The sequence below is a fragment of the Melanerpes formicivorus genome, unplaced genomic scaffold (genome assembly GCF_026170545.1).
Source record: "Melanerpes formicivorus ecotype bairdi unplaced genomic scaffold, bMelFor1.0.p_v2 SCAF_8, whole genome shotgun sequence".
In the NCBI taxonomy this organism is placed as follows: Eukaryota; Metazoa; Chordata; class Aves; order Piciformes; family Picidae; genus Melanerpes; species Melanerpes formicivorus.
The window spans coordinates 910,678-1,038,920 of NW_027142360.1; the positions used below are offsets into that span (position 1 = coordinate 910,678).

A 128,243-nucleotide genomic window follows, 5' to 3' on the forward strand; every position below is an offset into this window, starting at 1 on the left:
GCTGGGTTTCAGTAAATCCCTGCTACTTTCACTGCCTTCACCCTGCCACTTAGCCCTCACTGGTAGTGAGACCTCTGCTTACAGGAAGCTCAGTGCCCTCTGCCTTGCTCTGTGTTTGCAGCTGTCCTGTGCATTTCTCACTCTCCCAAAGCCAGGGTGACTACAGTTTTGATAAGGGCTGCATTGATGACATCTCCTCACTGCCTTGGTTCTCCAAGCAGAGCTCCCCTTTGGCTCAGGCTGGCTGACCAGACACATTCTTAAGGACTGCAGCTGCAAGGGAACTGAAGTAGTTCCCTGCCTTTTGTCTAACTGGAGGAAGCCTCAGACCTTGCTTTTACCAGAGCACAGTTCTGAGCTGCTCAGAGAGGCACTGAGAGTGACTTCAGGAATGGTTTTGAGAAACGTCTCCCACCCTTTAAATGCTTTTCATTTCTGACACACAAAATGGCTGCTGATGTACAGCAGCTCCCTCAGCCACTCACTGGTCAGAAGTATGCCACACATGCCTAGAGCAGAGAGCAAAGGCAGGTCTGACAAGCAGGGGATGAGCAGCTGAATGCTTTTGCCTTTACTGTGCTACAACTGTGTTGTGTTTCTTCTAATAAAAAAAGAAAGATAATAAAAAGATAGATAGCATTTTGACACATATATTAACACTGAAAAGAAGGGCAAGAAGAACCTGCACTCCTTATGATGGGTGAGGAACTGGCTGGAGGCCGAGCCCAGAGACTGGTGGTGAATGGTGCCACAGCCAGCTGGCAGCCAGGCACCAGTGGTGTGCCCCAGGGATCAGTGCTGGGCCCCAGCCTCTTTAACATCTTCATTGATGATCTGGATGAGGGCATTGAGTCAGTCATCAGCAAGCTTGCAGATGACACCAAGTTAGGAGCAGATGTTGGTCAGTGAGAGGGCAGAAGGGCTCTGCAGAGGGACCTCGACTGGCTGGACTGATGGGCAGAGTCCAACAGGATGGCATTCAACAAGTCCAAATGGCACACCATGAGTCCTGTGTCCAGTTCTGGGCCCCTCAGTTTAAGAAGGACATTGAGAGACTTGAAGGTGTCCAGAGAAGGGCAACAAGGCTGGGGAGAGGCCTTGAGCACAGCCCAGTGAGGAGAGGCTGAGGGAGCTGGGGTTGCTTAGCCTGGAGAAGAGGAGGCTCAGGGGAGACCTCATTACCCTCTACAACTACCTGAAGGGAGGTTGTAGCCGGGAAGGGGTTGGTCTCTTCTCCCAGGCAACCAGCACCAGAACAAGAGGACACAGTCCCAAGCTGTGCCAGGGGAAGTTTAGGCTGGAGGTGAGGAGACATTTCTTCACAGAGAGAGCCATTGGTCATTGGAATGTGCTGCCCAGGGAGGTTGTGACCGTTTGAGGCTGTGACAGAGGTGGTGGAGTCCCCATCCCTGGAGGTGTTCCAGAGGGGATTGGATGTGGCACTTGGTGCCATGGTCTAGTCCTGAGGTCTGTGGTGACAGGTCTTTGAGGTCTCTTCCAACCATAGCAATACTGTGATACTAATAGCTGCTATTAAAGCAAGACAAGATGAAGGTGACAGCTATCCTTGGGCAGCTGCCTAGCAGACAGCTTAGTGTGGAATGACAAAGCTCTTTTGTTTCTCCTAATCAGATGCCCCTCTGGATGCTCATTTGTGCTGTGCCTCTCTTCTAGCACAAAGTACTGTGTACAGAAACATCATGCAGCACAGGCTCACAGGATATTAGGGGCTGGAAGGGACCTCTGGAGAACATCCAGAGGGACCTGGACAGGCTGGAGAGGTGGGCACAAGCCAACCTCATGAAGTTCAGCAAGACCAAGTGCAGGGTCCTGCAGCTGGGTTGAGGCAATCCCAGGCACAAATCCAGGCTGGGCAGGGACTGGCTGGAAAGCAGCCCTGAGGAGAGAGACTTGGGGGTGCTGGGGGAGGAGAAGCGCAACAGGAGCTCACAGTATCACAGTATAACCAAGGTTGGAAAGGACCTCGAGGATCATCGAATCCAAACTATCACCACAGACCCCATGACTAGACCATGGCACCAAGTGCCACATTCAATCCCCTCTTGAACACCTCCAGGGATGGGGACTCCACCACCTCCCTGGGCAGCACATTCCAATGACCAATGACTCGCTCGGTGAAGAACTTTCTCCTCACCTCCAGCCTAAACTTCCCCTGGAACAGCTTCAGACTGTGTCCTCTTGTTCTGGTGCTGGGTGCCTGGGAGAAGAGACCAATCCCCACCTGGCTACAACCTCCCTTCAGGTAGTTGTAGAGAGCAATGAGGTCTCCCCTGAGCCTCCTCTTCTCCAGGCTAAACAATCCCAGCTCCCTCAGCCTCTCCTCACAGGGCTGTGCTCAAGGCCTCTCCCCAGCCTTGTTGCCCTTCTCTGGACACCTTCAAGTCTCTCAATGTCCTTCCTAAACTGAGGGGCCCAGAACTGGACACAGGACTCAAGGTGTGGCCTAACCAGTGCTGAGCACAGGGCACAATGACTTCCCTGTTCCTGCTGGCCACACTATTCCTGATGCAGGCCAGGATGCCCTTGGCCTTCTTGGCCACCTGAGCACACTGCTGGCTCATGTTTAGGCAGCTGTCAATCAGCACCCCCAGGTCCCTCTCTGTTTGGCAGCTCTCAGCCACTCTGACCCCAGCCTGTAGCTCTGCATGGGGTTGCTGTGGCCAAAGTGCAGCCCCTGGCACTTGGACTTGTTGAATGCCATCCCATTGGACTCTGCCCATCAGTCCAGTCGGTCGAGGTCCCTCTGCAGAGCCCTTCTGCCCTCTAACTGACCAACATCTGCTCCTAACTTGGTGTCATCTGCAAACTTGCTGATGACTGACTCAATGCCCTCATCCAGATCATCAGTGAAGATGTTAAAGAGGATGGGGCCCAGCACTAATCCCTGGGGGACACCACTGGTGCCTGGCTGCCAGCTGGCTGTGGCACCATTCACCACCACTCTCTGGGCTCAGCCTCCAGCCAGTTCCTAACCCAGCTCAGAGTGCTGCTGTCCAAGCCATGAGCTGACAGCTTGGCCAGGAGTTTGCTGTGGGGGACAGTGTCAAAGGCCTTGCTGAAGCCCAGGTAGACCACATCCACAGCCTGCCCCACGTCCACCAGACAGTCACCTGATCACAGAAGGAGATCAGGTTGGAGAGGCAGGACCTGCCCTTCCTAAATCCATGCTGGCTGGGCCTGAGCCCTTGGCCATCCTTCAGGTGCAGTTATTGCCCCCAGGATAATCTGCTTCATCACTTTCCCTGGCACTGAGGTCAGGCTGCCAGGCCTGGAGTTTCCAGGTGCCTCCATCCGACCCTTCCTGTGGATGGGGACCACCTTGGCCAGTTTCAGTCACCTGGGACCTCTCCAGTGAGCCAGGGCTGGAGGAAAATGATGGAGAGCAGCTTGGCAGCTCATCTGCCAGCTCTCTCAGCACCCTAGGATGGATCCCATCCGGTCCCATGGACTTGTGAGTGTCCAAGGGGCTCAGCATGTCCTGAACTAATTCCTCATGGATTTCTGGGGCACTACACTGCTCCCCGACCCCATCGCCCAGCTCAGGAGGCCACTCGTCCTGAGCTCCTCCTGCCTTGCTGTTAAACATTGAGGCAAAGAAGGTGCTCAGGACCTCAGCCTTTTCCTCACCTTCAGTCACAGTGTTCCCCTCCAGGTCCAATAAGGAGTGCAGGTTCTTCTTGCCCCTCTTCTTATTGTTAATATATTTGTAACAATGCTGTTTATTGTCTCTCACAGAGGTGTTCAGCTTCAGTTCCAGCTGGGCCTTTGCCTCTCTAATTTTATTCCTACATAATCTAACAGCTTCCTTGAACATACCTGGAGAAGCCTTCCCCTCCTTCCAAAGGTGATACAGCCTCTTTTTTCCCCTTAACTCCTCCAGGAGCTGCTTGCTCATCCAGGCCCAGAGCCTTCCCCGCCGGCTCGCCTTTTGGCACGTGGGAACCGCCAGTTCCTGTGCCTGCAAGAGCTCCTGTTTGAAGTAGCTCCAAACCCTCCTGGACCCCTTGGTTCATGAGGGCTGCTACCCAGGGGACTTTACAAATAAGTTTCTTAAACAGGCTGAAGTTTGCCCTCCTGCAGTCCAAGGTGAAGGTTCTGTTGGTGCTCCTCCCTAGCTCCCTGCATATTGAAACCTTCACTATCTCGTGGTCACTGCACCCTAGGCAGCCTCCCACTGTCACATCTCCCACCAGCCCTTCCCTATTGGAGACCAGCAGGTCAAGCAGAGCCTGGCCCCTGGTAGGCTCACTTAACAGCTGTGTCAGGAAGCTGTCCTCCATGCGCTCCAGGAATCTTCTGGACTGCCTCCTCCCTGCTGAATTAAGTTCCCAGCAGATACCTGGCAGGTTGAAGTCACCCACAAGGACAAGATCTGATGATCTTGAGACGGCCTCCAGTTGCTTGTAGAATAATTGGTCAGCCTCCTCATCCTGGTTGGGTGGTCTGTAACATAGACTCCAACCAGGATGTCAGATTTGTTAGGCCTCCCTCTGGTTTTAACCCACAGGCTCTCAACTACCTCATCTTCCACCTCAAGTTGTGTGGCAGAGAGTGACTCCCTAATGTACAGAGCCACCCCTCCTCCTCTTCTCCCTCTCCTGTCTCTCCTAAAGAGCCTGTAGCCCCCCAGTGTAGTACTCCAATCATGGGTGTTGTCCCACCAAGTTTCTGAGATGGCAACAACATCACAGTCACCCTGATGGATCAGGACCTCCAGCTCCTCTTGCTTATTGCCCAGGCTGCCTGCATTGGTGTACCTGCACTGCAGCTGGGTTCCTGACTTCTCAACTGACCCTACCTTGTGCCCTACTCTTACCTCTGCAGAGGGACTGATTGCCTCACCCACCCCCTTCAGACCTAGTGAGTACTTGCAGCCCAGAAAGCCAATCAGATCCTGGGCTGCAGCAGAAGTGTGGCCAGCAGGGCAAGGGAGGTGATTCTCCCCCTCTGCTCAGCTCTGCTGAGACCCCACCTGGAGTACTGCCTCCAGTTCTGGAGCCCCTATTACAAGAGGGATCTGGAGGTGCTGGAACGCGTCCAGAGAAGGGCCACAAGGATGAGCAGAGGGCTGGAGCACCTCTCCTGTGAGGACAGACTGAAGGAGTTGGGGCTGTTCAGTCTGCAGAAGAGAAGGCTCCCAGGTGACCTCATTGTGGCCTTCCAGGATCTGAAGGGGGCTACAGGAAGGCTGGGGAGGGACTGCTCAGGATCTCAGGGAATGATAGGACTAGGGGGAATGGAATGAAGCTGGAGGTGGGGAGATTCAGGCTGGAGGTGAGGAGGAAGTTCTTCCCCATGAGAGTGGTGAAGCCCTGGAATGGGTTGTCCAGGGAGGTGGTTGAGGCCCTGTCCCTGGAGGTGTTTAAGCCCAGATCTAGTGTGGGGTGTCCCTGCCCACGGCAGGGGAGTTGGAACTAGATGATCCTTGTGGTCCCTTCCAACCCTGACTGATACTACTATGATACTATGGCAACAAGCCCAAGCCCCCTGCTAGAGCAGGACCATAGAATCCAGCACAGGTCACACAGGAACACATCCAGACAGGGATGGAAAGGCTCCAGAGAAGGAGACTCCACAACCTCTCTGGGCAGCCTATTCCTGTCTCTGTGACTCTCTCACAGTGAAGAAGTTCTTCCTCATGTTGAGGTGGAACCTCCTGTGCTGGAGTTTCCATCCATTGCCCCTTGTCCTATCCCAGGGCCAAGTGAGCAGAGGCTGTCCCTGTCCCTTCCTTCCTGACCCCCAGCCCTCAGCTAGTGATAGACATTGATCAGATGCCCTCTCAGTCTTCTCCTCTCCAGACTAAACAGCCCCAGGGCTCTCAGCCTCTCCTCCCCAGGCAGTGCTGCAGTCCCTTCAGCATCCTTGCAGCCCTCCCTTGGACTCTCTCCAGCAGCTTCCTGTCCCTCTTGAACAGGGGAGTCCAGAACTGTATGCAATATTCCAGGAGAGGTCTCACCAGAGTAGAGGGGGAGGAGAACCTCCCTGGATCTGCTGGACACACTCCTCTGCATGCACCCCAGGATCCCATTGGCCTTCTTGGCCACAGGGCACATTGCTGTCCCATGCAGAACTTGCTGTCCACCAGCACTCCCAGGTCCTTCTCCTTCAACCAGAGCAGTGTGGAATTGGATCTTGCTGTGTGGGACTGCCACAGCTGCTCTACAGCCCATGTGGAGTTTAGGTGTGAGCAGCACTTGGAGCAGCTTGGTTCTGCCATTTGTTTTTCCATGCACCTTGCAAACAGCAGTTCCAGGAGGTTGGGTTTGTGGGGTTTGTTGGTTTTGCTTGCTTTGACTCTTGCAGACCACAAGGAGAGGCAAAGCCTGGGAAATGTCTGTGTGGAAGATGATTTTCTCAGGGGATCGTGACGAGCCCTTCTGCATGCCATGGGGTTCAATGACGAGGAGGAAATGAGGACATGAGCAAGTACAGGGCAGGTAGCCTCACTGTGGTCCCTGGGAAGATCACTAAACAAATCCTCCTCAAAGACACAGCCAAGTCCCTGAGGGATAAGGTGACTGGCAATACCACTACCATCTTAGCCCAGCCTGGCTGCCTCCTGCCATGAGCCATGGGCAAGGGGAGCGCAGCAGAAACACTCTGGCAGCGCGGATGGACAGCCTGTGCTGGGGGTGGGAGCCAGGGTGGACTGCTGTGCTCACACTTCAGTCCTTAACAGCTTGAGATCCAGCTGGGCAGCTGCAAGTGGAGTACCTCAGGGGCTGGGGCTGGTTTACCCACCTGGGTTGTGTGGCTAGAGCTTGCTCAGGTTTGTGACCAAACTGAATGCTGGTGGAGGACAGGAGTGGAGCTACCCAAAGCATGGGAGGAGGTCTCCCATTCACAATTGGGTCTTGACTGGCTGTAGTGATGTTCTGATGGGAATTTTCAGTTCATCTCTCCTGCACCTGAGAAAAAATTAAAGCAAGGGACCTGTGGCTAACAGTTAAAGGCCAGCTCTGTACCAGGCTGCACAGTACCAACATGGTCAGCAGGCTAAGTTACTATTCTTACCCTGTGCTCAACACTTGCAAGCTGCATCTGGAGGAACATACCCAGTTCTGGGGTGCCTCAGTACAAAAACAAGCACTGGCAAGCCTGCAGCAAGTCCAGCTGAGGGCCAGCAAGATTGCTAGGAGGCTGCAGCTCATGACATGGCTCAAGGGAGGCTAAGCTGGGTTAGTTCACCTCAAAAACTAAGGCTGCAGAACCTGCAGTTTTCAACTCTATTGGATAGCTGCAGAAAACACAGAGCCAGAGCAGCAGGCAAGCTACAGCAAGTCAGTGTCTGACTCTGCATGAGACAAAAGCTTGCACTGGGGATGCCACAAATCCCCAACAGGAAACCAGAGGCTGTCAAATGCCAGTGCCTGGCGATGCTCAAGGTTCATTTGGACACCACCCTGCATAACTCAGCCTGCTTTCAGTTAGCCCAGGTGATCCAGAGGACTTTCAGAAGTCTGCCAAACCTAAATTACTCTGAAAACAAACAAACAAAACCAAACCCAAAAAACAATGCAAACCTCATAGTGTGGCTAACAAAACACACAGCATCTGCTCCTTATGCTCTGTGCCTGCATTCCAACCCTTCCAGGTGAGTGCCAGAGTATCAGCCTCATTCCCAAGGAGCCCAGGCTGCACAGGCATTCAGCTCCACATCAGCTGGTAAAAGCACAAGCACTACAAATAATGGTTCTGAAGGTCAGGAGTGACCTTTATAACTCTGTGCAAGTAAAGCTGCCCAGGTCCAGGCCCCGTTTCATACAAGGCATGGGTTGGATAAGATGCACAACTCACCTCCTGGCCACTTTCAGTTTCTCACAAGACCTCCAGGAATTTCTTTGACCTTTTTGCCAGACATAAGAAAAAAAACCAAGCAGCAGGCAGGGTCCTTTGTAGAACACAGCATGAAGGCAGGCAGGCAGCTCTCTACAGACACAAATGCCATCCTGCAGATTCAGAGCTGGTGCTCCCAAAGCTGCAGCAGACCTTAGAGGATTTCCTTAGCTGCATTTTGCTTTGCTTCCTTGTGTGGGGCTGTATGAAGTGAAACCCCCAACGATCTGGAGGCAACAGCGCAGGGGCAGCTCGAGCTTTTGCAACCACTACTTACAGACTTTGCCAAAAGTTAACATTTATTCATAAGTTCATACTCTCAGCAATCCTTCAACAGGAGTTATGCTCTTAAAAAGTAAGCTTAAACAATAAGATGTAAAGCTAATAATGGTCTTCAGTTCAGGAACACCTGACCCGAGAGCAGGCGAGACTTCTGCAACTGGGAAAGGTGTGGCAGTGCCTTTCCACAGCCTCACACCACCACACCACCACGGAATGGGAGGGGCTGGAAGGAACCCCAAAGGCTTGGCCAGTCCAACCCCCTGCCAGAGCAGAAGCACCTGGAGCAGGTCACACAGGAACACATCCAGCAGGGTCCTGAATATCTCCAGAGAGTGAGACTCCACAACCCCCCTGGGCAGCTTGTTCCAGGGCTCTCTCACCCTCACAGGGAAAAAATTCTTCCTCCTGTTTCCATGGAACTTCCTCTGCCTCAGCTTCCACCACTGCCCCTTGTGCTGGCATTGGGCATCCCCCAGCAGAGCCTGGCTCCAGCCTCAGGGCACTCACCCTGCACAGCTTTATCAACAGCAGTGAGGTCACCCACAGGCTCCTCTCCTCCAGGCTAAAGGAACAGCTACTATAAAGGGGACCTTCTACACACCCTTTGCTGATGACTCTTCCCTGTGCTTGTTCCAAGCAAATGACTGGTCATTGCATCATACAGCTGGTTTGTCTCCTTCTTCTTGTAGTGCTGTTGAGGTCCTTCATCACTCCCTGCACTCACCTGGGGATGTTTGGTGCCAGTTTACTGACAGATTTCTTTCCCAGCTGATGGTAATGACACATCATAATGACTCGATGGAGGAATGCTCAAGAGGATCTCAGTGGCTGAGACCATGCTAATCATGTTTTCCCTGCTGTCATGGGTTCTAGGAGTCAGGAAGGAACACAGCACACTGGGGTTCTTTAAGAAACCTTGTACTAGTCTACTTCCAGCAGGATGAGAACACCTGCAGTAGGTAGGGTCTGCCCACGCCGCACAGGGGAACACTACGCAGTACCATCGGGTTACAGCTGGCAGGAAAGGAACATGTGTTTAAACCAGTTTGCCAGAAGGAAGCATACATCTGAGGAGGGAAATGTAGGTGGAGGCACAAGGAGGGTAGGTCCAGCTCGAGCACAGACACCTTCATAAATAAGGAAACAATAATACTCTGAAGTTTGCTCCGGTGCCCCTCCAGCGACACGCTTAACCACAGCTCGCTTTGGCTTTTGACACCACATCAGTCTTCCAGGAGCAGAAACTAAAGTCTGTGCCCAATCTGAATTCAAAGCTCCCAAGACCCTTCTTCTGCCCTCCATCTCAGCTCTTTTTCTTTTGCCCCTCTTCCTCTTCCCAGGTAGCAGGCACAAGCAAAGCAGATAAGGTTCAGCTACCCGAGCCGAGCGGTTTTTGGGTGGACAATCCTGCCAGATAAATGAGCTTCCACATACTAGAGAACGAGAGAAGGGACACAGAACAGTCAAGACAGAACACTTTTGGTTTTGTCAATATTTCTTTTAAATCCCAAACCAGCTCCTAGTAAGACTGGACACTACTTACAACACTCCTAGGACTGCAGAAGAATGGAAACACAATAGGGAGCGAGTGGAGAGGGGGACGAGACAGCCCAGGGGCTGGCTTCAGACATCCACATACACAAAGCCAGCAGCCACGGGAGTCATTAAGGCCCGGATGCCCCACTAACAGGAACAAACCTAAACACAAAGGTAGCACATGAAATGTATTTACCTATTGAAACACAGGCAGCTGGTCAAGCTAGAATGGGGAAGGTAACTGCTAATTCCTTGTACTACAAGGAAGGAATGGAGTCAAAAAACCCAAGCCCAGGGGCAGGTTTTTGCTTTGTGAACCTCTGTCTGTGCTGCTGGTTAACAGTGGTAAGTATAAAAAACTCAAAGAAAAATAATCTATTTATAGAACAAGTCAGTAGTCTGAGACATTTAGAAAAAAGTAAAAACAAGTCCTTCTTTAAAAAGGGATTTACTAAAACAACTGTCACCCAGGATGACCCCAAGCCCTCCGGGCGCCCGGGCAGAGCCGGGGGCACCTTCAGACCAGACCTGCTGCTGCGCGTAGGGAGGAACGGCTGCAGCAGAGGCGGCAGGGAGGGTGCTCGCACTGCCGACAGCAGCTCCAGACCGTCTGCCTGGTGGTGTTGGGGATAGCTGTGAGTGAAGCTTTTCACAGAAGCACGTGTCAGTGTAACCTCTGAGGTAAGTAGGCTGTCTTCTTTCCCTCCCATCCCCGCGCACAGATCACAGAAGCTGCTGCCCTGGGCGCCGTACCTCCTCGCCGGCTCCATTCTACCTGTGGGAGTGCAGAACCCTAAGCAAAGCCTAGAAGAGGAGAGAGCAGCCCTGTGGAAAGGGAAGCACTCTGCTCTTCCCCGGCTCTGGGTTAGCTAGGTGTTACCAGCATGTTCTGGCCCTCCACCTGAGGACAGCAGAGCAGCTGTTCCCCACTGAGGAAAGCATTTTGCTGAGTGGAGCTGAGTGGGGTTTGTGTTTTGGTAACCAGAGCCTCTGCTGGCTGGAGACCGTGAGCTCCTCTGCCCTCTAGCTAAGAAAGAGAAATGAAAGAGAATTCATCCACTTGCTCCCATCCTTGTAAGCATAGTGTTAGCTGCCTGGACATGGAGGCAACTTCGCTCCCCGAAGACGCCGCCCTGCTCCCTGGGCTGGCTTGGGGAGACAGGAGAGAACTTCCCAAGTCACCTCCTCAGGTAACCTGGCAGGCCAAGAGGCTGCAGCCTCTGCTTACCAAGCACAGGCCGGCCCGCTGCCAGCACGTACTCCTAACACCCTCAAGTGTCTAATCTAACAGTCCCCAGGAGCAGCAGCCACGCTCAGAGAAGGGTGGGAAACGCTGGCTGGAGCTCCTGGCCAGGTGGTGTCTGCATAGATGAGTCGGTAACGCCGCGCCCTGGCATCTCCACCGGATGAAGGCAGCCAGCTGCTTGGAAGGGACCAACTCTGCTGCAGGTCTGTATGTCCTTGGAAGTGAAGCTCAGTGGCTACATTAGCTTCAAACCCTCTCCTTCCATAGGGTTTCAGTGGTCCATTTCCCAACAAGTTCCAGGCACCAGCAGTTGCTAACTTGTCTCCTTCAGATCTTCCATGGGTAGTTTGTAGCTCAGTAAGAAAGGAGGGGGCGGCGCGTGAGCAGGGCTGCTCTGTCCCTGCAGGGGCTTCTTGGCACAGTTTATACAGATGTAATCCTCATTCTCTGCCATTTCTGGAGAGACCCCCACACAGACCTGATGGAACCACTCATCACAGCCACCGTCACACTGCACCCAGTCCACCTGCAAGGGATGAGATGAGCAGCACAGAGCACGTTACGAGCACAGACAGGCAAAGCTTCTGGGAGAAACCCCCTAGCAAACCCACTTGGCACCAAGAGCTTGGGGTCACAAACTGATGCCCTGCAGTGCTGGTTGTAACAAGCTGCTTCAGTTTGGTAAGAACCCACCACTCTTCAAACAGACCTTGCCTCTCTTGCATCCTTGGACTACAACAGTGCAAATACACACTGCTGCTGCTGAGCTCTCCTCAGATGAGACACAGCTATGCCAGGAAGCATTTAAAAGAGCAGCACGGCCAGGGACACTCCCTCAGCATAGATCAAAGTGCACTGGAACAACTTCACACACCCATAAATGAGTTAACCTGCCTCACAGAAGGGAGGGCAAAGCAATAGAGAAGAACCCCGGGGGGGGATAAAGAGAGTTGAGATAAAAGGTTTTAGTGAGCACAATCAGTTAATAATCATACAAAGCACAACTGCCTCAACTGACAACAAAATGCACAAGCACAGAGTCACAGAATGGTCTGCATTGAAAGGGACCTCCAAAGCTCCTCCAGTCCAACCCCCTCTGCAGTCAGCAGGGGCATCCTCAATTAGATCAGGCTGCCTAGAGCCCTGTCCAGCCTGCCTTTGAATGCTTCCAAGCACCTCAGCTTAGCCTATTTGCAGGAAAAAAGTGCAGCACAAAGCAGAAAAGCAGTGGCATCAAGCAGAAAAAGCAGGGAACTAGCCAACCCCAACCTGTCTCACCACCACTGCCACAGGAAAGAGCCAACACCCAACACCTGGAACCCAAATCCAGCAACCAGAACAGGAAGCCTCCCATGCTACACTCTGAGACTAAGCTCCAGCCAGCACCTTCATTTTTAATCTGGCATGAGGCAGGAGAGTCTTGAAAACCAGCAGCAAATTACAGTTCAAGCCAAGACGTTTCATCACAGAATTGTCAGGGCTGGAAGGGACCTCAAGGCTCAGCCAGTTCCAACCCCCTGCCATGGCCAGGGACACCTCAGATTGCCCAGAGTCACATCCAGCCTGGCTGCAAAATCCTCCAGGCAGGAGGCTTCCACCATCTCCCTGGGCGACCTGTGCCAGTCTCTCACCACCCTCATGGGGAACAACTTCTTCCTCACATCCAATCTGAATCTACCCACTTCTAGTTTTGTTCCATTCCCCCCAGTCCTATCACTCCCTGACACCCTCAAAAGTCCCTCCCCAGCTTCCTTGGAGCCCCCTGCAGATACTGGAAGGCCACAAGGTCTGAGAGCTTTCTCTTTTCCAGCCTGCACAACCCCAACTCTCTCAGTCTGTCCTCACAGCAGAGCAGCTCCAGCCCTCTGCTCATCCCCCTGGCCCTGCTCTGGACACCTTCCAGCACCTCCAGATCCTTCCTGGCACAGAGGCTCCAGAACTGGACCCAGAGCTCCAGCTGTGGTCTCAGCAGAGTGGAGCAGAGGGGCAGAATCCCCTCCCTGGCCCTGCTGGCTCTGCTTCTCTTGCTGCAGCCCAGGCTCTGGTTGGCTCTCTGGGCTGCAAGTGCTCACTGCTGGCTCCTGTTGAGCTCCTCCTCCCCCAGCACCCCCAAGGCCTTTCCTTCAGGGCTGCTCTCCAGCCAGTCCCTGTCCAGCCTGTACTGCTGCTGGTATAAATACACATCCTCCTTCATACACATCCCTTGGGACTGCAGTGTCCATGGGAGCTTTTGCAACTTCAGAATCACAGTGGGGAAAAGCAAGCACTTGATTACTGCTTTGGGCAGGAAGAGTTTTCTATCAGGTACTAAGCTGGCCACCAAATGCCAAAAAACCCCAAAAAACTCTAACCAAAACCAGAGCCAAACCACCACATGAAACTGACCCTAAACTGTCAAACATTCAAGGTAAAATGTTTCAAAAACATGAGCCAGTGGGCAGAAACTGAAACCTGTAGGCCAAGGAACACAGATTCTACACTGGTACAGCTATCAAATTGTTACTGCTCTACTTTGCCTCTTGCATGGCAACTGGACAGGGCTCTGGGCAACTTGATCTAGAATAGACTAGACCAGACCAGACCAGGTTGGAAGAGACCTTCAAGATCATCGTGTCCAACCTATCATCCAACACCACCTAATCAACTAACCCATGGCACCAAGCACCCCAGCAAGGCTCCTCCTGAACACCTCCAGTGATGGTAACTCCACCTCCCCAGGCAGCCCATTCCAATGGGCAATCACTCTCTGTGTAAAACTTCCTCCTAACCTCCAGCCTAAGCCTCCCCTGGCACAGCCTGAGACTGTGTCCTCTTGTTCTGGTACTGGTTGTCTGGGAGAAGAGACCAATGGAATAGAATGAAGCTGGAGGTGGGGAGATTCAGTCTGGAGGTGAGGAGGAAGTTCTTTACCATGAGAGTAGTGAAGCCCTGGAATGGGTTGTCCAGGGAGGTGGTTGAGGCCCCAGCTCTGGAGGTATTTAAAACCAGGCTGATCTAGTGTGGGGTGTCCCTGCCCATGGCAGGGGGGTTGGAACTAGATGATCCTTGTGGTCCCTTCCAACCCTGACTGATACTATGATAACCTCTTCCTGTCTACAACCTCCCTTCAGGGAGTTGTAGAGAGCAATAAGGTCACCCCTGAGTCTCCTCCAGGCTAAGCAACCCCAGCTCCCTCAGCCTCTCCTCACAGGGCTGTGTTCCAAGCCCCTCACCAACTTTGTTGCCCTTCTCTGGACTCGTTCCAGCAAGTCAACCTCCTTCCTAAACTGAGGAGCCCAGAACTGGACACAGGACTCAAGGTGTGGCTTAACCAGTGCAGTGTACAGGGGCAGAATAACCTCCCTGCTCCTGCTGGCCACACTGTTCCTGATCTGGTTACTGATCTAGTTGAGGATGTTCCTACTGACTGCAGAGGGGGTTGGCCTGGATGAGCTTTGGAGGTCACTTCCACCCCAGCCCATTCTGTGATGCCATGATTCTTTAGAACATGAACTTAAATACACTCTTTGAAGATGAATTTCAAGGCACTCTCCTCCTCTTGCAATTTCATCTTCCATAAGGTGGTACCAGTAAAGGCTAATTAGAATCTGAGAAGTAAAGAGACTGGTGGTATAAAGACTCTCATCATTTGAGCCCCTGAGGGCAACTTCTAACCTTTGCCTAAGGCTTTCAAAACTACTCTTCTGCAGTGTTCAAGCCAACACTTGAACTGCATGTTCCTCTGTGGCAGCTGCTCCTGCTCCCTCTCCAGCGAGTCGGGGCAGTACAGTGTCCATCCCACAGTACTATTCTGAGTGGTTTTATTCTACATTCTAAAAAGCAGGAAAAAATAAACATTCCTCACCCCCCCCCATTTTTGGGACTGTCAGTAGGACTGTGTTAGAACTGACAGGCAAGGCAGGCAGCACCATGGAGTGTGTCACGGGCTGAGTTGAACCTGCTGCTGTTATCCAACCGTGCTGCAGTCATGCCTGCTTCAAACATGGAAGTGCTGGCTGGAGCAAAGTGTGATGGGGCCTGAAGTTCAGATTGCAATGTGGAAGGCTTCCTGTTTTGCCTGCTGCTTCTGGGGTGTTAGGTGCTGGCTCTTTTCTGCAGGCATGGTGGCAGAACGTGGGGGAGTTGGGCAGCTCTGGCTTTGGGTTTCTGTTCTATGCTCTTTGGTTCTTCCCTGTATTTCACTGTGCTGCTTCTGCAAACAGGCTGAGGTAAAGTAATCAGGCATTGCATTATTAGATGAGTTGTTTCATGAGCTAAGGTAATTGTGCATTGTGCTTATGACATCCTCTCTTCTATTAAACTCTTATCTCTACATCTCACCCTTGGGCTGTGTCACTCTTCCCCTCACTTCTGTGCTGGGGGAGCAGGCAGCTTAGAATAAACCTTTATTAGAATAAACCAAACCAGGTTGGAAGAGACCTTCAAGATCATCGTGTCCAACCCATCAACCAATCCAACCCACCCGAACAGCTTAGCCCTGGTGCTAAACCATAACAGAAGAAGGAAGTTCTGTAGTTCTATCTACTACCTCTGTGTACCTACCCAAGCACCACTGAGTCCTCTCTCATACCTAATCACACCACTTCCGTGGCCCCTGCTGCTCAACCTCACTATTAAGCTGTACTGGAGGTTTTGCCCCTGCCAGAAGCAAGCAAACACTCACCTTATCCTTGCAGGGCCTCTGGCAGTTCTGCGCAGCACAGACGGCGTTCTCATCATCGGACTCCTCTGCTCCTGACCAGTCATACTTGGAGGGAATATCTAGAACCTTCTTCTCTCTTTTTTTCTCTGTGCTCTCTTTTGCTAGCTCCACCTTCGTGACAACTGCCTTCTCCCGCTTCTTCTTCCGCTCCTCCTCCTTGGCCAGTTTCTTTGCCAGCTTGTTCATCTCCTTTGTCTTATCTATGCTGAGTTTTAGCTTCTTCTTCTTGGGTTTTTCCAGTTTTTTCAGCTCCTTAGATTTTTGCTTCATGTCTCCAAAGAACTGCTCTGCCCTCTCCAGCTTTCGTTTCTTCTTCCTCTCAGAAGAGTCTCTCCCTCTCATTTTGAGTGGCTTCTCATCCATGCTGTCGTCCTTCAGAGGCAAGGGGAAAAGAGATTGGGATTTTTAATGCAAACCTGTGCTTCCAGAGAGGCACTCACAGTATCACAGTCTCACAGTATCACCAAGGTTGGAAGAGACCTCAAAGATCATCCAGTCCAACCTGTCACCACAGACCTCCTGACTAGACCATGGCACCAAGTGCCACATCCAATCCCCTCTTGAACACCTCCAGGGATGGGGACTCCACCACCTCCCTGGGCAGCACATTCCAATGACCAATGACTCTCTCTGGGAAGAACTTTCTCCTCACCTCGAGTCTAAACCTCCCCTGGCACAGCTTGAGACTGTGTCCTCTTGTTCTGGTGCTGGTTGCCTGGGAGAAGAGACCAACCCCCACCTGGCTACAACCACCCTTCAGGTAGTTGTAGAGGGCAATGAGGTCACTCCTGAGCCTCCTCTTCTTCAGGCTAAACAACCCCAGCTCCCTCAGCCTCTCCTCACAGGGCTGTGCTCAAGGCCTCTCCCCAGCCTTGTTGCCCTTCTCTGGACACCTTCAAGTCTCTCAATGTCCTTCTTAAACTGAGGGGCCCAGAACTGGACACAGGACTCAAGGTGTGGCCTAACCAATGCAGAGTACAGGGCACAATGACTTCCCTGCTCCTGCTGGCCACACTATTCCTAATGCAGGCCAGGATGCCATTGGCCTTCTTGGCCACCTGGGCACACTGCTGGCTCATGTTCAGGCAGCTGTCAATCAGCACCCCCAGGTCCCTCTCTGTTTGGCAGCTCTCAGCCACTCTGACCCCAGCCTGTAGCTCTGCCTGGGGTTGTTGTGGCCAAAGTGCAGCCCCTGGCACTTGGACTTGTTGAATGCCATCCTGTTGGACTCTGCCCATCTGTCCAGTTGGTTGAGGTCCCTCTGCAGAGCCCTTCTGCCCTCTAACTGACCAACATCTGCTCCCAGCTTGGTGGCATCTGCAAATTTGCTGATGACTGACTTGACCCCCTCATCCCGATCATCAGTGAAGATGTTGAAGAGGACGGAGCCCAGCACTGATCCCTGGGGGACACCACTACTGACTGGCTGCCAGCTGGCTGTGGCACCATTCACCACCACTCTCTGGGCTCAGCCTCCAGCCAGTTCCTAACCCAGCTCAGAGTGCTGCTGTGCAAGCCAGGGGCTGACAGCTTGGCCAGGAGTTTGCTGTGGGGGACAGTGTCAAAGGCCTTGCTGCAGTCCAGGTAGACCACATCCACAGGCCTCCCCTTGTCCACCAGATAGGTCTCACCTCCACCACCACCCTGACAGGGTAGGAAGAAACCTCTGCAAGTTTTCACCACACTAGACCAAAAAGAATAATCCCTAAGTGGTATCAATGTGATGAATTTACAATGGCTGGTGGAAAAAGTACCTCATCAGGAACTGTGAGGAGGCTGAATAAGCAATAACTACAACTCCTTTCTCACATTGATTTGTAATAGAAGCTGAGAAGAATAATCCTTTGTCAGATGCTGTTGCTTGTTTTTCATCTCAGGTCAGTCTTGCTTGTAATTATTTCTGAGAGAAAGCAATTGCTTCTCTGGAGGTTGCCAAGGAGCAATTGGTGAGTTCTTAAAATGCATCATCACCTCCAGACAGAGGAGAAAGTAACAGATCCATTATGTGAACAGCTCCCCAGCTGACACATGCTGTAACTATCTTGGCCTCATTAGTGACTCTTAAATAGCAGATTCAGATCAGAAGTGTGGCTTAACATTGGCAAACTGTCAGTGCAGGTAGCACTCACAGTAACAAGTGCCCTTCCTACAGACAGGACTGACTCCATTCCACTTCTCTAGCTATATACTGTAACATTAACAATTATTAACAGATTAAGGATCTAGTTGAGGATGCCCCTGCTTACTGAAGAGGGGGTTGGACTGGCTGACCTTTGGAGGTCCCTTCCAACCCAGCCCATTCTATGATACCATAAGCCAGCAAAGAAAGGCTCTGCTTGCTGTCCATTACTTCCCATAGCTACTGCACCCAAACCAACATCCTCTCAAGAGCATTTTACAAAAGCCTACCTATTCTGCATGTAAACCACCCAGACCTAGAAAGGTGTTCAGCTGGAAATGAGTAGCTCTGGTCAAACAGGTATCCATAGGGGTTAACCAGAAACCATTCTCACACACACTCCCCACCCCCCACCTCCTTCCCCACTCCTCCAAAATACAAAGCTGTGCTCAACTATTCGCACAGCAAGCTGGCACACAGGTTAGAAACTGCTATTTGATGGCATTCAAGCCTGCTCTTCCATCAGTTCCATGCCAAAATCATTCACTAAAAACCATTCACCTTCTGAAGTGAAGTACTGGGGTCAAAACACGGTAAAGCAGTACTGCTCTGGAGGCAGGCTCTGTCCTGACTGATAGCTCTTTGGCAGCAGTTTGACTTAGCCCTTGCAGGTCTGGCACTCAGAAAATGAGACAGGCAAATACTTAATATGCTCATCTACCCTCAAGGTCTGCAGCATGTCACCTGCCACCTTACATTACTGCACACCACCAAAAAAGAAGTCAGGAGAGAAGGATCTTCAGGAGCTCCCCTGTGCAGTTCAGCCACCCAAAAAGCAATCACGCAGTCTGTAACTACATGTGGCTGAACTGACCCCTAACTGCAGCTGACAGCTAACAAAGGATGGCTTCCAGCACAGCTCTTCAATGCAAGAGTTCATCTGCTCTCCCAGCTGTTATGGAGCTGTGTGGTTGCTTAGCTTAGTCTCTCAGTTATAAGCAATAATAGGAACATTCTGGACATCTTTGAGTAACAAGTAAATGAAGTAGGGGATTGGATACAACACAATAACACAGATAGCTCTCCATCATTCCATTTGTTTGCTGACTAGGATAAAGTTTGCTGCATAATCTATTCTCTCCTCTCTTCTTTCACTGCTTCTCTCTGCAGTTCTGCTTTGCATTGCTCCCTTACTGCTTTCCTGACCTACTGGCTGAACTGACTTGTATCACAGTATCACTAAGGTTGGAAGAGACCTCAAGGATCATCGAGTCCAACCTATCAACACAGACCTCATGATTAGACCATGGCACCAAGTGCCACATCCAATCTCCTCTTGAACACCTCCAGGGATGGGGACTCCACCACCTCCCTGGGCAGCACATTCCAATGACCAATGACTCTCTCAGTGAAGAACTTTCTCCTCACCTCCAGCCTAAACTTCCCCTGGCACAGCTTGACACTGTGTCCTCTTGTTCTGGTACTGGTTGCCTGAGAGAAGAGACCAACTCCCTCCTGGCTACAGCCTCCCTTCAGGTAGGTGTAGAGAGCAATGAGGTCACCCCTGAGTCTCCTCTTCTCCAGGCTAAGCAACCCCAGCTCCCTCAGCCTCTCCTCACATGGCTGTGCTCAAGGCCTCTCCCCAGCCTTGTTGCCCTTCTCTGGACACCTTCAAGTCTCTCAATGTCCTTCTTAAACTGAGGGGCCCAGAACTGGACACAGGACTCAAGGTGTGGCCTAACCTGTGCTGAGCACAGGGCACAATGACTTCCCTGCTCCTGCTGGCCACACTGTTCCTGATGCAGGCCAGGATGCCATTGGCCTTCTTGGCCACCTGGGCACACTGCTGGCTCATGTTTAGGCAGCTGTCAATCAGCACCTCCAGCTCCCTCTCTGTTTGGCAGCTCTCAGCCACTCTGACCCCAGCCTGTAGCTCTGCATGGGGTTGTTGTGGCCAAAGTGCAGCCCCTGGCACTTGGACTTGTTGAATGCCATCCTGTTGGACTCTGCCCATCTGTCCAGTTGGTTGAGGTCCCTCTGCAGAGCCCTTCTGCCCTCTAACTGACCAACATCTGCTCCTAACTTGGTGTCATCTGCAAACTTGCTCATGACTGACTCAATCCCCTCATCCAGATCATCAATGAAGATATTAGAGAGGATGGGGCCCAGTACTGATCCCTGGGGGACGCCACTGGTGACTGGCTGCCAGCTGTGGCACCATTCACCACCAAGTCTCTGTGTTCTGTCTCTGAAGGTACCACAGAAATGAGCAGGGAGGAGGCTGGAAGCAGCACTCTGGACCATCCAAGGGGTGATTCTGTACAAGGGGACACTTGCCTTTGTGCCTTTAGGAACTGTAAATGTATTCTGTACATATCCATTGCAGTTGGTACTTCTAGATTTCAGTTTGCCTTTTTTAAATACAACTGGCATTTTGCTTTCAAAGTTCTGAGTTGTTTCTTTAGGGGTGGTGGTGGTAGTGTTTACCCTGGGGGTAAATTCCAACTAGCTGGAGGGTAATTTCAAGCCACCACAGCAGCACACTCTCCTCATTCACATGCACCACTCGCCCGCTGCATGAGCGAGGCTAAGTTGTTTAGTCAGCAGAGGTCATTCACTGCCTCATTCATTGTCAGCTGTGCCATGCACACAGCATAGTAATGATAAAAAAAGTAAAAATCAATGTCTATATAATTCTGAGGAAGAATGGGGATTTTATTACCTGCATTCCCAAGCCAGGTTTTGTTTTAAGAAGCCCCAAGTGTTCCTTCCCCAGCAACAACACAAGCTCAGCCCCACGGCAGTGAGCGACTTCTGCAAGCAGAATTTTCCCCCTTGGAAATGTTTCCCCTAATTCTCTTGCAGATCACTTTTGATCCCAAGCACAATCAGGCACAGTCTTTCCTTTCCTATTCTGTAAAATAAAGTTTGCACACAGAACTGCCTAAGAGAACTGCCCTAAGCATGGCTCATTGTGGAGGACTGTCCCAGGCCAAGAACCATCTGAATTTCTCTCTCTCTCACTCTGTAATTTTCCTGAATCTGCTATTCCCCAGCCGAAATCTAAGCACATCAAGTAACTGAGCACTCAACTACCCAAGTGTGCCACTGTTAAAAATGGTGTGGGTTTGGTTTTCCTGCCTGTGTGTTGGGCTTTTTGTGTGGTTGGTTTTATTTTTGGGGTTTCTTTTATATCAGAGTACTTTGAGTTCCATACCTCCATGACATGAAGGAACCTGTCCTCAGAGGGTGGGTGAGTAGCCTGTAAAATCCTCCAGATATGCTGAGTCTCATCCAGTGACACCTCTAGCAGATCTCCTACCATCATTAGATCTTCTAGCTGAGCTTTGGCTCCGGGTGACAGCTCCAGCACAGGGGGCTCCAAACTGCGAGGTACCAGCGGGCTCTTGCGAGGCTGCTTCCTTGGCGTGCCAGAGCCTTTCAGACAGGAGACAAGGCATGGAAGGGTGAAAGGAAGGCATCAAAACCAACAGACATTACCTTCTTTTTACAACAACAATCTAAGCAGGAAGAAAGCCCTAGCAAAACCCATTGGGACAGGTTTATACATCAGACATGAGGACACTAAGTGCAGTGCAACTCTACCACAGCTGCTTACAAAGCATACATTCCCTACAGGCAGCACAGGGAGCGGCGCAGCAGCTCCCCTCCTCACTGACTGCTCCCCCAGCCCTCTGCTCAAGCTTATCCCCATGAATACAAAGGCAAATACCTTGAGAGCAGCTTTTAGAAGCAGATGAATATGCATGTTCAGCACAGAATGAGGGAGCAGTCCACATGTGTGTCACCACTTCCTCTGATTTAATAGGGATCTCCTCATCACAGAACAGATTGGGCTCCAAGCTGCTCGAAGATTTCACACTGGCATTGTCCTGAAAAAGACCCAGAGAAAACATGCAACACCTGCATGCAGAGAACACATCACACTACATTGTACTAAGATTGGCCACTCTGCTGATCCTGAAACCCTGCTTTGAAGCACCCTGCCACAAACACCAAGACCATATGCAAGAGGTACAAGCTAGATCCCTTCTTAAACAGCAAAGAATAGAGACAGGTCACCAGGTTCCTAGGCAGTGCATGAGAGACACTGGACAATTTCCCTCAATCAGAAGTTCCTCAGGTACAGGCTTCAGAAGTAAACATAATAAAAGAGGCTTACTGACCAACCTGATCTCCTTCTATGCCCAGGTGACTGCCTGGTGGCTGTGGGGCAGGCTACGGATGGAGTCTGCCTGGACTTCAGCAAGGCCTTTGACACCATCCCCTACAACAACTTCCTGGCCAAACTGTCCGCCCCTGGCTTGGACAGCAGCTCTCTGAGCTGGGTTAGGAACTGGCTGGAGGCTGAGCCCAGAGAGTGGTGGTGAATGGTGCCACAGCCAGCTGGCAGCCAGGCACTAGTGGTGTGCCCCAGGGATAAGTGCTGGGCCTCATGCTGTTCAATATCTTTATTGATGATCTGAAGGAGGGGATGGAGTCCATCATCAGCAAGTTTGCAGATGACACCAAGCTGAGTGCAGGAGTTGGTCTGCTGGAAGGCAGAAAAGCTCTGCAGAGGGACCTCGACCGACTGGGCAGATGGGCAGAGGCCAAGGGCAGGAGATTGAACACATCCAAGTGCCAGGTTCTGCACATTGGCCACAGCAACCCCATGCAGTGCTACAGGCTGGGGTCAGAGTGGCTGAGAGCAGCCAGGCAGAGAGGGACCTGGGGGTGCTGGTTGATGTTAGGCTGAACATGAGCCTGCAGTGTGCCCAGGTGGCCAAGAAGGCCAATGGCATCCTGGCCTGCATCAAGAACAGTGTGGCCAGCAGGAGCAGGGAGGTCATTCTGCCCTGTGCTCTACACTGGTTAGGCCACACCTTGAGTCCTGTCTCCAGTTCTGGGGTGCTCAATTGAAGATGTTGAACTGCTCCAATATGTCCAGAAAAGGGCAATGAGGCTTGGGAGGGGTCTGGAGCACAGCCCTGTGAGGAGAGACTGAGGGAGCTGGGGTTGCTTAGCCTGGAGAAGAGGAGGCTCAGGGGAGACCTTCTTGCTCTCTCCAACTACCTGAAGGGAGGTTGTAGCCAGGTGGGGGTTGGTCTCTTCTCCCAGGCAACCAGCACCAGAACAAGAGGACACAGTCTCAGGCTGCACCAGGGGAGGTTTAGGGTGGATATTAGGAAGGAGTTCTTCACAGACAGTGAGATTGCCCATTGGAATGTGCTGCCCAGGGAGGTGGTGGGGTCACCATCTCTGGAGGCATTTAAAAAGAGCCTGGATGAGGCACTTGGTGCCATGGTTTAATTGATTAGATGGTGCTGGGTGATAGGTTGGACTGGATGATCTCAAAGGTCTTTTCCAACCTGGTTAATTCTATTCTATTCAGTATATAAATCATTAAGCTCTGACCACCTGTGCTATTTCTTTTGAACTTCACAGCTTCTAGTTGAGACCTGAAGAATATGGTTGGAAATTTGTCTGCTATTCCAGTCATGATAGTTGGCCTAACAAACACCACTTCTACTGCCTTATCAGCCTTGCTTTGATGGATTTTTACTCTCAGGTTTTAACAAGTGCATGTCATGACATACACCCAAAAGAGTGTAACTGACTGCTTTGGAAATCATGACAAAAGATTCGTTAAACAGATGAAATTAACTCTCCTGCAAAGCCTTCACATCTTGACAAGCATATGCCCACTTTCTTGACACCTACTTTATCACAGCCTCAAGAAAATGCTACATCTTTTAGAAATGTCTTATTATGACCCCTGATGCAAACAACAATTTGGAATCACTTTAACCCACACATACACACACACACACACACTGCGATGGGTTAGGAACTGGCTGAAGGCTGAGCCCAGAGAGTGGTGGTGAATGGTGCCACAGCCAGCTGGCAGCCAGGCACCAGTGGTGTGCCCCAGGGAGCAGTGCTGGGCCCTGTGCTCTTTAACATCTTCACTGATGATCTGGATGAGGGCATTGAGTCGATCATCAGTAAATTTGCAGATGCCACCAAGCTGGGGGCAGGAGTTGATCTGCTAGAGGGTAGAGAGGCTCTGCAGAGAGACCTCGACAGGCTGGACAGATGGGCAGAGTCCAAGGGCATGAGATTGAACACAGCCAAGTGCCAGGTTCTGCACTTTGGCCACAACAACCCCATGCAGTGCTACAGGCTGGGGGCAGAGTGGCTGAGAGCAGCCAGGCAGAGAGGGACCTGGGGGTGCTGGTCGATGGTAGGCTGAACATGAGCCTGCAGTGTGCCCAGGCAGCCAGGAGGGCCAATGGCATCCTGGCCTGCATCAGGAACAGTGTGGCCAGCAGGAGCAGGGAGGTCATTCTGCCCCTGTACACTGCACTGGTTAGGCCACACCTTGAGTCCTGTGTCCAGTTCTGGGCCCCTCAGTTTAGGAAGGAGGTTGACTTGCTGGAACGAGTCCAGAGAAGGGCAACAAAGTTGGTGAGGGGTTTGGAACACAGCCCTGTGAGGAGAGGCTGAGGGAGCTGGGGTTGCTTAGCCTGGAGAAGAGGAGACTCAGGGGTGACCTTATTGCTCTCTACAACTACCTGAAGGGAGGTTGTAGACAGGCAGAGATTGGTCTCTCCTCCCAGGCAGCCAGCACCAGAACAAGAGGACACAGTCTCAGGCTGTGCCAGGGGAGGTTTAGGCTGGAGGTTAGGAGGAAATTCTACACAGAGAGAGAGATTGGCCATTGGGAATGGGCTGCCTGGGGAGGTGGTGGAGTCACCATCACTGGAGGTGTTCAGGAGGAGACTTGCTGGGGTGCTTGGTGCCATGGCTTAGTTGATTAGGTGGTGTTGGATGATAGCTTGGACATGATGATCTTGAAGGTCTCTTCCAACCTGGTTTATTCTATTCTATACATACACACACACACAAAAAACCCCAATTGGATTAAAAGCTGTAACATCCAACTCAAATTTGCTCTTGCTGGCATTTCACATGGGACTGTAAGATAAATGGATCTGCATGAATTTGCTTAGAAACAATACTAAAAATATGAGAGTGAGGCAAATCATACCTGGAAAATTTGTTGTCCCTTTATAAACCAGAAAATCTGCCTCAGAAAAAAATGACATAGAACCACAGAATGGGCTGGGCTGGAAGAGACCTCCAAAGGCCATCCAGTCCAACCACCTGCACTCAGCAGGGATATCCTCAACTAGATCAGGTTGCTCAGAGCCCTGTCCAGCCTCACCTTGAGTGTCTCCAGGAACAGGGCCTCAACCACCTCCCTGGGCAACCTGTTCCAGTGCTCCACCACCCTCATGCTGCAGAGCATCCAATCTCAATCTGCTCTTCTGAAGTTTGAAGCCACTGCCCCTGGTCCTGTCCCTGCAGGCCTTTGCAAACAGTCTCTCTGCAGCCTTTGGTAGCCCCCTTCAGGTCCTGCTATTAGGTCTCCCCACACTGTCTTTTAAGTTAGCCTCCTTTAGAGCAAATAGAACACAGTGGCTAAAAAGAATGCACTGCACATGAAGCAAGGGGGGCACTGCTTTTTCCTCTTCTTCTATCCAAAGGACATTTCAGAAGCTTCCAGGTGAAACATGAGATGGGAAACACTCAGCTACCTCGAGGATTGCCTTTTCTCATGACAGCTCCTCTCTCGTTAAAATGCTCTAACTGCAGTCACAGTTGAGGAACTGAATGCACACACTACTTTTACAACACAATCCAGGTATCCAGATCTGAGCATTTCCACACCCCTGAAGCTCAACAGGTGTACCTACTTCCCTTGAGGTTTGAACAAAGAGCGAGGCTTGGAAACATGAAAGCAGCTCTGCTATCAGGGAATTTCTCACAGGGCATGCAGTTATCAGAGCAAAAGAAACTGCTGTAACAGCTCTCCAAGTAGGCATTCAACAAGTCCAAGTGCCAGGTGCTGCACTTTGGCTACGGCAATCCCATGCAGAGCTACAGGCTGGGGTCAGAGTGGCTGAGAGCTGCCAAACAGAGAGGGACCTGGGGTTGCTGATTGACAGCTGCCTGAATATGAGCCAGCAGTGTGCCCAGGTGGCCAAGAGGGCCAATGGCATCCTGGCCTGCATTAGGAATAGTGTGGCCAGCAGGAGCAGGGAAGTCATTGTGCCCCTGTACTCTGCTTTGGTTAGGCCACACCTTGAGTCCTGTGTCCAGTTCTGGGCCCCTCAGTTTAAGAAGGACATTGAGAGACTTGAAGGTGTCCAGAGAAGGGCAACAAGGCTGGGGAGAGGCCTTGAGCACAGCCCTGTGAGGAGAGGCTGAGGGAGCTGGGGTTGTTCAGCCTGGAGAAGAGGAGGCTCGGGGGTGACCTCCTTGCCCTCTCCAACTACCTGAAGGGTGGTTGTAGCCAGGAAGGGGTTGGTCTCTTCTCCCAGGCAACCAGCACCAGAACAAGAGGACACAGTCTCAAGCTGCGCCAGGGGAGGTTTAGACTTGAGGTGAGGAGGAAGTTCTTCACCGAGCGAGTCATTCGGCATTGGAATGTGCTGCCCAAGGAGGTGGTGGAGTCACCATCCCTGGAGGCGTTCAAGAGGAGATTGGATGTGGCACTTGGTGCCATGGTCTAGTCATGAGGTCTGTGTTAATAGGTTGGACTCAATGATCCTCGAGGTCCTTTCCAACCTAAGTTATACTGTGATACTTCATTGCATTTATGATTCACTATACCTCTGAATGGGGCAGAAGGACAACATTTATCCTCCATGGCAGCATAAATACAAATACCAGAAGGGTATCATTTGCCATAGCACTAAAAAGCACCTTGTGAAAACTTGGTCACAGGACGTGGGGAAGTTTTGAATATAAACACCACAAAACTGAGCTGAGATGCCAAGATAAAACCACAAAGTACTACTGCAACAGGAGCCCAGGCAGGATGCACAGAGATAGCTTGAGATATGAAAAATATTGTGAAGCAAGCTGCTTCATCAAGAGGTGTTCTGGATGAACTGCACGGGCAGGAGCCACACAGACTCCTTACCTTGATGTCGTAGCCATAGGTCTCCCTGATGTCTTCGTCAGAGTCTGTCTCTTCATCATCATAATCCAAGGTCTGCTGAGGGGATGAGGACACGCTGCCTATCACTCTGTTAAAGGCTGACTGCTGGAAACTTGTTAAGTGTCCCTAAAAGAAAAGTGGAATGTGGGGAAAGAAATAATAACACTTTCAGACCATTTGACTTAAAAAGCTGAGTTAGTGGCAAAGCAAATAGGGAGGGTTTGGAAATACACAGACCATGGACCCTTAGAGAGCGAGGGCTTCAGTTACACAGTTCACAAGAATAGCAGAACAAAGTCATACAGAATCACAGAAACATTCAGGTTGGAAAAGCCCCTCAGGATCACCAAGTCCAACCCAGAACCCTGCTCTGTAAGGCTCACCCCTAAACCATAGCCCCAAGCACCACAGCCAAACCATCTCTAAACACATCTGGGGTTGGGCACTCCACCACCTCCCTGGGCAGCACATTCCAATCCCTGACCACTCTTGCTGGGAACAAATTCTTCCCCTGCCCTGCTGCAGCTTGAGGCTGGTCCCTCTTGTTCTATCACTAATTACCTGGGAGAAGAGACCAGCACCAACCTCTCCACAACCTCCTTTCAGGTAGCTGTAGAGAGCCAGGAGGTCTCCCCTCAGCCTCCTCTGTTTCACACTAACCATCCCCAGCTCCTTCAGTCACTCTCCATCAGATTTATTCTTCACAGCTTCCTTGCCCTCCTCTGCACTCATGATGCACACATGATGTACCACCTTTTATACCCTTGTTTTCTGAAGACAGATTATCAGTATTCTTGGCCTGAGGATAACTGCCTGAGTAGTGGCAGAAAAGCCTTGTTGCAGTAAGCTGTGAAGAAAAGCAGGGCAATACCCAAGTAAAAGGTTCTGTTACATTTTATTTCCTTGTTTAGGGACCAGAAAGATCTAGATGCTGCTGTTCAGGGCTACCAAATTACAGCCTGTGGTTCTACAGACCTCTTCACTACATCTGATTACTGACCTAAATCTCAAGAGGAAGAGGTCAGCCATTACGATACCAGTGTTTGCCTGTCATCCTCACTGAAATTTACCAACCAGGAACCAAGCCACTGAGCATGACAACCCACGAGAAATATTGAGACCTTTAAGAATGTCAAGAGGGCAATGGCATTTGGACCCCAAAGCAGCTACTGCTTCACACATCTTCAGGCCCTTAGCCGGCTGTTACAGCTCTGAAGGACGGTTCTCACGAGCACCCTCAACAGTTGCTACTGACAGTGAGCACAAAGGCACAGGCCCGTTGCTGGAGCAGACTGCTACTGGACTGAAGGCAACCAGAGCCTGACAAGCACTGAACTAGCTCCTCTTGGAATGCCTGATGCTCAGCACTGAACTGCCCTCCCCTCTGCCCCACAGGTCTCCACGAAGGGTGAGGCATTCCGACCCGCTGCAGGACAAGCGCAGCAAGGAGCGAGGTATCCCCAGGCCGTGCCCACCTGCAGGTCTGGGTTTGCTGCTGCTTTCTGCAGCTCGGCGCTGATGATCTTCTCCGTCTTCTCGCGCGCCGCCTGCTCCACCATGCGCTGGCTGAGCACGGAGAGCTTGGCCAGAGCCGAGGAGAGCTCCTCGGTGGCCAGCGCCTGCCGCGCTCGGTCCTGCCAGCTCATGGCGCGCTCGGTCAGGCACTGCAGCGCCTCCCCCTCGGGCAGCCGCACCGGCAGCTTCTGCAGGGACACCAGCAGGGACAGGATGGTCTCCAGCCGCGGCCTCCGGGACCGCATGCAAAGCGGGCACAGGAACTTCACCTCCTTGGCCTGCCAGCTGGAGCCTTTCTTCTGGGCAGTGGTCTTGGGCAGGGGCACGCAGCCGCTGTGGAACCAGTCCTTGCACAGCTCACACTGCAGCATGAACCCGCTGGCCGTCTTGCGGCAGATACAGAACTTGACCTCCTCGATCCGATCCACCATGGTCATCTTGGCCAGGTTAGCTGCCCTGAGAGCGTGCATGGCTTCAATCTCCTTCTGCTCCCGCTCCTTGAACACAGCCACCTGCCCAGCAAAGACAAAGCACTCCATGACCGTGACAAACCACTAAGAGAAACAGCATTTTATGAGCAAAACAGGAAAAGGAAAACAAAGCACCCCTACCAAGCAACCTTCCCAGCTAAAGTACCACAGAGTTTGGGAATTGGGTGAGCTAAGTAAAGCTTTAGCTAAAATACCTTGCCCACAATTACTCATTACTTATATAGTCACAGAATTACTGAGGCTGGAACAGAGCTCTGAGCTCATCAAGCCCAGCCTATGGCCCAATCCCACCACACCAACCAGCCCATGGCACTGAGTGCCACATCCAGTCTGGCCTTAAACACCTCCGGGGACAGCGACTCCACCACCTCCCTGGGCAGTCCATTCCAGGCTCTAATTCCCCTTCCCATCAGGAGGTGCTTCCTACCATCCAACCTAAACCTCCCCTGGCACAGCTTCAGGCCATGCTCTCTTGTCTTGTCACAAGGTGTCTGGCAGAAGAGCCTGACCCCCACCTGACTACAGTTTCCCTTCAGGTAGTTGTACTCCCCTGAGTCTTTCCAACAGAGATTCTATGTAAAGTTCTCCATGTCCACAAAGTTTCTGAAGTTCCTACGTAAACCTCTCATAAGGGGTTCTGATTCCAGGAGAGAAGTCAGAACTGGTCCCATCCATTCAGCTACCACGGCAGCACAGCTGAGCACTGCTTGAAAGCTGACTCAGCACAAAGAGCAACCGAGTGACCACGTAGCTGCCGAAGCAGCTTGCACTGCTCAGTGCCCCACTCCATGAACTGTAACAAGGCACACTCAAGTACACCACACTATGTATATGCCACCTTTATGAGGATGCACTTATTTCCTGTGTCCTGGAGAAAGGGCAATCAGATGACAGCAACTGCTGATAAACTGCATCAGTGTCCTCCCAGCAACAAACATGACATTGCCACCAGCCCAGTTTCCATGACCAAGTACTTACAGCAGTGCTCAGAACTGATCTAACCAAACAGGTACTGTTTAAGGTGGAGCTGCACCTCACCCCACATGATTTTCATGGGATTTCAGCAAATGTTACTAATATTAGATAAGCAGACAAAGATATTAACCCAAGACCATTTACATCTTATACAGGGCTAAATACAAACTAAGTATCAGCACTTAGACTCTACCTTCCCTGCCTTTAAAGCTGAACTATATTCCTGTGTCAAACACCCTATGATGAGACACTGGTTTTAGGGAGATGCCTTTAGGAATTCTTCCATAAGATTTCTATTAGAGACAAGTTAAAGAGAAGCTAAACCCACATATCACAAGACACTACCTTTCATGGCTCCTTACCACAGCTGCAGTGTCCCTGGCCTCCTCCAGCCCATCCTCCAGTTCACTTAGGGATTCCAGGTCAAGATCTTTCTCCTTTTCCTTCTCCATCAACTCCTTCACCCTCTTCCGCCTGTTCTTGCTGCTCCCATAAACACCGATGTCAGTCCGAGGGCTCAGGACCTGCAAACACCAAGAAAACACAGACAGCCAGAGCCAAGGAGAGAAAAAAGAGCTGATTGGTAACATTACACTACCAGGGACATACATGAGAACATCTGATAAAGGAATTACAACAGAGCAACAAACAGTCAGCAATCTAGCACCTTTGACAGCTGTCAGTCACTGGAGGAAGAGAGTAAAAGAGAAAAGGATGTGAGTATTTCAAACACGGGGTGGGTTGCATGCAATCAGCACCACAGGGATGAGAAAAGGTCAGCTTGAAAGGCAGTATTTTTCAGCATTAAATTTCAAAACCTATCCAGATGAAGCTCTCTAAAACATCTACCTAACTGGAATAGTGTACAGTCCAGTGTCTGCAATTTGAGGATTCACTTCAAGTGCCTTTAACAACTGTAAGCCTGCATGATCTGCCATCATTTCCTATCTACATCAGCAATTCCACAGTCTCACAGTATCCCCAAGGTTGGAAGAGACCTCAAAGATCATCGAGTCCAACCTGGCACCACAGACCTCATGACTAGACCATGGCACCAAGTGCCACATCCAATCCCCTCTTGAACACCTCCAGGGATGGGGACTCCACCACCTCCCTGGGCAGCACATTCCAATGACCAATGACTCTCTCTGGAAAGAACTTTCTCCTCACCTCCAGCCTAAACTTCCCCTGGCACAGCTTGAGACTCTGTCCTCTTGTTCTGGTGCTGCCTGCCTGGGAGAAGAGACCAACTCCCTCCTGGCTACAACCACCCTTAAGGTAGTTGTAGAGGGCAATGAGGTCTCCCCTGAGCCTCCTCTTCTCCAGGCTAAACAACCCCAGCTCCCTCAGCCTCTCCTCACAGGGCCGTGCTCAAGGCCTCTCCCCAGCCTTGTTGCCCTTCTCTGGACACCTTCAAGTCTCTCAATGTCCTTCCTAAACTGAGGGGCCCAGAACTGGACACAGGACTCAAGGTGTGGCCTAACCAATGCAGAGTACAGGGCACAATGACTTCCCTGCTCCTGCTGGCCACACTATTCCTAATGCAGGCCAGGATGCCATTGGCCTTCTTGGCCACCTGGGCACACTGCTGGCTCATGTTTAGGCAGCTGTCAATCAGCACCCCCAGGTCCCTCTCTGTTTGGCAGCTCTCAGCCACTCTGACCCCAGCCTGTAGCTCTGCATGGGGTTGCTGTGGCCAAAGTGCAGCCCCTGGCACTTGGACTTGTTGAATGCCATCCTGTTGGACTCTGCTCATCAGTCCAGTCGGTTGAGGTCCCTCTGCAGAGCCCTTCTGCCCTCTAACTGACCAATATCTGCTCCCAACTTGGTGTCATCTGCAAATTTACTGCTGATGGACTCAATGCCCTCATCCAGATCATCAAGGAAGATATTAAAGAGCATGGGGCCCAGCACTGATCCCTGGGGCACTCCACTGATGCCTGGCTGCCAGCTGGCTGTGGCACCATTCACCACCACTCTCTGGGCTCAGCCTCCAGCCAGTTCCTAACCCAGCACAGAGTGCTGCTGTGCAAGCCAGGGGCTGACAGCTTGGCCAGCAGTTTGCTGTGGGGGACGGTTGTAGAATAATTCGTCAGCCTCCTCATCCTGGTTGGGTGGTCTGTAACAGACTCCAACCAGGATGTCAGATTTGTTAGGCCTCCCTCTGGAGAAGAGGAGACTCAGGGGCGACCTTATTGCTCTCTACAACTACCTGAAGGGAGGTTGTAGACAGGCAGAGGTTGGTCTCTTCTCCCAGGCAACCAGCACCAGAACATTTCCAACCTTAGTTATACTGTGATACAAGAGGACACAGTCTCAGGCTGTGCCAGGGGAGGTTTAGGTTGGAGGTCAGGAGGAAGTTCTACACAGAAAGAGTGATTGCCCATTGGGATGGGCTGCCTGGGGAGGTGTTGGAGTCACCATCACTGGATGTGTTCAGGAGGAGACTTGATGGGGTGCTTGGTGCCATGGGTTAGTTGTTTAGTTGGATTGGTTGATGGGTTGGACACAATGATCTTGAAGGTCTCTTCCAACCTGGTTTATTATTCTATTCTATTATTCTATTCTATTTGCTGGCTGCAACACAACTAAAGAAAATATGCTCCAAGTCTTTTCATATGAGAGGCTGCAAAGCACTTTCCAGCACAAAAAATAAGTTCTAAGCAGTCAAAGTTGAAAGCCATACTTCAGTTCAAAAAAATATTCTATTCCTATGCTGAATTTAATTGTAAACTCCAACTGACTGCTGCCCTGAGGGTATCAAATGCAAAACCAGAACAGCGAGTTCTGCATGGGACAGCAATGTGCCCTTGCAGCCAAGAGAGCCAATAGGATCCTGGGGGGTAGCAAGAAAAGTGTGGCCAGCAGGGCTGGGGAGGTTCTTCTCCCCCTCTCCTCTGCCCTGCTGGGACCACACCTGCAATACTGTGTCCAGTTTGGGGCTCTCCAGTTCAAGAGACAGAGACCTGCTGGAGAGAGTCCAACAGAGAGCCACGAGGATGCTTAGGGGACTTGAGCATCTCCCCTGTGAAGAGAGACTGAGAGCCCTGGGGCTGTTTAGTCTGGAGAAGAGAAGGCTGAGAGGGATCTGATCAATGCCTATCAATAGCTGAGGGCTGGGTGACAAGTGGAGGGGGCCAAGCTCTTTTGGGTGGTGCACAGCAATGAGACAAGGACCAATGGATACAAACTTCAAGAGAGAAGGTTTCAGCTCAATATGAGGAGAAATCTCTTTGGTGTGAGGGTGACAGAGCCCTGGAGCAGGCTGCCCAGAGAGGTTGTGGAGTCTCCTTCTATGGAGACTTTCCAAACCTACCTGGATGCATTCCTGTGCAGACTGCCCTGGGTGATGCTGCTTTTGGCAGGGGGGTTGGACTGGATGATTTCTGGAGGTCCCTTCCAACCTCTAACATTCTGTGATTAACGACTAGTTGGGAATCAAAATACAATGACACATATTTGGACATGCTGTGCATCACAAACTGAACAGAAACCAGTGCAATGCTGTTGCAAGAGGGGCACATCCCATTGGGAAACATTAAACAGCATCCTCTGGGAGAGACAGATACAGTGATTGAACATCACAAGGCACTGGGGAAGCTACAGGGAGAGGATTCTGCCTGGCTTTGGGGGTAACACTAAAAGCAAAGATGAGCCACAAAGAATAGCAACAAGACTATGGAAAAGGCAGCCTCCGAGAAAGCCTGGAGAGAGCTGGCATTGCTTGCCCTACAAAAGCAAAGCTTGGTGAATAGAATAGACCAGACCAGAGTAGACCAGACCAGACCAGGCTGGAAGAGACCTTCAAGATCATTGTGTCCAACCTATCATCCAACACCACCTAATCAACTAACCCATGGCACCAAGCACCCTATCAAGTCTCCCCCTGAACACCTCCAATGATGGTGACTCCACCACCTCCCTGGGCAGCCCATTCCAATGGGCAATCACTCTCTCTGTGTAGAACTTCCTCCTAACCTCCAGCCTAAACCTCCCCTGGCACAGCCTGAGACTGTGTCCTCTTGTTCTGGTGCTGGTTGCCTGGGAGAAGAGACCAACCTCTGCCTGTCTACAACCTCCCTTAAGAGGTAGTTGTAGAGAGCACTAAGGTCACCCCTGAGTCTCCTCTTCTCCAGGCTAAGCAACCCCAGCTCCCTCAGCCTCTCCTCACAGGGCTTGTGTTCCAAGCCCCTCACCAACTTTGTTGCCCTTAAGTACTGTGGGGATCCTGTCCTGAACATGAAAACCACCCTGTGAACCTGATGGTTACATAAGGAATGCGAGAAGCATCCCAGCAAAGATAAGATCCTCCTGAAGGACCGGCCTCATGTGCCAGCTCTGCCCACCAAGGTAACAACTGCCCAGGGGGTGTGGGGTGCTGGATGGCCAAGAGAGGCAGAGGTCACTCTCTGCTGAGCCCTGGAAGCCCACTGAGAGGCACTTCGAAGTCACACATGCATTGTAATGTGACAAAGGTGTGGGCTGGGTGGAGCTACAATGAATGAACCAGGAACAGTATAAAAGCCCTGAGCTATGCCAGTGAGGGGGAATGTCACCTGGGACATCACAAGCTCTAAGAATGGAAGAAATTCTTCCCCATGAGGGTGGTGGTGAGAGCCTGGCACAGGTTGCCCAGGGAGGTGGTAGAAGCCTCATCCCTGGAGGTTTTTAAGGCCAGGCTGGATGTGGCTCTGAGCAACCTGATCCAGTGTGAGGTGTCCCTGTCCCTGTAATGCCACCCAGGAAGGACATCACAAGCTGGAGGAACATCAGCCAGAGTGACAGCAGAACACTACCTTCAGCAGCTCAGGAACATGTCCCCCTAGCCCTGATGCCAAAGAAAGACCTTGGGTTGGTGATTATCTCTCCATCTTTCCCACTCTCTCTTTTCCTCCACTCTCTCTCTCCCCCCCCCCCCCCCCCCTTTTTCTTTTCCTTCTTCCTCTGTTTTGTTTGTAAGTAATAAATAATCCCATTTTGATACCTGGCTTTGCTCATGGGACTGTTGCAAAGCACCACATCTCCTTCCTGCCTTCCGGACAGAAACAGGGAGCTATGATAAATCTTTACACAAATTGGTTTTGTGATGCCAGTGACTATATCCAATGAAGTGAAATAAGCAGTGGCTGATGTAGAAGCTGTTCAACTGCAAGCAAAATCATCTCTTTTCTTACCATTTAAAAAGTGGGACAAGGTGAACATCCATCAGTTGAAGCCAGCATCTATTCAGGCCTACAGTTCTACACTGACACACACAAAAATATCTTTTTTCTTTCCCCAAAAGGAGAGTTTCCATCTGCTTCTTCAAAAGTAACAGCTGAAGTTAGTCTCCCTCTAAGCCAAGACTAACCAAACTGACTGGAGGGAAAGTCCCATGAGGAGAGGCTGAGGGAGCTGGGGGTGTTCAGCCTGAAGAGACTCAGGGGGGACCTTATCACACTCTACAAGTACCTGAAGGGAAGGTTAAGTAAGGTGGGAATCAGGCTCTGCTCCCAGGCACCTTGTGCCAAGAGGAGAGGGCATGGCCTGAAGCTGTGCCACAGGAGGCTTAGGTTGGATGTTAGGAAGAACTTCCTGATGGGAAGGGGAATTAGAGACTGGAATGTGCTGCCCAGGGAGGTGGTAGAGTCACCAACCCTGGAGGTGTTTAAGGCAAGACTGGATGTGGCACTCAGTGCCATGGTCTGGTTGATGTGGTGGTGTCAGGTTACAGGCTGGGCTTGCTGATCTCAGAGGTCTGCTCCAGCCTCAGCAATTCTGTGATCTGTGACTTTTTGCCTTTTGTCATTCCTTTCACACAAGAACAGCTGAAGTGTTGTGGGATTTTTCCTGACATCCTCTTATCAAAAGGAGCTGTAATCTGCCAGACTGCAGAGGGCCATAGAGGGCCATAGGAGTCCTTGTTGCTCACCTGCAGCAGACTGTAACTGGAGTTCTTCTTCAAGAAGGTCCTTCCTGTGCGCTCCCTCCAGGCACGGGCAGCAGCCACCTGGGACTCCAGCTGGGGCAGGGCATCCAGGCGCACCGGGATGGGCCGGCCCTTGGCAGACAAGCTCTCCAGCTGCTCCAGGTAGGCATAGTTGTTCCCATTCTGGGGAAAGAAATTTCAACAAGGCACTGATTCCACCCTGCTGTCAGTGGCCACCTCTATTTTAAGCTATACACCATTCTGTCTCTGACTGACCCAGAGTTGCACAGGAAATGGCAGGAGAGCGATGCTTTGGCCTTAACAGTTTTATAAGGTACCTCATGCAGGGTTTGTTGTAACAATCATTCTGGCAGGGCCAGCTGGCTCAGGGAACAAGACAACATCCCATTTCTAGTCAGTTGTCTACAGTCCTGTCTGCTTGAACAGCAAGCTACTGTATCTGAGTGCTGTACAAGGGCTGATGTGAAACCAGCTGGGATTCTCACTTCAGTTCCCAGCAAACGCCTGATATAAGAACACCAGCTGCAGCCCAGGTGATGACTGAACTGATGTTCTTACTTCAACTACCTCAGACAGACAACTCTGGCCATCAGTGCCATTAAATATTACACCATCTGGGGGAAACCCAAACCAAACCCAAACCAGCAAACAAAACCTAAACACCCAAAAAGAATCATTTCCATAGCCAGTTCCAAAACTGAAATCCTGTGAGCAGAACATCCTCTGCTACAGCTAAGTATTTCCACTGACAGTGGAATACAGCAGAACAGTCTCAATACCAAAACCCCACTGAGATGTATCATGATGAATCTGTCAGATCTTACACCTTCCCCATGAAATGCCTAAGGAGGAAAGGAAATGGAAATCGGATAGCCAACAGGGAAGCAGCAGCACAAAAGGAACATGGAAGTGAATCAGGTGAGCTTTGGTGAGCACACCTAGCAGCTAGAGCACAGCTTCCCTTCAGGTCACCTCTGGAAGCAGAGGAGCTAGGAATGAAGAACATGTCTGAATAAAATGATGCAAGCAGAAGACTCCAGCCCCTGCTACAGCCCCTACCTGAATGGCCTCCACTTTGGCTGTCCAGTCTCTAGCCCGCTGCAGGGCTTCTTTCAGCGCCAGCACATTGGGCAGGTAAGCAGGGATGTTCTTGGCTTCGCTGACGATGCCCTCCAGAGCCATCATACTTTGGCGAGGTCTAGAGTAAGAAAAACCCAGTTCCAGCCTCCTCTCAAAATGGCACTCAGCTGAAGGCATACATTTGACAGCCTGCTGATGCAACTTTATCACTACATCGCAGTGCAGTGTACCAGGGCTCCATTCGTGGAGGGTGCTACCGGCTACCAGAGGTAACAAATCTGAGGGACTTTGCACAACCAAGTTCAAAAGGGCACAGCATCTGAACCCCTCAATATCAAGGGAGCTGTCTTGTGTAACACATTTGGTGATTTTTGTGGAGGGGGAAGAACAGCAAAGGCAGCAGCAACACTCACAGCCTCCTGCCACTGTGCAGCATTAGAAGGAATCAACTCTTCTGCATCAACAAGCTCAAACCCAGCTCTCAAGCAGTCAGACTGCTGGGAGGTAAAACACAACCAAGCCAGAATGCACTACAGCCTCCAATTCCCTACTTTTTCACCATGGTCCTCAAAAGAAGCCAAGGATCCCAGAAGGTTGACCTAGAAGAACAGTTTGGAAAGGAACACTCACCTGGCCTGCAGGCAGACCTTGGCCTTCTCCTCCCACCTCTCCGAGACTGTTAGCAGCTCCTGCAGCTCAGCCATGGCTTTCTCTACAGCGTGGTGTGGTGCCAAGCCCACACCAGAGTCAATCAGCTTCTTCATCACGTCTAGGGTGACTCTCTGAGGATCCAAGAGGGTAGACCTCACCTCATCCAGCCACCTTGCCTGCTGCAGTTCCTGCTTCAGCCTTGGCAGTTCAGGAAGCTCTACATAAAGGCCAGAGCCCATGTCTATCAGCTCCTGCAGCTTGGATGAGTCGGGGATCTCGTCCATCATCGCTTCTTGAGCACGCTCATGAAATTCTTCCACGTCATCAAGCAGATTCTGCAGCAACATACAGTACAAAGCAAGTAAGAAAAATCCTTCATACCATCCAAAGGGAAAAGTGACTGAGGGCTCAGCTAGCTGTGAATTTTTATGTGATCATCAAATAATCAGTCAGAGCCTCCACAGGTGATGCCAGCCAACTGGCACAAGCCATCATGTCTGACAGAGCATCTAAACTCACTTGGTGGCCTAATGTTTCATAGACTGGGCACATTACTTACATCAGACTCTACACTTGAAATAGTACAGCTGAAACTGACTCCAACAAAACAGAGTATTAAGCACTTCCCAGTCAACATTAATTATAAGATAGCAGGGGGAGATTTCTGCAAGGAGATGATCCTTTCAATCCAGTGTCAGAGGCATTAGAGCAGTGCTGGTAATACACAGCAAAACATGCTGAGAAGAAAGAAGGAGCCAGAGTTGTATGAGGACACAGAGCACAAAAGACCATCACAACAATGACGCTGGAGCAGGCCCATCGCTGAGACACCAAAGGGTTTTGCTGCACAAAAGGAAGAAATGGAAATGCCAAACCCTCTAATGAAAGAAGGCAATGTCAGAGAAATCCAAATGCACTGCTGCAGTTGTCCTTATCCTCATGTTTTGGCTCTGTAAGGACAAATAAAACTCCAAGAGAGGAAACAGTCAGGAAGGAATCTCTGCAGGAGATCCATTCAAGGACATTCAACCAGAATACTTCACTGATTCACTCATGAGCCTCTTACAAGAATTTCTGCTAGCTAGTCCATGGCACAAGGAGGAGCAAAACCCGCATTTCCTCGCCCTCAGCTCACTGCTCTGTTTGTCTGATGCTGCTTGCCCTGACTGATAGGAGACCAGCAGGCATTTACAAAGAACGAGATCCACATCATAAATAATTTGATTTAGGGAACACGCAGCACGCTGCAGAGAGGCAACAGGGATACATTACAGTTTATTAACCACAACAACAACAAATCATGCCTTTTGTGTTGGAAAGCACTCGTCACCCCACCTGGCAACTATTGCGCAGCTCATTATGATGGATAACTGCATTCAAACCCTGTGTGTGCTTAGGCGCGAATGACCACCAGCCAACTTCATTCACAAACTGCACCACGGCAGGCTGCAACCAGCGGAATGGTAACGGTCACTTCAGTGGCTAGTGATTAGGGTCAAGCTGCAAGAACATGCACAGCTTAACAAAACCATTCTCCTAAGGCTGGCTAGGCGAGAGACAGTGCCCGCGCAGCCAGCTAGGGGAGACAGAGCACCCATCTAGGCAAGAGACAGCACCCATGCACCCAGCTAGGCGAGACAGAGAGCCCAGCTAGGTGAGAAACAGCGCCCGTGTGCCCAGCTAGGCGAGACAGAGAGCCCAGCTAGGTGAGAGACAGCGCCCAAGCAGAGAGCTAGGTGAGACAGAGTGCCCGGCTAGGCGAGAGACAGCGCCCAAGCAGACAGCTAGGCGAGACAGAGTGCCCAGCTAGGCGAGAGACAGCGCCCGCACAGCCAGCTAGGCGAGACAGAGTGCCCAGCTAGGCGAGAGACAGCGTCTGCGCAGCCAGCTAAGCGAGACAGAGTGTCCAGCTAGGTGAGAGACAGCGCCCGCGCAGCCAGCCATGTGAGATAGAGTGCCCAGCTAGGCGAGAGACAGCGCCCGCACAGCCAGCCATGTGAGATAGAGTGCCCAGCTAGGTGAGAGACAGCGCCCGCGCAGCCAGCCAGGCGAGACAGAGTGCCCAGCTAGGCGAGAAACAGTGCCCGCACAGCCAGCCATGTGAGACAGAGTGCCCAGCTAGGTGAGAGACAGCGCCCGCACAGCCAGCTAGGCGAGACAGAGTGTTCAGCTAGGCGAGAGACAGCGCCCGCACAGCCAGCTAGGCGAGACAGAGTGCCCGGCTAGGCGAGAGACAGCGCCCGCACAGCCAGCCATGTGAGACAGAGTGCCCAGCTAGGCGAGAGACAGCGCCCGCACAGCCAGCCAGGCGAGACAGAGTGCCCAGCTAGGCGAGAGACAGCGCCCGCACAGCCAGCCATGTGAGACAGAGTGCCCAGCTAGGCGAGAGACAGCGCCCGCACAGCCAGCTAGGCGAGACAGAGTGTTCAGCTAGGCGAGAGACAGTGCCCGCACAGCCAGCCAGGCGAGACAGAGTGTTCAGCTAGGCGAGAGACAGCGCCCGCACAGCCAGCCAGGCGAGACAGAGTGTTCAGCTAGGCGAGAGACAGTGCCCGCACAGCCAGCCAGGCGAGACAGAGTGCCCAGCTAGGCGAGACACAGCGCCCGCACAGCCAGCTAGGCGAGACAGAGTGCCCAGCTAGGTGAGAGACAGCGCCCGCACAGCCAGCCATGTGAGACAGAGTGCCCAGCTAGGCGAGAGACAGTGCCCGCACAGCCAGCTAGGTGAGACAGAGTGCCCAGCTAGGTGAGAGACAGCGCCCGCACAGCCAGCTAGGCGAGACAGAGTGTTCAGCTAGGCGAGAGACAGCGCCCGCACAGCCAGCTAGGCGAGACAGAGTGCCCAGCTAGGTGAGAGACAGCGCCCACACAGCCAGCTAGGCGAGACAGAGTGCCCAGCTAGGCGAGAGACAGCGCCCGCACAGCCAGCCAGGCGAGACAGAGTGCCCAGCTAGGCGAGAGACAGTGCCCGCACAGCCAGCTAGGCGAGACAGAGTGTCCAGCTAGGCGAGAGACAGCGCCCGCACAGCCAGCTAGGCGAGACAGAGTGCCCAGCTAGGTGAGAGACAGCGCCCGCACAGCCAGCCAGGCGAGACAGAGTGTTCAGCTAGGCGAGAGACAGTGCCCGCACAGCCAGCTAGGTGAGACAGAGTGTCCAGCTAGGCGAGAGACAGCGCCCGCACAGCCAGCTAGGCGAGACAGAGTGTTCAGCTAGGCGAGAGACAGCGCCCGCACAGCCAGCTAGGCGAGACAGAGTGTCCAGCTAGGCGAGAGACAGCGCCCGCACAGCCAGCTAGGCGAGACAGAGTGCCCAGCTAGGTGAGAGACAGCGCCCGCACAGCCAGCCAGGCGAGACAGAGTGTTCAGCTAGGCGAGAGACAGTGCCCGCACAGCCAGCTAGGTGAGACAGAGTGTCCAGCTAGGCGAGAGACAGCGCCCGCACAGCCAGCTAGGCGAGACAGAGTGTTCAGCTAGGCGAGAGACAGCGCCCGCACAGCCAGCTAGGCGAGACAGAGTGCCCAGCTAGGTGAGAGACAGCGCCCAAGCAGACAGCTAGGCGAGACAGAGTGCCCAGCTAGGCGAGAGACAGCGCCCGCACAGCCAGCTAGGCGAGACAGAGTGCCCAGCTAGGTGAGAGACAGCGCCCGTGCAGCCAGCCATGTGAGATAGAGTGCCCAGCTAGGCGAGAGACAGCGCCCGCACAGCCAGCCATGTGAGATAGAGTGCCCAGCTAGGCGAGAGACAGCGCCCGCACAGCCAGCCATGTGAGATAGAGTGCCCAGCTAGGTGAGAGACAGCGCCCGCGCAGCCAGCCATGTGAGACAGAGTGCCCAGCTGGGCGAGAAACAGTGCCCGCACAGCCAGCCATGTGAGATAGAGTGCCCAGCTAGGTGAGGGACAGCGCCCGCACAGCCAGCCAGGCGAGACAGAGTGTTCAGCTAGGTGAGAGACAGCGCCCGCACAGCCAGCCAGGCGAGACAGAGCGCCCAGCTAGGCGAGAGACAGCGCCCGCACAGCCAGCTAGGCGAGACAGAGTGCCCAGCTAGGCGAGAGACAGCGCCCGCGCAGCCAGCCATGTGAGACAGAGTGCCCAGCTAGGTGAGAGACAGCGCCCGCGCAGCCAGCCATGTGAGACAGAGTGTCCAGCTAGGTGAGGGACAGCGCCCGCACAGCCAGCTAGGCGAGACAGAGTGTTCAGCTAGGTGAGAGACAGCGCCCGCACAGCCAGCCAGGCGAGACAGAGTGTTCAGCTAGGCGAGAGACAGTGCCCGCACAGCCAGCTAGGCGAGACAGAGTGCCCAGCTAGGCGAGAGACAGCGCCCGCGCAGCCAGCCATGTGAGACAGAGTGCCCAGCTAGGTGAGAGACAGCGCCCGCGCAGCCAGCCATGTGAGACAGAGTGTCCAGCTAGGCGAGAGACAGCGCCCGCACAGCCAGCTAGGCGAGACAGAGTGCCCAGCTAGGCGAGAGACAGCGCCCGCACAGCCAGCCAGGCGAGACAGAGTGCCCAGCTAGGCGAGAGACAGCGCCCGCACAGCCAGCTAGGCGAGACAGAGTGCCCAGCTAGGCGAGAGACAGTGCCCGCACAGCCAGCCAGGCGAGACAGAGTGCCCAGCTAGGCGAGAGACAGCGCCCGCACAGCCAGCTAGGCGAGACAGAGTGCCCAGCTAGGCGAGAGACAGTGCCCGCACAGCCAGCTAGGCGAGACAGAGTGCCCAGCTAGGCGAGAGACAGCGCCCGCACAGCCAGCCAGGCGAGACAGAGTGCCCAGCTAGGCGAGAGACAGCGCCCGCACAGCCAGCCAGGCGAGACAGAGTGTTCAGCTAGGCGAGAGACAGTGCCCGCACAGCCAGCCAGGCGAGACAGAGTGCCCAGCTAGGCGAGAGACAGCGCCCGCACAGCCAGCTAGGCGAGACAGAGTGTCCAGCTAGGCGAGAGACAGCGCCCGCACAGCCAGCTAGGCGAGACAGAGTGTTCAGCTAGGCGAGAGACAGCGCCCGCACAGCCAGCCAGGCGAGACAGAGTGCCCAGCTAGGCGAGAGACAGCGCCCGCACAGCCAGCTAGGCGAGACAGAGTGTTCAGCTAGGCGAGAGACAGTGCCCGCACAGCCAGCTAGGCGAGACAGAGTGTCCAGCTAGGCGAGAGACAGCGCCCGCACAGCCAGCTAGGCGAGACAGAGTGTCCAGCTAGGTGAGAGACAGCGCCCGCACAGCCAGCCAGGCGAGACAGAGTGCCCAGCTAGGTGAGAGACAGCGCCTGCACAGCCAGCCATGTGAGACAGAGTGTTCAGCTAGGCGAGAGACAGTGCCCGCACAGCCAGCCAGGCGAGACAGAGTGTTCAGCTAGGCGAGAGACAGTGCCCGCACAGCCAGCCAGGCGAGACAGAGTGCCCAGCTAGGCGAGAGACAGCGCCCGCACAGCCAGCTAGGCGAGACAGAGTGTTCAGCTAGGCGAGAGACAGCGCCCGCACAGCCAGCCAGGCGAGACAGAGTGCCCAGCTAGGCGAGAGACAGCGCCCGCACAGCCAGCTAGGCGAGACAGAGTGCCCAGCTAGGTGAGAGACAGCGCCCGCACAGCCAGCCATGTGAGACAGAGTGTTCAGCTAGGCGAGAGACAGCGCCCGCACAGCCAGCCAGGCGAGACAGAGTGTTCAGCTAGGCGAGAGACAGTGCCCGCACAGCCAGCTAGGTGAGACAGAGTGTTCAGCTAGGCGAGAGACAGCGCCCGCACATCCAGCCAGGCGAGACAGAGTGTTCAGCTAGGCGAGAGACAGTGCCCGCACAGCCAGCTAGGTGAGACAGAGTGTTCAGCTAGGCGAGAGACAGCGCCCGCACAGCCAGCCAGGCGAGACAGAGTGTTCAGCTAGGCGAGAGACAGCGCCCGCACAGCCAGCCAGGCGAGACAGAGTGTTCAGCTAGGCGAGAGACAGTGCCCGCACAGCCAGCTAGGCGAGACAGAGTGCCCAGCTAGGCGAGAGACAGCGCCCGCACAGCCAGCTAGGCGAGACAGAGTGTTCAGCTAGGCGAGAGACAGCGCCCGCACAGCCAGCCAGGCGAGACAGAGTGCCCAGCTAGGTGAGAGACAGCGCCCGCACAGCCAGCTAGGCGAGACAGAGTGTCCAGCTAGGCGAGAGACAGTGCCCGCACAGCCAGCTAGGCGAGACAGAGTGCCCAGCTAGGTGAGAGACAGCGGCCGTGCAGCCAGCTAGGCGAGACAGAGTGTTCAGCTAGGCGAGAGACAGCGCCCGCACAGCCAGCTAGGCGAGACAGAGTGCCCAGCTAGGTGAGAGACAGCGCCCGCGCAGCCAGCCATGTGAGACAGAGTGCCCAGCTAGGCGAGAGACAGCGCCCGCACAGCCAGCTAGGCGAGACAGAGTGACCAGCTAGGCGAGAGACAGTGCCCGCACAGCCAGCCAGGCGAGACAGAGTGCCCAGCTAGGCGAGAGACAGCGCCCGCACAGCCAGCCAGGCGAGACAGAGTGCCCAGCTAGGCGAGAGACAGCGCCCGCGCAGCCAGCCATGTGAGACAGAGTGTTCAGCTAGGCGAGAGACAGCGCCCGCACAGCCAGCCAGGCGAGACAGAGTGTTCAGCTAGGCGAGAGACAGTGCCCGCACAGCCAGCCAGGCGAGACAGAGTGCCCAGCTAGGCGAGACACAGCGCCCGCACAGCCAGCTAGGCGAGACAGAGTGTCCAGCTAGGCAAGAGACAGCGCCCGCACAGCCAGCTAGGCGAGACAGAGTGTCCAGCTAGGCGAGAGACAGCGCCCGCACAGCCAGCTAGGTGAGACAGAGTGCCCAGCTAGGCGAGAGACAGCGCCCGTGCAGCCAGCCATGTGAGACAGAGTGCCCAGCTAGGCGAGAGACAGCGCCCGCACAGCCAGCTAGGCGAGACAGAGTGCCCGGCTAGGCGAGAGACAGTGCCCAAGCAGCCAGCTAGGCGAGACAGAGTGCCCAGCTAGGCGAGAGACAGCGCCCGCGCAGCCAGCTAGGCGAGACAGAGTGCCCGGCCAGGCAAGAGACAGCGCCCGTGCAGCCAGCCAGGTGAGACAGAGTGCCCAGCTAGGTGAGAGACAGCGTCCGTGCACCCGGCTAGGTGAGACAGAACACCCAGCTAGACGAGAGACAATGCCCAGCTAGGTGATACTATTTAGATGAAAACACCAATGTAGATTGCTAGGAGTTTCTTGCCTGCCTGTAGTTCTGTCATTTACGAATTATGTCTCAATTTAAGTCATGTTTAAATAAACAGAAACAAAAGACTCCCTTGAGAACACTCCTACAGGTCTATTATCAGACCTAAACAGAGAAGGCTCAAGTACCATGAATCAGTAAATATTCAGCTTGCATGTGAGCAGAAGTGCAGGAAATCCCCTACCATCCAAGGCCAGCAGCGTATTTTTCAGTGTTAGCTGCTGGGAAACACAAGGAAGGACAACTGTGAAGGATAAAGGTTAGCACCAACAGATCTGGAAAAATCTGCATTATGGAGTCTTATTCTAGTTGCCTGAAGGTACTTTTCTCCAGCAAAAATATGCCAGTATCAGAAAGACAAGAAGGAAGTGCAATGCAAAGTCTCTGTGCTACCAATGCTGAAGCACCACAGAAGACTTAATACAGAATTGATGATGGCAGAAGGACTTAACTGAGACTAGTAAATACTGAAGGAAAAGAGGCCTTCTCAAACCAAACTAGGTTTGGTTATGTAGCCAAAGATGTACCCAAGGGAGAATTTAGAACTTTAGGTCCTCAGTCTAGCACTCCAGAACATTCTGTATCAACAGAGAACACCTGTGTTAAGAAATGGTTAACATACACCTCAAGAACCATTTCTCCAGGTGAAAAATCCTTATTAAGGATGCTTCTTGAGTGAGTTTTCCAGAAGCTGATTAATAGGCAAAGCAGTCTTTAACATTTCATCACCAGTGACAGCAAAAGAAATTGAAGATTGCTGCTCAGAACCCTTGCTGTGAGACAGGCTGCCAGAGTGACAAATGGTAACAGCAGCCAGGGCAATCACTATCATCTTCATTACTGCTTAGTCTAGATTTATTCAAAGACAGGTGCAAAGAACTGTATGAAGGACAAGATATGCTGGCCAGGAATACAGATGAAGAGGGCTATACCCTAGAAAGCAGGGCTGAGAAGTATTCACAGCACAAGTGCCAATGTGGCACTGCTTTCCTTCTCCCCTCCAGAAGCACACCAATATACCCTTCAGAAGTTCCTATGAAAACACCTAAAGGCTAGGATTGAACCAGAAATTCCACCACTATAGACAGCATTAATCATGCTGGAGTAACAGTAATGAGCCAGCAGTCTGCCCAGGTGGCCAAGAAGGCCAATGGTATCCTGGCCTGCATCAGGAATAGTGTGGCCAGAAGGAGCAGGGAGGTCATTCTGCCCTACACTGAGCATTGGTTAGGCCACACCTTGAGTCCTGTGTCCAGTTCTGGGGCCCTCAGTTTAACAAAGATGTTGAGATGCTGGAATGTGTCCAGAGAAGGGCAATAAGGCTGGGGAAGTGTCTGGAGCACAGCCCTGTGAGGAGAGGCTGAGGCAGCTGGGGTTGTTTAGCCTGCAGAAGAGGACGCTCAGGGGAGACCCCTGAAAGGAGGTTGTAGCCAGATGGGGGTTGCTCTCTTCTCCCCAGGCAACCAGCACCAGAACAAGAGGACAGAGTCTTGAGCTGCACCATTTAGTTGATTAGATGGTGCTGGGTGACAGGTTGGCCTTGATAATCTCTGAGATCTTTTCCAACCTGGCTGATTCTGTGATTGGTTCAGAGAAGTAAAACTTGGCCACCTGGACAGTGATGGGGGGTAGGATCTTGTTTTAGCTACAGTGAGAGCAGCACATCTGACAATGCCCATTACACCAAGCACCTGAAGAAGTGTACACATAACCATGTGGAGTGCTCTGCTCATTTGCCTAAATGCAGCCTGCCACTGCCTGACTGCTGCACAAGGGCTACCAAATCCTCTTGACATGGAGACAGATGCCAGGGGGAACGCTTCAGAAGACCTGGGAAAGCAGCAGATATCCACACTGAGGCTCTACACGCTCAGCACAGGAGCACAAAGGCCATTGTTTCCACCTAAGGGATGTACTTGCAAAGGAGCAGGGAATACATGCAACCATTCCATCATGGCCAGAGAGCAACACAGCATCAGCAAAACTTTCATAGCAGCAACATTATCCAGTGAGATGGATCAGGGGGACACTGAGCTGGATGTATCCAGAGTCCTCTACTTCCTTTCTTGAGGCCACAGACACCACTGCAAAACAGCCCAATGCTGCATACTGGAAGCTCCGAACGAAGCATCCCCTTCAATCCATCTCAGCCAGGGCAGGGCTGATTCTTAAAGGAAAAAGCCTTTCATCCTTTACACCAGTGAACTTTATCTGCTAAAAACACCCACACAAACAAAACCCAACCCACCCTAGGTAAGGGGAACGGCAATAGTCAAAGAGCTGATGCAAACTCACCTTTACTTGTCGGGCCTGGCTGATAATGCAGGGCAGGCTGAACAACTGCTGCACAAAGGCTTTAAGCTCCTCCATAGTCAGCTTGGTGCGTGTCCTTCCACTGTCTTGGCTCTGTCTGCTGTGTGAATGGACATAATTACCACTATTAGCTGAGGTGATGGTCCCTAGATTTACTCTCAGTGGCAGAAAGCTATCAAGGTGTATGAGAAGTTACCAACAAAAATAACAATTTATCACTTGAGCAATCAAAACCCCCTCAACCTCTCCAACAATTCCAAAACCTTGAACACTAAATTTGGTGTCATTCCTCTAGGCATCTTCAAGAGAATTTACCCCACTCCTCAAAGGCAGGAGTGTCTGGATGACTTTCAAGTAGTTTCTTCCAATAGAACACAGCCCCAGAAAGCCTGCTTTAGGCAGCTCAGGAACTTGATGGCTATGACAGGCACTGGCCAGGAGTCTGAGATACGTAACAGCAACAAGCTTTAAAAAGAAGTCTTTTTTAGAGCACTCTCTCTTGTAGCCAGAGAACTTCCAAAACCAGCCTTCTAACAGAGGACTGATAGTGAGTAAGGCCCATTCTGCAAAGGCACTTCCATTAAATATCACTCAAACCCAGCCACACATGCCTACTGAATACAGAAAAGCACTTCAGTGGCTCACTGCAAAGGCTCAAAGAGGGGTTGGAAGTGACTTGTGGAGATCTTTGAGTCCAAGCCCCTGCCAGAGCAGGACCAGCACAGGTGGCACTTGAACACATCCAGGCAGGGCTGGAAAGTCTCCAGAGAAGGAGATTCCACAACCTTTCTGGGCAGCCTGCTCCGTTACTCTGGGACACTTACAGTAAAGTTCTTGCTCATGTTGAGTTGGAACCTCCTGTGCTGTAGTTTCCATCCATTGCCCCTTGTCCTATCCCAGGGTGCAGGCTGTGACTTGCTACACAGAGAGGAGCAGTGGCTGGGCCTGCTGTGCCTCCAATGCTGCTGTATGAGACTGAGCAGAGTGCTGGTGCTCCAAAGGACACCACTGTTGGAGGGCTCACTGCAACATCTCACTGCAGCTCTGTCCCTCATGCAACAGCAGGAGATGCTGCACAAAAATGACAGAACTATCTCTGCCCTATGGAAACTCACACTACTCAACAGTGGGGAACAACAGAAGACTGGAACAGCTACATTATGCCTATTTTTCTGGTCTACCTATAATCAGATGCATAAGGAATAGAGACTCTTTTGCTTCATGTGACCATGAGTTTATTGCTGCTTTAATCTCTCACACTTCGTTCTGTTTGAGCACCCATTTTTCATTTGCCTTTTTAATAACCTTTTCCCCTGTGTAAATGTGATCCTTCTCAATGCATTCACTGTGAAATGGGAAAGCAGCAGCTCAGCATGACCTCTCTCTTTACATTTCCTAAGACTGTTCACCAAAGAGGTTTCAAAAAACCCAAAACCCTTCTCAAAGCTCAGTTTTGTAACCCTGCTCTTCAGCACACAACAGCTCTCAGATATATATACAGGTCACGGGTTTCACCCCAGGGAATTCGCTCAGCTTTAGATCAGATGCACCACTGAAAGCCATCAAATGTTTCTACTCTTTCTGCTGCTTGGGCTCATGCTGGAAACCCACCGAATAATTAACTGAAGGCAAGTCTGTTTCCAGAAGGTTGACACTCCAACAGCAGGAGAAGAAGGAAGCTGCAACAGACTACAAATGTCTGGGAGCTACTAATATAATTAAGCTTCACTAGGAATAAGGCAATACAACCCCTGTAGCACTGCTTCCTCCAGACCAGTTTGAAGTCACCATGCCTCTGGTAGTGGGATGCTATGAGCAATGAAAATCAAACAGGAGAGCCTCCTTTCCCCTTCAAACACAGTCAAAATGCTCCTCTATTTTAGAACAGCTTCTCAATTCCACCAGGCATTATACATGCAGCTGTGGTGTAATTCTAACACTTTAGTGCTCAAATGAAGCAGCTATGAGATGTGTTATGTTCTGTATACCCAAGCAGCAGATTACAATTAACAAGGGATGTACTTCTACCCCCTGAAAGTTACACACAAAAACTACACTTGGGGGGAGAACAACCAAACAAAAGACCCAAACCACACAACTCAATAACCAACAAAGCACCACCACACCAACTACAAAACCAAATCATAGCAGAAATGCAAGCTATGAAGTTTGAAGTTTGCCATACAACCACTGGCAGATGAATTACAGTCAAATTAGCACAGAAACACAGAATGGTTTCAGCTGGAAAAGCCTTCCCAGCTCAGAGTCCAACCATCAACACCACTGTGACCATTAAACTGTATCCAAAGTGCCATGTCTACGCATTTTCTGAACACCTCCAGGGGCAGTGACTCCACCTGGGCAGCCTGTTCCAATCCCTGACCACTCTTTTGGTAAAGACTTTTATCCTAACACCAATCTGAGCTTTCTCTCATTCTGTCCCTTGATACTAGAGAGAAGCAACCACTGCAACCTCATTGCCGGTAGCTGTGGAGAGCAGCAAGGCCTACCCTCCTCAGCCTCCTCTTTTCCAGACTCTTTCAGACTTTCCCTCAGCCCCTCCTCAGAAGACTTACTCTGCAGCTGCTTCACGGACTTCACTGCCCTTATTTCCTATGGAACTTTCATTCAGTTCACAGAATGCACAGGCAAGAAGGAAGCATACATTGCTGAAGGCTTGTGACCGTTTTAGGCGGTGCCTTTAAGAAAGGGACATTTGCTGGAACACTCTGGCTGAAAGTTTTGGTGAAGACAATGAAAACAAAGATAGGTCTAAAAGAATTTCATTGGTAGATAGGTAAAATGCAACTTTTAAGTTTTAGTTCAGTTTGTTAAGTTTAGTTAAGTTTAGTTCAGTTTGGTGAGAGGCCTTGAACACAAGCCCTATGAGGAGAGGCTGAGGGAGCTGGGATTGTTTAGCCTGGAGAAGAGAAGGCTCAGGAGTGACCTCATTGCCCTCTACAACTACCTGAAAGGTGGTTGTAGCCAGGAAGGGGTTGGCCTCTTCTCCCAGGCAAGCAGCACCAGAACAAGAGGACACAGTCTCAAGCTGCGCCAGGGGAGGTTTAGGCTGGAGGTGAGGAGGAAGTTCTTCACCGAGCGAGTCATTCGTCATTGGAACGGGTTGCCCAGGGAGGTGGTGGAGTCATAGACCCTGGAGGTGTTCAAGAGGGGATTGGACGTGGTACTTGGTGCCATGGTCTAGTCATGGGGTCTGTGTTGATAGGTTGGACTCGATGATCCTCGAGGTCCTCTCCAACCCAAGTGATACTGTGATACTGAGTCTGTCTCAGTTCCAGTCTGTTCTGTCTCTTCAGCCTGTCTGCTTCTGAGCAACAGCGGCGGGACCTGTTGACCTTGAGATAAGCAAACTAATCCTTGCATGTGCTTTGAGCCTAACATGAATTTCCTCCTTAATAATTACCTTTCCTCTCTCTCTAACCCTTTTTGGGAAAAAAGGGAGGTGGGGGGAGAGAGGGGGCACAGGGGGGAACCCTTCTCTGTCCAGAGGAGGGAGTTTTGTTCTGTATTACTTTCTTTGCTGTGTATTTCTGTATGTATTGTCAATACTGTATATTGTGTATATATCCACTGCATTTCAGCCTGCTTGTAAATACAGCATATCCTTTGCTTCTCCCACTGAGTCAGCTGTGGTTCCATTCTTTGTGGGGGAGAGAGAACTGAACCTTCTCTCACCACCACAAGGCTCCTAACAGCAAACCAGGGGACACCAGCAGCAGACTGCTAAGGTAGGGCCAAGGGAGAGAGTAACAGCTGCAAGGCAAAGCTGGCAACACAGAGAACCATGGCAGGCTGAGCTGCCAGAAACCACTGAAGGCAGGCCACTACTTTTCAACCACACATCACTGCCTCCCATGGTCCTTCTCAAGAAGTGAAAGACTGCCTCAAACTATGGATTGGTTTTGCTTCTGATCCCCAAGATCCTTTTGTCCCAGTCAAGGATGGCAACGTGCATTTCCTCTGCATGTTCCACTAACTCCACCAGCACCACAACACATTCTGCAGCTTGAGAACAGCTGGCAAAAGTATTTCTGAGAAATGCTGTACCAGAAGATAAAGCTGCACTTGCCTCACCAGCCTTAAGCAGGAATTTCCTACTTTTCAAGGATCTTGCTTTGCAATCCAATCTTTTCAGAGATTTTCTCTCCACCCCTTTAAGCCATGTTATGTGAAACAACAAACATTTATATTATGGCTTACATTTTACTACATTTTTTCCTACAGCTGTCTTTCTTGAACAGCAACCAAAAACTTCTCCAAAGGATTTCACACTGCATTACAGAAGAGTCAGCTGACAATAGTATGCTTAACACATTTCAACCAAGCCTACTCTGTTGTCCCTTTGTGCCACCGTGACCCCCTCACCTCTCAACGAGTCCCAGCACTACGGACAGGGAACTCTGGAAATGTCAGCACACATGGAGACTTCAGCATTCTGACATGTCATGGCCCAGTCAAGTGACAAAACAGACCAGGAGCAGCTGTGGGGAAAATGCCTGTCCTACCTGTGCTTCTGCTTCTTGCTCAGAAGCAGCTGTGCTACCGAAGCGCAGGTCTCTGCTTCTTTCACAGCATCCCTGAGCCTGCGGAACAGATCGTTCTCTGGATACTTCCTGTCTTCAGCATCCTCCAACATTACTCTCAGCTCAATCACATCTGCAATAACAGCACAAAAATCATTTGTATGCAAAACCAAAAAAGATTTTAGACTGCTTCAAATGCATTCAATCTAGGTTCCAACAATCTAGTTCCATTTGAAAATCACAAGGATGAGTTGCATTATGTTCTCAGATCAGCTACCTTCTTTCTCCCTCCATGCAACCCATGCTGTTTCTCAGCTACCTTCTTTTTCCCTCCATGCAGCCCATGCTGTTTCTCAGCTACCTTCTTTCTCCCTCCATGCAGCCCATGCTGTTTCTCAGCTACCTTCTTTCTCCCTCCATGCAGCCCATGCTGTTTCTCAGCTACCTTCTTTTTCCCTCCATGCAGCCCATGCTGTTTCTCAGCTACCTTCTTTCTCCCTCCATGCAACCCATGCTGTTTCTCAGCTACCTTCTTTCTCCCTCCATGCAACCCTTGGTGTTTCTCAGCTACCTTCTTTCTCCCTCCATGCAGCCCATGCTGTTTCTCAGCTACCTTCTTTCTCCCTCCATGCAACCCATGCTGTTTCTCAGCTACCTCCTTTTTCCCTCCATGCAACCCATGCTGTTTCTCAGCTACCTTCTTTCTCCCTCCATGCAACCCATGCTGTTTCTCAGCTACCTTCTTTTTCCCTCCATGCAACCCATGCTGTTTCTCAGCTACCTTCTTTTTCCCTCCATGTAACCCATGCTGTTTCTCAGCTACCTTCTTTTTCCCTCCATGCAACCCATGCTGTTTCTCAGCTACCTTCTTTCTCCCTCCATGCAACCCATGCTGTTTCTCAGCTACCTTCTTTCTCCCTCCATGCAACCCATGCTGTTTCTCCAGCTACCTTCTTTTTCCCTCCATGCAACCCATGCTGTTTCTCCAGCTACCTTCTTTTTCCCTCCATGCAACCCATGCTGTTTCTCAGCTACCTTCTTTTTCCCTCCATGCAACCCATGCTGTTTCTCAGCTACCTTCTTTTTCCCTCCATGTAACCCATGCTGTTTCTCAGCTACCTTCTTTTTCCCTCCATGCAAACCATGCTGTTTCTCCAGCTACTTTCTTTCTCCCTCCATGCAAACCATGCTGTTTCTCCAGCTACTTTCTTTCTCCCTCCATGCAACCCGCAGCCTTTCTCTAATGAATTGAGAACACAGAACACATGCAGGTGTTTCAGAACATCCTACTATGCAGTGATAGAAGTCTGACCTTTCTTGTGGTTGAGGTTGGCAGACAGAGCCTCAGTAACCCTACTGACCCAAGTGTCGTAAGACTGTGCTCTAACTTTCACTCCATACAGCAAAGAGGGAAGATCTTCCAGTGGGTAGCGGTACCTGGAGACAGGGAAAGAAAACACAGAAAGAGTATTAAAGCCCAGACAAAAGCCAGAATATTGCTTAGACTGATTTTTTTCTAGCTCCAACCAAAGACAGACAGAACATGTGCAATATCTGCTGCCTTGGAAGCAAAAAACAAGCAAAGAGGATGAAAAGACTCCTTAAGAGTGAACTGTGGCCAAATGCTGCATTTGGTCACTGGTTTCCAGCAAACTATTGGATACAGAAGAAAAGTGAGAGGGAGGGGTTAAAATTCTGTGTACCTTAGACACTTCTTCTGCATGGGACATGGACATAAATCAGATGGATGGTACAAGCATACCAGACGCTCAGGATTACAGGAGCATGTAAGAGCTGACAAGAAGCACGTGGTTCTGCACGCTGTGCACTGCCGCTCATCGTCTGGGACCAGCTCAAACACCTCTTCTTCAGACATCAACACTCCCTAACAACAACAACAAACAGTCAGGCTTGCTAAGTAACTCTAGTTCAGGTGAGGGCAGGGCAAGGCAAAAGCTCTTTGGAGAGCCAAGTAAGAGCTGTCTCACCATCTGTACAACAGACTCCCTCAGCCGTGTTTCTTCCTCTATCATTAGAGTCATCTCCTTGCAGACCATGGCAGCCAGCCCAACATCCAGGCACTCTGGATCTGCAGCCATCTTGAAGATCAGCTCTTCATGGGAGAACACACAGTGACGGCCCAGCCTTCGGTAGTGGCTCACACACTGACGTCCAATGGGGAGCTACAAAACACACACAGCCTTCACTCAGGGAAGGGTTCACACCTCCCTTCCTGCGACAAGGCTGGGAAAAGACCAAGACTAAGAGAGCTGCATCTTAGGGGACAGTGCCAATTATAACAACCTTCAGTCATAAGCTTAAGTTTTGTCCAAAGCTCTTTTTAATTCAAGTGGAAAGAAACTGACACCAGAAAGAAGTCATCTGGACTATGCTAAGGTGAATGCATTGTCCTCTGGATATTAGCATCACAGAATCACAGAAACATTCAGGTTGGAAAAGACTCTCAGGTTAGAGAACCCTGCTCTGCAAGGCTCACCCCTAAGCCATAGCCCCAAGCACCACAGCCAAACCACCTTTAAAAGCATCCAGGCTTGGGGACTCCACCACCTCCCTGGGCAGCACATTCCAAGGCCTGACCACTCTTGCTGGGAACAAACTCTTCCTACTGTCCAGTCTGACCCTGCCCTGCTGCAGCTTGAGGCTGTTCCCTCTTGTTCTGTCACTAATTACCTGGGATAAGAGACCTTGCAGGTAGCTGTGGAGAGCCAGGAGGTTTCCCCTCAGCCTCCTCTTTTTGAAACTAACCATCCCCAGCTCCTTCAGTCACTCTCCATCAGATTTATTCTCCAGGCTCTTCCCCAGCTCCTTTGCCCTCCTCTGCACTGGCTCCAGCACCTCCACGTCTCTCTTGCATTGAGGTGCTGCAGTGCTCACAGAAAGCCATTTGCCTCAGTTTAGTTCCATGGCAATTTGTGGGCTACTTTGCAGTTTCTGGTAGTCACGTCCTGGATCACAAACCCAGGAGGAATTCTCCCCACTCAGGGCAGCATTTTCCTGTGTAGGTTCAGCTCTTTCGGCCTTACTTGCCTGAGCTGCCTGGGACTCAGCTGGCCATGTGTAAGTGAGGAAAAGCTGTCATGTTGGCTTATCCTTCCCAGTTTTTCTGAATGTGCTAGATTGAGCCCAGCCCAGGAGGAATGCACTGGGAAAAAAAAACCTAGTCCCACGTGGGCAAAGAAACCTGCCCCCTCTGGGAGGGGTCCCCGGGTCAAATTTTACTCCACTCCTACTTCCTGTCCACAACTCTATTTAAGGGGAGCCATTTCCTGCCTCTCTCTCTCCTGCCCTGGGCTCTCCAACCCCCTGCTGCGGCTGCTGGGAGCTGTTAACCACATGGTCACGCCTGTTCCATGCAGTCCCAGACACTTAAGGGGACTGCATCCAAAAAGAATCCATCCTACATCCAAAGAATCCTTTGCCAGCTGTGTCTGGTTTTGGATGCATCCTTATTCATCCCTTTCCCTCACACCTTTGTAACCTTCCCTTTTACTTAAATACCTTTTACTTTTTGTTAAGCTCATCTTTTCACTTCCAAAACAATGCAGGACTGTTCTGTTGTCATTTTCCCTCTCTTCTCCTGCTAATATTTTTTCCCCTCCCAGCAAAAGAAGAGAGGGGAGGCAACCTAAATCTGTTCCCTTGGGCTTTTGGGCTCCAGGTAAAGCTTGAACCATAACACTGAACTTTCTGAATTGTTTGTAGTTGTTAATAATCCCTTACTGTGATAGCATCTCCCTAGTGAACATCCCAACCAATAGCAGGGAGAATTAATGGGAGTTTGATTAGCAACAGCCAGCTCCCATGGGCTGCCTGGGAATAACTGGTGTTTGTGCCCAGCTGCCCAGGGGTGTCAGGGAATGCTTAGTGGGAGCCCAGGAGCTCCCAGAGGTGCATGATAAGGGTAAGGCTAACAACTCAGGCTGTGCCAGGGGAGGTTCAGGTTGAATGTTAGGAAGAAGTTCTATACAGAGAGAGTGACTGCCCATTGGAATGGGCTGCCTGGGGAGGTGGTGGAGTCACCATCCCTGGAGGTGTTCAGGAGGAGACTTGATGGGGTGCTTGGTGCCATGGGTTAGCTGTTTGGGTGGGTTGGATTGGTTGATGGGTTGGACACGATGATCTTGAAGGTCTCTTCCAACCTGGTTTGGTTTATTCTATTCTATTTATATCTGTCTGTAGGCCTCTTTGTTCAGGGAACTGAGGGGGGACAGGAATGTGTTGACATCCTGGGATGACTGTGACAGACCTTCAAGCTGTCGCTTGACCGCTAATAGACCTGAGGGAGATGAAGATGAGGAAGGCTATTGCTGGGCAGGGGGCATGCGACCCCCTGAGTGGGCTGTGTGCAGGAGCAGTAGGGTGAGGAGTTATATAACATGATTGGGAAATACAGTGGGGCTTTTGCTCCAAGCCCCAGCCTCCTGCAACAGCCAGGCCTGGCCTCACAGGACCTTAAAAACCTGACGATCGCTGCCAGGGGCTGCCGCTTCTCCCAGCCCGCAGGACCGGGCTGGGACTGGCAGGGCTGCCTGCCCGGGTGGCAGTCGGTCAGCTCCGCCGCTGCCACACTGCTGCGCTGCCGACAGGCGGCTTAGGGTAAGGCAGCCGCGCTGTGCTGGCACCGGGCCCTGCTTTCGCCTTTCCTTGGTAGCCTGTGGGGTTGTGCCACACTTTACTTGGGACCAGGCTCTGCTTTTGGGTTTCATGGGCAGCTCCTGGGGTTGTGGCAGGCTTTGGGGTCGGTGCCTTGCGGTACTCTGGGACAGCCTTTTCATAGAATCAATAAGGTTGGAAAAGACCTCAAGGATCAAGTCCAACCTGTCACCCAGGGCCTCATGACTACTAAACCATGGCTTCAAGTGCCATGTCCAATCCCCTCTTGAACACCTCCAGGGATGGGGACTCCACCACCTCCCTGGGCAGCACATTCCAATGACAAATGACTCTCTCTGTGAAGAACTTTCTCCTCACCTCCAGCCTAAACTTCCCCTGGTGCAGCTTGAGACTGTGTCCTCTTGTTCTGGTACTGGCTGCCTGGGAGAAGAGACCAACCCCCTCGTGGTTACAACCTCCCTTCAGGGAGTTGTAGAGGGCAATGAGGTCTCCCCTGAGCCTCCTCTTCTCCAGGCTAAGCAACCCCAGCTCCCTCAGCCTCTCCTCACAGGGCTGTGCTCAAGGCCTCTCCCCAGCCTTGTTGCCCTTCTCTGGACACCTTCCAGCATCTCAACCTCCTTCCTAAACTGAGGGGCCCAGAACTGGACACAGGACTCAAGGTGTGGCCTAACCAGTGCAGAGTACAGGGGCACAATGACTTCCCTGCTCCTTTGTATCAAATAAAGCTGTACCTATGGGCACCTGTGGTAGGTGTGATCGAGTCATTCCTCATCAAAACGGGCTCACTGGAACACAACCTGTAAATAAACCTCTACATTTTGTCTCTATTTTGGGTGAGATCTTTCCCTGCCTAATAAATAATTGTATTTTTATAATCCCATCTCAGATATTGATCACTAATAGCCACAACACAGCCTTGAACTGTGGTGCCAGGAACTATCAAGGTGAAACACGCCGTGTACCTGACGAGACTGTTCTTCAGATTATTAAGTCACTAAGGCCCTCCTTTACAAAGGCCACCTAGCAGACGTAGCAAACATGCAAAGGAACAGACCCAGTCAGCAGTGCAGAAGTTCACAGCTTCAGCAAAGTTGTAGCCCTGGTTAAATCCTGAGTGATAGGCACGAGGGAAGGTCACAACGAATTCGCCAGCACACTGATTGGTCCTGTACACCTAATGCAAGTAAGGACAAAGGGGGGCAGGGAAAACAAATTGGGGGAAAGAAAAAGAGAAACTTACAACAGAGCTCAAGACACATCATTGCAAGATGTTTGAACACCATTCTCTATACCTACAGAGCACCACAGGCAACCCAGCTACCCCAAGAGCGGTAGGCATCGGTTCTAAGTGAAGCCTGTTGATAGCCTCACTCAAAAAAGCTGAATGTATGTAATCCAACAGTTTACAAATCCCCAAAGGGATGTTTCTCTATCATCATTTAATCCATAGCACCACAAAGTGCAAAAGCTTCTGGAAACAGTTTGTTGTTTGCTTTGCTGGGCTGCTTGCCAAGGAAGCAATTTATCCTAAGACAAAAGCAAACGACAGCCAGCTGCTTAAAGGTCTGCAGTCAATTATGCTTGGTCAAAAAGGCATTTTGTAATGCTGAGATTCCTACTGAATGTCAGACAAGTATTTTACTGTGAGAAGATATTAAAGGCATTTTACAGACAAGCTTGCTGCCCTGGCAGGCTGGTGTGTTTATTTTGAACTAGAACTGCAGTGTACCACAGAATGTGCACTTGGACTATACAATCCTGCCGGTAAGAATCCTGGCACCTTCGCTTCCGACAGAAGGTAAATGTCATGGCCAGTCTGGGGAAGAGTCTAGAAGACAGCTGCCCCCAAACCAACACAGTGACTATCTAAATGTCCACTGCAGAGATTCTTCAGAGCCCTGCCCAGGCAATGTCACACAATCCGGCGCAGAGCGAAGCGAGAGACCATAGGAGTCACTCTTCAAAGAACGCCGAGGGGCTACTCACTGGGACACCATGTTCCATCAGCACGTTGGGGTTCATTATAGTGACCAGCTGATGCAGGAGGTCAGGCTGGGATTCAAACAGCTCAGGAGCCAACTCCTTCATCACGTCCTCCAGCTGCTCTGCGGCATGGGACGGCACGCCGTACCACGTCTTCGGCTCTCCCCTGCCAAAACACAGCCACAGCACACAATTGGAGAACCACAGCATTGCCTCGGGTGGAAAAGACCTCTCAGATCATAGAGTGCAGCTGGGAACCTAACACCACCATGGCCATTAAACCACTTCCCAAAGCACCGTGTGTGTCTACGTGTGTTCTGAACACCTCCAGGGATGGGGACTCCACCACCTCCCTGTGCAGCCTGTTCCAATCCCTGACCACCCTTTCAGTAAAGGATTTTTCCCTAATAGCCAATCTAAACCTCCCCTGGCACAACTTGAGGCCATTTCCTCTTGTTCTATCAGTTGAGACTAGGGAGAAGAGACCAACACCCACCTCACTGCAACCTCCTTTCAGGTAGTTGTAGACTGCAGACTTTTCCAGACCAAAGCACCCCAGCTCCCTCACCACTCCTCACCAGACTTTTTCTCTAGACAAGTTGTTCTTGCAGTGAAGAGCCCAAAAGCAACAGACACATCACTTAAAGGAAACTAATAGCACCACTCATCTGCAAGATACCCCTCTTATCTAGCACCACTGTCCACAACAGCTGACTGTTTTGAACACAGACACAATAACTGTCTTCTAGCAACAACTGCCATCTTCAGGATCTGTAATGCTCACCTGAAAAATTCATTACACTGTGACACAACTCTCCACACACCTGGCAGCTGATTTGCCATGACAAGCCTAAGGTGGAGACAGCTGTCATCTACCATGCTCTACAGGGATAAGATGGGCAATCATTTGCCTTTAGGAAAAACAAAGTAGGTTTAACAAAGGAAACCCTGGCTGCCACAGCTAATGCTTAACAGCTCACAATGGTACTCCACTCAGGCTTGGAGCAGTCATAGTCCTGAAGCACATCAGCTAAACAGAAGGGGAAAGAATAAAACACAGTGCAACATAATGTGTGTAATCCTTCTGATACACAGAATCACAGAATGTTATGGGCTGGAAGGGACCTTGAGAGATCATCCAGTCCAATGCCCCTGCCAGAGCAGATCACACAGGAACACATCCAGGTAAGTTTTGAATATCTCCAGAGAAGAAGACACCACAACCCCCCTGGGCAGCCTGTGCCAGGGCTCTGTCACCCTCACAGGGAAAAAAAAATCCTGATGTTTTCATGGCACTTCCTCTGCCTCAGCTTCCACCACTGCCTCTTGTGCTGGCATTGGGCATCCCCCAGCAGAGCCTGGCTCCAGCCTCTGGGCACTCACCCTGCGCATCTTTATCAACAGCAACGAGGTCACCCTCAGGCTCCTCCTCTCCAAGCTACAGAGCCTCAGCTCCCTCAGGCTCTCCTCATAAGATGTTCCACTCCCTGAATCATTTTCCTGGCTCTGTGCTGGACTCTCTCAAGCAGTTCCCTGAGGTCCTTCTTGAACTGAGGGGCCCAGAACTGGACACAATATTCTAGGTGTGGCCTCACATGGGCAGAGTAGGGGGAGAGGAGAACCTCTCTCAAGCTAGTAACCACAGCCCTTCTAATCCACCCCAGGATGCCATTGGCCTCTTGGCCACAAGGGCACATTGCTGGCTCGTGGTCTTCCTTTCAATCCACTAGGACCTGCAGGTCACCTTCCCCCTCACTGTTCTCCAACAGGGCAGTCCCCAAGCTGTACTGCTCCATGGGGTTGCTCTTTCCCTTCACTTGCCCTTGCTGCATTGCATTAAACTTCTCAATTTACTAAAATCCAGGACTCCACTCAACCCTTCATGTTTAGAAAAAAAAAAAGCATGAACTATTTAAGCATGAGAGGAAAGCCCAAAATTAAAATGACTTGGGAACAACACATTATTCCAGCCCTTCCTTAAGCAAAATCAACTGTAATTATCCAGGAGCTACAGTGCTGGGGTTTGAGTTTGCATTTGCTTTTATTAATAAGCAGAAGTCTGCTGAAATATCTGAAAGGGTTTTCAGAGCAGTATTTAAGAGGATCATTAATCTTGCCACCAACCACTCCAGGCAGTGGAGGAGGCACAAAGCAGCATGCTCTGCAGCTCCTGAAGGGCTCCCGTGACATCTGCTGGTAGGACACAACCAGCAAACCCCAGCCAGTAACTGCTGCTGCTCTGCACGGAGGCTGCTCAAAGCCACCAGCTGACACAACCTCCTCAACACACTGATCTAGTCCATAGCATGCTAAGGGCAGTAACCGCACACAAAACTGAGCCTGTGGGTCAGATCTTTCCAGCACACAAATTTCTCCAGAAGCGGAGCCTGAAGGTTATCAACTCACCCTCCACAGATGTACAATAAACCTCCTGCTCTACAAGGGAGCTTCCCACAGCTTCCCCACCCTTCACAGAAGCACAGAATGCTCTGGGTTGGAAGGGACCTCCAAAGGTCATCCAGTCAGCAGGGACATCCTCAACTAGATCAGGTTGCCCAGAGCCCCCTCCAGCCTCACCTTGAATATCTCCTGGGATGGGGCCTCAAACACCTCCCTGGGCAACCTGTGCCAGTGTTCCACCACCCTCATGGTGCAGAACTTGTTCCTAACATCCAATCTCAATCTGCTCTGCTCTAGTTTGAAGCCATTGCCCATGGTCCTGTCCCTGCAGGCCTTTGCAAACAGTCTCTCTGCAGCGTTCTTGTAGCCCCTTCAGGTACTGGAAAGTTGCTATTAGGTCTCCCCAGAGCCTCCTCTTCTCCAGGCTAAACAGCCCCAGCTCCCTCAGCCTGTCCTCATAGCAGCTCCAACCCCCTGATCATTTTCATGGCCCTCCTGTGGACCCTCTCCTTCAGGTCCATGACCGTCCTGTATGGAGGGCTCCAGAGCTGGACACAGAACTGCAGGTGAGGTCCCCCCATGCTCCATGGACTGTGACTGAGCCTGATGAACTGGTAAGACTACACTGACTTAACCTGTCATGACTTCTTTTCCCCAAACAGAAAAGCTGAACACCACAACACTTCTAGGACTGTTCTACAAGTTGGAATTACATCCATATTTCTCTTCTCTTTACTAGGAGTATTTCCCTGCATACATAGATCTGCTACCACCTGTCAGCTCTGATGCCTGTACAAGCCCTGCTGCAGCAGCCTCCATTTCCAGCATGGGGCACACCCAGCTCATACCATCAAGCAGTGAACTGTATTCCTCTTCAAAATCAAAAGCTTTCTAAGAAAAGATGTGAGCCTGTAAAGTAGGATTTTACAGTGAGACTGGATTTGGGGCAAAACAGGACTATTTAATGGGTTAATGAAAAACACCCAAGCATGTAAAACAGTCTCTGCAGTTGCTTTTAACCTGCCTCAGCTGAGAATAGGGAACATTCATCCCTGGAGATATTCAAGGTGAGGCTCTGGGCAACCTGACCAAGTTGAGGATGCCCCTTGCTGACTGCAGGCAGGGTTGGACTGGATGACCTTTGGAGGTCCCTTCCAACCCAAACCATTCTATAATTTAGCTGCTTGGTGAATAACCTCATCAGTGTGAGGAGGCATTTTCAAGTGAACTACAAACTTACAACAAAAAGAGGGGTGTGAGGTATACTGAGAAAGAGGAGCCCATACCAGTGCAGGTAGTTGATGGAATAGCTCCAGTGATCTTCAATGTGCCAGCAAAACGAGGAGAAGCACATCCCCACGTACAGCCAAGGCACCTTCATGCCAGAGATATCTGCATTGATGTGAGCAAGCACTGACTGCTCCAGAATTGGCATGTTGTTCAAGTTCCAGCCAGAAAGTGCATAATCCTGCCAAAGGAAAAATGAGAGTTCTGAACAGCTCAGAAGAATGCAAGGACACCAGCTCCAGAACATGAATGTAGAGAGGAAGAGATCAGCCTGTCCCTTCCTGCAGCAGACAGAGGGCAATGTTCTTCAACCACCAAGCATCAAAACAAGGAAAAAATTCCTTCAATACCTTAGTCAGCAATTAAACTGAGATTTAAGGCCAGGCTAGTGTTTCAGTATACACAGCCCACCATCTTTGGTTCAAGGTTGTGTTTCCCCCCTCCCAGGTTGATAGGTTTCATGCTTTTCTGGTGGAGCAGAATACCAGCAACACTAGGAGAAGAACAAAACATCTGATGTTGCTATTTCATCTTTCAGACCTACTTTACTGCACTGCAGTTTATCTTGACCTTCTTTAGGCATCAGTTCAGCAAGTTTTCTCAAGAGGAGAAATTCCTACCCACTTGTTTCTGAGAAGTCGGCAGCAGTAGCTCAGCCATTCCACCTTCACTTCCAAATACACACAGTTTGTACAGCAACTGAGAATCCAAACAGACTGCCTGAGCAGCTCACTGCTGTGCTTTAATATCAGTCTACTTTCCACCTTGAAACCCCTGTGAGCACAGATTCACAGTCATTTTAGGCACATCCCAGAGCTGGTGGAGGGACTGGTCACACCCTCAGCTCAGCCACTTATTCCTGCTGTTTCCTTTGCTCTGATAACATAAAGACAATGCAGTGAGTCAGATGATTTCAGTAAGCTGGCTAGAAATCTATTTTTTTTAATTGCTACTTTTGTACACAGAGCTCAAGCAGCACTTCTGACTCACTAAGCAGCTGCACAACCACTGCATGGCCAACAGCAGGACAGGTAGGAAGATGCAGGTACAGATGGAAGACAACAGCAAGCAGGATTTACCTCTTCTAGTGAGCAGTGCAAACTGATTTGGGATTGTCTAATTACAAACCCAGACCTTTATTCTCATTTTGGCTGAACTGAAACACATAAGTAGCCAGAAAATTGCTGTGAGGGAAAATAGGTACTAGACTTCCTAGATGCTCTTTCTCATATCTTCTACAACAGGGTGCTGCACCTCCAGCTTTTCAATCCTTGTAGCCTGCACAGCCAGAGAAACAAGCTAGATCAAATTCATTTGTTTCACCTACTATGAAGCTCCCCAGGAGGTCAGAACTGCTTCTCCAGCTAACTCTATAAGGAAAGGTTTGGAGCAATGGCAAAGGCAAAAAAAGCAACCTAAAGTCTCCTGATGGCTGGACAGGCTGTAACGATTAGCCCACCTCTGCCTGCGAGGATTGGGGGACACAAAGCAGGTGCCACTAAATAATGAAAAGCAGCTTAGCTGTCAGTAATCAGATCTGGGAAAGAAGCTCAAGTATCAGATGAATGCCCTGCTCCAACAGACCCAGTGCATGCAAAAGCCCTCAGCAATTTCTTTGTGGAAAAAAAATCCACCCCCGTTTCTGACCTAAATTCTTAATGTGAAATCTTATGCAGAGCAAAGAATGGGGTCAGGGCCCATATCCAGTTTCTCACCTCCTCCTCTGGCATCAGCTTTCGTCGGCCATCCTTCACCGGGAAGCCACTTCCGAAGTCCTTGGAGGAGATGTCGGCCCCGTACTCCACGATGACATCCTCCTCTATGCTGCTCACCAAGCGCCAGAACTCCTTCTCCACCAGCTCGGTGGGCACCATCTGAAAGGGGAAAGGATGTTGAGAGTGTGTGCAGGGAAAACACAAAGGCTAGCACTTCAGCAACGAACCCTTGTGGATCCCCTGGGAATTTTCAAACACCTCTCCTCTATCTCTTCAAAGCCACACAGCTGGATCTGTATTCCTCAGCTGGGGCTGCAATGGAACAGAAACAGGATGCCACATCCTAAGGGATGGAAGGAACAAAAGCCAAGATGAGGTTACCAGAAACACAGCTGAAAAGAAGGGGAGGAGGAGACAGCCAGCAGCAGCCAAGCAGAATGAACAGCATGCAAACTCCAAACTACTTCAGAGGATAACAACCAGAACTTCTGAGTAACAGCAGGGAAACTCACATCAAGAATGGTGTTTGAGACTGCAGCCTTCCCATAGCTCACTACAACTCTGACTTACACACACTCCTCCATGAAACTTATTTGTAAGATAAGCTTTATTCCTTGCTTTGCTCAGTATCCCGAGCCTGGATCACAAAGTGGAGTACTTCATTGGCAGAAGCTTGAGCAAAAATGCCCATAAATCCCTAAAGAAGCAGGAGAGGAGCTTGGTGCTGCCTGCAGGCTACAGAGCAGTGGAATTCTGGAAGCGTGCCAAAATTTGCAAAATGCTCCTGAGATGCACAGCACACACAAACCCAAACCCAACCCAACCCCACCCCACCACCCAACAAACAAACAGGCACCACCACCCAGGAACCACATGATTATCAGACAGATTCAGACTATTGACTCTTCTCCAGGAAAAGCTTTTAAGAGGGAGGAAAACAATGATTTATCCTCTGAATGGACTAAACAAAGGCAAATGCCATAGCAGGGGCAGGGGAAAGGCCCCTGTGCCAAGCAAGAATGAGAAACTTAGCTCAATTCATCAGAAAGGGCAAGAACTTCATCGAGTACAGCAAATAGGCTATCCCCTAACAAGCCATGAAGCTGTTTAAACATCAGAGGAAAAGGTTGGAATGAAGTTGAAGTGAGCCCAGATGTCTGAAAGCCCAGTGATTTGTCTGCATGTTTGAAGCCTATGGTACTTCTTCAAACAAAGCTAGAATGCTTCAGTCAAAATCCAGGATCAGCTGAAGCCTCTTCTCCCCTGCAAGGAAGCACAACAGAAGATGGAACTCACATGGACTGGCATGTTGAAATAGTCAGACTTGAAGTTATCAGCCATTTCACCAAAGCTCTGGAGAGTGTATTCCCTGACAGCTTGTTCAAATCCAAAGGCCTCCCGGGGTTTGTTGCACTCCTAGGAGACAGAACATAAAGAGACTGTTCCCAGCAGCAGACAGTTGTTACATTTTTAGCAGCAAAACCCCCAGTGTCCATCTGAGTCCTTACCAAGTACAAAAAGCTAGCAGTTTGGGGCGCTCTTCCTGCTGAGGAAGTCCTGCCACAACGGAAACTGAACAGAAGCTGCTGCACAGAAGCTAATCTAACATGGTGAACCCCAGTGCTCCACACTTCTGCTTTCCTGTGCAGAGCTAAGTTTCGTCAGCTACCGCTGCCAGCCACAGCACAAGGTGTTCAGCCAGCCTAAGGCACGCTGGGTTCACACTCCTGCAGAGCAGCTGCACAAGAACAAACCCTGCAACTGCATCCATCTTATCAAGTCAGTAAGCTACCAACAGATTTGGTGCTGATAAAATATAGAGGAGGAATAAAAGAGAAGGAAATTTAAACATGCAAGGCAGCTAACAGCAGACATGGCCCACCTGCCAGAAAACCTCCCAGGCCTACACTCTTCTACCCCCAGTCAACCTAAAAGTCTAACAGTACTAGTTCACACTTCAGCTGCTCTCCCCCCACACTTCAACAGTGTCCTTCTCTGCCCCTTTGTATCTGACCAAAGTTTGTTTATATATATACAGGACATATTTGAACACAAACATGACAGAACTACCTGATGGTTTTGTTCATAAAGAAACAGGACTGGAGCTCCAGGTCTGGAGCCCTCCATGCAGGAAGGACATGGACCTGGAGTGCTACGAAAATGATCAGGGGGTTGGAGCAGCTCTGCTGTGAGAACAGGCTGAGGGAGCTGGGGATGTTCAGCCTGCAGAAGAGGAGGCTCCAGGGCGACCTAATAGCAGCCTTCCAGTACTTGAAGGGGCTACAGGAAGGATGGAGATAGACTCTTTGCAAAGGCCTGCAGGGACAGGAGCAGGGGCAATGGCTTCAGACTAGAGCAGAGCAGATTGAGATTGGATGTGAGGAAGCAGTTCTGCACCATGAGGGAGGCAGTATACTAGAACAGGTTGCCCAGGGAGGTGCTTGAAGGCTCCTTCCCTGGAGATACTCAAGGGGAGCCTGGACAGGGCTCTGGGCAACCTGATCTAGTGGAGGATGTCCCTGCTGAGTGCAGAGGGGGTTGGACTGGATGACCTTTGGAGGTCACTTCCAATCCAGACCATTTTGTGACTGGAAGGTAATTGAAGGGATCAGTAGTTTCTGCTTCAAGAGGAACTCTCCTCAGACTGTGCCCACCATTTACCAAAGCACTTCTTAAGAGGAGCCTGCAACAGGAGAATCTCTATCTGTCAGCACTGCCACACAATGCTGACCTGAATACAGGTAAAGAGCCCTTTAGCCTTCCTAGCTTCTGTTCCAGCTCCCTGCTGGTAACATCACATGAAGCTTCTGTGCACAATTAACGTGAGGCCAAAAGCACTAATAAGCATTTCACACATCTTTCTGCTGCCATTTGTTTCCTGTCCATTACATAACACACTTACATTTTTTTCCATTCTTCCTCTTACTTTCAAAATATTTCCAGAGGTTTTCAAGTACTTTCTGTATTACTTGCTACTACCAACTTATTTGGCATCTTAACTTCCCTGATTTTGTCCCTACATGCATTGTTTTTTGCCTTGGGAATAACACCATACCCCTGTTTTCACTAGCAGGAGTGAAAGCTCTTCTGCCCCTCAGCAGGACCTGGACAGGCTGAGGGCTGGGAGGGCAGATGTTTAATGGGCAAGTGTAGTCTTGCATCTAGAAAGAACAACCCCATGGACCAGGAGAGCAGCTCTGGGGAACAGGACCTGGGGGTCCTCATGGACAACAGGTTGACCATGAGCCAACAATATGCCCTTGTGATCAAGAAGGCCAATGGCATTCTGGGATGTATGAGGAGTAGTGCAGCTAGCAGGTCAAGAGTGCATCTCCCCCCCTTCTACTCTGCCCTGGTGAGGCTGCATCTGGAATAGTGTCCACTTCTGGGCCCCTCAGCTCAAGAAAGACCTCAGGGAACTGCTTGAGAGTGCAGTGCAGAGACACAAAGGTGATGGAGAACAGCTGGGGCTCTGGCTTGGAGGAGACTGAGGGGTGACCTCGTTAATGTCTATAAACATGCGAAGAGTGAGAGTTGGGAGGACTGAGCCAGGCTCTGCTCAGTGATGCCCAATGACAGGACCAGGGGCAAGGGGTGCAAGATGGAGCACAGGAGGTTTCATGTAAACATAAGGAAAATCTTTTTCACTGTGGGGGTGACAGAGCACTGCAAGATGCTGCCCAGAGAGGTCATGGAGTGTCCTTCTTGGGAGACATTCAAACCCCTCCTGAGTGCATTCCTGTGTGATCTGCTCTAGGTGATCCTGCTCTGGCAGGGGGTTGGACTGGATGAGCTTTTGAGGTCCCTTCCAATCCTAACATGCTGTGACTCTGTGTGAAATTTCTTCTGAATCAAACCCCTTCAGTCACTCCAGTTACTACCATGTTCTCTACACTGCCCCCACATTGGCTTCTTGCAGCTTGCTAACACTCCTTTATTGATCTCTTTCAAGGGAACAATAAACAAAGCAGCTGAACCCACTCTGTGAGCAGCAGCCTCAAGGGTTAGTTGGTTTTGCCTTGCCTGTAACTATGATTTCCACCTCTCTCAACAGCACTTCCCTGAGTTCATCTGACAACCTAAGCTCTCTTGCTGAGGGGTGAGAGCAGCAGGATGAACCCCCTCACTTTGTGGCTGCACAACTATTCATATACAGCACCATGAAGCCACAGCCAGGAAGGGTGTGGGCAATGTGGAGGGAAAGGGGCACATGCAGCTGGGGGGCCGTGCAGCTGCCCCTCTGGCAGGGGGGCATGGGCTCACAAAGTTAAAGCCAGTTACAAAATGACAGATTTAAAAGCTGCAAGCTTTTCCCCTCTGAATCCTGCGCTTGTTTGCTCAAGACAAACAGCAAACCACCCAAATGATGGTTGATGCCTTCAGGGTGTTGGTCAGTCATCTCAGGGAACCTTCTCTTTGCAACACTGACATTCAGCCAGCTTCCACTTTCAGAGCCTCATCAGTTCCTTTCAGTCCAAACCAAACACAAAATAGCTCCACTTTCCTAGGTTTCTTTCACTTTCTGCTACAGGCTCTTCTCAACAAGGCCAGAACGATTTCCCAACAACCACAGCCCTGTTAGGCCCACAGGGCATACTTTGGTCCCTTCAGCTGACCATGCTGAATCACCTACCACAACCCTACTGCTCACCCTCATTTCCCTCAGCAGCTTATCAAATCCAGTTTCAGCTCTTAGCACACAAATGCCAAAGTATTCGCTGTGGCAAGTCTGAAAGATGTCCCTCTGCTCATGGCTCATCAAGCAAGGGCAGTGGAGATTCACAGCTCATTGTGACACCCTTCCAACCAGAGCCGTGCCTCCTACGCCTAAGGAACAGCAGCAAGTTGAACTGCTCTGCTGCTCTTCCCAGGAACACAAGCACACGTGGAAAGCTCAAGCTGATATTGAACTGTACCTCAGCAACGCACTTGGGACACCTCCAGTCCCCCTTGGGTACGTCAGGTAAAGGAGGAATCAAGCAGAAAGTGTGATAGCTGTCATCACATCCATCACAGAGCAACAGTTTGTCCTCGTTATTCCCTCTGCCACAGAACAAGCAAACGTACAGATCCACCTGGGGAGAGAACAGCAGAAACAAAAGTTATTGCCAATTTCTTCATTCAGAATCTGCCTTCCTCAAACTCAAAGGATATAATCCCAGGCCAACACATCACCATCAGCAGTAAATGTGCAGAGGACACCATGCTGGGGGCAGGAGTTGATCTGCTGGAGGGTAGAGAGGCTCTGCAGAGGGACCTCAACAGGCTGGACAGATGGGCAGAGGCCAAGGGCAGGAGATTGAACACATCCAAGTGCCAGGTGCTGCACATTGGCCACAACAACCCCATGCAGAGCTACAGGCTGGGGTCAGAGTGGCTGAGAGGAGCCAGACAGAGAGGGACCTGGGGGTGCTGGTTGATGGTAGGCTGAACATGAGCCTGCAGTGTGCCCAGGCACCCAGGAGGGCCAGTGGCATCCTGGACTGCATCAGGAACAGTGTGGCCAGCAGGAGCAGGGAGGTCATTCTGCCCCTGTACACTGCACTGGTTAGGCCACACCTTGAGTCCTGTGTCCAGTTCTGGGCCCCACAGGTTAGGAAGGAGGTTGACTTGCTGGAACGAGTCCAGAGAAGGGTAACAAGGCTGGGGAGAGGCTTGAAACACAGCCCTGTGAGGAGAGGCTGAGGGAGCTGGGATTGCTTAGCCTGGAGAAGAGGAGACTCAGGGGTGACCTTATTGCTCTCTACAACTACCTCAAGGGAGATTGTAGACAGGCAGAGGTTGGTCTCTTCTCCCAGGCAACCAGCACCAGAACAAGAGGACACAGTCTCAGGCTGTGCCAGGGGAGGTTCAGGCTGGAGGTTAGGAAGAAGTTCTACACAGAGAGAGTGATTGCCCATTGGAATGGGCTGCCTGGGGAGGTGGTGGCGTCACCATCCCTGGAGATGTTCAGGGGGAGCCTTGATGGGGTGCTTGGTGCCATGGGTTAGTTGTTTAGGTGGTGTTGGATTGGTTGATAGGTTGGACACGGTGATCTTGAAGGTCTCTTCCAACCTGCTCTGGTCTATTCTATTCTACAGTTTCCTCTGCTTTTTGAGAAGCACTGGTAATGAACAATTATTCCTCAATTTCCCAAAGCAGTCCTGTGTGGGAGGCTGCTGGACTTTGGGTACTGCAAACTAACTATTCAGTTCAGTTAGAGAATCATTTTCTATGCAGATCAAAGCAGAACCTCACTGGAGTTACTCCAAGGCAAAAGTGCTTTATAGTTTTTAGAATGTTGTGCTCTCCCTCTCTTTGAGCCTCTATCATGGAAGACAACTCAAACTAAACCCCTACAAAGGGCAGATGGCTGAGGAGTATCTCCAACAACTATTCCAGAACCACAGATACCATCATTTTGCAACAGCACAGTGACTATCTGTAATGGAAAAGAGGACCTAGCAAACCCCCAGGAACCTACAGCTTTCAATCTAAAACTCCAAGGGGAAAGGAACTGCCTGTCAAGGTACCAACTTTTCCTAACCTTCTCTACAACAAAGGATAAAAAAAATCCAAGTTATAAGAGAGAAGCATTAATCCAGAGACAACAGCAAACAAATGTTGCAGGGGTCTGTCCAAGAGAGTCTCTCAGCAAGACCACTCAGTGGGAGATATTCTCAGGGACAAAGGGGGAAAAAAAGTTTTCAAAGAGCATCACATTTTTTTTTCTTTGCTGTTGCTTCCTGTCCAGAGGACTTTTAACTTCATATAAACACTGAATACAGCACTGAAGCTCTAAATGATGGAATGGTGTTACTGCTTTGGCACAGTCTCAGAAATATCTGCTGTATAAATGTTTAATAACATGGACTCGATGCGTAACAACTTGCTCCAAATTCCACTACAACTCCAGACAGTCCCTGGGAAACCTTGGGCTATGCAGTACAGCACTTCCTTGACACAGCCCAAAAGACCAGAAGTGGTGGGATTGGCTTTTGGAGGTCTGGTTTTTTTCTCATCAAGATGTCACATAAAACATTCTGATGAGAGCTTCTCAGCTGTGTTAAATACTTGATGCCAGCCCCATCTCAATTACAGCAGCCTAGGGGAGTATGCAACTTCCCAGCTCTGCAGCAATGTGCTTCTGGAGAAGATTGCTTAGGGGGAAGGGAATAAAAAGGAAAAGATGTACCTCCTTTCACAGATAATGAATGAGGGAGAGGTATAAACAGAAGGGCAGCACAGTACTTCTCAGACAGAAGTTCCATCAGGCTGATGTATCACCTGTGCCCTTCAAAGACTGCTTTCCTTGAAGATCTCTCAGCAAAGTATACAATGAGGTGTGGAACCAAGCAGTGCTAAGTCACAGAACTTCACAAGGTCACAGTTACAGCAGTGAAGTTCCAAAACAGTAGTTCTGCTACTACAGGATTTTCCTTTTTTTACAAGGAAGAGCGAATGGAAGGAGCAGACTAAAAGATTTCTGAGTAAAGGAAGAGGAAATGGAAAGAGTAAAGAAACGGAGTTTTGAGTAAAGGAAGAAACCAGACAGAATGTTTGTAAATTAAAGCACATTTACACCAGTCACAATACTTACCAAGCTTAGAACACTTTATACTCAGAAGTAACAGTACAGCTTTCTAATAAAACTGAAATCACACCATTTCTCACAATGACCTCATTTTGCCATATTCAACTTCTCCTACATATTGTTTCCCAGAAGTTATTTCCACACACATAAAAACACAGTTACTATGGAAGGTGTCCAGAGAAGGGCCACAAGGATGAGGGCTGGAGCTCCTCTCCTGTGAGGACAGACTGAGAGAGTTGGGGTTGTTCAGTTTGGAGACAAGAAGGCTCCAAGGAGACCTTCTTGTGGCATTCCAGAATCTGAAGGGGGCTACAAGAAAGCTGGGGAGGGACTTTTGAGGGTGTGAGACAGTGACAGGACTGGGGGGGATGGAAAAAAACCTAGAAATGGGTAGATTCAGATGGGATTTTAAGAAGTTCTCCCCATGAGGGTGGTGAGACACTGGAAAAGGCTGCCCAGGGAGGTGGTGGAAGCCTCATCCCTGGAGGTATCACTAAGGTTGGAAGAGAACTCAAAGGTCATTGAGTCCAACCTGGCACCACAGACCTCATGACTAGACCATGGCACCAAGTGCCACATCCAATCCCCTCTTGAACACCTCCAGGGATGGGGACTCCACCACCTCCCTGGGCAGCACATCCCAATGACAAATGACTCTCTCAGTAAAGAACTTTCTCCTCACCTCCAGCCTAAACTTCCCCTGGCACAGCTGGAGACTGTGTCCTCTTGTTCTGGTGCTGCTTGCCTGGGAGAAGAGACCAACCCCTTCCTGGCTACAACCTCCCTTCAGGGAGTTGTAGAGAGCAATGAGGTTACCCCTGAGCCTCCTCTTCTCCAGGCTAAGCAACCCCAGCTCCCTCAGCCTCTCCTCACAGGGCTGTGCTCAAGGCCTCTCCCCAGCCTTGTTGCCCTTCTCTGGACACTTTCAAGTCCCTCAATGTCCTTCCTAAACTGAGGGGCCCAGAACTGGACACAGGACTCAAGGTGTGGCCTAACCAATGCAGAGCACAGGGCACAATGACTTCCCTGCTCCTGCTGGCCACACTGTTCCTAATGCAGGCCAGGATGCCCTTGGCCTTCTTGGCCACCTGGGCACACTGCAGGCTCATGTTCAGCCTACTATCAACCACTACCCCCAGGTCCCTTTCTGCCTGGCTGTTCTCAGCCACTCTGACCCCAGCCTGTAGCTCTGCATGGGGTTGCTGTGGCCAAAGTGCAGCACCTGGCACTTGGACTTGTTGAATGCCATCCTGTTGGACTCTGCCCATCTGTCCAGTCGGTCGAGGTCCCTCTGCAGAGCCCTTCTGCCCTCTAACTGACCATCTGCTCCCAAGGTTGTGCAGGTCAGGCTGAATGTGGCTCTGAGCAACCTGATCCAGTGTGAGGTGTCCCTGTCCATGGCAGGGGGGTCAGAATAGGATGAGCTCTGAGGTCCCTTCCAATACTGACAATTCTGTGACTTTCAGTTGCCTTGCCCTTCTATGGGTCAAATTTAAAAGAAGCTCTTCTAGGTGTTCTCAGGCTAGGAAACAAAGAATGGCTGAGTCAGTAGCATGAAAGACACACCATCTTCATTCATGGTGACACACACATGCTAAATCTTGATGCTGAAAAAATAAAAACTCACATGTTATGAAAGACATCAAGAAATACCATCCACATCTTTTCTATGGTCAAACATCAGAGTGCTATAAACACTGGAGCCCCTATTACAAGAGGGATGTGGAGGTGCTGGAATGTGTCCAGAGAAGGGCCAGGAGGATGAGCAAAGGGCTGGAGTACCTCTCCTATGAGGACAGACTGAAGGCGTTGGGGCTGTTCAGTCTGGAGAAGAGAAGGCTCCCAGGTGACCTCATTGTGGCCTTCCAGTATCTGAAGGGGGCCTACAGGAAGGCTGGGGAGGGACTGCTCAGGATCTCAGGCAGTGATAGGACTAGGGGGAATGGAATGAAGCTGGAGGTGGGGAGATTCAGGCTGGAGGTGAGGAGGAAGTTCTTCCCCATGAGAGTGGTGAAGCCCTGGAATGGGTTGTCCAGGGAGGTGGTTGGGGCCCTGTCCCTGGAGGTGTTTAAGACCAGGCTGGACGAGGCTCTGGGCAGCCTGATCTAGTGTGGGGTGTCCCTGCCCATGGCAGGGGGGTTGGAACTAGATGATCCTTGTGGTCCCTTCCAACCCTGAATGGTACTATGATACATCATTTTTCCTCTCAGGGGGTTTTCTTGCATGAATCTGAATAATGACTAGCTTAAACTCCAGCCAGAAAAGACATGAAAGCTGGAACTGCTAAACAAACCCAAACCAAAAGAAAAGCCTCCTGAAGGACCAGAGCACCTCAAAATATCTTTTAAGGAAGTAGTACCATAGCTGTTGTACAAAGGGGAGCTCCCATAGAAATTGAGCTACTGAAGGCATGCCAGAAGTGTGTGGCAAAATAAAGCCCTGAAACCCATCACAAGCAAGAAACTTCAGGTTGCAACATTCCTCCTACCCAAAAGATTCACACAGCAACCGACAGGGTAGATTCTTCAAGCCACTGTTAATTCTTCCCATAATAGTATCATCTCCCACCCATTCATCTGTTTCTGGGGCGGGGCTGGGGGAGTGTTTTAGAAGAGAAACAGTTTAGGGCATCAATTTCTGACTGTCAGAAATCAGAGCAGAAGAGCCAAACTTACGAAGTTGACGGCAAGGGTCCCCTTGCGCTGCCTCATCTGCATCCCGAACGCTTCCGACCTGCTGCCCTTGCGCCTCCGCGTCACCTCATCTTCAAGGAAAATGCAGTTCAGTGTTATGCACATCACATCTAGATACAGTGAACTTGCAGAAACAAAACAGATGCTCAGCCTGGATTCCTGCCTATCAGAAGCAACCTGATGGGCTAAAGCAAGCAGCGGTGCCTCGTTAGAGCCGGCCAGTTGAAAATGCACGGGGTGTGGTATGCTTAGCCTGCTGACGTCCAGCACCTTGCAGAACAGACTGAATTGCACTCAGAATTTGTGCACTTCGCTGCCAGGATTAGTTTCAGCACTGCCAAACCCTGTTTGCCCTTCCAGTCCCTCAGTCCATGGAACTTAACTGTTGTTGTTACTGTGTAATGCACAAAGAGCTGAAAGCGGGGGAGCTGCAGGAAGCAGGCCGCATCTCTCCCCTGAGGGAAACCTCGGCTGCTTTCTTTTTCTAGTCAGAATGATTTGCTTACTTCTTAGTGTCAACTCTTAGAGACATGCAGAAAGACATAACAGCCTTGTTAATTGATAAAGCAACGAGCCCAAGATTTAATTACCCTCTTTATCCTTTGCTCCCAACGCCAGCCCCATCATCTTGGGTCCAGCTCCAAAGATCTGCAGCTTCTTCAGTTCAGTATTTCTACTCATTTCTCCAGCCTCCGCCTAAAAACAAGAGCACACCAGCACAAGCCATCAGTACTTTCCTTCCAGATCTCTTCATCATTTATTTATACCCTACTCTTACACAAAATCAGCTCATCAAGAGAAAGAAAACAGCAGCACGAGAAGACAAGGAACAAACACAAATGGAACAGGAGACAGCGGTTTTGTCCCATTTGGGTTACAGATAGACTACAGAGTCTATCCAGCAGGTAAGAGAACAAGGTTTGACATTCAGAAGAAGAAAAAGGACTGCCAGAGTTGTATATTCCACAAGCACCATGTTTCAGTCAAGTCCTTGGACTTCAACACTTGCACTGCTTCGAGAGGTTTTCGTCCTTGAGCAGACACATTCACTGACACTCTGAGTTCCAAGCTACTTCCTTAAGCTCTGCTGCTCCTCAGTTTGTGATGAACACAACTCCTGCAATCACAGTCACTCACGGTGCTCCTGCAACCTCAAAATCATAGTATCATAGTATCATTCAGGGTTGGAAGGGACCACAAGGATCAGCTAGTTCCAACCCCCCTGCCATGGGCAGGGACACCCCACACTAGAGCAGCCTGCCCAGAGCCTCATCCAGCCTGGCCTTAAACACCTCCAGGGACAGGGCCCCAACCACCTCCCTGGACAACCCATTCCAGGGCTTCACCACTCTCATGGGGAAGAACTTCCTCCTCACCTCCAGCCTGAATCTCCCCACCTCCAGCTTCATTCCATTCCCCCTAGTCCTATCACTACCTGAGATCCTGAGAAGTCCTTCCCCAGCCTTCCTGTAGGCCCCCTTCAGATACTGGAAGGCAGAGATGGAAAGATCCATTAGGAGACAACTCCATGCCCTACCACTGCTGTTTCCTGGAGTGTTCTGTTCAACTGAACTTCTTCCTGCTTTCCATTCATCACCTACCTTCACTTTCCAGACTGCTGCCACAAACCTGGCAGCAGTAAGATCCTCCATGTTCTGTTTTCATCTGCAGTGCTATTTTCATGCTGAACCTTGCTGGTTTTGTTGCCTCCTCATACTCTGAAAATGCTTTCTAAGCTACTAGAGAAGGCCACTGAACTCCTCATTTGCAGTCTTCCTCCTGAAATTCACTCCTCTTAAAAGATCTCAGTAAATCTACTTCCAACAAGGTTATCTTCAAGGAAATTGCTGGTAATACTTCCCCTGTTCTTTTTCACAGAATTATGGTCTGATGCATGAAAAGTATGGACCTGAGGGGTGGGACACAGGCTGGATATGGAATTAGCTGGATGGTCACACACAGAGAGCTGTGGTCAATGGTTCAATGTCACAGTATCACAGTATCACTTAGGTTGGAAAGGACCTCGAGGATCATCGAGTCCAACCTATCAACACAGACCCCATGCCTAGACCATGGCACCAAGTGCCACGTCCAATCTCCCCTTGAACGCCTCCAGGGTCGATGACTCCACCACCTCCCTGGGCAACCCATTCCAATGATGAATGACTTGCTCGGTGAAGAACTTCCTCCTCACCTCGAGTCTAAACCTCCCCTGGCACAGCCTGAGACTGTGTCCTCTTGTTCTGGTGCTGCTTGCCTGGGAGAAGAGGCCAACCCCTTCCTGGCTACAACCTCCCTTCAGGTAGTTGTAGAGGGCAATGAGGTCTCCCCTGAGCCTCCTCTTCTCCAGGCTAAGCAACCCCAGCTCCCTCAGCCTCTCCTCACAGGGCTGTGCTCAAGGCCTCTCCCCAGCCTTGTTGCCCTTCTCTGGACACCTTCAAGTCTCTCAATGTCCTTCTTAAACTGAGGGGCCCAGAACTGGACACAGGACTCAAGGTGTGGCCTAACCAAAGCAGAGTACAGGGCACAATGACTTCCCTGCTCCTGCTGGCCACACTATTCCTAATGCAGGCCAGGATGCTATTGGCCCTCCTGGCCACCTGGGCACACTGCTGGCTCATATTCAGGTGGCTGTTGATCAGCACCCCCAGGTCCCTCTCTGTTTGGCAGCTCTCCAGCCACTCTGACCCCAGCTTGTAGCTCTGCATGGGGTTGCCGTAGCCAAAGTGCAGCACCTGGCACTTGGACTTGTTGAATGCCATCCTGTTGGACTCTGCCCATCTGTCCAGTCGGTCGAGGTCCCTCTGCAGAGCCTTTCTACCCTCTAACTGACTAACATCTGCTCCTAACTTTGCGTCATCTGCAAACTTGCTGATGACTGACTCAATCCCCTCATCCAGATCACCGATGAATATGTTAAAGAGCACAGGGCCCAGCACTGATCCCTGGGGCACACCACTGGTGCCTGGCTGCCAGCTGGCTGTGGCACCATTCACCACCACTCTCTGGGCCCGGCCCTCCAGCCAGTTCCTAACCCAGCACAGAGTGTAATGGTCCAATCCACGAGCTGACAGCTTGGCCAGCAGTTTGCTATGGGGGACAGTGTCAAAGGCCTTGCTGCAGTCCAGGTAGACCACATCCACAGCCTCCCCACATCCACCAGGCAGTCACCTGATCATAGAAAGAGATCAGGTTGGAGAGGCAGGACCTGCCCCTCCTAAATCCATGCTGGCTGGACCTGAGCCCTTGGCCATCCTTCAGGTGCAGTTATTGCCCCCAGGATAATCTGCTCCATCACTTTCCCTGGCACTGAGGTCAGGCTGCCAGGCCTGGAGTTTCCAGGTGCCTCCATCCGACCCTTCCTGTGGATGGGGACCACAAATGTGTCCAAATGGAGATCAGTGACAAATGGCATCCCTCAGGGGTAGGTACTACGACCAGTGCTGTTGAACATCTTTGTGAGAGACATGGGTAGTGGCACTGAGTGCATGAGCAGCAAGTCTGCGGATGCTGCCAAGCTGTGTGGCCTGGCTGACAGGCTGGAGGGAAGGGATGGCATCTAGAGGGACCTGGCCAAGCTTAAAGGTAGGCCCAAGCCAACCTCATGAAGTTCAACAAGGCCAAGTGTAAAGTCTTAAACCTGGGTCAGGGCAACCCCAAACACAAATACAGGCTGGGTGAGGAATGCCTCAAGAGCAGTCTCAAGGAAAGGGACTTAGGGGTGTCAGCTGATGAAAAATTGAACATCAGGGAAGAGACTTTTACAAAGGCTTGTAAAAAGCATCCCTACAGACCTCTGTGGGACTCTCTCCAGCAGATCCCTGTCCCTCTTGAACTGGGGAGCCCAGAGCTGGATGCAACATTCCAGGTGAGGCCTCACTAGGGCAGAGTAGAAGGGGAGGAGAACCTCCCTGGCTCTGCTGGACACGCTCCTCTGAATGCACCCCAGGATCCCATTGGCCTTCTTGGCCCCCAGGGCATTTCTTGCCATTTTCTCACTGCTGACCACACAAAGCTGAGTCACACTCCCACACTGTATTCTCCAGAAGTTAACTTTGTCAAACTGCAATTCCATTCTCAGCTCTTCTCTCTCCTACAGGATGCACACACATTTTTGTTTCCTTCACCTTCTCAGCCAGAATTACAACCCAAAGGCTCTTCTTGTACGTGGGTGAAGGCTAACGAGGTGCTGCAGGTACACTGGACTCACACACTATCTTTTTTGTGTTGTTAAGGGTTGGACAACTCCAAAACATTTGCATCCTCACCACTCCACCCCCAATGCACGAGACCAGGAAAGTTACAAGCAAGAATCCCTGTATTTACAAACTGTGAGAAGCTGTCAGCACAGCCCAGAGCTCTTTTGTTTCACACCACTGCTCTCAGGGAATGGAGCCTTTCCCATTAAAAATAAAAGGAAGCTTATTTAGCTAACTTTGCTGTTTTGCACTAAACCGCATCTTTAAACGACCCCTGAAAGCAGATACACCACTCAAAATTTGGGTTAGTTTTTCAGCTAATTCTCAGGCCACCAAGAGCCCCTGAAGAGGATATCTATTCCTTACATTTTTGTCCCAGTGGTGGATTTCTTGAGCTAAGATCATCTCACCAACGGGTCTGCCTTTCCCTGTGGGAGGAGCAACCCACACTGCCTTTCCCAGCCACTTGCCCATGTGCACTACAGGGACCTGTCCTCCCCCCCAGCGTGTAAGGACAGAACCAGGAGAGTCAGCAGTTCCTTTGGAATTAACCAGCCAAGTGGCTTCTGCTAAATTTGCATGCCCAGTCATGCTGTAACCTCCTTAGACAGTCCCCACACAAACTGAAATCCACCCCAGCAGGTCATCCAGGAAGATCCACTACCCTGTTTTTTATCTCCTCTCCTCCTAAATTTAAACTTTCCTGAAGGACATTTTCTTTTCCTAGCTTGAGTTGATTCTACTTTTTGTTGTCCTCTTCCATTCCCTCTGGAGGGAAGGGAGGCCATCCAGAGGGACCTGGACAGGCTGGAGAGGTGGGCACAAGCCAACCTCATGAGGTTCAGTAAGAGCAAGTGCAGGGTCCTGCATCTGGGTGGAGGCAATCCCAGGCACAAATACAGGCTGGGCAGTGACTGGCTGGAAAGCAGCCCTGAAGAGAGAGACTTGGGGGTGCTGGGGGAGGAGAAGCTCAACAGGAGCTCTCAGTGTGCACTTGCAGCCCAGAAAGCCAATCAGATCCTGGGCTGCATCAGGAGAAGTGTGGCCAGCAGGGCAAGGCAGGTGATTCTCCCCCTCTGCTCAGCTCTGGGGAGACCCCACCTGGAGTACTGCCTCCAGTTCTGGAGCCCCTATTACAAGAGGGATGTGGAGGTGCTGGAACGTGTCCAGAGCAGGGCCAGGAGGATGAGCAGAGGGCTGGAGCACCTCTCCTGTGAGGACAGACTGAAGGAGTTGGGGCTGTACAGTCTGGAGAAGAGAAGGCTCCCAGGTGACCTCATTGTGGCCTTCCAGTATCTGAAGGGGGCTACAGGAAGGCTGGGGAGGGACTGCTCAGGATCTCAGGCAGTGATAGGACTAGGGGGAATGAAATGAAGCTGGAGGTGGGGAGATTCAGGCTGGAGGGGAGGAGGAAGTTCTTCCCCATGAGAGTGGTGAAGCCCTGGAATGGGTTGTCCAGGGAGGTGGTTGAGGCCCTGTCCCTGGGGGTGTTTAAGCCCAGGCTGGACGAGGCTCTGGGCAGCCTGATCTAGTGTGGGGTGTCCCTGCCCATGGCAGGGGGGTTGGAACTAGATGATCCTTGTGGTCCCTTCCAACCCTGACTGATACTATGATACTAGAAGCCATGTATTCAACTGACAGCTGATTGCAGGATCCGAAGAGTCTCAACCCACCTTCCAGGACAGAGATTGCTCCTTGTGTTTTCTTTCCCTGTTCACTTTCTCCACCAATTCAGTAATTTGGGGCTTTCTGACAGCCTACCACCTCCCTCTGTTACTGAGGAGCTTTGTTTATTGCTGATTATGCTATTCATGCTTTCTTATTCATCCCCCATTCTTAGAGGAGCTATCTGCAAGCTGCAGAGCATTCTTGGAAAGTACTTGCAGAACTGTACTGAGGTGCAGGGTTCAGTGCAGTCAGCCGTGCTCACCACCCAGGCCCTGGGCTACTCGGCACACCGCACACAAAGCCTTCAGGTGTTTCAGCTAGGGCAGGAGGACATTGAGCTAGCAGCTCTTCACATGATTTGCATATTGCCTGCTCTCTGAAGACTACTGGAATACTGTGATTGAGACAATCAGTGGTACAACTCCAGGTAAGCACTTCAAACAGTAAGCAGAGTCCTGTCTGCCATAAGGAGGGGCACTGAAAACTGGAACCATGTCTCAGCATTCCCCACTTACACTGCCACCATTTGGGGCTACTGAGAACAGGTCTTGGTTTCTAAGCACAGTTTCACAGTTGACTTCACAGAGTTACACATAGCTTCCAACAGAGCCAAAAAAATACTTCTTTTGGCTAAGCAAGTAGGTTGAGCTTTATCTGCACTGAGAGACTAACTTCAGCCATTTTAGTAACTCTGATGTTTAACAAGGAGGATGGCTACAGGCTTCCTGAAAAACAGGCAATTCAATCTACACACAGACAGAGGGAAAATGGACTTTTTGCAGATGATCCAATTCAGATCAACTCTCAGTTCTGAAATGCCTTTCCACTGAAATGCAGCAGACATACTGTGCTGCCATCACCACAGAATCATTTTTGGTCCAACAAGGCAAAAAACCAAACCCATTATTCTACTGAAAGGAGAAGAGGACAAGATCTCACAGGATCCTAACAACATGGTGACACTTAAATCATGAGAAAGGCCACACTAGCATTATTCCACAAGCTTTGTTCCAATTCCACTGAATTCCACAGAACAAATGACTGCTTCAGTTCCTGCAGCATTCACAGCTTTTCTGGATAGCTTGCTAACAATACAGGGCTGGAGAGATCTGGTAAGGTCACAGCCCGGGACTGCTTGTCTGGTGCATTGTTGTGTGGCTGCAGTAACATCAAGTCACTCTCAGGGAGCTGAGAAAACAGACTTAAAAAGGCAGTTTAGTGTAAATCAGTCACATCATCAGAGGAAAAGATGAATGTTTATGAAGATACTCAAAATATCTTGGCGATAAGAAAGATGCATTTGAAAGAAGCAATTTAAGAGCAGTGGAAAAAACTCTGTGGTGCTTTAGTAAGCCTAGAGTAGCATCAAGCAAGTAATAAGTTTGTTGCATATAAATCCAGCTTTGCCCATGTTTTGCTGACAGGCCTGCAGGGAGCTACTAGCCATTCTGTGAAGAGTCACAGGATGCTGCCAGCAACAGATAGCTTTGCCAAAAGGTGAAGGCCTGCTTTCAATAATGGAATCACAGAATGCTAGGGGTTGGGAAGGACCTCGAAAGATCCTCCAGTCCAACCCTCTGCCAGAGCAGGATCACCCAGAGCAGATCACACAGGAACACACCCAGGCAGGTTTGGAACATCTCCAGAGAGGGAGACTCTGCAATCCCTTTAACAGAAGCAATGGAGCCAGCAGGACAAGCCTTCAAGATTATTCCTAATGACACAGTAGTTAAAATGGTGGTGACTCAGTTTGAGATTCCCTGGAGGGTATTCCCAGGATTCAACATCCCCTAGTAGAACAGCAGAATTTCTTACAGCACCACCAATCCAGAAGAAAAGCAACTGCCTTTCAGCAGAAGCCTTGTGGAAATCCTGCTTTGTTCCTCCAGCAAAGCAGTCTGCCCAGCTGGAGGGAATCAGTCTGGAGTGCAATTGCCACAATTAACAAGGCCTTACCTAACCCTATTTGCATAACTAATGGGTACATCTGAAAGGGCTCTACGAAATGTTGAACGCTGCATGAGCAGAAGTTTCATCATCATTTCACAAACAGCTTTCTAGCTGTTTAGTTTTCACAGCCAGATGAAGTACAAAGGTAGCCAGGCCAGCTGTCAATAAACAAAAAGCAGCTTTTAAACATTGCCACTTAAACAGTGCAGCCACGGGAAGCAAACCAGGCCTCAAAGAGGCATCCTTCTCTGGATTTTAGTTAAACAAAGACTGCTTCCTGGTAGTGCTTTGGAGCAGGCTCCCACAGCCAAACAAAGGCCACAGCACTGCCAGCGTTGCCACGCTGGTGGAGTCAATGTTCTCTCTGTAAAAGGCACTGAGCAGGGAGGGGTACCTGGGATTTGACGCGCCTGGTTCTCTTCAGCACAACATTCATTCTTGAAGCCTGCTTTGGGGACACCTGGGCATCTGAGCTGAGCTCCTCAACCTCCACTTTTTCCTTAAGGTCCAAGTTTGGCTTTTGGATGCCCTACAGGATCAGAACACAGAACACCAGGTTGATCGATCAGGCACTGCCAATCACTCTGCTGAGAAACAGGACGAGTGGAATCACACACCGTGACACAGGCCGTTTGGAACAGAGAGCTGTTCATCTGCACACCCTTTACACAAGGAAGCAATCTCAAGCTCACAGAGACAGACAGACATCCTCCCAAATAATCCTATCATCTTTTGCCCTGTTTTCCTCCCCAGTGGGGCTGGCCTCAGTCCTAAGCAAAAGGGCTATCAGGAAACAGCCACACGACGTCCCGCCCCGGCTGCTGGCGCTGCTCTGCCACAGGTGAGCAGGAGGGTGGCTGCAGGATTCTTGACACAGCTAAAGCTTCTAAAAAAGCACAGACCTACAGTGCAGTTGCATATGCAGTAATGAACAGCATGCTACATGCAGTTTGGGGCCTCTCTTCCTATCATGAGGCAGCAGCATCATACCATCAGGCTGACCCCAGACTGGAAGAGCTCATAGGGGTAGAGGATTCGTTCATAGTGGGACTTGAGCAGCGACCCAGTGCCTTTTCCTGGCAGGTAGCCAAGTCGACTCGCCACTTTAGACCATTTCTTCTCCTTAGTAACTACTTCAAAGCCTCCTTTGCTGGCAACAATCTGAAACACAAATAAAGAAGTGAAAGGGTTGGAGCTGCTCTTGCATATACCAAGAATCAACTGCACCAATCATATGTTAAAAGATCCTATTGAAAATGACAAACCTCCAAATTTAGTCTCTGATTTCTGAAGGACTGCTACTTGAATAATGAACACTTACCTTCATTACTCAATGCATTCAAGATGACAACTTTCCTAGCAAATGTAAATGGCACACTGTCCTAGACATGAGGAGCTGGACAGTTAAGGTTTACCATGTGTTGGAGAGAATACAAACCCCACCATCAGAACAAACTGAAAAGTTAATTCCCACCAGACTTGCACTCTGATGCAAAACACAAGTCTGGCTAGAAGTGAAGCCCATTCTGACCAACCCCAGACAGAAGGGAATGTAGGAGTTCACAACTACAAAGTTATAGAAGCTCTCACAAGACTCTGAACAGAAAGCACAGACTGCTGTAAAAAGAGATGGAACTGAATCTACCTTCCAAATTAACTCAGTCCACTTTTTACACCTGACTTCCACTGCTTTGAGTCTAGTACTTCACATACAGAACTACCACTGCTTACATTAACTGATATGGACATAGAACAAACCCCAGACCCTCTGCCTCTATCATAACAGCACAAGCTGCTTCCTTAGAAACTCTGGCCACATTTCCATTACATCCACTCCCTTTACAGATTCACTGCCAAACAGCTTAAAACCCAAACAGGTTTTAATTCCACTGGTGTTACTGTTTGGCATTATTATTGCACCTCTACAACAGTGCAGGGTCTTGCATGATGCCTCTTTGCACATGCTTCCTGTTTCACAGACTGTCAGAAACCTCAGTGGAGAAAAGTTTCGTTGCTGCAGTGAAATTTACAGCCCACTTAAATTCAAGTTGAATTGATCAATTCATCAAGTTGAATCGATGAACTATCTAATTCTGGTTGCTCCCATGATCAGAGAGAGCTACAGTTAGATGAAGCAGCAGCATTACTGGCCATTTCTTTTAAATCTATATACAGCAGACTCCTAGAAAGGCCATTTTATATCATAGAAGCACATCACAGAATCAATAAGGTTGGAAAAGACCTCAGAGATCATCGAGTCCAACCTGTCACCCAACATCTCCTGACTACTAAACCATGGCGCCAAGTGCCACATCCAATCCCCTCTTGAACACCTCCAGGGATGGGGACTCCACCACCTCCCTGGGCAGCACATTCCAATGGCTAACAACTCTCTCTGTGAAGAACTTTCTCCTCACCTCCAGCCTAAACTTCCCCTGGCACAGCTTGAGACTATTCCTAAATTTCAACTTAACTTCAAAAGCTCTATGGAAAAAATTGATCTCTGAAATTAGCTATGGAAGAACAAAGACCAGAGGAGCCACTGAGGAAGTAACCTTAGACCTGAGGATCAGCAGGCAACCAAAATGTTCTGTTGACAGCAACCTGACCTTTCTCAGTAACCCTAAGACAGTCTGCATGTACCAGCAAACCACCAGAGACGTGAAAAGAAAACCAAACAAAAGCAAACTGAAAGACATTTTATCAGCTCTGCTCTAGATTTTACCATCACTTCCAGACTGTCACTCCTTGACTTAAGAAGATACTCAATTCATAGCTTTGAATTTTAACCTTTCCCTCCCCACCCCCCAAAAAAAGAACCTTGCTGAGGAATGAGAGGTGATGCTCTAGCCTAGAGGCACCAGAATTACCTTTTCTTAATTCCTTACCTTGCAAAAGCAATCTCCCCACTTCTATGCAAAACTCATCCTTAGCAGGCAAGTTTCTGCCAGTGCAAAGGCAAATTCCCCCCAAAAAGAGTTTATTTGTGTGCAAACTTGGAAAAAACCAAAGCACACAACTATAGTGGTATCACAGTCTCACAGTATCACCAAGGTTGGAAAGGACCTCGAGGATCACTGAGTCCAACCTGGCACCACAGACCTCAGGACTAGACCAGGGCACCAAGTGCCACATCCAATCCCCTCTTGAACACCTCCAGGGATGGGGACTCCACCACCTCCCCAGGCAGCCCATTCCAATGACCAATGACTCTCTCTGGGAAGAACTTTCTCCTCACCTCCAGCCAAAACTTCCCCTGGCACAGCTTGAGACTGTGTCCTCTTGTTCTGGTGCTGCTTGCCTGGGAGAAGAGACCAACCCCCTCCTGGCTACAACCTCCCTTCAGGTAGTTGTAGAGGGCAATGAGGTCTCCCCTGAGCCTCCTCTTCTCCAGGCTAAGCAACCCCAGCTCCCTCAGCCTCTCCTCACAGGGCTGTGCTCAAGGCCTCTCCCCAGCCTTGTTGCCCTTCTCTGGACACCTTCAAGTCTCTCAATGTCCTTCCTAAACTGAGGGGCCCAGAACTGGACACAGGACTCAAGGTGTGGCCTAACCAATGCAGAGCACAGGGGCACAATGACTTCCCTGCTCCTGGCTGGCCACGCTATTCCTAATGCAGGCCAGGATGCCATTGGCCCTCTTGGCCACCTGGGCACACTGCTGGCTCATGTTTAGGCAGCTGTCAATCAGCACCCCCAGTTCCCTCTCTGTTTGGCAGCTCTCAGCCACTCTGACACCCGGCCTGTAGCTCTGCATGGGGTTGTTGTGGCCAAAGTGCAGCCCCTGGCACTTGGACTTGTTGAATGCCATCCTGTTGGACTCTGCCCATCTGTCCAGTCGGTCGAGGTCCCTCTGCAGAGCCCTTCTGCCCTCTAACTGACCAACATCTGCTCCCAACTTGGTGTCATCAGCAAACGTGCTGATGACTGACTCAATGCCCTCATCCAGATCATCAATGAAGATGTTAAAGAGTGTAGGGCCCAGCACTGAACCCTGGGGGGAATACAAAAGCATAAAGTGTCAGCAACCCTTCAGCCTAGCTTGGTTTGGACTTTAAGTAGAACAATTATTCCAGAAGCTGACACGACAAAGCCTGAAAGGTGAGTGTTCATGTCATGCAAAGCACACATCCTGGGAGAGAGAAGGGAGTCATCGCAACATGGCAGAACTCCTAGGTCAGGAGCTGAACTGACCCAGGTGCACCTCTGCTTTCTCAAAACCCACCTCAAACTCCTGTAGCTCAACCATATGTAAAAAATGAGAACCAAAAAGCAAGTGGCCAGCTGCCGTCAGGATGTTCAAGCTGAGTGCAACCAACACATGGTGTATGGAAAGCAAGCAAAGGCAACTGATGTAACTGTGCTCCATGTCTGACATAACCATTCAGTTTAAAACCCCACACCACACTCTTTCACTGTATTCCTCCACTCTCCCATTTCATCTCTGTATTAATCAGATCAATGCTGTAAAATAAACCTTCCCTGTTGCTTGGCTTCCCGGTCTGGAATGCAAAACAATGTCTCTGCCTGGCCAAGTGCTTACTCACCTTGCTCAGCCCATACAGATCCAGTATTTTTCTCTCCACCACAGGGATTTTTAAATTGGATCCTTGGAGTTCCCAAAATTTTGCTAACTGATCCAAGAAGTCCAGCTTCACTCTTGTCATTGCCTGCAACCAAGGAAGGAAGACAAATGTATACAGCCTGAGTAAAAACACCTCACAGTCCTGAGGACAAACCATGCCATGGGTTTGTAGTGTCAGTGTGGCTGAAGTGCAACTTGGCAAATGAGCTCTTTCTTAGTCATGTAACACACCCCAGAAATAGCAATACTGACATAAAGAAAGATCTTTACAAACAGAAAATTGGAGATGCTTTTTCTCTCAGCATTCAAAAGCCTCTAAACCAAACTCCTACCTGGGAGCTTCTGGGTTTGAAACCAAAATGCCACCCTTGTGACAAATCATCATTTCAGGGAGAAACACAAGAGCCATTATTGAAAGGTGCTTTGGAGGGGGAGAGTCACAAACAGTTTCTGTATCTGCCTTAACCATGGAGGAGGGCCTCCTCCCTTGGGTACTCCTGGAGTACTCAAACCCCTTTCCATTGACAAGCCAAGTGACAGATGACATTCTGGTGTAGGAGCACAACAAGGCTTGCAGAAACACTATTGAGCAGACAAAAAACCAAGGCAGAATGGGACTCCTACTACTCTCAAGAAAGCTCCCATAGGTTTTGAATCATGAAATGAACCAACTGTAAGAAGACTATAAATGAATCAGCTCATTCTCAGGTTTAAAAGGCATTATCAAGCCAACACAACACAACCAGGGGCTTCACAACACTCAGTACTTTAACAAAGAAAAAATGCCTTTGCCTGTGAAGCCCTGAAGGCCAGACACTGGCTCTTCTTACTAAACAACATGGTCCTTGGCATTCCTTTTAGATGTTTCCAGTTGAATGTGGAAAATAAAACCCTCTTGTGGTTATTTTGGGCAATAAAATACAAACCAGACTTTTCTCAGCGCTGGGGAGAGTTATTCTATAGGAACTGTGCCGCTGCCAAGTACAAACATTGCTGTGGCCTACGGGTTTCTGAAGTCTCCCCCAGCCAGAAAGCTGCCAAAATGCCTTCAGTGCAAGCACAAAGGTGTCTCAAGAGCGGAGCAGCTCACCTCCAGTTCATTCAGGCGCTGGATTCGTGGAGTGAAACGGAAGCTCTGGACTTCACAAGCAAATGGAGGCTGCCAGTCCTACACAGAGACACAAGAACACATGTGACTGCTTCAAGAAACTTCCACCAAAGACCCTAACAAAGTCTGAGTAAACAAGCTCTCCAGCAAATTAGCTTCTCGGTGTAACTGCTTACGTCGCCTTCTGCACACTGGCCACAGCAACCCCAGGCAGTGCTACAGGCTGCGGCCAGAGTGGCTGAGAGCAGCCAGGCAGAGAGGGACCTGGGGGTGCTGGTTGATGGGAGGCTGAACATGAGCCTGCAGTGTGCCCAGGCAGCCAGGAGGGCCAATGGCATCCTGGCCTGCATCAGGAACAGTGTGGCCAGCAGGAGCAGGGAGGTCATTCTGCCCCTGTACACTGCACTGGTTAGGCCACACCTTGAGTCCTGTGTCCAGTTCTGGGCCCCTCAGGTTAGGAAGGAGGTTGACTTGCTGGAAGGTGTCCAGAGAAGGGCAACAAAGTTGGTGAGGGGCTTGGAACACAGCCCTGTGAGGAGAGGCTGAGGGAGCTGGGGTTGCTTAGCCTGGAGAAGAGGAGGCTCAGGGAAGACCTTCTTGCTCTCTACAACTACCTGAAGGGAGGTTGTAGACAGGCAGAGGTTGGTCTCTTCTCCCAGGCAGCCAGCACCAGAACAAGAGGACACAGTCTCAGGCTGTGCCAGGGGAGGTTTAGGCTGGAGGTTAGGAGGAAGTTCTACACAGAGAGAGTGATTGCCCATTGGAATGGGCTGCCTGGGGAGGTGGTGGAGTCACCATCCCTGGAGGTGTTCAGGAGGAGACTTGCTGGGGTGCTTGGTGCCATGGGTTAGTTGATTAGGTGGTGTTGGATGATAGGTTGGACTCGATGATCTTGAAGATCTCTTCCAACCTGGTCTATGCTATTCTGTCCTATCACTTTCCATGTTATGCCATTCTTCTGCTTTGAAAATAACATTCTTCCTACAGCATTTCAGTTTGGACACCCTCACAGAATTAAAAATATCAAAGAACATGAAAGAAAATCAGGTTCAAAGAACCTCAGCACTCATTGCCTCCCAGTGAGTTTAAACACAAGGGACACTGGGCAGCTTGCTGGTTATTTACTTTAAACATTTAAAGTTCCATGCACACAGCACATTGCAAAATCCTCACAGTCCACACTGACAAAGCCTAAACAGAGGAAGTTATTAGGCATCTGACTTGTTTCATGTTGGTCTACAGTCATTTCAATACAGATAAGATCACCAGGTGGGAGTCCCAGTTTTTAACAGAAAGGGAGCCTCGAGCAATGACTTTCTCCATACAGCCAGCAGCCGGCTCAACCACACGTCCCTCCCAGCCCCAGCTCTCAAAACTGCCTGAAGACATCAAAACAAAGCATCACTCAGCTAGCTAAGAGCTCTGAAGTTACAGCAGCTTGTCTGTCCATCAATACAATGGTTAGGACAGGCCATTCCAGGTGGGCAAGCCCCACAAAGCATTCATTATTTACACTGCTGCAGCATGTAAAGGCCTCAAGCACAGCTGTAAAATATTTACAGCTCCTAATACTGGAAAAGAATAGCAACAGCAGAAAAGGCTAGGATGAAGTAGTCCTTACTGCAGGCTGCACATCAGCCTGAGACACGCACCCTGCAAACCCCTGCAAACGGCTAAGCACTCATGCAGAAACGTGTTCCAACAGCCGGGGAAGTTCTACTCATTCTGGGTGAGCAGGGTCTGGATCCATTCCTTGTGGCCTCTCACCCTAAGCCATTCTGCTTATTTTAGAAAGGTCAAGTGTTCACCACATCACTAAACCAACCAACCAGATTCCAGCAACCCAGACAGGTCAGGAGAAGAGAAAGGATCATGAAATCTAACCAGCAATCCCCACCTCGAAGCTGTTCTCAGTTACGTACCTTTCCCCTCCCCCAGTTTTTCTTCATCCCCTCTCCATGTTCATCTTTCTCACTTTAAGGCAGTATTAGAAGTGTATGCATACTTTAATTACGAACTGATCTAACCACCTTTTGCTAAACTGCCTTATATTCTCGGCTAAATAGTTTACCAGGTCATAGATCAAGCCATCATAAAAAGATCATGAGAGAGATCTAAGCATCTCCTCTTCCACTGCTATGCACAAACACAATTCTCCTGCACCAACGAGCTGGCCGCACTGGTATTACAAACAAGGATTACGTTGATAAACAACGACCCATTAAAAAGAAATGCTCCTCCTCCTCCCTCTCCCCGCTCCCGGAGCAAACGTTCAATCTCACCTAGGAAGCCCTGGCAGTTTTCAGAAGTACATTGTTGGTTCGGGGTTCTTTTGAAAGTACAAAGAGGGTGAAGTCGCTGGCATCGCCGTGCGCTGCCAGCTTCTTACCTGATCCAAAGCAACCTCAACAAAACCTAGCTCTGCTATCAAAGACTCTGTAGGTTCCTCGGTGTCCCTGGCACAGGCATCGAGGCCTATGGAAGGCGACATACGTAACCCCAGGCAAGCAGTGGGAGTGGGGGAAGCGGCTTCCCAGGTTCCTACGTCCACAGTCCTGCCACCGAGCCTGGCCCTCCGCCCTGCCCCCAACCCAGCGTCCGGACGGGCGGTACCTTGGGGGGCCGGATCTTGCAGATGCCCGTTTTCTCGGCCAAGCCGCGGATGCGGCCGATGAAGCCGAGCGGGTCGCTGAACTCCTCCCAGCTGGGCTCAAACACAGGGCACTCAGGCGGGGGCACGAACTCGGCCGCATAGCGCGACCCACCACCCCCCGACATGACGTCAGGGGGACAGCACCGGCGATGAGGGAGCGCACCGAGCGGCGCGGCGGGGCAGGGCGCAGAGGGGCGGCGGGAGTGGGCCCCTAGAGGAGGTCGGCGGGGCTGGACCGGTGGCCGAGGCGCATCCTCCGGCAGCGGCTGCCGGGCAGGACGGTCGCTGGGAGGGGGCAAGGGGAGAGGACCGGGCGCGGAGGGGCGGTCGTGCGGGGCGGCGGGGCCGGCTCCCACCGAGTGTTGTTGTCCCGTCCCCCGGGGCTGTCTCCCCCCGCACCGAACCCCTCTCGCTCGCGTTCCAGCTCGCCGGAAGTTACGCGGATCGTCTTGAGCCCTCCCCCGGAAGCAGATAGCGATGTTGCCTTCCGAGCCACAAAGTAGTCCCTCTGCCACTCTTACGGCAAACAGGATCCTAACACTGAGGAGCCGGCCGTCTCCCGGGCCCGCCTCTCCCAGAGACCCTTCTCCGACAGACCAGAGAATGAAACTGCTTCGCTTCCCCACCCCTCAGGACACCCCACAGCGCGACTGGGAGACTAAGGAACCAGGGGGACTGAGAAGGGCGGGTTCGCCCCCACTTCCGCCGCGGAGGAATGTGCGAGGAAACTCGAGCCATTCACTTCCGGTGCTGAGGGGCCCATTGTCTGCGCCGGACGTCAGGAAGGGGGCCGGGAGCTCCGCCCCTCGCCGCTGACCCCGCCCCCGGGCGCTGGGTGATGGCGGGGCGGCGGCAGCGGCCTCAGCGCCCGTGGGGCTGCCGAGGTGTGCGCTCCCCAGCCCCCGCCCCGTGTCTCCCGGCAGCTGCTGCCCAGCGTCCTGCTCGCATTCCCATCCTCTGGGTTTCAGCTTTAGCAGAAAATGAGCCGGCAGCGCCGGAGGCGTTGGCTGGGTGCCCCAGGGCTGCGCCTGCGGCCCCCCGCGGCAGCTGCTCTGGCCCTTCTCGAGTTTGATCTCCATTCATTGGTGCTAACGCCAGTAACACGCGTCCCTCTTGGCAGCCTCGCCATCTCTGCCCCAGAGTGTCCTCGCTGCTTTCCTGTCAGGGTCTCAGAAGTCTAGTTAGTGATTCATAGACTTAGAGGAGGCTTTGTGTTGGAAGTACAGAGTCATCTGGTCCAGCCCCCTTGCAGTGAGCAGGCACATCTTCAACTAGATCAGGCTGCTCAGGGCCCTGTTTCCAAGGCCAGAGATCTAGCAGCTCGCTGGGCAACTTGTGACACTGTTTCACCACTATGAAAAAAAAGATTATTCTTACCTAATCTGAATCTAATCTCACAGTTTAAAATGATTACTTGTCCTGCTACTACACCCCCCGATAAAAGGCCACTGCCAGTCTTGCAAGCCTCGTTTACACATTGAAAGGCCTTCTCCAAGTTGAACAACCCCAACTCTATCAGCCTTCCCTCACAGGAGAGGTGCTCCAGACCTCTATGGCCTTCCTTTGGACCTACTCAGCGGCTCTATGTCTTTTGTGTGCTGAGAGCTCCAGAACTGAACTCAGTACTCCAGGTGGGGGAGCATCACCAGGGTAGAGGGTCAGAACCCCCTCCCTCAACCTGCTGGCCACACTCCTCTTGATGAAGCCCAGGATACGGTTGGCTTGCCAGGCTGTAAGCACACACTGCCAGCTCATGTCCAGCTCTTCAGCCACCACTTCCTGCAAGTCCTCCACAGATCCTCTTCAGCCCCCAGCCTGGATTGGTATTTGACACTGCCACCACCCAGCTGCAGACCTTAATGAATCACCACCTCTGCTGTGAGGACAGACTGAAGGAGTTGGGGCTGTTCAGCCTGGAGAAGAGAAGGCTCCCAGGTGACCTCATTGTGGCCTTCCAGTATCTGAAGGGGGCTAAAGGAAGGCTGGGGAGGGACTGCTCAGGATCTCAGGCAGTGATAGGACTAGGGGGAATGGAATGAAGCTGGAGGTGGGGAGATTCAGGCTGGAGGTGAGGAGGAAGTTCTTCCCCATGAGAGTGGTGAAGCCCTGGAATGGGTTGTGCAGGGAGGTGGTTGGAGCCCTGTCCCTGGGGGTGTTTAAGCCCAGGCTGGATGAGGCTCTGGCCAGGCTGATCTAGTGTGGGGTGTCCCTGCCCATGGCAGGGGGGTTGGAACTAGATGATCCTTGTGGTCCCTTCCAACCCTGACTGATACTATGATACTATGATACCATGTATGAAGCCGTCTGTGATCAAGCACCAGCCTCTGTGTTACACACAGACACTCTGCGGCTCTCCCCAGACGCGATATTTTGTTTCCAAAGTGCAGTCCAGGCTGGGAATCGGTGGGTGCCTTTTTCACCTATCCATTATGACACAATCTAAAAAGAACTGCATGTTGCCTTTTTTTGTTGTTTTTTAACCCAGAGCCCTGCCTTCCACATTCACCATACTCCATATCCCACATTATTCCTACTCTTTATTCCAGCCTCGGTCCTGCTCTACTACTTCAGCCTCAGAAAAAGTAATGTCCTCCTCCTGTTACCATGAGGCTCACAAGATCCACTTCAGACAGCTGTTTACCTGCATCAGTTCCCTGCCAGACTGGAGAGATGTCACCCAGAGCTGACATATGGGAAACAAAGGGTCCCAGTGCAAATGGTTCATTTGGACAAAAGTTGTAGGCAAGCACAAACTGGATGTTAGGGATTGGAAGGGACCTCTGGAGATATTCAAGTCCAACCCCCTGCCAGAGCAGGACCACAGAATCCAGCACAGGTCACACAGGAACACATCCAGACAGGGATGGAAAGGCTCCAGAGAAGGAGACTCTACAACCTCTCTGGGCAGCCTGCTCCAGGGCTCTGTGAGCCTCACAGTGAAGAAGTTTCTCCTCCTGTTGAGGTGGAACCTCCTGTGCTGCAGTTTCCTTCTACTGCCTCTTGTCCTGTCCCAGGGCACAAGTGAGCAGAGGCTGTCCCTGTCCCTTCCTTCCTGACCCCCAGCCCTCAGCTATTGATAGACATTGATCAGATCCCTCTCAGTCTTCTCTCCAGACTAAACAGCCCCAGGGCTCTCAGCCTCTCCTCCCCAGGCAGTGCTGCAGTCCCTTCAGCATCCTTGTAGCCTTCCCTTGGACTCTCTCCCGCAGCTCCCTGTCCCTCTGGAACTGGGGAGCCCAGAGCTGGATGCAATATTCTAGGTGTGGCCTCACTAGGGCAGAGTAGAGGGGGAAGTAAAAAGGCATTGTTGTAATATTTTCTATTTTGCAGAGAGTTCCTGGCATAGATGGCTGATACTTTTGTGACAGTAAAAGCCTGTGGTGTGCAGGAGTTCTCTTACCAGCATCAGCTTTTGCAATTCTCTTTTTATTCTTTTACTTGATTGTGTCTCCATCCAGTGAGCTCTGCAAGGTTCTTTTGAGGAGCTGTATGTGTACGTGCATGCAATGTGTGTGTGCAACCTGTGTTTGCACTGTATACAATGTGTGTATTTTATGCAATGTGAATGGGCATAGTATGTAATGTCTGTGTGCAATGTGTGTGTACTGTATGCAGTGTGTGTGCAACGTGTATGTGCATTGTATGCAGTGTCTTGTGTGCATTCTATGTAATGTGTGCATTGTAAGCAATGTGTATATGCATTGTATGCAATGTGTGTGCAATGTGTGCATTGTATGCAGTATGTGCATTGTATGCAATGTGTGTATTGTATGCTGTGTGTGCAATGTGTATGTGCATTCTATGCAATGTCTGTGTGCATTCTATGCAATGTGTATGTGCATTCTATGCAATGTCTGTGTGCAATGTGTGTGTGTACTGTATGCAGTGTGTGTGCAACGTGTATGTATCTGTATGTATCTGAAGGGGGCCTACAGGAAGGCTGGGGAGGGACTTCTCAGGATCTCAGGCAGTGATAGGACTAGGGGGAATGGAATGAAGCTGGAGGTGGGGAGATTCAGGCTGGAGGGGAGGAGGAAGTTCTTCCCCATGAGAGTGGTGAAGCCCTGGAATGGGTTGTCCAGGGAGGTGGTTGAGGCCCCAGCCTTGGAGGTGTTTAAGCCCAGGCTGGATGAGGCTCTGGGCAGCCTGATCTAGTGTGGGGTGTCCCTGCCCATGGCATGGGGGTTGGAACTAGATGATCCTTGTGGTCCCTTCCAACCCTGACTGATACTGGCCACTGATACTGGAAACTGGCCAGTGTGGTCCCCATCCACAGGAAGGGTCGGATGAAGGAACCTGGAAACTCCAGGCCTGGCAGCCTGACCTCAGTGCCAGGGAAAGTGATGGAGCAGATTATCCTGGGGGCAATAACTGCACACCTGAAGGATGGCCAAGGGCTCAGGTCCAGCCAACATGGATTTAGGAGGGGCAGGTCCTGCCTCTCCAACCTGATCTCCTTCTATGATCAGGTGACTGCCTGGTGGACGTGGGGCAGGCTGTGGATGTGGTCTGCCTGGACTTCAGCAAGGCCTTTGACACCATCACCCACAGCAAACTGCAGACTAAGCTGTCAGCTCATGGCTGGGACAGCAGCACTCTGAGCTGGGTTAGGAACTGGCTGGAGGGCCGGGCCCAGAGAGTGGTGGTGAATGGTGCCACAGCCAGCTGGCAGCCAGGCACCAGTGGTGTCCCCCAGGGATCAGTGCTGGGCCCTGTCCTCTTCAACATATTCATTGATGATCTGGATGAGGGCATTGAGTCAGTCATCAGCAAGTTTGCAGATGACACCAAGCTGGGAGCAGATGTTGGTCAGTTAGAGGGCAGAAGGGCTCTGCAGAGGGACCTCGACCGACTGGACAGATGGGCAGAGGCCAACAGGATGGCATTCAACAAGTCCAAGTGCCAGGGGCTGCACTTTGGCCACAGTAACCCCATGCAGAGCTACAGGCTGGGGTCAGAGTGGCTGAGAGCTGCCAAACAGAGAGGGACCTGGGGGTGATGATCAATGGTAGGCTGAACATGAGCCAGCAGTGTGCTCAGGTGGCCAAGAAGGCCAATGGCATCCTGGCCTGCATTAGGAATAGTGTGGCCAGCAGGAGCAGGGAAGTCATTGTGCCCCTGTACTCTGCACTGGTTAGGCCACACCTTGAGTCCTGTGTCCAGTTCTGGGCCCCTCAGTTTAAGAAAGACATTGAGACACTTGAAGGTGTCCAGAGAAGGGCAACAAGGCTGGGGAGAGGCCTTGAGCACAGCCCTGTGAGGAGAGGCTGAGGGAGCTGGGGTTGCTTAGCCTGGAGAAGAGGAGGCTCAGGGGTGACCTCATTGCCCTCTACAACTACCTGAAAGGTGGTTGTATCCAGGAAGGGGTTGGCCTCTTCTCCCAGGCAACCAGCACCAGAACAAGGGGACACAGTCTCAAGCTGCACCAGGGGAGGTTTAGACTCGAGGTGAGGAGGAAGTTCTTCACCGAGCGAGTCGTTCGTCATTGGAACGGGCTGCCCAGGGAGGTGGTGGAGTCATCAACCCTGGAGGCGTTCAAGGGGAGATTGGACGTGGCACTTGGTGCCATGGTCTAGGCATGGGATCTGTGTTGATAGGTTGGACTCGATGATCCTCGAGGTCCTTTCCAACCTAAGTGATACTGTGAGACTGTGACACTATGATACTATGATGTGCATTGTATGCAATGTGTGCGCACATTGTATGTAATGTGTGCATTGTCTGCAATGTGAGTGTGCAACGTGTGCATTGTATGCAGTATGTGCATTTTATGCAATGTGTATTGTGTGCTGTGTGAGCAATGTGTATGTGCATTCTATGCAATGTCTGTGTGCATTGTATGCAATGTGCATGTGCATTGTATGCACTGTGTGTTGTATGCGTGTGCAATGTGTATGTGCACTGTATGCATTGTGTGTGTTGTATGCACTGTGTGTGTGCAATGTGTATGTGCACTGTATGCACTGTGTGTGTTGTATGCACTGTGTGTGTGCAATGTGTATGTGCACTGTATGCAATGTGTGTGTTGTATGCAATGTGTATGTGCATTGTATGCAGTGTGTGTGCAATGTGTATGTGCACTGTATGCACTGTGTGTGCAATATGTATGTGCACTGTATGCACTGTGTGTGTTGTATACAATGTGTGTGTGCAATGTGTATGTGCACTGTATGCACTGTGTGTGTGCAATGTGTATGTGCACTGTATGCACTGTGTGTGTTCTATGCAATGTGTGTGTGCAATGTGTATGTGCACTGTATGCACTGTGTGTATTGTATGCACTGTGTGTGCAATGTGTATGTGCACTGTATGCACTGTGTGTGTTGTATACAATGTGTGTGTGCAATGTGTATGTGCACTGTATGCACTGTGTGTGTGCAATGTGTATGTGCACTGTATGCACTGTGTGTGTTCTATGCAATGTGTGTGTGCAATGTGTATGTGCACTGTATGCACTGTGTGTATTGTATGCACTGTGTGTGCAATGTGTATGTGCACTGTATGCACTGTGTGTGTTGTATGCACTGTGCGTGTGTGTGCAATGTGTATGTGCACTGTATGCACTGTGTTGTATGCAATGTGTGTGTGCAATGTGTATGTGCACTGTATGCACTGTGTTGTATGCAATGTGTGTGTGCAATGTGTATGTGCACTGTATGCACTGTGTGTTGTGTGCAATGTGTGTGTGTGCAATGTGTACGTGCATTGTATGCACTGTGTTGTATGCACTGTGTTGTATGCAATGTGTGCGTGCAATGTGTATGTGCACTGTATGCACTGTGTGTGTTGTGTGCAGTGTGTGTTCTATGCAGTGTGTGTGTGCAATGTGTATCAGCATTGTATGCACTGTGTGTGTTCTATGCAGTGTGTGTGTGTGCAATGTGTTTGTGCATTGTATGCACTGTATTGTATGCAGTGTGAGTGTGTGCAACGTGTATGTGCACTGTATGCACTGTGTGTGTGTATTCTGTCCCCAGCAGCAGAGTTAGCAAGGCACCCAGCTGACAGGATGAGCAATGATTGAGCCAGGAGCAGCAGAGGAAAGAACTCCATACTAGCCAACACCTTACCCAGGAAAAAGCTTTCAGAACCAGTCTTTTGCTGCTATCCTTCCAGACTGCTCAGGGTTGTTCTGGTTTTGTGCTCGTATGTTTGGGCGAGGGCTGTGGAAGGCACTGCTAGGAAGGCTGCAGGTTTTCCTGACAGTAAAAAGCTAAACCCCAAATAACCTGTGATGGCCTTTTTTAGTTAGTATTTTATCCATTCTTTGAGATATCCTTTTTGAACCAATTTTCTCTGTTACACCCTCCAGTTTGGAGGCTTTTGGCCTCTGCAACACTGGGCTATGCTGGGACTTCTGTACCTCAAACCACTCTTTATTTCTTTTGGTCATCTGGTGAAGTATTCATAACTTCCCTGAGAGAAGACTTCAGCCCTTTGCACAACAGATTCAGCTGCATTAGGGGAAGTGGCAAGAGGACCTAGTTTAACCAAAGATAATGGCAGTCTCTCTTCTGGACTTTCATATAATCAATCATAGAATCAGAATGTTTTGGGTTGAAAGGGACCTTTAAAGGTCATTTAGTCTAATCACCTTGCACCGAGCAGGGACATCCTTAAGTAGATCAGGTTGCTTAGAGCCCCATACAACCTGAACGTGAGCCTTTCAAAGGACAGAGCATCTACAGCCTCTCTGGGCAACCTGTGCTAGTGTTTCACCTCCCTGACTGTGAAAAAACGTTCTCCTTACAGCTAATCTTTACACTCTTTATTTTAAACCCATTACCCCTTGTCCTGTCCTTACAAGTCTTAGGATGAAAGCTGCTATCTGACAAGCCCCCCTTATATAATGCAAGGCCACAATAAGGTCTCCCCAGAGCTTTCTCCAGGCTGAACAATGCCAACTCACTCAGCCTTGCTCCAACTCTCTGGCCGTTTCTGCGCCCCTCCTCTGGACTCACTCCAACAGGTCCATGTGTTTCTTGTGCTGAGGATCCCAACGCTGGACACAGTACTCCAGGTGGGGTCTCAGCCGAGTGGAGTAGCGGGGCAGAATCACCTCCCTCACACTGATGGCCACTCTTCTCTTGATCCAGCCCAGGATGCAGTTCTGGGCTGTGAGCACACATTGCTGGCTCACATCTGGCTTTTCATTCACCAGTGCCCTCAAGTCCTTCTCCACAAACCTGCTCCCCATCCCTTCACCCTGCAGCCTGTATCGACACCAGGAACTGCTGCAACCCAGGTGCAGAACTTGTGCATAGCCTTGCTGAGCCTCTTGAGGTTCACAGATACACCTCTCAACCTTCTCCTGGTCCCAGTGGATGGCTTTGCCCAAGGAATGATCTACCTTCATCTTTTCTTTACTTACTGAGAGAATTGAAGAACTCCACAGCCTTGTGATCAAGCCTTTTAGTAGCACAGAAGGTTCAAGAAACGCTTAACCCCCCCAGGCTGGTTTAGAAGTGTGCAGGGTCTTTTCCAGCACACTTAGGAAATGCTGCAGTGCATACATTGCGAGAAAAACACTAAGCACTCCTTACACACATACATACACCCTGTGTATGGCGAGATACATGGGGGAACGAAAAACAAAAGGCACCTCGATGACTAAACACTCCACGTGGCTATTCCAGCAGCGCTTGAAGCTGTGCTTCACGACCCCTGCCTGCAGTTCGTTTTCAACGTCAAATGCACGTTTGTTTCTCCGGGCCGCTGTTGATGAAAGGAGTCCCCGCTGCAGGTCGCGTTTGTTCCGCCCGGAGCCCTCAGGCTTGCCATGCCCACAAGCACACGGCTCCTACGCGACAACGCCGCTTTCACCCCGGCCCGAGGCTGCGCAGGCCCAACCGCTGCGCAGGCCCAACCCCAGCGCTGCCAGCGGCACACCGTGGCCCGCGCATGCGCAGCGCCCCCACACCGCCGCGACCCAAGGCGCGCCGGCGCGGTGCCCCCACCGGCCCGTGTCGCCAGCACTGATTGGTGGAGGCGGTGGGGCCGCGTGGAAGGCTTGCTGTGATTGGAGGGAGCGGTGGGCGGCAGGCTGTGCGGCCGTTTAAGTTGTGGGTCGGTTGCGGCGGGTGCGTTGTCGCTGGGGCTTGTCGCGGCGCGGTCCCTCTTGTGCTCTTCGGCTCTTCTGTGCGGCCGTGGCCCTTCCCAGCGGCGCCTGCAACGCGCACAAGGCGTTTTTCCGCCGGGTACTTTCCCTTCCACCGGCCTCCCGGGCTGCCTGGGGCCGCAAGCAGCCGTCCTCAGCCCTTCTAAGTTTGTGTCCCGTGCCTGCGGTGAGCCCGGCCCATGAGTGCGGCAGACTGCTCCGGGAGGACCTCCCTGCGCTCCAGAAGGTAGTGTCGAGGGGCTGCCTTCGCGGCCACTCAGCGCTGAAGCTGCTCCGTGGGCTTTGGCTCCGGAGCTGTTGCCTCCTGGCCGGTAGCTAGGGTTAATGACAATCACCGCTGCGTCAGCCGCTGGGCCTGCTGTGCTGCCTTGCCCTTGCGCCCTTCTGCTGCTCTCCAGGGCAGTAATAAAGCCTTCTCCTCCTGCTTATCTTACCTTCTCTTTCTTCTGGTTTCCTTCTGTTGCTGGCATTTGCTTGTCCAGGGGTGTTGTAAGACCTGTCTGGGCACAGCCGGTGGGGGAGCTCCTTCATGTGTTAATGACCTGGTGTTTCGAGTGCTTTACTGCGGTGCCTGCAGTTCAGGAGCCCGGCACGGCCGCCTGGATTCTGATCCCGGCAGCTTGGGTGAGCTGGTCCACAGTGCTCACCGCTTCCTCAGCATCCCCTGGCACATCACTGCTCAAAGCTCTGCCCCTGCCCCCAGAGTCACGTTCTGGAGGGTGGTTTTGCTAAGGTTTCTTAGTTTTTATTCTGTTGCTCCCCATTTAAACCAGAAGTTGTCAGTTCAGCATCACCAGTGAAAAGAACACACTCCAAGAGACTGCAGGATGCACGCAGATCCACTGGCAAGTTGTGTGCTCGAGTAGATCGAATGAGATTTGTGACTGCCCATACATGCTCTTGCTTTGCTTTACTGAGTATTGATATGGCTTCCATCAAGTACTTAACACAAGATGAAAGAAATTGGAAGCTTCTGTTTGATTACCAAGGGTGGACAAATGATGTGGATAAGAACATCAAGTACAGCAGAAAGGAAAGTAGGTTCTTAGACATGCCTCTGGTGCATCAGAGAGCCTGGGTTATTGTCTTTATTCAGCCATCCAGTGAGTGTTTTTCTCTCTGGATATCAGATAGTGATTCTGTCACAGATGATGTCTTCCTCATTATTTTACAGAGGCAGCTGCTTCTAACTGCACAATGGACTTTTTGACTCCTTTTTTTTCCTCCTTGTCTTCTTTCCTCCTCTTCCTTTCACATTCATTCTCCTCTAATAACCTATGAGAGTTTCCTTCAACAATGTTATTTTGTCTCTTTTCCATCAGTTAGTACCCTCTCCACAGTACAGTGAACCTGCAGGCTATTCTATATCAAAGCTTTTTGGTTCTGAATGCCATGATCTCCTGCTAACCCCTGGAGCTGATGTGTTTGAAGCTATGTCGAAGCTGGCAGGCTGGGGTTAGCTGTTTTAGGAAGTTGGTGTGGGGGTTTTCAATGTTATTGTCTGAAGATTACATGCCCTTAGAAACTGTTTCTGTCCAGGCTGGCAACCCCCCATGTCTCATCCACAAAGGCTAGTTCTCAATCTCCAAGTCAAGACTTGACTCCTCTCCCTTCGATGTCGGAGCGCTTGGCCTTTCTCCGTCCCTCCCGCGAGCTGCTGGAATACTACCGCAAGAAGATCGCTGACTTTGATGAGGAGCATGAGGATTTGGTTCAAAGGCTGGAGAGATACAGAGAAACATATGATGAGCAGGTTAGGAAAAGAGTTTTCTGAATGGTGATGGAGTACAATGTTTTTCTTCAGTTGCAAACTCAGCATCTGGTGTCAGATGTCCCAGTAATTGAGCTAAGAAGAAACGAGGGGATTTCAGCGGCTTGACTGTGACTTCTAGCTCTCTGGCAATGCAAGCAGAAACATGCCTGTGAAGGAATAGAGGGCTGGAGCACCTCTTCTATGAGAGATTTGGGTTATTCAGTTAGGATAAGAGAAGGCTTCAAGGAGACCTTATTGTGGCCTTCTGGTATCTGAAGGAGGCTACAAGAAAGCTGGGGAGGGACTTTTGAGGGTGTCAGGCAGTGATAGGACTGGGGGGGGGGGGGGGAAAACTAGAAATAGGTAGATTCAGATTGGGTGTTAGGAAGAAGCTCTTCCCCATGAGGGTGGTGAGACACTGGAACAGGTTGCCCAGCCTCATCCCTGGAGGTTTTTAAGGCCAGGCTGAATGGGGCTCTGGGCAACCTGATCTAGTGTGAGGTGTCCCTGTCCATGGGAGGTGGGTTGGAACTGGCTGATCCTTGAGGTGCCTTCCAACCCTGACTGTTCTTAGATTCTGTGTGATTCTGTACTTATCACTTCTGAGGTGCTTGAGATGCCTCCTCAAGTACCAGGTGTACTAGAAGCAGCCTGAAAGCCCTCAGGAAGTATGTGGTGTGCAAGTGACTTTCAGTCAGCATGTGGGCAAAAGAGCAGCAGGCTCCAAAACAGTGCCTTTTCCCCCCAGGGGAATGTGCTGTTCTGAAAGGTTTGTTAGTTTTACACACCAGACAGAAAATCATTAATGAAGTAGTAACTAACCAGACTTCATAGTACTGAACCCTAGGGGTATTTTAACATTGGGGTTTTTTGCTTCAGTAATTCCTTTCCCTAGTAAGTGCTCTTACAGAGGCTTTGGGAGGCTTTTGCTCACATCAGACTGCCCAAACCTGTGCCACTCTGCCAGTGCAGAACAACCACCACTGGAAGCTGGAGACTAACCTTGTTTGGCTGCTGTACAGTGACAGTGGTTCCCAGGGCTCTGAACTCCCTGTTGGAGATTTTCTAACCCTTTTTCCAAGGCTGCCCTCATCTAGTCCTACCTCTGTGAGAGATTGAAATAATTCCCTGGAACTGGCAGTTGTTCTGTACCAGCTACATGCTCAGGGTTGAGGTTTGTAAGTGCTGTCCAATACTCTGCATCATTTCAAGTGCCTCCTTCATCTCCAGTGGCATGAGGTTGAACACATCCAAGTGCCAGGTTCTGCACTTTGGCCACAACAACCCCATGCAGTGCTACAGGCTGGGGTCAGAGTGGCTGAGAGCAGCCAGGCAGAGAGGGACCTGGGGGTGCTGGTCAATGGTGGCTGAACATGAGCCTGCAGTGTGCCCAGGCAGCCAGGAGGGCCAATGGCATCCTGGCCTGCATCAGGAACAGTGTGGCCAGCAGGAGCAGGGAGGTCATTCTGCCCCTGCACACTGCACTGGTTAGGCCACACCTTGAGTCCTGTGTCCAGTTTTGGGCCCCTCAGTTTAGGAAGGAGGTTGACTTGCTGGAAAGTGTCCAGAGAAGGGCAACAAAGTTGGTGAGGGGCTTGGAACACAGCCCTGTGAGGAGAGGCTGAGGGAGCTGGGGTTGCTTAGCCTGGAGAAGAGGAGGCTCAGGGGAGACCTTATTGCTGTCTACAACTCCCTGAAGGGAGGTTGTAGACAGGCAGAGGTTGGTCTCTTCTCCCAGGCAGCCAGCACCAGAACAAGAGGACACAGTCTCAGGCTGCACCAGGGGAGGTTTAGGTTGGAAGTAAGGAAGAAGTTCTACACAGAGAGAGTGATTGCCCATTGGAATGGGCTGCCTGGGGAGGTGGTGGAGTCACCATCACTGGAGGTGTTCAGAAGGAGACTTGATGGGGTGCTTGGTGCCATGGGTTAGCTGTTTGGGTGGTGTTGGATTGGTTGATGGGTTGGACACAATGATCTTGAAGGTCTCTTCCAACCTGGTTTGGTTTATTCTTGTTTCTCTCTGCCTAGCACAAATTGCAGTGTGAAGTTCATCAGCGAGAGGAGGAGGTTGCAGAGCTGCAGAAGGCTTTGAGTGATGTGCAAGTCTTCCTCTTCCAGGAGAGGGAGCAGGTCCTGCGCCTCTGCTCGGAGAATGACCGCCTGAAAATCAGGTGGGATGGGTCGCTGGCAATAGCAGCTGCCCTCTGGGGTGTGCTCCTGCTCCTGCTCTCATGCAGGTCTGGAGCCTTCAGAGGAACTATTATGCTGCATTTCCTGGGGGGGGCTCCTGTGAAATGTTACCAGTCACAAAGGTGGAAGGCAATCTGTTCAGCTGCTAAATATGCTTCCACTCTTTATTCCTCTGTTCTGGTAACAGAAGGAAGAGCAGAAGTTGAACACAGGTTGAGGTTTGACTTGAGACTTAACAGTTTGAATGTGGAGATTTTGATTTAAGCAGGTTGTGGTGGGTTCATCAAAGCTCCTCTAATCACTCCCTCCCCATCTGGACAGGGAGAGGAAAAATAGCATGGAAGACTCCTGGGTTGAGACAAGAGCAGGGAGAAATCACTGACCCCTTACTGACCCATTAGGACACAGAAATAGAGACAAATCCTGAAAACCCTTCCCCCCACACCCTTCTTCTTACAAGGCTCAATTTCACTGCTGTGGTTTGGTTGTTTTTCCTACCTCTTCCTGTGCAGTACAGGGGCATGGAAAATGTGAGTTGTGGTCAGTTCATTACAGGGTCTCTGCCACTTCTTCCTCCTCAAACTTCTCTGCTACTCCAGCATGGGATCCTTTCCACTGGAGACAGTCTTCCATGAAATTCTCCTTCCCATAGGCTGTAGCTTCTGTGGAACTGTTCCAGCATTGGTCCTATCTATGGAGTGTAGTCCTTCAGGAACAGGCTGCTCCAGTGGGGGTGGGAATCACAAGTCCTACCAGCAAATCTGCTCCAGCGAGGCCTTCTCTCCGTGGGGTCCCAACTCCTGCCAGGAGCTCACTCCAGTGCGGGTTCCTACAGGGTTACAGCCTCTTTTGGGCATCTGCCTGCAGTGGTGTGCTCCAGAGGCTACAGGCAGGTATCTGCTGCACCATAAACCCCCATGAGCTGCAGAGGGACAGCCTGCTTCACTGTGGTCTTCCCCATGGGCTGCAGGGAAATCTCGCCTCCTCCTCCTTCATCGCTTCACCTTGGTGCCTGCAGAGTTTGCTCTTCCAGCTGCTGCTGTACAGGTTTCCCCTACCTTCTTAAATATGTTACCACACAGGGGCTACCACTGCTGCTGATGGGCTTGGTCTTGGCTAGCAGCAGGTCTGTCTTTATCCTTTTCACAGAATTGCTGAGGCTGGAATAGACCTCTGAGATCAAATCCAGCCTAAGACTTAACACCACCAGGCTGACCAGACCCTGGCACTGAGTGCCACATCCAATCTGGCCTTAAACACCTCCAAGGATGGCAACTCTACTGCCTCCCTGGGCAGTCCATTCCAGTGTCTGATTGCCCTTTCCCTGAGGAAGTGCTTCCCAACATCCAATCTAAAACTCCCCTGGTGCAGCTTCAGGCCATGCCCTCTCCTCTTGGCACAAGTTGCCTCAGAGAAGAGCCTGACCCCCACCTGACTACAGCTTCCCTTCAGGTACTTGGAGAGTGTGAGAAGGTCCCCCCTGAGCCTCCCCTTCTTCAGGCTAAACACCCCCAGCTCCTTCAGCCTCTCCTCATAAGACTGTTCCCTCTGTTCCTTCAATTACATCATTGTGTTCTGTTTGGCACAAGGGAAGTTTCTAGCAGCTTCTCCAAGAAGCCACCCCTACAGCCCTGCTGATAGCAAAACCATGCCACACAAACCCAGTACACAGACCTTGCACCTGCCTGGCACAGCTTCCTCCCTCAGCCTTAACAACCCTTCAGCTCAAACAGCAAATGCAGCCCAAAGCAAACAGTGCTCTGTGAGCTTGTGTGACAGCCACAATCTCAAAGGCTTTCAGTGGTGAGCTGGAGCCTAGCCTGCTGCACCAGAGTAGCTGCTGGGGCAGATGACTTCCATATCTTCTTCAGAATGCTTGTGGGTGATGGTACCAATTTCTCTGTTGAGGTTTTAAGAACATAAGTAAAAATGTGTGGTGGTATGGTCTGGCACTTGTCAAGAGTGTGACTAAAGGTCTGATGAAGCCCTTAGCAGAGTCTGCTTTAAAACTATGGATGCTTACAGTTTGAAGGAAGTGTCAGAAAGGATTCCAGGCAGCTCATAACTCTGGCATGAAAATTCTTTGCCACCATGTGCTAATGCTGTACTGGCCTAGGTAGCTGCTGTGGGTTTAAGCCTTAACCATAGAGAAGTCCTCCAAGTACCAGAGAGGTGAAGGGAAGTGGACACTGGAAAAATGTAATCTTTTGTTATTCCATCCCATAATGCCTCCAGCCCCTCTACATAAAGTGACTGCAGAGTCAGTTCTGCTTTTTTCCCCTCTCTTCTGCTCCCAGCATGAATTTCTGTCTCTTGTTTGGTATTTGCAGTGTGCCCAGGCAGCCAGGAGGGCCAAGGGCATCCTGGCCTGCATCAGGAACAGTGTGGCCAGCAGGAGCAGGGAGGTCATTCTGCCCCTGTACACTGCACTGGTTAGGCCACACCTTGAGTCCTGTGTCCAGTTCTGGGCCCCTCAGGTTAGGAAGGAGGTTGACTTGCTGGAAGGTGTCCAGAGAGGGGCAACAAAGTTGGTGAGGGGCTTGGAACACAGCCCTGTGAGGAGAGACTGAGGGAGCTGGGGTTGATTAGCCTGGAGAGGAGGAGGCTCAAGGGTGACCTCATTGCTCTCTACAACTCCCTGAAGGGAGGTTGCAGACAGGCAGAGGTTGGTCTCTTCTCCCAGGCAACCAGCACCAGAACAAGAGGACACAGTCTCAGGCTGTGCCAGGGGAGGTTTAGGCTGGAGGTTAGGAAGAAGTTCTACACAGAGAGAGTGATTGCCCATTGGAATGGGCTGCCCAGGGAGGTGGTGGAGTCACCATCACTGGAGGTGCTCAGGAGGAGACTTGCTGGGGTGTTTGGTGCCATGGGTTAGTTGTTTAGGTGGGTTGGACTGGTTGATGGGTTGGACACGATGATCTTGAAGGTCTCTTCCAACCTGTATCATTATTATTATTATTTCAGGGGAGGCTTTTGGCCTTGAGCAGCTTGGTTAAATTTTTACTGTCATTGGGGCCTGGGTAGGGAGGTATGGGGGGCCAGGGGGCATTTAAGGCCTGGGGTTTTGACCTGGTTTAGGGGAAGGTTTGTGGAAAGCTTTAGCATAATGAGGTTCTGTGGTAAGCCCAGGCTGGAGAGCTGGGCTGAGGCTGGGTTTTGTACCTAGCTGTGAGCAGTACTCCTGTTTAAATCTCCAGTTCTTTCCAATCTGGAGCATTGTTCTTTCCCTCCTCTGGGAAGGGATAAAGAGCATCTGTCTGCTCTCTCAAACCCCAGGAGGGTAATGTTGTCAGGTTTGAAAAGAGGAATGCTCCCCAGTGCCAGTGGAATTGGCGATGTTGTTAGCACATGGAGACTGGTGGAGGTTTGTGAGCAATGTTCTCCAGAACTGCAGTGTTTTGGAAACCTGTAAATATTAATGAGGAAACTAGAAGGGTCTTGATGTACTTCAAAATAGCAATGTGCTGACCACTGCCTTTGAATTCCAGGGAACTGGGAGATAGGAGAAAAATTCAGCATCTCCTGGCTTTAGTAGGAGCAGACATAGGAGAAGTTACCTATTTTCACGAGGAGCCTCCACATAAGGCAAGTTCCATTGTCCTGTAGAACTCTGCTTTTGATTGCCATAAGATCTGTACCCTAAGCAGCTGGCCACAGACCAGATCTGTCCCACAAATCAAAAGTTGCTTAATCAGCCCAAAGCAGGAGGAAGCTGTAGCTCTGTAGTGGTACTAGGTTTTAGTATAGCAGCTCACACATGAGCAGGAACAAGCATGCTGGCTGCAGGTCCTCTTAGCATCAGTTCCAGTGAACCTTAAAACCTTATCTCCCTATCAGCCTCTTACATGTCACATAGAAGTTTGAAGCCCTGTGGCAAATGCTCATTGAGAAGTTGGAGAGAACACTACAAAGAGAAGAATAAAGGGAGTACAGAAAGTGACCAGGTACAGTGTTTGAAGATCCACTGTCTTAGAGTGCCTGTCTCTGAAGGCCTCAGTAAGGAATAAAACAGTGGTGAGGTTGCTGCAGCAATTTCCTGGGCAGGAGGCTACAGAAGATCCATCTCCTCTAGGCAAGATTATGTCACACATCTCACAGGAGCTCTCAAATCCCCTGCAGCTCTAAAATCAGGCCTGTGACATAGCATTAGCCTCATTGGGGTTGTAACCTGCTCCCTTGTGGCCTCCTGTTTTGAAGTGAGTTTCAGCTCAACAGCTGTTTCAGAAGTTGTACTGGTTGGTTTTTATGCCAGGCTTGTTCAGTGGTCTGAGTGCCCATGGTGACAAATCAAGCTGCATGGCTTTCTGCCTCAGTAAGGCAAAAAGGAGTATGAAAGAAGGAAATAACAATCTTCACCTTCCTCTTCCCCTCTGTGCCCCAATTGCTCCTTTTCCTGCTGAGAGTGCTGGTTTTCATCCTCATGAGGCCAGCAGAGGCAGGATTACTTCCCAGTTGTTTTGGGGGGTGGGGGGTGGGGGAAGAGGCAGAAATGGCAGAGCTCAGCCATGATAAAGGGAACTTTTCAACAGCAGCATTGCACTTGTCAATATTTGCCTCATAGGAGTAAGGTAATGATGTTCTTTTAGAGAACTGATTAAGATTTGTTCTTGGCTGTTTCAGCTGTGGAGGAGCTGGATGTTCAGGGCAAATATCTGATCTTGTTTCTGTAGGTCACTGTTCTGCAAAGGCCAGCCAAATCCAGAGGGTCACAGGAAAGGGAGGATGCTTCTCAAGCAGGTACCACACCAAGCTGCTGAACAGCAGCTCAGCTGGGGATGATACTTGTTTCTCTGTGTCTGGCCAGTGCACCAAGATAATTCCTTCCTGTGAACAGCTCAGCTAAGTTCCCTAAGTGTCCCATGTGCACACACCTAGCCATGCAATACTCCCTTCAGAACCTTTGGAAATCACCTGACCTGGCCCTGATGGCCATGATCTGCTCAGCTAGGGAAAAGGAGCTGGTGTGACTGTGGCAAGGCTGTTCTGGAATTGTGCAGGTGCCACCTGAACAGGGTTCAGCCACAGCTGCTCCAAGGTGTGGGGCTCTGCCTACCTTCAGTACAAACATCAGTCTGGGGCTGTGCACCTACTTAATGGCTTTCTCTCTGGAAAGTACTACCTCTTGCAAATGGACTGGAATTAGCTCAAGGAGCTCAAAACTCAGTCAAGGCTTGATGCTTGTGCAGCTTTGTCATCTGTCTGCTCATCATTTATTAAGGCAATAGGTGAAGTTTACTTTCTGTATGTGCCAAGAAAAGGAGTAGATGGCACACACAGTGTGGTATGATAGCATGAGGAGAAATGGGGTGACTACCATAAGGGCTGAAACTTGGCTCTAGCTTTACTAGAGACTGTTGTGACTGTAGCAGTGGCAAGCTTTTGCTGTGCTTGGAGGCCTGCCAGCACATAAAATGCTCCTTGCTGGGGAAGGTAGTGCACATAATGTGGAAAAAACCTTTTCTGTTGAATTTCTAGACACCAAGAGGAGCACTTCAAAACAAGCTGCTAAAGGAGAGAAAAAAGAAAGTTCTGAGAGATACCAGAGAGATAATCAAACACTTCTGCTTCAGGTAAAGATATTTGCTAACCAGTGGATGTCACTTCTGTCTGTCCAAGAAATGGAGACAAATGTCTGATTAGGTAAGATGTAGACATAGCCATTCAGAGCCATAAAAATGGAGTGAAACATCTTCCTTATGAGGAGAGACTGAGGGAGCTGTGGCTCTTGAGCTTGGAGAGTAGGAGACCAATGGTTGACCTCATTGCTGTTGATAAACATGTGCAGGGTGAGTGCCCAGAGGCTGGAGCCAGGCTCTGCTGGGGGATGCCCAATACCAGCACAGGGGGCGAGGGTGGAAGCTGAGGGAGAGGAAGTTCCATGGAAACAGGAGGAAAAACTTTATCCCTGTGAGTGTGACAGAAGCCTGGCACAGGCTGCCCAGGGGGGTTGTGGAGTCTCCCTCTCTGGAGACACTGAAAACCCTCCTGGATCTGTTCCTGTGTGACCTGCTCTAGGTGCTCCTGCTCTGGCAGGGGGGTTGGACTGGATGAGCTTTTGAGGTCCTTTCCAGCCCCAAACACTCTGATTCTGTAGTTTTATGTCCACACAGCTTCCTGTGGATTCTCACTTGCTCACTTAGCTGTTTTTTGGGGGTTGGGTTCAGTTTTGTCATGGGTGTAGACTTAGATGTAAGAACTTGGGTCTGGAAGCTTACCCAATCAGATGTTGCAGTGATGTCAGGTGGGATTTGTTGCATTTAAGTATAGAGTAAGTGATGTTATCTCCCATAATTTGATTGTGGCTATGAATTTACATTAAACCCACAGATGCTATTCAGGCCTGGGTATTTTGTGGAAGCCTGATAAAAGCAATGTGTCTGAGATGGAATGAGGTGGCCCTGGTAAGATGCCCTAGTAGGGAGGGGATGGGCTGGCTGAGGGGATTTGCCTGGTCCTGGAGGCTTTGCTTTCTGGGTCAGGAGTTCAATGCCAGGCTCAGGTTCAAGTGAGCTGTGCCAGCTCTTCCTGCCCTCATTAAAGCCTGGACAGAGAAGTGGCACTGGTTTTGTCTTTGGAGGGCCAGGCACCCCAGAGGTCAGGACAGGGCTGCTGGTATCAGATGTTCTCCATACAGCTCCAAGCCTTGCTGGGATGCAGTTTGTCCTCTCCCAAAGGCAGGAGCTTTGGGTGACAGAGATGTTCTCAGTCATGCAGGCCATGTTCTGGGCCTGTGTAGGCAGTTCTTGGACCTGTGCACCTTCTGGAAAGGGGTGGTGCTGAGGGACATGGCTTAGTCATGACCTAAAGGAGTTGGGTTAACAGTTGGACTTGATCATAGCGTCACAGAACATTAGAGGTTGGAAGGGACCTCCAGAGATCATCCAGTCCAACCCCCTGCCAGAGCAGCATCACCCAGGGCAGTCCACACAGGAATGCATCCAGGTGGGGTTGGAAAGTCTCCAGAGAAGGAGACTCCGTAACCTCTCTGGCAGTCTGCTCCAGGGCTCTGGCACCCTCACTGTAAAGAAGTTTCTCCTCATGTTGAGCTGAAACCTTCTCTGTTCAAGTTTGTATCCATTGGTCCTTGTCTTATTGCTGTGCACCACCCAGAAGAGCTTGGCCCCCTCCACTTGCCCCCCAGCCCTCAGCTATTGATAGACATTGATCAGATCCCCTCTCAGCCTTCTCTTCTCCAGCCTAAACAGTCCCAGGGCTCTCAGTCTCTCTTCACAGGGGAGATCCTCAAGTTCCCTAATCCTCCTTGTGGCTCTCCCTGGGACTCTCTCCAGTGATGATCTTTAAGGTCTCATCCAACCAAAATGATTATGTGATTTTGTGAATGCAGTGGTCCCTTTGCTGGACTTCAGTGAAAGAAAAGGTGTAGATGGCATAACAGAACAAGGATAAAACACAGAGTCATCAACTGGGGGAGACAGCAGAGACTTTATGTAAAACATGAGGAAAGATGAATCAAAACCAATTGAAGAGCAAAGTTGTACAGCACACATTTTTCTTTGGTTTGCTAGTTGTAATGTTTTGCTGCTGCTGTTGAAGGGCAGTGATGGCTGACCTAGGGGCTAGTTAGTCTCAAGCTGTGCCAGGGGAAGTTTAGGCTGGAGGTGAGGAGAAAGTTCTTCCCAGAAAGAGTAATTGGCCACTGGAATGTGCTGCCCAGGGAGGTGGTGGAGTCACCATCCCTGGAGGTGTTCAAGAGGGGATTGGCTGTGGCACTTGGAGCCATAGTTTATTGTTAGGTAATAGGTTGGACTTGATGATCTCTGAGGTCTTTTCCAACCTGGCTGATTCTATGATCTGTTCTGCAGCAGAAGTGTCCTGAACACTCCCTAGGTTTGTTCAGCTGCTTCCCTACACATAGGCCAAATGCACCTTTTGCTATTACTTGTTTCAATTCATCTCCTTGACTATGTGCCCTAGGTGAGGATTCTCTGCATCCCTCCTCTTCCCTTCTCAGCTTGTTTACATTCAGGAACTCCCCCTAGTTGAGTGATTCCTTGTGTTTGAGATCTAGGAAGGCAACAAGTTCATGCAACTTAGCTATTTTGATATCACCACTTCCCTGGGAGATGGCAGCATAGGGACAGAAGTGTCTCTGTGTATTGCACAAGAATTGTCACACCCTGGGTGCAATTTAAATCTTTCCAATCTCTGATCTATTATTGTTGCTTACAATATGCCTGTCTGGCCTGTAGCATGAGTTGTTTTCTCCTTAAAATGCTTCAGTTGTTTGAAACAGCTTTCCAGCAAGGCCAGGAACTGGAGAAGTTGGAGCTCTCAAGGGTGTTACTGGGTGGAGTCTTTGTTCTGAATCTTTGCATTTAGAAGAGACTAGCAAGAGACTGTGAGGTCTTCCTCAGTCATGCCTTTGCTTATGCAGGTGGAAGCCCTGCAAGCTCAGCTAGAAGAACAGACAAGATTATCCAAGGAACAGGTTAAGGCACTACTGGAGGACAGGAGGATTCACATGGAGGAAGCCCAGGTCCAGCATCAGAGGGACAAGGACAAGATCAAAACTGTAACAGATAAGTAAGTGTGAGAGTGACTGTGGTGTAGTCATGAGATGAGAAGAGAGGGGAACAATGGAGATCTTCTGGCTTTCAGTGGGTCACCCCCTGCAGCAGGCAGAGCAGCAGAGCATGCAGCCATCTGCTTGGTACTGTGTGCAAGATGAGTGGAGTCATCTGCACCCTAAAAATCCTGCTTCACAGGGGAAGGTGATCACTGCCTTCATTAGATGAGAAGAGCTAAGCTCTCGAGGGAAGCACCTATCTCTTTCTTCCATGCTTCTTTCTACGTGCACTGATGACTGAGCAAATGCATGTAGGGCCTGGGAAGGAAGTTAATTACCTCTGCTGGGATCCCTTTGTACAGGCTGCATAAGACTCAGGATCTCTTGTACCAGAGCACCCGTGACTTTCTGCAGCTCAAGCTCGATGCCAGAGCCAAAGAGAGAGCCTGGATAGCAGAGAAGGACAGTCTGCTGAAGAGACTTGACAGAGGTCTGGGTCAGCACAGCAGCAAGGAGCCAGGAAGAGAGAATAAGCAGAGACATCCTAAGGAGGTGCTTCCAGCGGATGCTGGAGCTTGCAAACTCCATGGCAGAGAAATAAAGGTAACTGTTTTGTCCTAGGCAGAGGCACTTTGTCAGACAGGCTTTGACTAGAAAATGGGAAGCATCTGGGTTCTGCCATGGTAGGTAGCAGCTAACAGCTGTTTCAAAGCTGTAAGGGCTTGCCATAAATTCTGTTGCTGTAGGCACTAATGTGAAAAAACCTCTCCTGCCTCCAAACCAACACTGCCTGTGACTGAGGGGAAATGTCCAGCTGGCATCTATGGCAGCACTTCACTGTCAGTTTCTCTAACACCCACACCAAATCCATGTGCTGTGTGACCCCCACAGTTCTTAACCCTCTTGTTGCACATGCCTTACTTTGGGTGTAAAGTTTCTCAGCTAAAGGACTCACAAGGCAGTGCCTCTGTCTTCCTTGCTGCTGTCAGGAGAGCCTGAGTCCTTTCAGCTGGTATCTCCCAGCTCTTCTACAGTAATCAGGATTCTTCTTCCACTTCTGGTGTTCTTCCACTGAGCGAGTGGGAGAGCTCAAGTGGGTAAACAGGCAGCAAGGAACTGGAAAGTAATCAGGCCCTAGGAAATTGCTTTAATTTACCACTGATGCAAATGCTTCTGAAATGCAGTACTGGGTGAGCAGCTGTGAAAAGGAATTGCAGCATGAGCTGAGCAGTATTTTAAGGGGAAGAGGAGAGAGCTCCTTAACTGGTGACAAGCAGTGGTGGAGAACTGGTAATCTGATAAGGAGGTTTTGGTAATGGAGGAGTGTCTTAGTTTAGGGCCAGACAGATTGCTCTTCTACCCCTTCCAAAAGGGGCAAAACAAAACCACAGAAAGGACTGAATGGGGTTGGAAAGTTTAAAGGGGAGTGCTGTTCACAGCTACACAAAACAGTACAAAGCATATAAAATGCACAAGATCCACACTCTGGGTTTAACACAGAAGCCCATTAAGCCAAAGCTTTACACAAACCTCCCTTTAAACCAGGCCAACAAACCCAAGCCTTCATGCCCCCTCCCTGCCATGCCTCTCTGCCCTCCATACCCCACACCATTGTGACACAGCAAAAATTCAGCTTGGCAGCCCCAGGGTCCAATTAGGCTGCTCCAGGCCTGACTGACAGCATTGCCAAGGCTGACTCCAAGCCTCCCCTGCAGGAGAGAACAGCCTGTGTGTCCTCCTGGGAGGAGAGAGGGAGGGAAAAGAGACAAAAACTGAAACCACAGCCTGTATGTAGGGATGCAGGACATATGGGAATGAAATACACTTCCCAGTCCACCTCCTGGTCACTCTCTAGCCTCTGGAGATCTTCAGCTTTGTGGTTTCTTACAGGCACCCAGCCTCAAGCTACCACAAAGTGGTGTTAGAGTATTGTCCTTTGCACGTTCATTTTGGTAGCTTTTGATCCATTTGTTCACTTCCGTTTGCCTGTCCTAGTGTCAGTCTAGCATAGTTGCTGTTCCAGAGCAGGGGAGACTTTGTGAGCACTGCCTTTCAAGTTGGTTCTGTCTGTTCCTCCTCTGTCCCAGTCACTGCTAGAGCAGCTGAAGCAGGAACAGCACCTCTCAAACATGTACAGGGAGCAGTGTGTCGCTCTGGAAGGGGAGCTGCTGAGGATTCGTGAGGAGGCAGATGCTGGCAGAGAGCTCTTCAAGGTAATCAGTCTCTAATTGTTTGGCAGCTCTGTGATGATCTTCCAGCCTCCCTCAAAAGGGGTTGAGAGAGTTCTATTGAGTTCTGATCTCCATAGGAGCGCTCAGAGAAGCTGGGGAAGCGGCTGAAGCTGGCGACGCAGCGCTACGAGGCCTTGGAAAAGCGTCGCAGCCTGGAAGTGGAAGGCTTCCGGAATGACATTAAGCAGCTCCAGCAGAAGCTGAAAGATGTGGAGAAGCAGCTTTTTAAGGTAATAGCTAAGCAGTTCTGAGGCTTATCCTGCAGAGGTGTGTTCACAGTAGTGAAACACAGCTGGAGTTTCCCTAGAGCGGGAAATGAGCCCCTTTGTGTTAGGCACTACTTGCCCTTTCATGAAGCAAAACCAATTTCGGTGTTAATCAGTCAGGCATTGAGCTCCCCAGAACTCCCCTGGCTGTACATTAGCTGTGTGCCTCAGTTGCAACCCTGAAAGTTGTTCTCTGCCTGTAGCTCCTTTTGCTGTCTCAAAGCTGTAAGGCAGTGATTGGTTTCAGAAGTATATCCTGCAAAGAAAACAGTGATTGGCCTTTCCTTCTGGGGACTGTAGGGTTTGGTTTGTTCCAGTGAGAGGGAGATCCTGTACTGAAGTACGGTGAGTATTGTGGCTATTCCTCTGTTAGCATCTCATTTGTAACTCTGCAGGAACAAGGTCTTGAGGTTGAAGCTGTGTGTTCTTTAGTAGCTTCCAGACGTGTAGATTGAACATGGGAGCAGCTTAGATGGAAAGCACAACCTTGCTGCTGCTTGGAGTTTAGGATGAGAGATTTACCCAAGCTAGGTTTGAGAGGATGATGTCAGTTAGTATTGTCCAACAGACCCTTTCAGCAGTCTGGTGGTGCCACTGGTTCCCTTGTCTCTTGTTCTTTTGCCACACAGTGAAGACAAATGGCCTTAATCTAAAGCTTTGATTCTTTTTTTAGTCTGTTTTTTTAATTGCTCTGAGGGGTTTTAAGCTTTAAGGACCAAAGAGCATATGAGTGGTGGAGAAATTCTGTGACACCTTCTTGACTCATCTGTCTGTCTGGGTGTGCTCTTAATTCTAGCCTTAATTTCTTTACACTTCTAACCACAAGAGGGCAGAGGAACAAAACAATTGTAGAAATCCTCAGTGGTCTTTAAATCCTTCTCATCACTTGATGTCAAAATGGCTACAGATGATGACAGTTCCTAATTTGCATATTAGTATCTTTGACCCAAAACTACACTGGGACAATGAGACACCCAAAAGGGTCCAGAGAGAAGCCTGAGAGCAGCTCCTAAGGCTGTGCTACTCTGCTGCTGAAAGTAGCAGGGCTGATTATCCAGCAGCCTTTGTTCAGCTCAGTATGGCCATATGGCATGGCCTGGGCATTGTACTGGAACTGCTGCTGTGCAGTTCAGGAGGCAGCAGGCTGCCCACAGCACTTAAGCCACCTCTAGATCTAGTAGCAGAAGATGACAAAATGTCATCCTACTGCATGAAGCTCTTGGAGCTACCTAAAAGTTGGTTTACAAATATTCTTTAGCTTGTCTGTTCTTGAGGGTCTCTAAATACCACAGGAGTTAGAAGCCAGCAGATCATGAGTCAACTTGGTGATCTTCTATCCTGGTTTCTTCTTTGTCTTGATGTATAAAAGCTTTGTTCTTTCTCTTCCTGGAGCACCTTTCTACTGGTGATCTGCATTAGCCTAGGGATAAGCTGAAGCATTCCTTATGCTAGCCACAAAGGGTCTGCTTTAAAGTTCTCTCCCTCATTCTCATCATCACACTCTAAATGGTATTCTGTCCAGGCTTGGCTTGTTAACCTGTGTTTCTCTCCTTTAGGTGACTCTGAACATTGGACCAGACCAGGATCTTGCAATCCTCCACGAGATCTGCCAAGGAAACCGACTGACTCACAGAATCCAAGGAGAGCTGAAGACCTTAAAGGCAAAAATCTATGCCTTGGAGAACGAGCTGCGGGCTGTCTGAAGCTGAGGTGTTAGCTGCTGTCCTGCTTTCAGCAATGGGGCACTGCTAGCTGGAGTAGGCACACAGCTGCTGCCTGCTTTCTGGCACCCAGTGGCAGCAGTTAATTTTATAACATCCTACCTGAGCCACTCCTGAGGTGCCAGATCATATTGGTGCTGCACCTGGGAGATGGCAGCTGACACCTGATGTGATGGCAGATAGATCAGGACTCTGCTTCTGACTTCTCACATCTGTGCTAGGGGTCAGTGTGTACTGGCCTTCACCTTTATTTGCAGCATATTCTAAACCACATTCATGGTTATAATGAAATGAATAATCATGGAAAGATCTAGGCCAAGACCTGGAATTGCTTGACTGACCTTTTCCTGTGTGAGAAGCAGCTTTTACAGGGGGTTGAAATGGCTCTGGTTTTGGTGCTTGGGCATTTCAGGTTGAACATGTTCTTTGATGGAAGACCATGTATAGAAAGGATGTAGGGAAGTGTGATGTCTGACTCTCCCTTTGACAGTATCACTCTGTTTAAATGGCTTCCCTGTGCCTGGGTCTGACCTAATCAGGACAAACTTGACTGACATAATATGGTGGAAAAAGAAAAGCTGGTCTGGAACTCCTCTGCAACACCTCCACCTGTAGGAAATCCTACACTATTGACTGTCCTCAGTCCCTTCCTCTGGTTTTATCACAACACACAGAGGAAGGCCATAATAGGACACCTGGTATCCTTCTCAACCACCACTTTTATTTGTGCCTTGGTTATGTACCAACAGTCATGGTCAGCTTTTGCTACAGCAGTTGCTGCTGCTGAGCTGCAGCTGGAAGTGGGCTGGAGGAGCAGGTGCCTGCAGATGGAACTCCAGCTGTACAATGATTATCTTCATACCAGACATCAGCACATCACAATCCTAGCAAACAGGTGAAATCATGGCAAGGGTGACTTCAGGATGGTTTGTAATTGCAGGCATTGAGATTTTCACTGTGGCATCACCAAATATTGTCCACCTTGTAGACTGAGAGCAGCAAAGTGCCTCTATGGCCTACTGTGCCTTTCTTACCTTCTTAAATGGGACAGAAGCAGGATAAGAGCTTTCTGCAATAGACACCTGTTGGCTCCCAGCACTTCCTTTCCAGCTGGAAGGAATTTAGCCTGGGAAAACAGGCAGTTTCTTTTGGCTGTGGTGGCCATAGAGATCCCCACTCAGTGTCTGGGAGAGGTAAATAAGCAAAAGATGTTCTTGTGCTGGCAAGATGTGGAGAAAATTGTGTTTATAAGCACTAGCTAAAGCTATGCAGGAGGGGAAAGTGCCTCAGGAGGGGAAAATGCCTCAGGAAGGGAAGGCCTACTTCAGCTGGCTATCCTTTGTGACAAGCTTGCTGTCCTTCATCCTCCTGGACTGTGGCTTTTATCTTTCTGTGTGTTCTTGAGGTGACATTCATCAAAACAGACTTCAGTGTGGGTGGATGACAGTCTGTACCCAGATGCTCAACTCCTCCTCCAGTGTGCAGGAGGCTGTAGTGTGTTGCACTGAGCAGTGCAGCTGAAAATGCTGAACTGTTCAGAAAGCAACTAATGAACAGCTTGAGTGCTGATGCTATGGGGCAGTAAAAGTTGAGCAAACAATGCTGTCCCTTTCTGAGTCTCACTCAGCCTTAGCTGACTGTGGCAGTGTGAAGTGAGGTTTGTGTATGGAATGACATGCTACCCCTTTGAAGAGTTCCAAGTTAGCACAGCTCCTGGAAGGCTGTTCCTGAACACTGCTATGCAATGAAGTGTTAGCCACTGCTTCAGTAGGATCAATCTACTGCAATTCAGCTGAGGGGGAGCCAACAGCAAGGTCTCAAGCTTACAGAAATAAATGGGTTTCTGTTTGGTTTTAACTCTTAGAAGCTGAAGAATTGCCTGTGAAGTTACATTCTCCTCACTTTGACTTTCAGGTTTGTAAGACTGAGAGGATGTATTGGGGAAGAAGGATGTAAATGTTTAATTTCCTGACTTCCTTACCCCTATTCATTAGTACTTGAAAGGCTGAACAGAATAAAATGACAAAGTTCCTAATGTCCCTGCTCGTGTGTCAGAATCAAACTGGAGAGTGAACTTTGGTCTGAATGTGTCACTAGGCTCTGAACCCTTCCTCTTCCTGTGCCTAGGGGCTACAGGAAAATCACAGAATTGTCAGAGCTGGATGGGACCTCAAGCCAGTTCCAGCCCCCCTGACAGGGCCAGGGGCACCTCACACTACAGCTGGTTGCCCAGAGCCATATCCAGCCTGGCTGCAAACACCTCCAGGGTTCCACCACCTCCCTGGGCAACCTGTGCCAGTCTCTCACCACCTTCATGGGGAACAACTTCTTCCTGAATCTCCCTACTTCTAGTTTTGCTCCATCCCCCCCAGTCCTATCATTCCCTGACACCCTCAAAAGTCCCTCCTCAGCTTTCTTATAGCCCCCTTCAGATACTGGAAGGCCGCAGGAAGGTCTCTTCAGAGCCTTCTCTTCTCCAGCCTGCGCAACCCCAACTCTCCATAGCAGAGCAGCTCCAGCCCTCTGCTCACCCTTGTGGCCCTTCTCTGGACACCTTCCAGCACCTCCAGATCCTTCCTGTAATAGAGGCTCCAGCAGTGGACATTCCAGGTGGGGTCTCACCAGAGCAGTGGGGCAGAATCACTTCCCTCACCCTGCTGGCCACACCTCTTGATGCAGCCCAGGATGTGGTTGGCTTTCTGGCTGCCCTCAAGCCAGTCCCTGTCTAGCCTGTATTGGTAGCAGTGGTGATCTGTAAATCCATTTTATTTGGAAGTTCATCTATTTGTCCAAGGGCAGGAAGGGCAAAGCATTGTGCAGCTCTTTGTGTGCTCAAGTGGAATGTGGCTTTGTTGCCCACACAGATGTGAGCCTTCCAGCCAGGGCTCTGCTTTAAAAAACCCAGGTGCTTTCTCCCCCTGACAGCTACCCTTTAAGGTGTCAGTCAAGGATTACTGGCATTTCCAAAAGGGTTTCCTGGGAAAGGTTCCTAGACCTCTGTTAGTCAGTTCCCCCATTTTTGGGTAGAAACCAAGAAATAGTATTTACTTCTAGGACTGATTAGGGGTTTTGCTGCTTGAAGTTAGCAGTGTATGGCTCAGAGCATTTTGATACAACTAAAGGCCAAGCCCTGTGTGCAGGATCAGAGGATTTGAAAGATCTCCAAAATGCCTGGTGCCAGGAATATGGACACTGCCCTGGAGAGGTTTAAGGGCAGAACTGGACAAATGCTCATGTTTCCTCCATGAAGGAGAGAGAAATGGGCAGTAGGGGAAAATTTGATTGTGTAGCCTTATTTAGGTAAGGAAGGAGTGCATGCATTTGGGAGAGGATGTTGAAATAGTGGGCAAGGCAGAGAGCCCCAGATGATTCAGCAGAAGAGAAAAGGTTGTGTAAGAGCTCCTCACGTTAAGCAGACTGATTAATATGCAGGTATCCAGAAGATCAAAAACTACCAAAGGCCTCTCTATGCCAGCAGGGAAAGGCTTAAGCAAGAGCTGGCAGCCTGAACCTGAAGTTACACACACATACTTTTAAGAATAAGATTGTGCTTTTCCCCTCATTGTAATCAGCTTTGTGTGGAGGCAACAAATTACATAATCACAGAACTGTCAGGGGTGGAAGGGACCTCAAGGATCAGCCAGTTCCAATCCCCCTGCCATGCCCAGGGACACCTCACACTGCAGCAGGTTGCTCACAGCCACATCCAGCCTGGCTGCAAAAACCTCCAGGCATGAGGCTTCCACCACCTCCCTGGACAGCCTGTGCCAGGCTCTCACCACCCTCATGGGGAACAACTTCTTCCTAACAAATAATCTCCCCTTCTCTAGCTTGGATCCATCCCCCCCAGTCCTATCACTCCCTGACACCCTAAAAAGTCCCTCCCCAGCTTTCTTGTAGCCCACTTCAGCTACTGGAAGGCCACAAGAAGGTCTCCTCAGAGCCTTCTCCTATGCAGACTGCACAACCCCAACTCTCTCAGGCTGCCTCCATAGGAGAGGTGCAAATTCTACATCTCTGTCTTCAAATCAAGAACTGAGTGCACTTCTGGAGAAGGTAACTTGTTTTAATAGATTACTAGGTGTGACACATAAGAACTTCATGAAACATAATGACATAAGCTACCAGGAAATCACTTAATAGTTCCTCCTGGCTTTCCAGCTGTGATTATATCTGTGCAATATTTGTGGGAACTCAGCACTTCTGTATTTGCCTTAACTCTAGTAATGTCTGCTGTGTCAGCAGGGTTGCACAAACAAAACAAGCCAAAAACCCCACCAAACAGCAGTTAGAATAAACCTTTATTAGAATAAACCAAACCAGGTTGGAAGAGACCTTCAAGATCATCGTGTCCAACCCATCAACCAATCCAACCCACCCAAACAGCTAACCCATGGCAGTAACAAAACAAAACCTTAACATCCCTTATGACCTTCCTATACTGCAATTTGCAGTAAATCCCAAATTGATGCATCAGGACTGTGCCTAGAAATGCAGGTGAACAGTACCCTGGTTACCACAGCTGGCAGAAGAAATCTAAGTAATCACAGAATGGTCCAGGCTGGAAGGGACCTCCAAAGCTCATCCAGTCCAACCCCCTCTGCACTCAGCAGGGACATCCTCAACTAGATCAGGTTGCCAGAACCCTGTCCAGCCTCACCTTGAATATCTCCAGGGATGAGGCCCCAGCCATCTCCCTGGGCAACCTGTTCCAGTGTTCCACCACCCTCATAGTTAAAAACCTGTTCCTCACATCAAGCCCTGTGAGGAGAGGCTGAGGGAGCTGGGGTTGCTTAGCCTGGAGAGGAGGAGACTCAGGGGTGACCTTATTGCTCTCTACAACTACCTGAAGGGAGGTTGTAGCCAGGCAGAGGTTGGTCTCTTCTCCCAGGCAACCAGCACCAGAACAAGAGGACACAGTCTCAGGCTGCGCCAGGGGAGGTTTAGGCTGGAGGTTAGGAAGAAGTTCTACACAGAGAGAGTGATTGCCCATTGGAATGGGCTGCCTGGGGAGGTGGTGGAGTCACCATCACTGGAGGTGTTCAGGAGGAGACTTGATGGGGTGCTTGGTGCCATGGGTTAGCTGTTTGGGTGGGTTGGATTGGTTGATGGGTTGGACATGATGATCTTGAAGGTCTCTTCCAACCTGGCTTATTATTCTATTATTCTATTCTATCTCAATCTGCTCTTCTCTAGTTTGAAGTTATTGCCCCTGGTCCTGTCCCTGCAGGCCTTTGCAAACAGTCTCTCTCCACCCTTCTTGCAGCCCCCTTCAGGTCCTGGCAGGCTGCTCTAAGGTCTCCCTGGAGCCTTCTCTTCTGCAGGCTGAACACCCCCAGCTCCCTCAGCCTGTCCTCATAGCAGAGGTGCCCCAACCCCCTGATGACTCTCATCAGTATAGAAGGTCTTGAGAGCTGAAAGCTGCGATGATTCCTTTAGGCTACTGTACTCATAGGGAACACAGTTGGTTTGCAGCAAAAACTGAGGACTTTAAAACAGGCTACTGGAGGTAGATGCAATTTAATCCCCAGGATAACAGGAAACATTGCTGCTATGCTTGAAGCATCTCAGAAGAATGGGATGGGTTGCTGGTATTTCCTTTTTGGCACCAAATGAGCTATTGGAGACAGAACATCTTGGAGTATGAGAGCGGCTGCTCTTCAAGTGCACTCCAAAACTACAGCTTGCTAAAGATCCCTGGGTGGGGCTGGCTCTTCACTCATGCTGACTACCTGCCATGGGTTAAGCATCAGGATGCTGCTGGCTTGTGGCCAGGTAACTAATAATAATAATAATAATAATAATAATAATAATAATAATAATAATAATAATGGTAATCCAGGTTGGAAGAGCCCTTCAAGATCATCGCATCCAACCCATCAACCAATCCAACACCACCTAAACAACTAACCCATGGCACCAAGCACCCCATCAAGTCTCCTCCTGAACACCTCCAGGGATGGTATCACAGTATCACAGTATCACAGTATTACTTAGGTTGGAAAGGACCTCAAGGATCATCGAGTCCAACCTATCAACACAGACCCCATGACTAGACCATGGCACCAAGTGCCACGTCCAATCTCCTCTTGAATGCCTCCAGGGTCGATGACTCCACCACCTCCCTGGGCAGCACATTCCAATGACCAATGACTCGCTCGGTGAAGAACTTCCTCCTCACCTCAAGTCTAAACCTCCCCTGGTGCAGCTTGAGACTGTGTCCTCTTGTTCTGGTGCTGCTTGCCTGGGAGAAGAGACCAACCCCTTCCTGGCTACAACCTCCCTTCAGGTAGTTGTAGAGAGCAATGAGGTCACCCCTGAGCCTCCTCTTCTCCAGGCTAAGCAACCCCAGCTCCCTCAGCCTCTCCTCACAGGGCTGTGCTCAAGGCCTCTCCCCAGCCTTGTTGCCCTTCTCTGGACACCTTCAAGTCTCTCAATGTCCTTCTTAAACTGAGGGGCCCAGAACTGGACACAGGACTCAAGGTGTGGCCTAACCCAAGCAGAGTACAGGGCACAATGACCTCCCTGCTCCTGCTGGCCACATTATTCCTAGTGCAGGCCAGGATGCCATTGGCTCTCCTGGCCACCTGGGCACACTGCTGGCTCATATTCAGGTGGCTGTCGATCAGCACACCCAGGTCCCTCTCTGTTTGGGAGCTCTCAGCCACTCCGACCCCAGTGACTCCACCACCTCCCCGGGCAGCCCATGCCAATGTGTAAATAGGGATTGTTTGGTTTTGTTCAGAAAGCCCAGGGAGGTTTTCCACAGGGAAGTGTCAATATTGCAGCAGGACAACGATTAACCAGGCAGGCATGAAGCCTTTCCTTGTTGCAATGGGTGTGATTTGAATAAGAAGCTCTGGGTTTACCCTAGCAAAGCAAGTCCAGGGTGTGCTGGATTCTGCTGTGTCGATTCAGAGATCAAATTGCCTTTCTTTAGCTGTAAACATTTACCTCAGTGTAGATTCCCTTCTAAGCTGTCCAGCAAAGGAGTTCTGTTTCCTCTTCAGTGCTAGATTGGGCAGACAGAAGTCTGCTTGGTGCCACGGGGGGTGGGGGCTCAGGTTTGTATGCTGCACCCTCATAAAATGCCTGGCATGTCCTTGGGACTTCTGGAAAAATAAGGGAGGCAAACACAATCTGGTACTTTGAAGACAGGGGAAGGGGGAAACTGAATAAATGTTTATAGATACCTGAGGGCTGGGGATCAGGAGGGAGTGGACAGGGACAGGGACAGCCTCTGCTCACTTGTGCCCTGGGACAGGACAAGGGGCAATGGATGGAAACTCCAGCACAGGAGGTTCCACCTCAACATGAGGAAGAACTTCTTCACTGTGAGGGTCCCAGAGCCCTGGAGCAGGCTGCCCAGAGAGGTTGTGGAGTCTCCTTTTCTGGAGCCTTTCCATCCCTGTCTGGATGTGCTCCTGTGTGACCTGTGCTGGATTCTATGGTCCTGCTCTGGCAGGGGGATTGGACTTGGGAGATCTCCAGAGGTCCCTTCCAGCCCCTAACACCCTGTGAGCCTGTGAAATTCAGGCAAGAGCGTAGCCAGATTTGAAAACATGGGTTTCCAAACTGATGTAGCTTTCATTGCAAGAAATGGCTGAACCTTGAAAAATCTGTTGAAGATTTTTTGATTTTTTTATTGTTTGATTGAGCCCCTCAGTTTAGGAAGGAGGTTGACTTGCTGGAACAAGTCCAGAGGAGGGCAACAAAGTTGGTGAGGGGTTTGGAACACAGCCCTGTGAGGAAAGACTGAGGGAGCTGGGGTTGCTTAGCCTGGAGAAGAGGAGACTCAGAGGTGACCTTATTGCTCTCTACAACTACCTGAAGGGAGGTTGTAGACAGGCAGAGGTTGGTCTCTTCTCCCAGGCAACCAGCACCAGAACAAGAGGACACAGTCTCAGGCTGTGCCAGGGGAGGTTGAGGTTGGATGTTAGGAAGAAGTTCTACACAGAGAGAGTGATTGCCCATTGGAATGGGCTGCCTGGGGAGGTGGTGGAGTCACCATCACTGGAGGTGTTCAGGAGGAGACTTGCTGGGGTGCTTGGTGCCATGGGTTAGCTGTTTGGGTGGGTTGGATTGGTTGATGGGTTGGACACGATGATCTTGAAGGTCTCTTCCAACCTGGTTTGGTTTATTCTAAATAAAGATTCTCAGCTTAAAGTATGTAAAATCATTTTTCTGGGAGTGCAAACATGCTCTAGATTCTGAGAGATGGTTCTGACACACAGAAAGTCACTCAGGCCAAGTCACTGAACGGGCCCTGCAGTAAAGAGGTGCTCCTGGGGGTGCTGGGTCAAGTTCATGTGGTAAATGCACAGGTGAAAGTGGTGGGCTTCCATTGCTGTGTGATCTTATTGGGACAGCTACTTTTGAGAGATGGGAAAAAAGAGTTAGTACAGAACCTCACAAAGGGAGCTTTGCAACCAGCCAGGTGAGTTGTAGGAGAGCAGTGGTGTGGTGATGGTGCTGTCAAAGTCAGCAGCGAGGGAGCGAGCACAGCCCTGGGAACAGTGCAAGGCTCAAACCCTGTCTCAGGCCACTTCATACAAGTGGTGGCAGTGCAGCTGTGTTGGTAACAACCACTGCTGCATGCTCTAACTGTTACCAAACCCCACAGCTTCACTGGGCAGGAGGTCCCTTTTCCAACAGGCTGTAAATTGCAGACCAAGCCAGTTCCCTTACTGAGTTGTTAGAGTGCAGCATCGGCAGGGACTCCTATAGGACAGTCACCTGTAACACCTCATAGAGCCTGGTCTGGTTCTGAGGACCCAAAAAGGGAAACAATGGGGAACTGCATCTGCAGAGACTGCCTTTTCCTCTTAAAACCACTTCTGCCTTTGAGCTGTTTTGATGAGGAGCGTTGAGATGAAGTCATTGTTTGTGCTTCAGAGCATGGCTGAGGTCAGGAAGAGGGGTGTGGAGCCACGGGAGTGCTGAAAGCCAGGGACAGTTGGGTATCTTTGATGTGGAGCTGGTAATTAGTGTTAAAATGAAAATTATACAAGAAGAAAGAAGGGAAGGAGCAAGTGGCAGATAATTGAACCTTTGGGGAGGCTACAGAGAAAGGCTGTTGGCACTGAACTAAGAGCAGTTTTAGGGAACAGAGAAACAGTTGTTAGATAACTAGAAGCAAAAGCAGAACAAGGAGGGGCAAGGGTGTGCAGAGACAGAGATAGAGTGGGGAGCCAGGAGGAACAGGAGACACACATTAAGTGCTGCTCTCCTATCAAAGGTTGCTTTTATCCCGAGGAAACAGCCAAGATAGAAAACAAACAAAAGCCAAAAAGGGCAGAAGAGACTCGAGTTGCCTCAACTGGCAAACAGTCAGCTCCTTTGAAGCTGGTATTCAGGGCAGGCCTGGAGAGATGTATGCTGAAGCCAGCTCTGATGTTCAAGGATGATCCAGCAGGGCAGTCAGCAGTATCAGCTTCCCCAGGTCACCTAAATGTGACCTGCACTTTATCCCTGCAGCACCTGTTTCCAGCTTCCTTCCCTAGTGGGGCTGACCCCAGCAGGTGAGATCATTGCAAGCTGTGGTTTCCAACGCTCCCACCACGCACTCAGCCATGGGCAGCTATAGGCACACATTTGGGTGACTGCAGGACACTGGAAATTGGAGAGCACAAGACTGCTGCTAGGCTTGGGGTAAAGCATTCACATGAGGTGCTTTATAAACAGCGATAGTCTTATTTCTGGGCATCAGTGCTCTCTGCAATGAAGCAGTGGTCCCAAATAAGCTGCTTTAACTGCACTGGAGGCCTGTTCAAATTCCTCATTTCACTACTATGAAGACAGACTGAGGGAGCTGGGGCTGTTCACTCTGGAGAAGGCTCTGAGACCTTCCTGTGGCCTTCCAGTATCTGAATGGGGCTACAAGAAAGCTGGGGAGGGATTTTTGAGGGTGTCAGGGAGTGATAGGACTGGGGGGAATGGAGCAAAACTAGAAGTGGGTAGATTCAGATTGGATGTTAGGAAGAAGCTGTTGCCCATGAGGGTGGTGAGAGCCTGGCACAGGTTGCCCAGGGAGGTGGTGGAAGCCTCCTGCCTGGAGGTGTTTGCAGCCAGGCTGGCTGTGGCTGTGAGCAACCTGCTGTAGTGTGAGGTGTCCCTGGCCATGGCAGGGGGTTGGGACTGGCTGAGCCTTGAGGTCCCTTCCAACCCTGACAGTTCTATGGTTCTATTTATTACACACCCAGATTAGTTTTTCTTCTTTAGTATTGCTCTGCTTGATGATGCTTGTAACAGGCTAACAGCAACATGCCACACTTGTTTCCTGAAGCTTTTTCTCCAGACACAAGAGCTCTTCACTATCTTTGGTACAGCAGGGTTCTATCAGGAGAAATACTTTATTGCTTTACAAGTCAGCAGTACTGCTGTTGGTCTGGAGTTTCACTTTCCCCCCCATCCTAGTACCATTTTCACAATCTATGCTAACTTATTTTAATCTCCATCAGAGTTTTAGCAGAGTGCAGTTGTCATTTTTCAAAGTGAAGTTTGTTCCTTGAAGAAGAGCAGGCAACTTCCTGCTAAGAATCCATTGATTAGTGTCAGTGATCTGGAGCAGGGGATGGAGTTCACAGTGAGTGTGCAGACAACACCAGCTTAGGCAGGAGTGCTGATCTGCTTTTGGGCAAGGAGGACCTACAGAGGGATCTGTCCAGGCTGGATCAATGGGCTGAGGCCAACTGTGTGAGGTTTAACCAGGCCAAGCACCAGGTCCTGCACTTGGGTGTCAACAACCCCAGGCAATGCCACAGGCTTGGGACAGAGTGGCTGGAAAGCTGCCTGGCAGAAGGGGACCTGGGAGTGCTGGTTGACACCTGGCTCAATATGAGCCAGCACTGTGCTGAGCCAAAAAGGCCAAGAGCATCTTGTCTGGTATCAGGAACAGTGTGGGCAGCAGGAGTAGGGAAGTGATTGTCTCTCTGTACTTGGCACTGGTGAGGCTGTAACTCGAATGCTGTGTTCAGTGTTGGGCTGCTCACTGCAAGAAACACGGAGAGGTGCTGCAGCACCTCTGAAGGAGAGCAATGAAGCTGGTGAGGGGACTAGAGCACAAGTCTCAGGAGGAGCAACCCAGGGAAGTAGAGTTGTTCAGCCTGGAAAAGAGGCTCAGGTGAGTCCTTACCACTCTCTGTGACTACCTGAAAGGGGATTGCTCGAGGTGGGTGTCAGTCTCTTCTCCCATGTAACAAGCAATATAGGACAAGAAATGGTTTCAAGTCACACCAGGGGAGGTTTAAATTGGACTACAGGGAAAAAATCTTCACCAAAAGGGTTGTTGGTGGAGGGCTTGGAACACAGCCCTGTGAGGAGAGGCTGAGGGAGCTGGGGTTGCTTAGCCTGGAGAAGAGAAGGCTCAGGGGTGACCTTATTGCTCTCTACAACTCCCTGAAGGGAGGTTGTAGACAGGCAGAGGTTGGTCTCTTCTCCCAGGCAGCCAGCACCAGAACAAGAGGACACAGTCTCAAGCTGTGCCAGGGGAGGTTTAGGCTGGAGGTTAGGAAGAAGTTCTACACAGAGAGAGTGATTGCCCATTGGAATGGGCTGCCTGGGGAGGTGGTGGAGTCACCATCACTGGAGGTGTTCAGGAGGAGACTTGATGGGGTGCTTGGTGCCATGGGTTAGTTGATTAGGTGGTGTTGGATGATAGGTTGGACACAATGATCTTGAAGGTCTCTTCCAATCTGGTCTGGTCTATTCTATTCTATTCTATTCTATTCTATTCTATTCTATTCTATTCTATTCTATTCTATTCTATTCTATTCTTGTGAGGCACTGGGACAGGCTGCCCTGGGAAGTGGCTGAGTCACCATCCCTGCAGGTATTTGTAAGAGGTGTGGATGTGGTGCTTAGTGACACAGTTTAGTGGCAGACTTAACAGAGCTGGGTTAACAGTTGGACTTGATCTTAAAAGGTCTCTTCCAACCTAAGTGATTCTATGATTCTCATTCTTTAAATGGCGAATAAAGTTTCATGTGGACCTGCATTTCCTACACATTTTTCCTACTATTTTTAGGAAATATGAAATATTTGGTTTATGTCGTGCTGGAAACAACTCCAGCCAGCACCCCACCAAAACACTTCACCAGTGAGTGCCAGAGCCTTGTGCGAGAGGCCAGCTCTGCAACCATGACCTGGAGCACAGGCTCAGGTTCTGACTGTAGGGGTGCTGGTGGTGGCTGGGCACTGGCAGCCCTCTCTGTCTGTACCAGAGGAAGCAGCACCACAATTCATGCTTGGCCCAGCGCCACATGCATCTGCAGCCTCCAGCAATATCGGAAGTAGGAATGCAAGTGCTGAATCCTTGGAAGCTGCAGAATGGACCTCACCCCTAGGGAGGCAGGAGAGCCCCTGGGACAGATCTGTTCCCACCTGCCCTCACTGCAGGATTTGTTTCCCAGTTTTTCCACCTTGACAAACACCACCTCTCTCCAGCTCCACAGCTGAGGTGTGAAACCCTCTGGATGTACTTGCCCCAAACAAGAGAAATCTCTCACACACAGAGCTGTGAAACTTCAGAAAGGAAAGCAGTGGCC

The 128,243-nt window shown here is 50.6% G+C and overlaps 2 protein-coding genes across 3 annotated transcripts; one reads left to right on the forward strand and one right to left on the reverse strand.

Annotated features, from left to right (window-relative positions):
* Positions 1-9,619: 9,619 nt before the first annotated feature.
* KDM5A (lysine demethylase 5A) lies at positions 9,620-90,326 on the reverse strand. Of its 2 annotated transcripts, none has more exons than XM_068141779.1 (28): positions 89,853-90,326; positions 87,222-87,299; positions 86,094-86,216; positions 82,540-82,710; positions 81,944-82,078; positions 74,323-74,428; positions 73,715-73,803; positions 68,383-68,541; positions 64,763-64,882; positions 63,467-63,625; positions 61,751-61,932; positions 58,068-58,230; positions 57,136-57,255; positions 53,435-53,629; positions 53,150-53,331; positions 52,759-52,883; positions 51,429-51,579; positions 46,885-46,999; positions 37,379-37,734; positions 36,728-36,866; positions 35,651-35,830; positions 30,102-30,263; positions 28,234-28,785; positions 26,741-26,884; positions 21,479-21,638; positions 20,963-21,183; positions 15,588-15,998; positions 9,620-11,450 (listed from the first exon to the last, which is right to left on the reverse strand). In XM_068141779.1, the coding sequence occupies exons 1-28, from the start codon at positions 90,015-90,017 to the stop codon at positions 11,238-11,240; spliced, it is 5,076 nt and encodes a 1,691-aa protein (XP_067997880.1). In that variant the 5' UTR covers positions 90,018-90,326; the 3' UTR covers positions 9,620-11,237. The 2 variants fall into 2 exon arrangements, with proteins under 2 accessions (XP_067997880.1, XP_067997879.1); XM_068141778.1 differs by having other exon boundaries at positions 46,885-47,002.
* An 8,582-nt stretch (positions 90,327-98,908) lies between these two features.
* CCDC77 (coiled-coil domain containing 77) lies at positions 98,909-117,784 on the forward strand. Its single transcript, XM_068141785.1, has 11 exons — positions 98,909-99,236; positions 100,550-100,763; positions 102,792-102,934; positions 106,442-106,538; positions 107,624-107,690; positions 108,429-108,523; positions 111,349-111,497; positions 111,843-112,083; positions 113,568-113,693; positions 113,789-113,941; positions 115,534-117,784. The coding sequence occupies exons 1-11, from the start codon at positions 99,190-99,192 to the stop codon at positions 115,678-115,680; spliced, it is 1,479 nt and encodes a 492-aa protein (XP_067997886.1). The 5' UTR covers positions 98,909-99,189; the 3' UTR covers positions 115,681-117,784.
* The last annotated feature ends 10,459 nt before the right edge of the window (positions 117,785-128,243 follow it).

Bases quoted from the DNA above. Each gene is read 5' to 3' on its own strand.
- KDM5A (XM_068141778.1), bottom strand. From the start codon at position 90,017: ATGTCGGGGGGTGGTGGGTCGCGCTATGCGGCCGAGTTCGTGCCCCCG. The intron at 82,711-86,093 runs GTGAGTAAGCAC...TTTGTGTTTCAG, and splicing joins ATCTGTATGGGCTGAGCAAG to ATTGTTGCCAGCAAAGGAGG. The intron at 74,429-81,943 runs GTACCCCTCCCT...TCTTGTTTTTAG, and splicing joins CCAGGCGCGTCAAATCCCAG to GCGGAGGCTGGAGAAATGAG.
- CCDC77 (XM_068141785.1), top strand. From the start codon at position 99,190: ATGAGTGCGGCAGACTGCTCCGGGAGGACCTCCCTGCGCTCCAGAAG. The intron at 108,524-111,348 runs GTAAAGATATTT...TTGCTTATGCAG, and splicing joins ATCAAACACTTCTGCTTCAG to GTGGAAGCCCTGCAAGCTCA. The intron at 111,498-111,842 runs GTAAGTGTGAGA...CCCTTTGTACAG, and splicing joins ATCAAAACTGTAACAGATAA to GCTGCATAAGACTCAGGATC.